General features: G+C 31.9%; 3 protein-coding genes across 4 annotated transcripts; all 3 read left to right on the forward strand.

Moving 5' to 3' along the window:
* Positions 1 to 227: 227 nt before the first annotated feature.
* Positions 228 to 82678, forward strand: LOC134711163 (hypoxia-inducible factor 1-alpha-like). 2 transcript variants are annotated; one of them, XM_063571609.1, is made up of 12 exons: positions 228 to 396; positions 5323 to 5427; positions 6039 to 6211; positions 34038 to 34130; positions 36412 to 36536; positions 42738 to 42861; positions 48764 to 48784; positions 50891 to 50982; positions 54664 to 54848; positions 59445 to 59551; positions 70619 to 70763; positions 74723 to 82678. In XM_063571609.1, the coding sequence occupies exons 1-12, from the start codon at positions 380 to 382 to the stop codon at positions 76725 to 76727; spliced, it is 3192 nt and encodes a 1063-aa protein (XP_063427679.1). In that variant the 5' UTR covers positions 228 to 379; the 3' UTR covers positions 76728 to 82678. The 2 variants fall into 2 exon arrangements, with proteins under 2 accessions (XP_063427679.1, XP_063427680.1); XM_063571610.1 differs by lacking the exon at positions 48764 to 48784.
* Positions 82679 to 96411: 13733 nt separating this feature from the next.
* On the forward strand, positions 96412 to 98091 carry LOC134710610 (E3 ubiquitin/ISG15 ligase TRIM25-like). The gene has a single exon (XM_063570993.1). It carries the CDS (start codon positions 96412 to 96414, stop codon positions 98089 to 98091), a length of 1680 nt encoding a protein of 559 aa, XP_063427063.1.
* A 25036-nt stretch (positions 98092 to 123127) lies between these two features.
* Positions 123128 to 124807, forward strand: LOC134710612 (E3 ubiquitin/ISG15 ligase TRIM25-like). The gene has a single exon (XM_063570995.1). It carries the CDS (start codon positions 123128 to 123130, stop codon positions 124805 to 124807), a length of 1680 nt encoding a protein of 559 aa, XP_063427065.1.
* The last annotated feature ends 19372 nt before the right edge of the window (positions 124808 to 144179 follow it).

The raw sequence follows: 144179 nt of genomic DNA on the forward strand, positions 1-144179 counted from the left end.
CACATACTTTTATTTATTTTATGTCTGATTTCAGTAATATCTTTCTTAAACAATGATGTTTTGCATAAAATTAAGCGTTTTACTTTGGCCGCACTGCAATAAGCCGTGATCAGAGATACACGACCAATACACGACAACCGCGCACCTGTCGTTGGTGAAACGTTTCAGTGAGAGTGTACCGTAAATGTGTATTACCTGTCCTACGACAAAGTTCCGTTTCCGCAAACACTCAAGTGATTGAGATATTTTTCTCAACGAAATTAGGACAGAATGAACGGATCGAAAATGGGTCGTCTAAAATATGATATTTCAACCGTTTATATTGACTCTAATGAAAGATAAATAGCGTTAATAATAGGGCACAGGTTATTTTAACAAAATGCCTACCTGTAAAAGGTAAGCAATACACAAATAATAAGTTGTGTACATGAAAAGATAGTAAACAAACCCCCCTTTTTATTTTGTCACAAGTTTACGAAAAATGTAATGATTTCTGACCATCATCTCATTGTTTACTATGTTAATTGATAAATTGTAAGAGTATTGTGTCGTACTGTACATAAGGGGGGATGTCCAAGAAAGTTTGTCGACCTCGGATGTCATAGTACACAGTCGAGTACATTGTACTTTTACTTATAAGTATTATTATTACATAAACAACAAAACTTTCTCTGATATTTTATTAACAGTAACACACCTAAGATTTCTGCACATTCAGATGGCAGATGCCAAATGGGAAAGGTAATTTGTGATATTCCAAAAATGTATTGTAAATCCTTGATAATGTAGACAAGTTAGCATGATGTTATTATTTATTGGTATGGGAAAAAAACTCAGATAGGATGATTATTATCTTCAACCAGACATGGAATGAATAATGAAAAATCAGATATTCTAGTATAAATGCCATGTAAAAATTGTTGTGTTTCCGCTAACCCTACATGTACATACCCTTATTTTTAGTGTCATACCCTATAGATTTATTGGGATTCAACAATCACTATTTAATTCTGAACTGTCGTTCAAACTAGATTTTTTTTTGTGTCAGATCTAACTTAAACCAGTAAGGATTCACTTCATCTCTAATCCTGATGATCTCTATCTTTTTAAGCTCAATGTACCACTGCGTTCACCCTACAATTAAAGATGCAATCAATATGATCTAATTACCCGTGAAATTGTAAACACTGTGTATAAATATAAGTATTTAATCAACATAATGTGTTAGTACACACACTTGTACAAAAATAAATTGATGAATTTCTTGCTTCACTTGAAAATCAGAAATACATGTTCAAATGCTATCATACAGCTGTTTTATGTAGTTTTCGTTAATTTTGCTGCCATTCATGGACACAAATTATTTTCGATTCAATTGCAGGAGATCAATCTCTCGATTCAATGCGTTCACATTGGGCTTAAATTGATCTAAAGTGAACAGACCTCGATTAAATCGATCTAAATGTCCAAGCATGAACAGGGTCTTACATGTAGATCTCACCAATTGTTGAAATGTCTTTGGGGTGTAATAATGGAAATTTTATATTTTTTTCTTCAACTACATGTTGTCCCTAGCTTTGAATGAAATGAATGAGTAAAAACAAAGCATGTACAAAATTGTAAGGGAAATTGTGTTTTCAGTGACAACTTTGTTCTGCACCATTTTGTCCACACAGCTCTCAAAATGGTTATACCTTCATTATTTGTATTCCAAATTTCATACTGGTCCACATGGTGCAGACTCCAGCCAGAGGTTGACCAGATTGGATTGATCACTTTCATCATGTTCATTGATTAAGAATTTTTCAAGATTTAGCATGTTTAGGTCGGTTCACTAGACTTATTACTGAACAAAGCCCAAACAATGAACACAATTTAGCTTGCTAATGTAAACAAAATAGTTAAAGTACCTCTATTAGTTTTGATTCATGGATTGTAGTTTTTATTAGTACATCTCTATGAAAGGTCTTCCTCTTTTCTGTTTAAAACCATAATCAAAACCAATTGTTACACATACATTTTTTGCATTAATAGGTCGTTTAACTCTGTTAAACCTATAAAGCCATGTTTTTGGCTGCGTTATTGTGCATTACATTTTACTTATTATGCTTATGAGAAACAAATACAAGATGAATTCTACTTGCGGAATGATTATATAGCTCAGTAAAATTTTAGATTTACCTTTAATATCGTGAATGTCTTGTTAATTTAGTACAGGCATGACATGTGTATCAAAGTTGAAGCCCAAATGTCCTTAGAGCTTTGAGCACAAATGGCCTATCTTGTTTCAGATAAAAAAGCGCAAATGTCCTATGCCCTTCAAAACATGTGTTGACCTTTTTGAAGTTGGTTCTCATGATTATCTGGTTTGCATCAAAGCAATTTGAGCAGCTTATGATCATGTTTGTCAAAACCAAATTTCAATTGATTAAATAAGAAAAGTTTTTGAGGAGTAAAATTGAAAGAATAACTTTTATTAACTTTAGTTCAGTATGTACATGTATGTGCACATAGTTGTAAAACATATTAATGCATCATAGAGCTGTTGACAAAATGAGAAGAAAAAACTTTACACCTGGAAAGAAGTACATTATTTGTGTACATGTATTTTTAATACCTTTATCACATTTGCCATCTTTACTCTGAGCTAACCGATATCTAGTAGTCCTTCAAATTAAATTACTACAAACTTTACACTGTTTTTGGATTGGTGAATGCTGAGTGCCTTTTGAATTTGAAAATTATCTGGTTTGTCTTACAGAGTTGTGGGACTTTGAACAGTTGTATATATGACAATTACTCTAATTATAATGTTTATGCTTAAGGACACCATTATGTAATCTTCTTTTAAGAGCCATTCTACTAGCTTCTGAACAATGCCTTCTAAAATTCAACTTATTTCTCGCATCAGCATGATCAGTTTTAAGATGCATAAAATTTATTACCTGTTAATAATTGTTCATAGTGGAGCTCTTTATTGATTATATAGAAGTAAACACTTGCACCAAATTTAAGGATATAGTCAGAAAAGAGATCAGGAATGGCTTAAATATTTGGCAAAGAGCTATTGTCCTAATTAAAGTCTTCTTTGAAAACAAAAATGGGTAATATGGGGCAAACATATTTTACCCTGTATAGTCATGTTAATAGGAAACAAGAATGTGTCCACAGTACATGTACATGGATGCCTTACTCACACTATCATTTTCTATGTCCATTGGTCTGTGAAATTGGGGTAAAAATCTAATTTGGCATTAAAATTTAGAAAGAATATGTCATAGGGAACATGTGTAATAATTTTATAAGTTTCAAGTTGATGGACTTCAACTTCATCAAAAAACTACCTTGATCAAAAACTTTAACCTGAAACTTGCACTATCATTTTCTGTGTTCAGTGGACCGTGAAATTGGGGTAAAAAATCTAATTTGGCATGAACAAATGATGAAAATTAGAAGGAAACATGTGTACTATAGAAGCTTGAAGTTGATTGGATGCACAGACAAACAAACAGACAGATGCACAGACCAGAAAACATAATGCCCCTCTACTATTGTAATGCCCTGTGTACTCACAAAAGTTAATTCTACAGTGAACACTCTTAGCTATAGTTAATACAAATGTAATGTAAAAAAGGGGGAGATACATGAGGATCTAGTCTCTAGATGGGGTTTACAGATTGGTGAATTATGGGCAATAAGTTCCGGATAAAGCCTATAATTATAGGTTAAAAAAATATGAAGAACAGAGAAAAAATAAAAGAGAATGATTGGGTGCTAAAATATATAGAGAATAGAGAATAATGAGCAAAAATATAAAGAATATAGGAAAATGACATAAGAAAGTAAAGAGTACAGAAATGACAGACCCCCTAACTAGACCCTCATTATACATTTTACCTAATAATAATAATAAAGGGGACCTTCAAGACTACATTGAAGTGAAATTGGCAATGTAATGAAAAAAAACCATAAGAAGCTGAATTATAGACAAACAAGTTAAAAATACATAACAGGACAATCTAAAGGCTGAACAGCAGGTACTCAGCCACAAATTTTGGCTGATCTCAGTTACTCCAAAGGAGTTAATCAAATGGCACCCCTCATTTAAGACCTCCTTCTATTTTTACCAAAATAATGAGCATAGGGGGCATTAAGTTTTACCTTTGTCTGTCTGTATGTACAACGTCCCATAGTTAGTTTCTGTTATCTAACTTTAGTTTACATCAGCAAAATGTTCCTCAATATTCATGCGATAACCCTTTTATTGAATAGCAACATAATATTTGAAAGTAAAAATTGGTTTAAACTAAGATTTTGTTGTTGATGACGTCATGAAGTTTGAAGATTTATTGCGCTAGTGCAATATTAGAATTTATTGCACGCTAACTTTTGGTTACTTTCTGTTGGAAATATTATATTGCTATGCAATTATATTTATTATTCCTAGTACAATGTATACTTGAGTAAATATAAGATGTGACTTCTCTCCAGGCACTTTGGCTTGGCTTCACCAATTAAAAACTGACTGCTACAAAATAGCACAATAGTGTTGATAGTGGCATTAAACACCAATCTATCAATCAATCCAGTTGCAGATACATTTATTATTGAAAAAACTGACAATAGTCTTAACCTGTACATAATTTCACAACAACGACAATTTTTATTTGTCAATCAAGACGCCCAAAATAATTGTGGTGATATTTTTTAACTATTTGAAATTACAATACATGACAATAAAACTAAAACTATAACAGAAAATATGATAATAAACATAGTATGTATGGTAATTGCTTCTTACTAAGGAACAAAAAACAGTCAGATAATTTAAAAAGGAAGCTTTAGAAAGGAAATGTCTAAACATACATTATCATCTTAACCATTAGATGTACGAATGATATTGATTTCAGTATCTTTGTAGGGTTTCATGTCAAATTCTACTGACATTTCCTAATGATCTACTGGAAATAACAAATAAAGATAATATGGAAGGATGTTTGTTTATATTTCTGTAAAAATTGTAATTAAAAAGGATAGAAATCTGATTTTTTTAACGAAGAAAGGTAGCAGGAAGCTCTATATTTGTAATTGCTGTTTGATTGTTTGGTCAAGAGGTGACTGTTTGATAAGAATGTAGTATAAAATATATTTGAAATATATGTTTTTTAACGAGAGTGCATTGACTTTTCAAAAAAACGAGATAAATTATTGTTATATGAACAGTCACAACAGTAATGAGCTGAATTTATGCACTTTTTCAGTTGTGAAAGAAGGAAGTTAATTTATAGAACTATTAATCAAGTTGACCTTTTTCTGTTTCAGGTTAAAGCCTTTACTGGATGAGGATAGCAGTCCAGATATTGTTGATGATGATGACGATGAAATGATGGAAACTCAAGGAGGAACAAAGCACAGAAAACTTACAAGGTAAAATTTATTTTTAACAATGTTTAAAATTATTACACTTGCCATCATATAAAATGGAGTAATACATGTAGCACTCAACTGCCTATACAAGAGCAATTGCTTTTACGCATGTATAAACATTGTATAATTTGTAGAAAGAGAATTATTGAGTAGAGTTTATTGGATTAACTTTCTTTTGTGAAGGTCTACACCTACCTGGTTTTTAGATAGGAGTTTAAATTGATTTAAATTTTGTGTTTTTAATGCCACTTTTAAGCACCCATTTGGGCTTTTTCATGGTAGCCAGTTTTTGTTGTTGGAGGAAGTCAGAGTGCCTGGAGAAAACCATCACCCTCCTATAGGAAAACTGACAATCCTGGTCATTTAAGATTGGAGTTGTGTGCATCTGCCTGAGTGGGGTTTCAAACTCACAACCAGACAAATGTAAGTGTTGACTGGCTAGTGATTACAGTAGTAACTACTTTGACCACTTGGCCACTGATGCCCAAGGTAGGAGTTTAGAATAAGATCTTACTTAACATTTTTGTGTAAAAATGTCATTGAATATAACCAAGGCAATCAGGCAGTGATTGGAAACATAACTTAACTGTAAAATGCATTGTATTTTGTAGGGCTGAAAAGTCCAAGAATGCTGCTAAAAACAGGAGAGATAAAGAAGCTGTGGAATTTAACAATATAATAGAGGCATTACCATTTCCTAATGAAGATTTAGAGAAAATGGATAAAAGTTCTGTTGTCAAGTTAACCACATCATATTTGAAAATGTTGGAACTCATAGAAAAAGGTAGGTTCTTCTTCTCCCCAATTACAAGTGAGACTCTCTACTTGAGTGTAATTGACTCAGTTCAATGTCAAAATATGAGTAATGACTGGTTTAAGGTAAGTGTTGGCTGAAACTTTCTGCTGATTTAGTTTTTACATACTTAGTGTTAGCAAATTTGTTATGTCCCTTTAAAACAATTGAAGAAAAGCATAAAAATATTAGTTCCCTTTCCTTGCTGTAAGGCAACAGGTTCAAAATCGTTTATTTTGCATTAGATAATGTAAGGAAGTCATGTGAAAAGAAAAAAGAGTCTGCAGGGGAATTCTTGATAATGTTTTATCGCACCAAGGGTAAATTATCACTTTGTGATTGGTTTAAGTCGTCACGTGTATACTCCCTATGAGATTGCAGGGGGTTAGTGAATTAGGGGGTTCATGACGCGTTAATGGTGACGTCATCTATTAATGTTGTTCTGTTTCATTGTTTATTTTTCAACAAAATACAGCAGAAAAAGTCCAGCGTGCGATAAATTTGTTATACGGTTAACTACTAACCCCCTGCGGATCCATAGAGGGTGAATAAAATCCATAGGGGATTTGGCCTGAGGCTGAGTGTCTGGATATCTTTTAGATGATTGTACAAGGAAATTGGTAGAAAATGTGAATTTTGGATTCATGAACTGTAGAATATGTACACACACTAAAATTTATTCATCTAACATGTCTTGTGCCTTTTCTTTGGGCATGGTGTCAATGGAAGGTGATTTTAGCTTGCTACCCTAGTAATTCTTGTGGGATACATCAGAAGCAGAAATTATAAATCTTTTATTGACTGTGACTAGTTCAATAAAGATGAGTTGTATTCCTTTCAGAGAATGCTGTGCTGCTTGAAATAGCAGTTTATGAAATCAAGATCACAATACATTGTACATGCTTGAAATAATCATGATTACAAAATGTATAGTCATATATTTTAAAAATGAAGGTAAAATTGTCAATAATTGTTATTTGAGAACTAATGCTGATTATCTCCCTTTGAACAAGACAAAGTTATTACTTGAATCAAGGTATTTGTAATATGAATATGATATCTGGCTTACAGTTAATCATATGTAAATAAATGAATATGTTTGATCAGTGGTTTGTAAATTCATATTTTTCAGTCAAGACTGATTCTTATAGGCCCATGGCCTACTATAAAAATTAATTGAAAATAAACTTGTTATTAGATTTTGAAATTAAAACTGTTAATTTATACTTGTACCAAAAAAAAGATAATTATTAAAATCACATGAAAAAATATTCTTGTGTTGAATATGATACAGCAATCAATCTACATCAGTAAACCTAAATCAAACGAGAGGCAGATAATATATGCATGGGTTCTGCTGTTCTTAACACAACAATATAACAATTGTTTAATTACATAGAGGTTAAAGATAAGTTTTGATTGAATTTAACAAAGGAAAGCAATTATCTTCCATAAAAACTTGATTCTCCTCTTGAACTTATTTGCAATATTAGCCACTGGACATTGAGCAAACAACAACAATCAATCATGTCTTGAATATTGTCCTGAACATGCATGAAATATTTGCCACTTGGCATAAAGCAAACAACAATCATTCAATCAAGACTTACGCTTCTCATCCATAGCATGTATGAAATATTTGTCACTTGGCATTTGGAAAACAACAATCATTCAATCAGACTACCTTCTCATTTGCATGAAATAATTGTCACTGGACATAAAACAAACAACAATTAATCATGGCTAGATTTTTTTCCTGAACATGCATGAAACAGTTGCCACTGGACATATAAGAAACAACAGTCAATCAAGACAAGATAAATGTCTTGAAAATGCATGAAATATTTACAAAAGGACATAAACAAACAGCATGGTACCTAACACAACAGGGAGATAACTCTGTAAAGTTAGCTAAACGTTTTAATTTTTTTGTGTTGTAAAAGGAATATAAAGCTTCTCAATGATCAAAATTGGTGTTTGTCAAACTGCTATATAACCAGTGTAATTTTTCTGACAAAATGGTTGGTTCAAAATTTTTGAAATTTTTATAGTTTTGTTAAAGGGTCAAAGTAAATACTTTGACAAAATTTTATGAAAATTAAACGAGCCAAATTAATTTTAGTGAAAGTGTTGGGTACCACCTTAATCAACTATGGCTGCAGATTCCTGTCCTGAACATGCATGGACTATTTGCCTCTAGACATAAAGTTCACAACAATCAATCAAATCTAGATTCTTGTCCTGAATATGCATGACATATTTGCCACTGAACATAGAGCAAACAACAACAATCAATCAGAACTAGATTCTTATCCTTAATATGCATGACATATTTGCCACTGAACATAGAGCAAACAACAACAATCAATCAGAACTAGATTCTTATCCTGAATATGCATGACATATTTGCCACTGAACATAGAGCAAACAACAACAATCAATCAGAACTAAATTCTTATCCTGAATATGCATGACATATTTGCCACTGAACATAGAGCAAACAACAACAATCAATCAGAACTAGATTCCTTTATGGATTTAAATGCTCAGATATAAAATAACACTATCTACTGGTAATTCGCTATAGAATCTCCCTCTAAATATTTTTATGGCAGGTTTGTAAATCGCCAGGTATCATCTTATTATATAGCAATTCACTCAACAACAGGATGTGTTTTTTTTTTTTATTAAATCACCTTGCATGTACTTACTCCTGTTGGTTGAAATCAGAGCTGAACATAGATGAATGTACAATAAAATACATACTATGTGTCTTTTACCACAGTATCAAATAGCACATTGAAATGAATTTTATTATTATAGTTTATTGATAAATTATTAATGTCAGTTTAGTAAGCTCTCTTGATAGCAATAATATTGTTTTAAGCATTTTATTTTTCCCTACAAGAATTAATACAAATGTGACCTACAGCAATAACTGAACTCACCTTGCCATATTCTCTTGAGTGTGTCACATGACAGATGAGATGGACACATTTTTGTGTGGGTATTAGTCTTAGTTGGTATGGAAAAAAATATTTGAATGTTGTATTTGAATTGTTTGTATTTTTATAGCAAAATCAAATATGCTTAGTGTGAAAAATGCTAAAACACATTTTTTTTTTTTATCATTTAGTGTTTTTTTCCTACCCAATTATTATTCAAGAGTAATATTGATCGGGTCAGTTTTGAAATAATGTGTCAGGGTGACATGTCATTTTGTCAACTGTTTCCTTGTCAACTAACACATTAAGAATCCTGCTCAGTCTGTCAGTCTTGTGTACTTTAAAGCTGGTTCATTTCCGACATTTTGCTCATCCAGGATATTAATATTTGCCACTGAACATTTAATAGTAATTTATTCTTCCATCTAATACTATAAGAAACCTTGTAATTAACACTCAAGTTTTTTACAGTTTATATAAACAGATGATAAACATTCAGCAAATTTATGTGTTTCAAAAAGGTGGCGAAATGAGCCATTTTATGTGTCGAGTAAAGGATCTGCAATTTCTTCTGTTTCCAGAACAGATGGCAAATTTCAACAATTTTAATTTATTTTTAACAGAGGTGGAAAAATGAAGTAGGGTTATACATGTTGCAAACTATTGAAATTTTTTACTCAGAATCTAAGTTGTTGATACTTTGAAAAGTACATTTACATGTACTGAAGTACTTTTTAAAGGTATCGTCATATAAAAGTGAAAATACTACAGTTTAAATAACCTTATGAAAACTTGCAAAAAATATCAAGGAAGATCTAAATAATTAAATCATAATCCGTCATGTCGCTATAACATACAAATCAATATATTCTACGAAGGATAAATAACGCAACTTATTACAAAAAACATCTACAAAAGATGCACTTGATGTCTTCCTTCAGGTATTACACGTCATTTAAAGTTATATAATAAATTTGAACATAATCCAACTATTGCTCAATGTAATTAGAAATTAGTGATATTACTTGCTTTCATTTATAATGTCAGAGGTAACGGGGAAACTGTGTGAAAATTGGTCAAGTATGACCGTTGAATTTTAAATTACTGTTATTTTAGGGTTTTTCGATTCTGAACCAATAACTGTATATTAAGATTTTTTATGCAGTTTTTGTATAATTGATGTGAAAATGTGACAAGATGTGAATTACAGGATTGATTGGTGGTTGTGAATGCCCAGTGGCAAATACTTCATGCACATCCAGTGGCAAATATTTCATGCATATTCATGCAATATTATATAGAACTTTGTTTAAAAATTTTGAAAATGTGAAGGGTATGGGTTGCAGTATAAGATTGATTGCTGTTTTTGAATGTCAAGTAGCAATTATGTCATGCATACATCTTTTCATGCAATGATAAGGACTTCCTTTTGATAATCTTGAGAACACTAATAATATACAGTTAAAACCTGGCCACAACCATACTTTGTGTGTGAAAGATAGCTGTAAATAATGCTAAAATGTTTTGCAAATTTCTGCTAATCATAGCAATTTTTTTTACAGCCAGGGAGCTCCAATTTTGTTAACTATGTCAAACTGAGATTATCTAAACTGTCCTTAAAAAAGGGATTTGTTGTCTCATTTTACACTTGATTTAAAAACATTGTAATCAGTAAAAGAGTAAATAAATTCTTTAAAGCCAAAACATCATAAAAATCATTATATTTTGATTATATTTAAATTATTGTATTATACAATTCTCAGTTTTGGTTAACTGTATATTAATGATTTAGTGTACTTGATTTAGTGATAACATCCATCTGTCACATAGACAAATAATAAGACAATGTTTGCAGGAATCTGATCAGCAGTAACTGTCTGAAGAATTAATGAAGAGAACAATATAACGGAAAATTAATTCTTATGATTTTGTTGTATTGACTTTTTCCGGACTCAATCTTTCAAGTATAAAAAATGAACAAATGTACAAAATTGTATTTTTATGGCCCCGCAACGAAGTTGTCGGTGCCATATAGTTTTACCCTTGTCCGAAATTCCAATATTCCGAAATTCCATAATTCCATCATTCCGTCTTTCCGTCATTCCGCAACAAACCATTATACAGAGTTTTTTTCTAAACGCCTTCAGATATTGGGCTGATTTTTGGTATGTAAGTTTACCATGATGAGTTACAGATCAAGTTTAAGTTTTGTTCCGCTCCACTAATTTTCGACGATATTACGGGCTTTGGACTTTAATAAATTGTTGAAAATCACAGTTTACAGATTTTATTTCTGAACGCCTACAGATATTGGGCTGATTTTTGGTATGTGAGTTAACCATGAAGAGTTACAGATCAAGTTAAAGTTTTGTTCTGCTTGGCTAAATTATGCAGAAATTGGGGGCTATGGACTTTAATAAATTGTTGAAAATCACACTTATACAAACTTTTTTTCATATTGCTTTTTAATATAGGACTGATTTATGGTATGTGAGTTACCCATGATGAGTTACAGATCAAGTTTAAGTTTCCTTCCGCTCTGCAATTTTTTGCTGTAATTTCGGGCTTTGGACTATGATACATTTTTGAAAATCACAGTTATACAGACCTTTTTTCTAAATGCTTTCAGATATTGGGCTGATTATACGACCGCAAAAATTTTTTTTTGTCGTATATTGGTATCACGTTGGCGGCGTCATCGTCGTCTGCATCGTCGTCGTCATCGTCCGAATACTTTTAGTTTTCGCACTATAACTTTAGTAAAAGTGAATAGAAATCTATGAAATTTTAACACAAGGTTTATAACCACAAAAGGAAGGTTGGGTTTGGTTTTGGGAGTTTTGGTCCCACTATTTTAGGAATTAGGGCCCAAAAAGGGCCCAAATAAGCATTTTCTTGGTTTTCGCACTATAACTTTAGTTTAAGTAAATAGAAATCTATGAAATTTTAACACAAGGTTTATGACCACAAAAGGAAGGTTTGGATTGAATTTGGGAGTTTTGGTTCTTACAGTTTAGAAATTAAGGGCCAAAAAAGGGCCCAAATAAGCATTATTCTTGGTTTTCGCACAATAACTTTAGTATAAGTAAATAGAAATCAATGAAATTTAAACACAAGGTTTATAACCACAAAAGGAAGGTTAGGATTGATTTTGGGAGTTGATGTCCGAACAGTTTAGGAATTAGGGGCCAAAAAGGGGCCCAAAAAAGCATTTTCTTGGTTTCATCATAACTTTAGTATAAGTAAATAGAAATCTATGAAATTTTAACATAAGGTTTATGACTATATAAGAAAGGTTGGGATTACTTTTTGGAGTTTTGGTCCAAACAGTTTAGGAATAAGGGGCCAAAAGGGTCCAAAATTAAACTTTGTTTGATTTCATCAAAATTGAATAATTGGGGTTCTTTGATATGCCGAATCTAACTGTGTATGTAGATTCTTAATTTTTGGTCCTGTTTTCAAATTGGTCTACATACATTAAGGTCCAAAGGGTCCAAAATTAAACTTAGTTTGATTTTTACAAAAATTGAATCCTTGGGGTTCTTTGATATGCTGAATCTAAAAATATACTTAGATTTTTTATTATTGGCCCAGTTTTCAAGTTGGTCCAAATCGGGGTCCAAAATTAAACTTTGTTTGATTTCATCAAAAATTTAATAATTGGGGTTCTTTGATATGCCGAATCTAACTGTGTATGTAGATTCTTAATTTTTGGTCCCGTTTTCAAATTGGTCTACATTAAGGTCCAAAGGGTCCAAAATTAATCTTACTTTGTTAACACTTTCCTTACTGAATTGTTTTTTTCCGCGACGTTGTGTGACCTGATCAAATTTCCGCGCGCAGTTTGCCTGGCCTGAATTAATTTGACGTGTGAATGGGAAAAAAATGACGTTTTAATAAAAACGTGTGTATCTTTGTTGTTTCTCATCAAATCGGTTTCAAACTCGATATTGTTACACTTAAGTATGGAAGGAGTGTTGCAATATAAATAAATTTACATGACAATACCTACTTTTGATTTTTTTTAACCTTTTGTGGAAAGAAAATGACGTTTGATTTGAGAAATCTTTTTTTTTTTGTGACCGGTTTATATTTTTGCCTCCGATCTTCTAAATTAACAATACAAATGGTAATTAACAATTTCGAGTGTTCCTTTATCATAGTTATATAGAAAAAATAACTCCAAAGTCAAAATTCTAGCTTATTAGTCAGAATAAATACGAATAAAAATGGTTTGACAAATTCCGCGGCGGCCATTTTTTTACCTGTACAATGCAATCACCAGATAGGAAGTTGTGTCCCTGGATAAGTTGGAGTTGTCTTTCTTAGTACGATGTTTTCTTTGAATTTTTGCATGAATATTGATCTAAATTGACTATTGGGATCTTTTGTGGAATTTTTCATATTTTAATGGAGATATCTAATGATATTTTTTTGTGGTAAAATCAAAACTTTTGAGATTAATATGTGCTTTTTTTTTAATGTGCAAATATTTTTTTCTGGTTTTTTTTTTGTATCAAACCACTGAGTGCATGGAAATATTAATTAAATGTACGATGACCTGACACACTTATCCATGTACATTTAACACTTTAATAATGTGTTGATAAATTAAGTGAGACATAATTAAATGTTGAAAGACAATCATGAACTTTTAAAAATAAAATTACTTTGAAAAAGTCAATGATTTATTTTTAAAATTATTTATTATAAGTGTCCCGACTCCATGGGATGCTAGAATTTCCACTGTCTTTGGTTTTGTATTGTTCAATGATGAAAATAATTTAATGTTCCTTATTAAAAAAAAAAATTAAATGAAAATGTCAACTGTAACAACAAATATAAATTATGAATATCCTTTCAACAACTTATCTGTGAAAACCTTTTCAACAAATTATGTATATATAATATCCTTTCAACTTAAAAATTGTAACAAAGTAACTGTTTATTTAAGAAGTTTAATTTTTAACTGAGTGGGAGACAGTGAAGCAATGGGGTAGGCAAAGTGGTTTTCTACATTCAACACAACCATATTTTCAAACCTTTTTCCCTGTGTACCTTTAATAGATACCCTAGCCCAGCATATGTGACACCTTATCTTGCTTCCCAAAGTCTACTGGCAAACAGAGTTAACCTACATGTGTTTGATCTGTCTCGACATGGTAGATTTCACAATATGACATACACCGTGTCTGACGCTACCAAAACCCAAAGTTTGATGGCCCATTTCTTAGTTTTAGAAGGCATGAATTGCTTGAATGCATCCCTCCCTTTGTAAGATATCATGAATCATCACCTTTGTTTGGGGACATGTTGGTCTCTCATTTTTTGTCTGTTAAGGGGGTCTTTAATTTCTGAGTTTGTAAGATACATCATTATTAGTCTCCCATCTTTGCTCACCTCGCTGGTGCGTATCAGTGAAGAGAAGATACCTAATTATCTGCATAATTTCATCCATTTCTTTGAAAAATTAGAGACCATGACTTATATTTTTAATAACTATAAACATGAAAAAGCCTTCAAGTCTTGAGATTAATAAATTTCAGGATAAAAACAATATATGTACATTGTCAGAAAATATAACATTTTTGTCCTAAATTCTAAAGCTCATACAATTATATTTTATTTTCCGTCAATGTACATCCATATTGAATATGAGAATAATTGTTATGGCTTTTTTACTCTAATATATGTGTGTGGCTCTGATCTGGCTGCGGTTTAACATCTTAAAATTGAGATGATTATATTCATATTTATATATGATTTATAAAAACATTACCGGTTTTATGTTAATTATCAAATCATTGCAATTTTACTTTGCTCTTCATGGACCCTTTAATTACAATAAAAATATCTTATCTCTGGAATCAAAATATCCTATCTTTGGAATAAAATGTCTTATCTTATCTAATTATAACTATCAATTATTTGGTTGTCAGATAGAAACATCTGGAAAAAATATCCTTCTTTGGGTCTCATATGTTTTGTGGACCAGTTACTTCTGGGATAAATGGGGAAGATCTCTTTCAAATTTCAATATATAAAATTCTTGGTGCCATCAGTCATTGTTGGGGGACATAAGTGGCATTATTTACATCTGTCAGCTGTCATTATTTTCGTCTGAAAGTTCGCTGACCCCTTCTCTTTCAACATCACTTCAGGAGTGATCATGAAATCATCACCGATGTCATTTTGAGGTCAATGCATTTCATACCGTTGACCAAGAAGATCTACTTCTCCGACCAAAAATCCCTCAAACTCGTTCTCAAAACCATCGGACATTTTATGTCTCAGAATGTTACAGACACAATACAGACCATGAAACGACATTTTACTAATGTTTACTATAATTTTGCGTCCTTGACATCGGCAAGTGAGAGAGGAATGTGATTGGATTGTTTAATTTAGAACTTCCATAAAAGGAGTGCGACCTTTTGCACTCGTGGCAAAAAATCCAATTACAGCGCCGACGGAAGTCGGATTATTAATTGATTTTATTCTCCGTGCAATTGTTAAAATCGTTTTTCGTAATTTGTATCATAATTTTAATCAAACTATTCATGAAATTAAATTTAACTTTCCTTCCAAATAACCTTTTCTCGACGAAAAAAGTCACATGTTCGCATCACATGTTTTTGTACAAAATGGCGGCGGCTTATTTTGATTGTTGACGCTACCGATCTTTCATTGTATTGAAGTATATATAAGGTATAAAATTCAGTCAGAATTGGTATTCTTTAACTGTGATATACAAGCTTCCTGAAAACCTATATATGAATAGGTTAAACATAGCTTTACGGGGTGAAATGAGTTAAAAAACAAAAAAAATATGATTATCACGTGATTGTCTATGCCTGAAAGCATTGTTCGGCCTGGCTACGGGGATGCCTCAACGCATTGTTCGCCTTGAAAGGGTTAATTAACAAAAATTGAATCCTTGGGTTTTTTTGATATGCTGAATCTTAACATGTACTTAGATTTTTGATTATGGGCCCAGTTATCAAGTTGTTCCAAGTCAGGATCCAAAATTATTATATTAAGTATTGTGCAATAGCAAGAAATTTTCAATTGCACGTACAGTATTCAGCAATAGCAAGAAATTTTCAATTGCACAGTATTGTGCAATAGCAAGAAATTTTCAATTGCACATTATTGCGCAATAGCAAGAAATCTTCAATTGCAAAGTATTGTGCAATGGCAAGTATTTTCAATTGCACAGTATTGCGCAATAGCAAGAAATATCTAATTGCACAATATTGCGCAATAGCAAGAAATTTCAATTAGAATTATCTTTCTTTGTCCAGAATAGTAGTTGAATCAACTTAAATCATTGTTTTATACAATATACAATGTATATTCATTTTTACTACCAACTGATAAATTAAAACAATCTTTACCATTCAGTGATAACAAGCACTTTTTTTTCATTTTAATATTTTATGATGTATTTAAATGAGTAGTTATTGTTGCAAACTCCATTAGAAATTTTAATTGAGATCAGTTTTAGAATAAGGGAAAGGGGGATGTGAAAAAAAAATTGGGGGGGGGGGGGGGTCAATTTTTCTCATTTCAGATTTCATAAATAAAAAGAGACCACATTCATTCTGTGTCAGAAACCTATGCTGTGTCAACTATTTAATCACAATCCAAATTTAGAGCTGAATCCAGCTTGAATGTTGTGTCCATACTTGCCCCAACCGTTCAGGGTTCAACCTCTGCGGTCGTATAAAGCTGTGCCCTGCGGATCATCTGGTTTTTAGTATGTGAGCAAACCATGACTAGTTACAGATCAAGTTAAAGTTTCGTTTTGCTCTGCTAATTTTGGCCAAAATTTTGGGTTTACAACTTTGAAAATTGTTGAAAATCACAGTTATACAGACTTTTTTTCTAGACGCCTCCAGATTTTGAGCTGATTCTTGATATGTGAGACTGCCATCATGTTTGTGTCCACATGTGTTATTCAAATTGCACATTTTTCAACCTTTTGAGACGGGGCAATTCATGTCGCTTTGACACATCTAGTTTTTTTATAAAGGAGCTAGCTGAGACCCATCTCCAGGTGTAGGATTTTCTAATTATAGTTTATTGATATTAAAGATCCATTGGTGGCCTTCTGCTGTTATCTGCACTTTGGTCAGGCTGTTGCAATTGTCTCCTTGACATATTCCCCATTTCCGTTCTCAATTTATGGTGAATGTGTGGAGAGAACATTTTGTTATCATAATTAACAGTACAAACATTTTTTAGTCACAAATCATGGTGAACTTTTACAGAGATGAAATTTTGTTATGTTTGTGTTTTTGGGTTGTTGTCTTATTGATGTTTATACACCTCCTTTTATTCATATACATGCACCACTACATTAATTGTGCATACAAACTGTCTGTCAGCAAATTATTCCGATACTTCATAACATTTGAAAATTGAGGAGAATTCAATATTCTTTAATCTAAAGAATTGAAGCAAAGCATTCCAAACCACCTTTAGCCTTTATTTATTGATTTTAGAAAGACCATAAACTAGCCATTCTCTTTCATCGAAGTTCAGGTTCTCACTATCGCAGAGAGAAAATCTGTCGATGGAAATACTTGTGGGTTCATTATAGATATAGTATGCCGACAGGTATCTATTGACTTTCGTAATGATTTGTCTTGTGTGGGGAATTATTTTCAATCAGGAAATGCAGAGACAATTTACCCTTGTGGTTACCTGCAGTCATAAGAATTATTTATTTTATAATGTCAAAGTACTATCAATTCTGTCAAGTAATGGTTTAGAACAAAAAGATCTGTGTATTGCATGTACATGTAATATAATACATGTATATGTTTGTTTCACAATCTCTCTTGGTTCAATATGCTTTTTAAGATGCTTAGAGAATCGAGAAAAATGCGGAATAAATTATTGTGATTTCAGGAAAAATCAAAATCTGAATTAATATTCACCCAGTTTCATTATTCGCATAAGTAAATCCCTTACAATAATTTATGAATTAACAGTAACAGCAGCTACATGTATTTTCCCCAAAAAATCTTATGATTGAAATTAGAGTTGCATGTTCATGACTTACAAGTGTTAGTATTTTGTATGAAAAGAATCACTGCTAAATGTATGAAATATGCATTGTCATCACATTTTTGTATGGAACTACAAATAGTATTTTAGCTGCCCTCTAGTAGCTCATGCAATATGAAACTTAGAACTGTACTCTGGACTAATTAGTGCAATTTCATTACAATATTGAGTATGTTTCACTAGGTGTACATTTCTTAAAACTTGTGCTAGGTATATTCTGTCAGCATTCTTTTCTATGTATACATGTATATAAAACTAGTTATGATAATGTTTTTATGTAGCTATGAGAAGTCATTTATAGTACAGTATAAGCATATTCTGCAGTGATTTCTCAGTATGATGTAGGTCTGATTAGACACTTTATTATACTTCTATTACTATCAGACTTACTTAATAGACAGGAATGATTAACAAACATGATAGTAATCCTATATTACTTTCCTATCAGGAATAGATTTATCGATATGCAATATATTCAATCGCATTTAAACGCATCAATGATTTAACCATAGCATGGTCGTATCTGTTCTATAAATGCCTAACAAAATACCCTATGTTTTATATAGGTGACGGTGGTTATTGGGTTATATATATTTGTGCTGATCATTGTTTAATTAATGCATATTTCTAAGGAAATGGGGTTTTATGATATTCTCTGATGCCGTGATGGATAGGTCGCTTCCTTAGTAATTCACAGCATAGCTTTGAGTGGCAATAAAAAGTGAGAATTTGTATAGAGTGAAAACAATTGGGTCTTGATTGCCGTGGATTATTTATAGATCATCTTGTCAATAAGTTAAGGTCTATTGATGGAATTCGGCTTTTAATTGGAATATTATCTGTTCATACCAAAGATGCGAATTTCAAAGAAAAGGAAATGTACATTTTTAAGAACATCATTGACAAAGAAAGCAAAAGGTAAAATTTATTTTAGTATTTAATTTCAAATTTAAATTTAATATTAAATTCATTGTATAGGATCAGCTGTTAAAGTGATAACTTTTCACTAGAAATATTCTGTCAAATTGTGTCTGGATGATTGTCAGCTTATAAAAACAAAGCTTACATATTTCATTTTGATTCATATTAATAATTCTGTATCTTATTCCTGAACATACTGTGGGTTGATAGAATTTAAAGAATGAGAGAAAATTTTATTTGTTATTAGATACAGTATATCATTGTTGTATCAGTTCTTTTGTAGAAAATATTGGTATAGAATTTGTAGAAATAATCTTTTCATAAATTTGTAGGAGTTATCTCCCTTTTCTTGAATTATTTTGAGTATGCTCTTTTGGAAAACAAGTGTAAAGAATTTTATATAGGTACTGTATTATATTGAGTTGTATTGTTTCCGTAGGCCTTAAATTTTAGGAAAAAAAATCTTTTTTTCAAAACCAATGGTGCCACTGTAACTCAAAAGGGAAAACACAAATCAGACTTTAAATTTTAGTGTTGAAAATGTTTTAGAAAATGGAAATTGAATATTAGAAATAACCTTACTTGAATTATTAAAAGAAGTAATCTTGAACTCTCAAATCGGGAATTTCATTTCTAATTTCCACATGAATAGCTTTTGGATATTTTTCATTATTAAAAATATTGGATGCTCTGAATAAGTACAGACCACACCTGCAAGCCTCAAAATCTTGTAGATATTGAAAAATGCATATACATGTATATGCAGGAATTTGTAAAAAGAAAATCAGCATTATAATCTGATACAATATCTTGCTTTTCCTCCTGTTTGAAGATCCCTCCTAAGCATGTTATATAATTCTAATCGTATACATGTATCACAAATGAAAGGGGAAATACATGTGCTTTAATCTGTGTAAGATATACTATGGCATGACACTACTCCCTGAGAGAAGTCAGTCTCAGTGTCAGACACATTATATTATATATAGTACTGGAATGTAAAACATATGCATTAGCAGAATGTTCTTAATGGATTTGATTTATAAGCAGTAATCGATGGAATAATTGTATGCCTACATGTAGAGAGTTGTCTCATTGGCACTCATACCACATCTTCTTATTTCTATTTACTACAGTTAGATGTTATGTATTGTACATATGAGTTAGTGGTGTTACGTCATACAGTCTACGCAAACTATTTGCCCTATACATGCGTTATTTCCTGCCACGTTATCTAACATATACATGTATCTTGATGTGCCCCATGATTGTCTAAATGTTTGTAGTACTGTTTTTGTATGCTTCAGTATGACTGTCGGGCTAAATTATGACAGTAAATGTTTGATCTCTTTGCTAGATTTCTTCTATTTATATTACTCCATGGTTTTTGTTGCAGAAAGCTCGACATAGGGATAGTGATCCAGCGGTGGCGGTGGCGTTAGCTAACTTCTTAAAAGCTTTATATTTTAGAAGGTAGAAGTCCTGGATGCTTCATACTTTGTATATAGATGCCTCATGTTACGAACTTTCCGTCAGTCACATGTCCAATGTCCTTGACCTCATTTTCATGGTTCAGTGACTACTTGAAAAAAAAGTTAAGATTTTTTGTAATGTTAAATTCTCTCTTATTATAAGTAATTGGATAACTATATTTGGTATGTGCGTACCTTGCAAGGTCCTCATGCCCGTCAGACAGTTTTCACTTGACCTCGACCTCATTTCATGGATCAGTGAACAAGGTTAAGTTTTGGTGGTCAAGTCCATATCTCAGATACTATAAGCAATAGGTCTAGTATATTTGGTGTATGGAAGGACTGTAAGGTGTACATGTCCAACTGGCAGGTGTCACCTGACCTTGACCTCATTTTCATGGTTCAGTGGTTATAGTTAAGTTTTTGTGTTTTGGTCTGTTTTTCTTATACTATATGCAATAGGTCAACTATATTTGGTGTATGGAATGATTGTAAGGTGCACATGTCTAGCTGACAGGTGTCATCTGACCTTGACCTCATTTTTATGGTTCAGTGGTCAAAGTTAAGTTTTTGAGTTTTGGTCTATTTTTCTTATACTTTATGCATTAGGTCAACTCTATTTGGTGTATGGAAATATTTTATGATCTATATGTCTGTTACACAGGTTTTATTTGACCTTGACCTCATTTTCACGATCCATTACTAAGTGTTAATATTTGTGTTTTGGTCTGTTTTTCCTAATTTATGAGTAATAAGTCAACTATATTTGTTGTTTTGAAGAATTGTTAGCGCTACATGTCTGCCTGGCATGGTTCATCTGACCTTGACCTCATTTTCATGGTTTATTGATCAATGTTTTGTTTTCTTGGTTAATGTTGAGTTTATGTGACAGTTGTAATAAAGCTTTATATTTAGGTCTATCAACATAATATCAATGATTAGTAAAGAAGGCGAGACATTTCAGCGTGTGCACTCTTGTGTTCTTCAATTCCTAGTTGTGGCATGATCGTTGGTTTGGAAAGAATTCCACTAAAAGCGGTGCTAAGGGCCGTTTTAAACTTGCAGTGAGGTGGGAGGTTTTTGCTCCATCTTTAAGGCCTCACTGTGACTTGGAGATAAAGAACAGCAGTAAAAATATTTTTTGTTTGTTTTTTGCTCTGCATGTACTGATTTTCGGTCAAAGACTGATTCCTCGTTGTTTTTTTCTATCATGCAGTTATAATTCAACTTTACATAGCCCCACAAAGAAGTGTTGTCATAAATGACCTTGAAAGATTTGTACAATTGATTGAGCCCAATTTTTTATGTGAGTTTTCATCTCAATTATCTAATAAAAAGTGTTGCCAATAGCCAATACAAATCTTGAAGACATAAACTGAGAAGTCCATCATTAACCATTATTAGACCATGATTAACAGAACTATTGACAAAAGAAAAGACAGCTGAAGGAACAAATATAAAAAAAGAAGATGTGGTATGATTGCCAATGAGACAATTGTCCACTAGAGACCAAAATGAATCAGAAATAAAGAACTACAGGTCACCGTACGCCCTTCAAAGCATCTTTCACCGTACACACTAGAGACACTGAGACCACCTGGAGGACACTAAGGGCACTTTTAATGCCACTTAGTGCTCAATTTGAAAACCAGTACAAAGATTTGCTAAAGGCTTAGTATCTCATAAATAAGAGCAGTGTGTTGCCAGTTGCATGAAGTGTTTGTTCCATTCTATGGACATGTAAATCATTTGAAAGTTGCTGAGAAATAATTTGATTTAGTCTAGGGTTCTGAAGAGAAAATCTAAAATATAATTGATGGTTCAGTTTACTAGAATTCAATAAAGATGGAGACATTGGCTTTGGAATTTAATGTTAATATCATGGCATTTAAAATTTGATGTAAATTGAAGATGGGATAACATTACACATGCCAGACATTCATTTATATAATCAAATTAATGTTGTCCTATGGTGAGGTAGAAATTTTGTCTCAAACAATTTGATTAAAAGGCAAATTTATTTAAATTTCTACTGCACATGTTTATTTCATGTGTTCTTAATGTACTGAATAATTGAGACACTGATATTGAATAAGAAATTTTCAATATGTTCATATTAGGAAAGCCTTATAAGAAAATTTTGCTTTTCTATAAAGTAAAAGGCAATTGATATATATTTTTACATCATAAACTGTTCATGCTTTACACATGTGTTATTGCCATTTGTCTGAGCTGTTGTCTTGTCTGAGAGAAAGTCACAGATGTGAAACCTAGACATACTGTTTTAGATGTTAGCATCAGCTGTGTCAACAGTTGTTTAAGTGTGTGTGATTTAGAAAGTACATTTAAGAGAAACCATCAATAAATAGATAAATAACTTGCAAGTATGTGTCTGACAATCATTTTTTTCTCAATTGATTTTAATCCTCATAGTGATCAGGTATTCACCAACCATCTTTGTCTCAATTACTTTAAATCCTCATAGTGATCAGGAAGTCACCATCCATCTGTGTCTCAATTACTTTTAATCCTCAAAGTGATCAGGTAGTCACCATTGAACCATCTTTGTCTCAATTACTTTTAATCCTCAAAATGATCAGGTAGTCACCAACCATCTTTGTCTCAATTACTTTCAACCACCATAGTGATCAGGTAGTCACCAACCATCTTTGTCTCAATTACTTTCAACCATCATAGTGATCAGGTAGTCACCAACCATCTTTGTCGCAATTACTTTTTATCCTCATTCAGGCTCATTGTAATCAGGTAGTCACCAACTATCTTTGTCTCAATTACTTTTATAACCATCATAGTGATCAGGTAGTCACCAACCATCTTTGTCTCAATTACTTTCAACTATCATAGTGATCAGGTAGTAACCAACCATCTTTGTCTCAATTTCTTTCAACCATCATAGTGATCAGGTAGTCACCAACTATCTTTGTCTCAATTACTTTCAACCATCATAGTAATCAGGTAGTCACCAACCATCTTTGTCTCAATTACTTTTAATCCTCAAAATGATCAGGTAGTCACCAACCATCTTTGTCTCAATTACTTTCAACTATCATAGTGATCAGGTAGTCACCAACCATCTTTGTCTCAATTACTTTTAATCCTCATTCAGGCTCATTGTGATCAGGTAGTCACTTACAATCTTTGTCTCAATAACTTTCAGCCATCATAGTGATCAGGTAGTCACCAACCATCCTTGTCTCAATTACCTTCAATCCTCATTCAGGCTCATGGTGATCAGGTAGTCACTTACTATCTTTGTCTCAATTACTTTCAACCATCATAGTGATCAGGTAGTCAACAACTATCTTTGTCTCAATTACTTTCAACCCTCACAGTGATCTGGTAGTCACCAACTATCTTTGTCTCAATTACTTTCAACCCTCACAGTGATCAGGTAGTCACCGACTATCTTTGTCTCAATTAATTTTAACCATCATAGTAATCTGGTAGTCACCAACTATCTTTGTCTCAATTAATTTTGACCATCATAGTGATCTGGTAGTCACCAACCATCTTCAATGCAATCCCCATAGTGATCAGGTTATGTAACAACCGAACATCACCTTTAATTATTGCTGGTATGCTGGGCACCATTGTAAGGCATACATAATATTGAAAAACATTATGAGGTGTTGTGGTCTTAACTTTTTAAGATGAGGTTCTACATTTTAAGTGAACTTAAAGGGAATTGAATAGACAACATTTGAGAGAACCATTTTTATCATGTGTCATTTTCGATTAGAATAATAAAAGAAAACGTTTGCAGGAAGTCTTATGGTTTTTGTTTTAATCAACTATCTACCATCAAATTTACAAAACTGGTACACTTTGACCCACAACTTGTCTTACATAATCACTGATATTGGAGTGCAAATGACATCAATTGTCCCTGGGGTTATTGAGAACTAAAGAGGAAACAATTTGCAATTAAGGAATTCTCTCCAAAATTGAATTGAATTTGACAGGTCTATTATACTGATTGTGAAAAGGCATTGTTAGATAAGGACATTTTAGGGATAAGTTGTGTATTAGTAATATACCAAAACAAATATGATGAATCCTGGTGCACTTCACTTGATTGATTGATTTTTTGGTGCTTAACACCACGTTCAGCACTATTGTTTTTTTCATGGTAGCCAATTTTATTAATGAAGGAAGATAGGTGCTGGAAGAGAACAACTAAACTTAAACAGGAGAACTAGCAGTCCAACTCAGGTAATATTTGAATCAATATGTCAGTGTTCAAACTCAGCGTTAACAGGCTAGTGATTTAGAATATAAAGAACAGCAACAAAAGCACTGTTTCTTTTGCTTATTGTTTATGTTGTGCATGTACTGATTTTATGTCATATGAATAGATACCATATATGGCTTTATATGCCTTGTTTTTCCTAAACCTAGTCCTATTGGCCACTGGCAGAGATCTCCTCACTACTTAGACCACTAAGCCACTGAGGCCTTGTTAAAAGGCTAATTTTAGTATTATTTGTGTAATAGACATTACAAGAACTTTAACTGTGACACATGTTAACCGTTAAATAGTAATATTTTCTTAGCATCTGAATGAACTCTACAGAACTGTGGCAATTAATAAATGCTATTTATCTATGGTCGTAAAGTCGCCACTGAAGAACACTTAAAGTTTCTGGTTATTTTAACATGTTTAACATTCAAAGATAAAGACAGAGTTAATGTACTTTCTGGTCAGTTTTAAGGTTGTTGCTCGATGTGAAAAGTTGGTTACATGTTTGCAATATATAAATATTGTATAAGAACTCGATGTTGTCTTTTTAATTCATATTGAGGTGTAACCTAAATGGTGGCAGCGGAAATGGGATTAATTAATTTAAGTTATTAATTATTCTGTAGTGGATTATAAGCGTAATTTTCCTAAAGGATATATGTGCTATCGTCGGATTATTGCTTATGTAGCTGATGTGAATTATCAGTGTTTTATTTTTTTGCCGTTAATACAGCGTATATCCAGCTGTGTAATTCAGCGATTGATTGGATATAGTATATCCAGCTGTGTGATTCAGCGATTGATTGGATATGAAACTTTTATTTAGTTTTTTGGATATTGATTTCGTATTTTGGAATATATCCGGCTGTTGATTCAGCGTTGACTTTGAATTATCGAGCATTGCCTTAAACTCACTTTTTCGTTATATTTCCATTAATCACAGGATTAATTGTAGTTAAATATACTATCCGTAATGGCAGAAGAAGGTGTACAAGAAGGAAGCAGCATAGCAAAAAATCGACCAAGAAGAAATATAAATTTAATGCAATTTACAGATGCCGAATGCGCAGATGAAAGCGACGTGCCAGTTGAGGAAGAAGTTTTTCAAAGACCGAAAACTCCGCCGCCGAAAAAAGCACCAAGAAAGACAAATAGACATGAGTTAGATATTGAAAGGGAAAAGCTTGTCATCGAACGGGAAAAACTAGAAATCGAAAAAGAGAAATTAGAAATCGAAAGAGAAAGAATTCGTTTACAGGAATTAAACTGTTTAAATACTGATAAATATCAGTCACTACCATTTAAAGTAAAATTACAACCATTTGATCCGAAACTCGATGACATCTTAACATTTTTATTGGAATTCGATGCAGTAAGTGGTCAGGCAAATTGGTCTAATGACATAAGAATTTTACAATTAAGAACATTGTTGACAGGTGAAGCAAGACAGGTTTCTTCACAAGCGTCCACTTCGTACGACGATCTGAAAAGTGCGCTAATCGATCGATATGGAAAGAGACCCCATGAATATTTTGTTGACTTAGTTAATGTTAGAAAAGCTGACAATGAGACTTACAGAGCTTTAATGGCGCGGATTATACAAAATCTCAATCGATGTACCAAGGACAAAGATCCGATCAAAAGTTTACAAGAGGAATTTTTCCTGATGGCTCTTTCACCCGTTCAAGCGCAATGGGTCAGAAGAAACAAAGGCAGCGCGTCCGTAGTAGAAGCAGCAGAAGACTATATAGTACCGACAAAGAATGACAATGTACAAAATGATGAAAATAGAACTGACAATAACCGTTGTTTCAAATGTAAAGCTGTTGGACATTATGCACGTGATTGTGATAAAAAGGACAAGACAACAGGAAATCTTGCATCTTATTTGGTTAAACCGCTTGTTGGGCATAGACTTATTTGTGTTTCAGGAGAAGTAAACGGGAAGCAAGTAAGCTTTGTGAAAGACACCGGTACCGACATGACATTAATTCGTGAAGACCTTGTGGATAAAAAGAACATTTTACAAGGACAAAATGTAACTCTACAATCTGCTATTGGACAACCGTTTTGTGCTAAGCTTGCTGTTGTTAACATAGACACACCGTATTATACAGGTATCGCTAAAGTTGGACTCGTACCGAAACTGGCCGCCGAAGCACTTTTGGGAATGGATATACTAGAGCGAACTAGTAACGCATTTGTTCTAACCAGAGAAAAAACCAAGCGCGTCGAAGATGAAATTGAATCTGACGATGATACACCTGAAAGCAAAGTTGAACATGCCACGGAAGTGATGAAAATATACGAAGATGACGAGATTGTTATTGGTAACATTTCGTCTGGAAATGAATTGGTTCCTTATGCGTTAAGCGAGTATCGTGAAGTTCCGTATGAAGAAACAGGCTTTTCAGCGCCGTTTGTGTTGTTGTATGGCTGGCCTATGAGAGGTCCGATGACTATACATATACTTCGTGAGAAACACTGTTCAGTTATTGAACATGGAATTACTATGCGTAATTGTTTGGCAGCTATGCCAGAAATTGTTAAAGAAAAGATCAAGGCTTGGTACGACAAGCATACAAGGTTCAGAGAATTTGAACCTGGGGGCGAAGTGCTATTATTGTTACTGTCCGAGGCATTAAAGAACAATACCGATGCTTTATCAGGAATATAACAAAGATTGACTCTAAGCGTTATGCTTTAATGTTTTTATTACATCTCTGTAAATTCGAGCAACGCCTTTTATTTTATTTTAAAGTGAATTTTCGAAAACAGTGTTTTCTCTTGAAAAGGGAGATGTTAAAAGGCTAATTTTAGTATTATTTGTGTAATAGACATTACAAGAACTTTAACTGTGACACATGTTAACCTTTAAATAGTAATATTTTCTTAGCATCTGAATGAACTCTACAGAACTGTCGCAATTAATAAATGCTATTTATCTATGGTCGTAAAGTCGCCACTGAAGAACACTTAAAGTTTCTGGTTATTTTAACATGTTTAACATTCAAAGATAAAGACAGAGTTAATGTACTTTCTGGTCAGTTTTAAGGTTGTTGCTCGATGTGAAAAGTTGGTTACATGTTTGCAATATATAAATATTGTATAAGAACTCGATGTTGTCTTTTTAATTCATATTGAGGTGTAACAGGCCTCCACACCTCTCTAAAAAAGCTTGGGGTAAATTTTCTATATGCAGAATTCGCAGCAATTATATCAAATATATCATTGTCTTCATGCATTCTTTCTTACTTTATCTAATAGAATAGATTAATTACTGTGGTATGGTAGTACTCAGTATAGATTATCATTAATAACATGCAGGTATCCAGGTCATGACCCCAATCAATGTCCATCAAATAATTTTAGCAGTTATCTTGATAGCATTGAATGGATTTATATATATAGAGTTCTTAGTTATCATTTCTTACCCATATCTATAATTGGGTGATGATTGATTTATTGTCTATGTTTTATGCCCCATCAGCACAATAAGATTATATTGAAGGAATAATTTCAATTATTATATGAAATCGATATAAAACGAGCAAAAAATAAAAAGAGGGATATTGAAAACAAAAGGGGCCATTATATGTTATGAAAAGTTGAGAGGGAACTTTTAATGGCTTATATCTTGAAAAACCATCACATTGAGCCATCCTGTTTTTTTTTACTTTTACAATTCCTTTACTTATATGCTATCAATTTATAATATCCTTATAAGAAGCTTGTTATTTTGTAACACAGTAGCCAACTTCCTTAAGGCAGGAAGAATGTTGCATCAATATGACGAATTGTAACTTATCGGAATCAATTAGGATTGATTGCTGAACTCAGAGTTCCACTTTTATTTTCTTCCAGTTTATCTTAATATGATAAATTTAATTGTTGTACCTATTATGAGATAATAGCAATTTGAACAATATCATTTTCTGGCAAAAAGAGATGTAGTTTAGATTTTGATTAAATGATTGGGAATAAATCTGTATGAATTTGTTCTTTAAATTTCAAATTATTTTGCCAGAGGTGTATTTTATAAAAGTTTTTATACATGCAAAATGTATTTTAACATTTTTATAACGCACCAAACTAGAAAAATCTAGAGGAGTTCAGAAATGTTAAGAGAAGGTTAAGAAAACATGAAAAGCAAAATCTTTAACAATTCTTTGCTGGAGGTTGCATTGTTTGTTCTTAAGAAATATAGGTATTGATTATCTGTTATTTGAGTATTATAAGTTCTTTCTAGGAATATAGAAGCTGTCATACAGTGGTCAAATGAAGAATGTTAGTCAGTAGTATTAAGAAAAATCATAATTATAATCTTATATATTGTCAAATAATGGTGTGTGGCAATATAAAAAAAACAACAAAAAAAACTATCTTTTTGCAGTGTCTGTTTTTCAAATTTTCCAAATAAGTGATTAGATAAGATAAGTTTCCTTATAGTTAAGTCTAGACTAAGCTATAGAAAATCTATGTATATTGTATCAATAGCCCTTTCTGAGGTGTACTTTTTCAAGTCAATGAGTGTGTTTTATTGAGCGTTTCTCAGCCAAAAAATTATTAATTGCAATAACATAGGAAACAATATGACATATACATTTGTTAATTTGTAAAAAATCAATTTACATACATCTGTGCTTTTATTGTGAAATTTGACAATCCAACAATTTTATATAATTTGTTTTACTATAGAGAGAATATAGATAATTTTGTCAATTTCAGATGATGAAATTTACCAGAATTGTGTTGCAGGAAATAGACGATGTTATTTATTTATAATTATGATGTAAAGTGCTTTTCAATTTTGAGCCAAACATAACATAGTTGTATATTTTATGTAAAATCTAATGGATCAAGTAAACAATCCATGAGGAATTTAAGAAGAAATCTTTTGAAAAGATGCTAAATTTACAAGAAATAATAGAACACTTTGATTATTTGCGATTGCCAGTGTTTATTTAATTATTATACATCTTGAAAAAGATTGTGCACCCAAGCTGACATTTTTAATTCTGTAAATTTCATTATGGCTTTGGAGTGCCGTTGACTTTTGTGGCTAAAACAATAATTACCTAATTTATAAAGTGACACTGATCTATGAGTTCCTTTGTAGACGTCAGCTCAGTTGTGAAAGTACTTCTTTGCGTTACGTAATATTATCCAAATCTCATTTCGCAAGCTGTTACTTTATTACTCGGAAATGGCAAAATACTGCCAAAGCAATGGAGTGGTACCAAATCTAAATGAAGATTGCTTTTTGCAGATGTTTTTACTTAAAAATGGCCTAAGACTCTGGTAAAAGAATCTAAACAGAACCAAAATAAAAAGCAATTAGATTCTTATATATAGATATGCTGACCATATGGAAAAAGTGTATCTTGACGGAAATTTTTTACCACTAACTTATAGAGCCAAATATCAATGATTTCCTTTTATAGATGGCATTTTTAACATTCCATAAATGGTTGTGATGGTAGAAATTCTTTTCAGTAAATTTCCAAATTTAATAACTTAATTTGTATTGAATTAATTCTGTACATTTTTTCTGGGACTATTGAATTGTTTTTCTGTAGGTTCAGAAAAATTTTGAAATTTTTGTTGAATAATTTTCAAAATGCATAACGGAAAAAAACTCCAACACCATTCTGCTAATTTAACATCTGTTTGTTTTGCACCTGTACGTTATTAGATAATAAATAAACCATCATGCACTTATTGACTTGATTGATTTTACTTTGTTTTCTATAATAAGGGAGAAAATAGCTCATTTGTTTCTATATTGATGAGGACATTTTATCTCTGTAAGATATCTAAAATTTCACAGCAGAAAATAAGGCATGTTTTTCAAGTAATTTATAATCATTCAATGTGAAAAGTCAAAAGTACAAGTAATACTTCAAATCTTAAAGGTTGCATAGTGCCTTATTTTTTGGGAAAAAATGGGTGATAGTAAAGATTAGTAATTCCCTTGCAATCATATATTACAGTATTTAATGGTGCTTTTATTGGATGTGGTGGCCTCAGTAGCGAGTTGTCTAATTAAGTTGAACAACTGTATCACTAGCCTGTCAAACCTGTGGTTGTGAGTTCCATTCTCACACTGGGAAGGTGCTCTAGACGCCAAACATTTAAGTGACTTAGGTGTCATTTTTCAGTAACGGTCATGGTTCTCTTCATGCCCTCCATCTTCCTCCACCAGAAAAAAAACTGACGGCCACATTATAGCACAATGGTGCTAAATAGCTTTAAACACCAATTAATCAAACAATTAATTTTATTTCACATCTTTTGTCTGTGCTTCATTGTGATGCTCAGCTGCTTTATGAATTTTGGTACAAATTCTTCTCAGAAGTATTGCAATGAATATAAGAGTGCATGTAGGATGGTATGATTTCATAATATCAGGTTTTAACTGGCTTTCAGACATTGTCTACATAATATATCAAACTCTCAATCACCCCTAGTCTAGAAAAGTTGTGAGAGGATTTAGGAGAGAATTAACGAAGATAATCCATCAACATAAAATTCCTTAAAGGAAAACCAACATTTTTAAAAGATATTGCTTAAGACAACAATTAGCATGATTCGTGGCTTTCTTTTAAAAGTTGTAGTAATTTATACCTTTGAAACATATTTATAAATGGTCGTTATTGTATTATTAACATCTATATTGGAGGCCATCTTTGATTTCAGATCTGAAATTAGATTAAATCAAAATATGAAAAAAAGTAAAATCTGGATTTTCTTACAGTAGTCTTAAATATACTGTATTAGCTGCTTCCGAAAATTTCTTTAGTCATGTTAGTAGATTAACAGTATAAAAAAATTTACTGGTTCAAAAGCCTTCATAACCAAAAGATTGTTAAACAAATAAGCTTGATATAATTACAAGTCTTACAAGGGTCATAAAAAGCAAGACTCATTAAAAACATTAAAACCATTAATCTGTTCTGATGTGAGGTCTATGTTGAAAGGAATACGATTAGTTGTGAGTGATATGCAAAGAACTTTTTCAACAACTCTTTTTAGAGGGCTGTAGGTGGCTTGTTAGACGGCCAAATTTTGCCAGTTGAACTTAAAATTTTAAAACCTTCATCCTGATTGATCAGAATCTTAACATATTGGATTTATCTTTGATTTGTTTTCATCCTGAATTGTGCATGAAAAACAACAATCAATTAGGCAAACTCTTAATAAATCTTATTCTGCTTTTGAAATAACTTCTGGTCTTATAAGAGATCCTTTGTTTACAAAACACTTTGTATTGAGAATGTTTTATTACTTGTAATCACTAAAATAAAAGAAAACAAACGATTAACTAGTGATGGTTAGAACTGTTGTGTGGGCCAATGACGCGGGACAATTGCTTTGTACAAATACTTCAGAAGAAATCTGTGGCTGAAGGTGTTTTAATGCACTTGAGATAAATGCGCCTATTTCATTTCTGTGCATAATGCATGCACATCATAGCAAGCAATTAGCGTTTATTAATAAAGTTATATATAACTTTCAACCATCTTTAATTAATTGCGCAATTTTCTACTCGGCTTCTTTAAATGTCAAATGTTGATCATGATGTTTAAGATAACACTTAATGTTTAGAGTGTGATATTTCTAGCTTACAGCTGGTAAGCATCCAGTAGATATGTAATGGCACATGTAACAGAAACCATTTACATGTATGAGGCTCCAGTAGGGTACCCCTTTAGGTCACAAAATTCGTTTGAAATTGATTTAAATCACCTGGTCACTTTTACAGTTCCTAAGTGATTTGACTCATATATATTTAAAGCTCACAGATTCTTTGGAGTAAGATGTCAGATTGGATCGATCATTGCAAAGTCACAAACCAAACACATTTTTAGATAAATCATAGGACAGTTAATGCATTGGCTGCAATACAAAACAACATGATAAATGTATACTTTTTATTACTTTTTAGCTCAGAGTATCTAGTATAAATTTATTATTTTATTTCCTTGTATGTCAAGAATCATAGTTCCTATGGCTAAAATAGAACGTAGGAGAAAATGATTTTTTTTTTTGCTTTTGAAGAAAATAGGACAATTCAAAGAACATTTAAATTAATTGAAAAGCCAAAATAATCATTGATGAGAGATTTTACAAAAAAAATTTAAGGTGAGCAATTCAGGCTCTTGAGAGCCTCTTCTTTAGTATTCTTAGTATAAATGTCAACATATAAAAGTATAACAATAGAAATCAAAATTAAACATCTGTTAGTACATGTAATTGCATTTTTTTGCGTCAAACCTTAATTTTTATAAGACTGAAAAAATTGTTCTAGAGAAGCATGAGATAGAAAACTACCACCAGGAAGATCAAAGGACTTTTTTTGTAAATAATCATAATGGTCAAACAAATATTAATTGATATTCTAAAAATAAAATCATTGTCCATATAAATTTGCTACAATTGGGGAACAATCTCATCATATTGAAACAATAGGTGGATGTCTCTTGATTGTCCTGTCTTTGTACAGGAAGTCTTAAGTAACACCAGTGGGATGTACCTGTTGTTTACAGCATGCCAAGTTTTAATTATAGCAAAATTGACTCAGTTAAATTTTCACATAGATGAAAAAAATCACAATAATTTACTATAATTATAATGGATTCGGCTTAATTGCATTGCACATAATGTCAGAGAATATTATATATTATTAATGTGAATTCTAGCATGTGATTAATAGCATAATATGATATACTATAAATATTTTTTTTTATCAGATATGTTTTCTTTTTTAAAATTTGTACTTTTGTATTTGTAATCACACACAAGACAAGCCCCAATTGAAACTGCAGAGGGATCCAAATTTGTAGAATCAATAAATGAGAAGTTTGTTACAATGATGGGCAACTTACAGTAAAACCTTGATCCAATTCCCACAGAGGAATCATGCACTATTTATACACCTTATCACTATTTGTCCGCCATTACTGGATATCACACAGGTCCTGTAAAATTTTGATGTCATAAAGCAAAATATCTGACGCCACAATGGAAAAGTGATTGTTGTTTGCGTCAAAAGTTCAAATAGCCTGGTCAGCTGGGATTAGTGATAAGGTGTATTATACCAGGTTTTCTTCAAGTAACCATATATCTTAATTTTTTTTCAGAAATGAAATCATTGAAAATCGACAATAAAGTTAAAGAAAAGGAAACTACTGTTTGTAAACCTGTCTCAAGTAATGAAATTGTTTTATCTAATGGTAAGTATCATTACACATGGTAAAAATGTCTTTATTACAGTCGTTGATCTGTTGAGTTCTTTTGATACTGATATAGAGTACTGTTTGTTTCTAACCTGAAATTTTGTCATTATTTAAAATAAACATTAAGCTACTTGATACAAATCATTTAATGACCATTATATACCCCAAATAAGGTGACGGAAATAGATTGCATACATTTTCTCTAAACAAACAGATAAAAATGAGGGAAATGAATGGCCAGGACTTTGCTAAAACAACATGTGCTAATAAAAAGGACAACCTATGATGCAAAAACAAATTAATGCATTGTTTATATGTGTCAGCCATAAATGATCAACGAATACATGACAATATTGCTTGTACCTCATTTATGTGAACCATGTCAACATTGACCAAGAACTACAAGAAACAAACAACCATACATGTGTGTAATCCTTTACATCGTTTAATTTTGAAACAATTGGGAGCATGATCATAGCATGTACAGAAAACACAGAAAAAAATTTGAAAACAATATCAGAAAATGATTATGGACAAAAAGATAATTTCGTTTTTTCATTGACTTTATTTAGTACTACATGGGGTAGTCTGTACTTCAGTCTGTCTGTCACATTATCACCAGTTGACAAATTAGCTGCATGACCAAAAGTTTAAGAAACATATAGATTAGTTAATTGCGCAAGTGATTGCTCAAATGCGCTCATAGCATGTACAGAAAACACAGCAAAATGAAAAACAATTTCAGGAAATGGTTATGAACGAAAAAAAAAATTGTGTTTTTGATGTGTATTTTAATAAGTGTTTGAAGGGGTAGCCTGTACTGTAGACTATTGTCTGTCGATAATCACCTGTTGACAAATTAGCTGCATGATTGACTGACTTCAAATTGTCACAGATGTCTCTTGGGGAAATATCTATAAGTACAAAGTAATCATTGTGCAACAATCATGACAATCATGTGATAATTGTATGATGTTTTTAGAAAAGTCATTAAAGTACAAATTGGTATATCTAAAACTGTCTCAGTAGTTTACAAAAAGTCACAAGATTATCAAGTCATTAAGATAAACTAATTCATAAGGGTCCAGCAGAAGTCTGTTTTGGGGTGCAGGATTTTCTCATGGTGTTGACACAGACCCATTGGTGGCCTTTGGCTGTTTTTTTATGGGCTTGCAAAGAAGTTGTCGATGTCATAAAGTTTTTACCTTTGTCCGAAATTCCGTAATTCCGTCATTCTGTCATTCCGCAACAAACCATTTTACAGTATTTTTTTTTAGATATTGGCCTGTTTGTTGGTATGTGAGTCAACCAAGATGAGTTACAGATCAAGTTTGAGTTTTGATCTGGTCGGCTTTTTTTTTCTGAAATTACGGGCTATTGACTATTGAAATTGCAGATTTTTCAATTTTTTGAGACAGGGCCATTTGTGTCTCTTTGACACATCTAGTTTACTCTATTATGGGGTTGTTGTCTCATTGACACAATCCCCATTTCCATTCTCTATATATATTACATAAACTGTATAAGAAAAGTTTCTGGTATATCTGGACAAAACATTTATATTTGAAAAAAGAAAAAAAACCTAAAAAAACTGAAGTATATTTATATTTGTAGACAGAATTAAGCTATCAGTACGTAAGACTATTAAGTCTAGAAAGTTATAGATATTTATGGCCTGTAAATAGCTTTAACCATTGATTTTACAACATAACAGTTGACATTTTGGTAAAAATATATTAGACGTACATCACATTTCTACTAATGCTGTAATAATTATGGTATTTCTGTGGGATACCAGCTGACCATCAGTCAATACAGATGCATATGACGTGTTTAAAACTTTCGAGTATTTGCAGTTTACTAGCAGTAATCACGCCATTCATAGACCAATAAAATATCAATTTACACTTCTTTTGACAAATGATGACATGTTCTGTTAGACCTATTTTCCATAAAACTCTTGGGAATATAATTAATATTACAAAATTGGAAAACTGTCATATAATAGAAAAATAAACATTTTGAAAAGATGTCGGGATGTGTTTTAAGACTTAGTGTGGTTATTAAGTGTTGTAATTTTCTTGATTATTTGGTCATGCCAGGCTTCAGAATGTTGTGTATTTTCCTGTGTTCAACGTTTTAAGCAACAATTTTTTTTGTATTCTGAATATTACTCTTTTTGTGTACAATAGATTTTATAGTGGGGCCGAATATGGCAATCAGAACTCATTCGTTATAAAAAAATTGTGAATTGAAATGTATATCTTTTTACTTTCAGATACCCCTTTGGGAGAAAGTCAATTAATGTTAGAAGCATTGAATTGCTTTCTTATTCTATTGGATAGGAAACGGAAGATTTTATTTGTATCCAAGAATGTTGAAGATCACTTAGGAATATCCCAGGTAAAAGAGGATACTGTGGATTCATTTATTTTTTTGTGGGTACCAATTTTCATGGTTTGAGGAAAACTTTCATTTTTGTTAATACAACTGTACTTATAGTTTCATAGTTTTTGCCAATGTCTATTTGCATACAAGCCTACATCGTATATAGGGCATTGATATTTACGTGAATATTATGTTAATTCATGGTTCACATAATACTAGTACCTACGAAATCCATGAAAATTGGTTTCCACTGAATAATAATGAATCTACAGTATGTACAGTACCAATGAAAGTACATCAGTACTTTTATATTTATGTAATGATCAATGTTTATCAAAGTTGATAAACGGAAGGAAAAAGTCATAATTCTTTGATACAAAGGTACGTTAGATACATAATCCTTAAACATGGGAAAGTGCATCTTAAAATGTTAGTCCGGCGGCTTTGTGAAAAATTGTGCACATCCTGTTACAAACATGAAATTTGGCATAGACCTTCCTCAACTATTACTCTTTTATTTCAGATAGGGAGGCATTTGAAAAAAATGTCTCACTTCCGGTAAAATCCAAAATGGCGGACGTCATACTTAAATCAGCCCAATATCGAAGGCTAGCGTGTAAAAATGTCCTATTATCAGGCTACTACCATAATATTTGGTACAGACCTTTGTGTTTTACTACTTTTGGATAAATTAAATAGATAAGATGTTTTCAGAAACCCCACTTCCGGTTAAAATCCAATATGGCTGACATTGTACTTAAATAGGCTTATTTTTTAGGGACGGTAATTGAAATGTGTTTTAACGTATTGCTACTATAATAACATTGTGTATAAACCTTTCTTTGGTGCTTCTGATGGAGACAATGTATAAGACATATGTCTTAAAAACCCTTACTTCCGGGAGTATCCAAAATGGCAGACAGAGAAATATAAATTTTTTATTCAAATTTTCAACTTTTTTCAAAATGGAAAGAAAATGATTTTATTTTGTGCTGGTCATTAAACTTTTTGCTTTAAGTTATCCCCAAAACCACTTATTCTAGCATGATGTAAATGCTAAGATATAAAGTTGACACTTCCGGTAAAAATATGACGTAAATTTCAAAGATGAGTCCTCAATCTATTTCTTCGATGAAGAGTTTTGGATAGATTGATTTAAACAAAATAAAATCACTATAGTACTAAAAAATATTTAAAATTACTACTATTTGGCCAAGAATACATGCTTATTCACAGTCACCACCACATGCACACAAGGCAGTGCACGGGAGACCCAATTTTACACATTAAAAATAACTGCGGCATCCTTTCTTACATCAATAATGTACAAGCTTTGAAAAAATTATGAGTTTTTTTTTTAAAGGGACCCTCTTTGTCCCTTCGCAATCCATTAGTGACAAGACTAGGTAGCATAAGAGTCAATCCAAAGCTCGTCTCACTAAACACCTGCATTAGAATATTACACGTTTTACATGCTTGAAAAGACTAGGACAAGTCGTGGGAATAGCCTCGCTTAAAATGAGTTTTCTCTTTTGTGCAACAATTGACTTTCTTGTTTCGTTAATCATGTTAGATCTGAAAAGTGTGTGCGATCTTACAGTACAACCCCGGTTATTTAGGCTGATCAATCATCATTCTTTATGTTAAAGTCACATCTTCAAATACCATCAATGTTTCCCACGCAGTCTTTTTTTTCCTTTTCAAGCAAAGGAAACAGTATCACAACCCGTCATAAGGTATGGCCCGGGTCAGAAATAAAAGTGTGTGATCACTCATTGCCTAGTGCATTTGAAAGGCCATTGATCGATATTAATCCAAAGATTTTTGCCTCCCCAGATACAATCCATAGTTCGTCTGCCCCTATGTCACGGAATAGTGAAATAGTATTGACAGCATCATCAGTGACTGTTAATCATGACTCGTTTAAGTGCATGTTTCACTGCAGCAGACACATGCACCATGATTTAAGTGTCAGTCTCTTTATGTGAACATGGTACTTCACTTAAAATACATCACGTGGTGAATAAGATAGAATATCCTGAGCATTTGTTGCTACAACTTCCATACTCATCAAAGACTTCATCCACTCTTGTTACAGTCTCAAGGTATTTTATTAAGGTAAGGACATAATACCCAGTCATCATACTCGTTAGGAAACACCTTGAAACTGTGACATGTGAACATAGACAATACTGGTATATTTGTTTGTAGTTTGAAAGCTGCTAAAAGAAGCAAGGGCAACATTTAGGGGAAAGGGAATACACAGACGAACCCAGGATTAAAAACATCCTCAAAATTGGGAAAGTTTTCTGAGAGATGACGACAGTAAGAAAGAACTTTTAAGTTTTTATTCACAGGAGCTTGCTCAATACAATTTTGAGTACAAGGTAGTTGAAGCAACAAATGCTCAGGATGTTCAGTGTTATCCACAACTTGACGATGTTTCAAGTTTAGCACCATGTTTACACGAAGAGACTGACACTAGAATCAAGATAGATGTGTCTGATGCAGTGAAACATAGACTTAACTGAGTCATGACTCAAACAGTCGGTACTGATGTCATTGCTGTTTCGCTATTCCGTGACATAGCGGCAGACAAACTTTGGTTTGCATTTGGAAGGGGAAAAGTATAAGATATATATCAATCAATGACCTTTCAAATGCACTAGGCATTAAAAGATAACACGCGTTTGCTGGAAAAGGAACTGCGTTGGTGACATTAATGGAGTATGAAGATGCGACTATAGCATTTAGAATGATGATTGACCAGCCAACATCACCATATGGATTTGATGTTTAATGTCATTGAAAACGATACGTTGTTTTGTTTGAAGATCTAAAAAAAAAAGAAACAGATTAGGTTAACAAGGCAAGAAAATATGTGTTTTTGCAGAATTTATGGATGTGAGAAACAATATTACAGTCTTTGTAAATGTTGGAAATCAGCTCTCCGATTGTGGATTGCGGCCTACTGAGTATGCTGATTGGATATTATGTCCTTACCTAAATAAAATACCTTGAAACTGAAATACGAGTGGGTGAAGTTTTGGATGTGTATGGTAGTTATAGCAACATATGCTCAGGATATTCTATCTTATCTACCACGTAATGTATTTCAAGTTCAGCACCAAATTCACATTTAGAGGCAGACACTAAAATCATGGTGCATGTGTCTGATGCAGTGAAACACGCACTTAAACGAGTCATGATTCGAACAGTCGTTAATGATGATGCTATCACTACTGTTTCGCTATTCCGTGGCATAGGGGTAGACGAATTATGGATTGTGTTTGGCAGGGCAAAAAACTTTGGATTAATATCTATCAATGGCCTTTCAAATGCACTAGGCAATGAGTGATCTGAGTGATCTGAAACACTTATTGTTATCCATGTTTTTACCTGTTGTGATACGGTTCTCTCTTTGCTTGAAAGGGGGGAAAGACTATGTGGGAGACATTGATTGCATTTGAAGATGTGACTTTAACAAAAAGAATGATGATTAATCAGACTAAATCACCGGGGTTTTACTGTAAGATCGCACAAACTTACCAGATGGGTTAACGAAGCAAGAAAATAACTATTTTCGCAACAGGGACGGCTTTTTGAGGCTATTCCCTCAACTTGGTCTAGTCTTTTCTAGGAAGTAAATCATGCAATATACTTCGGTAGGTGTTTAGGGAGACAAGCTTGGGATTGGCTCTTATGCTACCCACTCCAGGTGGGGACAAAGATGATAACTTTTGAAAAACTCTTTTTGAGGACTCATCATTTTGTCAAAAGCTTATACATTGTGGATGTAAGAAAGGATACCGCGGTCATTTTTAATGTGGAAAATCGGGTATCCCGTGCACTGCGATGTGTGCATGTCATTGTGACTGTGAATAAACATGTATTCTTGGCCAAATAGTAATAATTTTAAATAATTTTTAGTACTATAGTGATTTTAATTTGTTTTAGTCAATCTATCCAAAACTCTACATCGAAGAAATAGATTGAGGACTCATCTTTGAAATTTACGTCATATTTTCAACCGGAAGTGTCAATTTTATATCTAAATATTAACAACATGCTAGAATAAGTGGTTTTGAGGATTACTTTAAGCCAAAAGTTTAATGACCAGCACAAAATAAAATCATTTTCTTTCCATTTTGAAAAAAGTTGAAAATTTGAATAAAAAATTGATATTTCTCTGTCCGCCATTTTGGATATTACCGGAAGAAATGATTTTTAAGACATATGTCTTATGCATTGTATCCATCAGAAACACCAAAGAAAGTTTCATACACAATGTAATGATAGTAGCAATTCGTTAAAACACATCTCAGTTACCCTCCCTAAAACAAAAGCTTACTTAAGTACAATGTCAGCCATATTGGATTTAAACCGGAAGTGGGGTTTCTGAAGACATCTTATCTATTTAATTTATCCAAAAGTAGTAAAACACAAAGGTATGTACCAAATATTATGTTAGTAGCATGATAATAACACATTTTTACACGCTAGCCTTCGATATTGGGCTGATTTAAGTATGACGTCCGCCATTTTGGATTTTACCGGAAGTGAGACATTTTTTTCAAATGCCTCCCTATCTGAAATAAAAGAGTAATAGTTGAGGAAGGTCTATGCCAAATTTCATGCTTGTAACAGGATGTGCACAATTCGTCTGAAATCATGCTTGTAGCCGCCGGACTATGTGTTTCCTAGTGTATTTAAGTGGTTTTACATCCTCTTGACACTCGCGTCCGATTTATGAAAGGACATTAAAATTTGTTCTTTTTCCATGTTACATAATTACTTTTTAAATAGTTATAAAATCACATGTTTTTGTAAGGATGTTTCAAAAACTCTGGTTCAAAATAAAATGCTTTTTAAAAGCCTGTAATAGATTAATAGTATATAAGTACAAGAAAAACATATGAAAGGTTCGTTGTCCTTGATTTTGAGATATATAAGTCATGGACAAGTTGTAGGAAAGTGTTTTTTTTAACATTTTTCCTGCATTTTTTTTTCTTTCAAAATACATAGAGAAAAATCAAGGATTTTATAAGATTTTAAAGAAAAGAATAGCTTTTAAAACTATATATGTGCTAAAATATTAAAAATAAGTAGGGATTAGCAGGCAATTTTTTTTTAAAGGCAATATACATATAGGTAAAACAAGATTGTAATATATACTCTATGTTTCTAGTGGGAGTCTTTTCTGTCATTCTTCAAGTAGGACCAACTAAGTAAGCAGTGTCTACCAGGCTACCATATTTGATTTTTTTTGTTAATTGATTCACATTCTCAATATACATGAAATATTTGCCACTGGACATTAAACAATGAAAATAAGATAAATGAGTCTCTACTTATCTTTTTATATCTTATTCTATTGCATTTCCTGCCAATTCTCTTATAAGAATTTGCAGAAATTCTATTTATAAACTGACTTTCATTTTATACAAGGGAGATAACTCTTGATATTCATGATCAGAACAAGAAAAGAATTTCTGACATTGGTATACATTACTTATTGATTCTGTCCTTTTATCTTAATACACTTCTACATTAACTTCAGATGGACATAGATATGAGTAAACTTCCATGCAATAATATAAAGTAAGGATAAAGGAATGATAAACAAAATGGAGAATAAATATTTATAAATCAGTCTCGTCTGATGTATGTTTGATAACGTTAAGTAAGTGATGTGCTTTCAAGTAAGCCAAGAGGGTATCATTTGTATACAATGTTTTATTTAAATTCATTGATGCAGATATTTTTGTTTTTCCTGTATATTACATTAAGGGCTTTGCTACAAATATTTACTTTCAATGGTATAAATATAAAATCTGTTGTAGCCAGGATCTATTGAATTTAGAAAAATATAACAAGGAGTTAAAATACATAAAAAAAATCAGTTGGTCATTAATGTTTGTTGTACCCAATTCTTCTGCTGTTATTTTGAGGGCCAGGGTGGTCTTTTGGTAGCATGCTCTCCTGAGTGCAGGAGGTTGTCAGTTTCATTCCTAGTTGGTTTAAATCAAAGATTTGAAAACATGATGCTGATTTTCGCGAGAAAAATGTCAAGCCAAACATTTTACTGTCGCAGTTTCAATAATTATGTACCTCACAGCTCTTTTATAGATATTTGTTATTCTAAATGATTAGAAATGTAAAAGTACTTTCTTTAATTAAACAACAGTCCATGTAATGAGTTTGTTTGCATTTAAGGTGCAGCTAATTGGAAAAACAGTTGAAGACTTTATTGAAGAGAAAGACATACCAGAATTACGGAAACAATTCAATTTAAAGTTTATGTCCCAGAGCGACAGATGTGAATCTATGGAAGCTGATGGTATGTTTACAGTCGTTCAATAGAAAGATCTTCTGTAAAATTAATTGTCCTATTTCTATGTATTTGATGACTTGTAGATTTTCTATCCTGGGGGTTTTAGGTTGATTATTCTGGAATTTAACAAACATACAAATAACCCTAAACAACAATAATAAACCCTCCCCCCCCCCCCAAAAAAAAAAAGAAAGATTTTTTTTTTATATTATATATTTTAACAGTTGATTGCTGAAACTTCCAAGCCTATTCAAACATCTACAATTGATATATTATTTTAGCAGTTTTTATACGACCGCAAATTTTGAAAAAATTTTCGTCGTATATTGCTATCACGTTGGCGTCGTCGTCGTCGTCGGCGTCGTCGTCGTCGTCCGAATACTTTTAGTTTTCGCACTCTAACTTTAGTAAAAGTGAATAGAAATCTTTGAAATTTTACCACAAGGTTTATGACCATAAAAGGAAGGCTGGTATTGATTTTGGGAGTTTTGGTCCCAACATTTTAGGAATTAGGGGCCAAAAAGGGCCCAAATAAGCATTTTCTTGGTTTTCGCACTATAACTTTAGTTTAAGTTAATAGAAATCTATGAAATTTTGACACGAGGTTTATGACCACAAAAGAAAGGTTGGGATTGATTTTGGGAGTTTTGGTTTGAACAGTTTAGGAATTAGGGGCCAAAAAAGGGCCCAAATAAGCATTATTCTTGGTTTTCGCACAATAACTTTAGTTAAAGTAAATAGAAATCAATGAAATTTAAACACAATGTTTATGACCACAAAAGGAAGGTTGGTATTGATTTTGGGAGTTTCGGTCCCAACAGTTTAGGAATTAGGGGCCAAAAAGGGACCCAAATAAGCATTTTTCTTGGTTTTTGCACCATAGCGTTAGTATAAGTAAATAGAAATCTATGAAATTTAAACACAAGGTTTATGACTAAGAAAGGAAGGTTGGTATTGATTTTGGGAGTTTTGGTCCCAACAGTTAAGGAAAAAGGGGCCCAAAGGGTCCAAGATTAAACTTTGTTTGATTTCATCAAAATTGAATAATTGGGGTTCTTTAATATGCCGAATCTAACTGTGTATGTAGATTCTTAATTTTTGGTCCCGTTTTCAAATTGGTCTACATTAAGGTCCAAAGGGTCCAAAATTAAACTTAGTTTGATTTTAACAAAAATTGAAACCTTGGAGTTCTTTGATATGCTGAATCTAAAAATGTATTTAGATTTTTGATTATTGGCCCAGTTTTCAAGTTGGCCCAAATCGAGGTCCAAAATTAAACATTGTTTGATTTCATCAAAAATTGAATAATTGGGGTTCTTTGATATGCCAAATCTAACTGTGTATGTAAATTTCTTAATTTTTGGTCCAGTTTTAAAATTGGTCTAAATTAAAGTGCAAAGGGTCCAAAATTAAACTAAGTTTGATTTTAACAAAAATTAAATTCTTGGGCCTCTTTGATATGCTGAATCTAAACATGTACTTAGATTTTTGATTATGGGCCCAGTTTTCAAGTTGGTCCAAATCAGGATCTAATTATTATATTAAGTATTGTGCAATAGCAAGTCTTTTCAATTGCACAGTATTGTGCAATGGTAAGAAATATCTAATTTCACAATATTGTGAAATAGCAAATTTTTTTTTTTAATTAGAGTTATCTTTCTTTGTCCAAAATAGTAAGCAAGAAATATCTTATTGCAAGATTTTTTTTTAATTGGAGTTATCTTTCTTTGTCCAGAATCAACTTAAATCTTTGTTATATACAATATACAATGTATATTCACTTTTTACTACCAACTGATAAATTTAAATAATCTTTACCATTCAGTGATAACAAGCAGTTTTTTTTACATCTTAATATTTTATGATGTATTTAAATGAGTAGTTATTGTTGCAAACTCCATTAGAATATTTTAATTGAGATTAGTTTTGGAATAAGGGAAAGGGGGATGTGATTAAAAAATTGGGTTCAATTTTTCTCATTTGAAATTTCATAAATAAAAAGAAAATTTCTTTAAACATTTTTTTGAGAGGATTAATATTCAACAGCATAGTGAATTGCTCTTAAGAGAAAAAAAAATTTTTAAGTTCATTAGAACACATTTATTCTGTGTCAGAAACCTATGCTGTGTCAACTATTAAATCACAATCCAAATTTAGAGCTGAATCCAGCTTGAATGTTGTGTCCATACTTGCCCCAACCGTTCAGGGTTCAACCTCTGCGGTCGTATAAAGCTACGCCCTGCGGAGCATCTGGTTATAGCATTATGGGACATTTTTCATAATTGTCAAGTTCCTTTTAAAGTACCAATTGTTAATTTTGACTTGGACTGGTTTATATTTTTAAGTTCACCCTACAATTCTATTCTGTTAGGTTGTTTGCTTATAAAATTTTGAAAAAAAAATGTTTTGATGTTTGAACAAGGAGTGTGTAGGTGTTGGTAAAAGAAGTGTATAAAATGGCATCAATGGATAAGCTTTTTTTGTTGGGCATCCTAGTTATGGGGCCTTGCCAGATCAGTCTCATGTGTATTACTACACTCCTGGTACACTCACAATGGCTTCCTTCTGAGTCCAACAATAAAAACAGGCCACTCAAAAATAGTGTTGAAAGTGGCATTTAAACTCCAACAGTCAATCAATTTATTTTCCTAGCTGGATCGTGTTTTAATTTTGATAATACAAATTGATGCAAACAAGTAAAACAACAGGCATGGCCTAGATGATATTATTAAAAAGTATGACCAACATGCAAACAAATAAAATAACAGGCATGGCCTAGATGCAAATAAGTAAATCATCATGTATGGCCTGTATTCAAACAAGTAAAACAATAGACCTGGCCTAAATAATCAAAACATTTTATTTTTGGTATTTATTAGTTATCAACATTTAATTCATTGGCATCTCTCTGTAGGAGATCAGAAATACCAAAGGTACATGTAAACACTTCAGACAAAAATTGAAATAAATGTAATATTATAATTGTCTCAATTAGTGATTATTTCTTTAATGTTAAATAAGGAATGTGCACTTAGTAAATGTCTTAAAGATAACAAATAATCTTACTTAACTTTTTATACCTTTTAAAAAATTTCCACATTAATAGTTTGGTGATGATTTCATCATTGGTTTTTATCTGTTTATATAAAAAAAAAAGGTAACTTAAGGATGTTTGCTGCTCAGTTCCAAAATAAATAACTTTCCATAAAACTAGTATATATTGATAGGGTATTAATTTAGGAATAAAAAAAGGCAAAAATAATATAGGGGTCAATGTGCTTGTTTTCAAGATTTTAGCCATTGAAATTTTGGCGGGAAAATGTTCTCTCTTGATTTTTCATAGCTTTATCATTGACCAGTTAAAGTTCTCAAAAACTATTAAAAAATAAATAAGATTTTATAAAACTTTTAGAATATGACTTATAATTATACATTTAAAAGATTTATAAAAAGGAAAATGGGGGTTCATGGGCAAAATTTTGTAAGGCATTTACATGGATAAAACCAGAGAATTTCGAAAATCTGACACAAAATCCAAAACATGACAAGCAAACATCCTTAAGTATTCTTCTTTGAGACAGTTACCCAGTGACAAAAAAAATCTGACTCTCAGTTGTCTTTTCTTGTAAAAGCAGCGTCTTCTAAATTGGCTGGATCAACATTGATCAAGCTTTACCAAGTTGTCTGTTTGCTCTACTAGGTGTGGTGATTTTATATCTCCTTCAATTCACATTACAAAAAAAGATTAAACAATTTTTCAATCTTTTTTGTATGCCACTGCCGTAACAGAGGGGGCATTACTTTTTACTCTTTTCCGTTTGTTCGTCTGTACATCACGCAGATTTTCTAAAACAGGCCATATGACTATGATTGTAGACTATAAAACGATATCTTTCTCTGAAATGTGTTTAGGATAAGTAATAAGGAAGAAAAGAGAGAAAAAAAGCATACATTCAGGTTTTGTTACAAAAATACAAATGTATTTATTATTTACAATACAAATATCTTTCTATTCATTTTATTCTACTGAGGCAGAAAATGTTTGTAATCATCTGCAAATATAACACAATTCTCTGGAGAAAGTATTGTGATGGAAAATAATAATCGAATAGTATTTCATCAGCGTTTTGTGTGAAGTATAATAACCCAAGGGACATAACAAATACTCCGTTATTTTTTAAGCTGAAATAAAAAAGCTACAATGGAGGGATTAGATTGAAACATAAACAGCAACATTTTAAAAATCTGTTGTTTTTCATTTCTAAAATTTAACTTTGAGATAAATAATGGCCCTTTAATGATTAAACATTAATAAAAAGAATTGTTATTCTAAAATTCTTCATGTAATTTTAATTTTGACGAAAAACACCCCCACATCAATAGTATGAAATTGTTTTGCAGATTTTTCTTTCTTGTTATATAATGAAAAAGAAAAAGGACTTGAATATATCATCATTTGAATTATAAGACATTGTTGATTTTTTTTTCTAATAATTATAATAATTTCATGTTTTTCAATCACATATCAATTTAAAACACATTCTTAAAGAAATAATAACAGTTCTTGAATCAAATATCATTTAAAACACATTATTTTACAAATCCATTTTAACAAAAAATAATTACAGATAGGGGAATCAAATATCATATAAAACAACTTTATTTTACAAATCTGTTGAAATAAGAAATAATAATGTGTCTGGAATTAAGCAACATCTATGTTTTAGAAAATGTGTTACAACAAGACATAATTACAAGTCTGGAATCAAGCCTCATTTAAAAGTTTTACAAATCTGTTGCAACAAGAAATTATATCGAGTCTGGAATTTAGAGTAATTTAAAAGACGTTGTTTTACAAACCTACTGTAATTTTGATATTAGTAATGACTGCTGTCAACTAAATCACTAGAAAAGCAAGAAATCGATACTGCAGCTATGTCAAAGAAAGCTTTAGATATTTCTGCCTGCAGTGGATCTCATGTGCAGTTATTCACAATTACATCTCAGGAAAAAATATTTGAAAAAAAAATAACAGTATTGAAAAATAATGATATGGATAACAATGATATTTCTTAAAAGCCTTTAACAATATCAATAAACTATAATTGAAATAATTTAGAAAAAAAAACAAGATACCTGGGGTAACTTGAGGGGGGCCAGGACCTTTTTTGGGATGTCGGGAATGGGTGTGTTTTTAAGCTGGGGATTTCGGTATTGATCCTTTTGGGATCCAGGAATTCTTTTTTCGAATTTCGGGATGTCTGGATTTAAATTTCTTTAAATTCGGAACCTCAAGAAATCATGTTTTTAAGCCCAGGATTTCGGGATCATGACCCCTCTGGCCCCCTCTAACTTGCCTGTAAATTGGACACCTTATATTTTGCTTGTTCTCTGGCTTAATATTTTGACAACAGAAATGTGCCTGCAGATAAAGAATACCTACACAATAAGCCTTAAAAGCTGAGTAATCTACCTTACACCATATGAAGTACTCTGAACTACATGTAAAGTGTATTTTAATTTGTTTAGATTAAGGGACAAACTGTTATGCCCTTTTCCAAATTTTGGCCTACCATATCACAAAGGGATTTCGTGGAAGAGTAGTTCAACTTAGAGTAATAACTTCTTGTCAACCTCCAAGACTGTGAGTTTTGAATCCCAGGCGATGGAATTTTTTAACGACCATGACTGGCTTTACAGCCCTAGCACGGTTGGTAATCTCTAAATCTCCAAAAAGTCTCAAGATATTTTAACAGAAAATATGCTCGAGGTTTTAGGTATAGTTTAAATTGTTCCTTTCATATTTGACACAAATTGAGAAAAAAAAGAAGAAATGAAACAGTGATAATACCTTGATTTTTATATATCTCTAATCACATTCTAAGTATAATTTATTTTTCTTTGGAAGATAGCCATCCAGAAGTTAAGGGTAAGAGTTATCTTTCTTTGATTGTGATATATTTTGATTGGATTATGCAGTTTTTATTACGGCAACCAGTGTTGAATGGAAACCAGTACAAGTGCATGTAATTCCTATGTAAATGCATGCTTTCTTAATTTTTCTCTGATTCATCATGCATGCCATTCAAGCCAGTTCAGATCAGTAGGATAATTATGTGAAAAAAGAAATGAATTTGATGATATTTTGTCATCCCATAATTATTTGAAGCCAACTCTATTCTGAAGATTTTTATATTTAATTATTTAAAAGACTGATACTGTTGATACTACCACTCTGTCCTAATTTTAATTGTGTCATCTAACAGCAGGACTGTACTACTGTAGACGAATATCATTATCAATTGAGTAATGTGGTTGAATCTATTTTTATCATGCAATATATAAGTCTGTCCCATTCATTGATATGCAGATATTGAAATTACCAGTTCTATAAAAAGAAATATATTATATAATTTGTTTGGGGTATATAGCTTTAGCTATGTCATGCATGCCCTTTTTCTTCTAATTTCTTTTGATTTATAGGCTAGTTACCACAAAACACAGATCAAATTTGAATTTTGGTGGCGTCACTTTAACTGTTCTAGAGTTGCCCCTTTACAAATAGAAAAACTGTTGATTTTAGTTCTCCATTCGATAACTTTAGTTTTCCTCAACAAAATGTTATGAAACTATACTTAATACTTATTATCACATTATTCAGATTAAGTATACTAATAAGGGTAGCATCACTTTAATCACCCTTCTTCAGTTATGTCCCTTTATAACATTATATGATATGCAAGCAGGGGTATCATCTTTGTCCCATGGACACATTCCTCATTCATTTTTCAATATGCTGAGAAATTGTACATATACATATACATGAATCTCCCACTTTAAGAATAACAGTTTGGCATTGTGGTATGAGACTTAATTTTGTGTTCACATGCAGTTAAACACTTTAGAGTTTGTAATACTATTGTTTATGCATTTTAAAGTATAAGTTGCTATGTATTGAACCTGTGCTTGCATGTGAGGCTAGCTGCATGTTACTTTCAGATTTATTATAAATAACAGACCATATAAGAATGAATAAAAGTGCATTCCTAATATGTTTACTGTAGATTTTTTTTTATGTGTAAAAATAAGTCTTGAAAAATATTTATAGGTACACAATGTTATGTTTTCTAAAGTTCATTTAATCAGAGTATATTATTCATTAAAATGTATATTTTTTTCTGGCAGAGTTTTTTGAAATGTTAAACTTTTAATTTCCTCTTGTTTCACAATATATATGACCCCATCAGAAAAAAAGAAAGAGAGAAGATAAACAGGATTGGAGGAATTAATCGAAAAAAGCTAATTTTTAACTAGGACTACAGACTGATATGTTTTTCAAACTATTTTTGTCTTTATTAGTAATAGAGTTCTATATTAACTTACATTTTTGACCTGAAATGGTGTTGAAATCTTCCGTGTTGAAGAAAGATTATTAAGGACGACATACGATACAGAAAAGATCTATAATGTATTGTTTATTTTTCCTTACAAGTTTGACACATTGAAACATGCAATAAAGTATTAAAAAATTCCATGATGACTTACTTGTCGAGATATTTCAGTTTGAAATTTGCATGTTTCACTTAAAAACACAAATTAATTTTTCGATCCTTTAAACATTTTTTTTTTTTAGGGCAAAGTGATATTTTCATCCCATTTTTTGGCAAAGTTTTCCTTTATTTAATGACCTCAAATGCAAATATCACTTTGAGATGATATTTTTTTCAAATTTATTTAACTTTTTTTACCATGTGAGTGATTTTTGTATGTGTATAATAAGCGTGTTATGAAATCAGCACTTAAAATTTGAATCATTTTCATCTGCCCTTGCTTTTGTATGGTATGCCCTTAAATGGTCTACATTCGATGTACTTATTTGTACTAAAAAGAAATAAAAAAAAAGAAATTGTAAAAGGCGTTTTGATTCACTTTATCTGATTTCATTTTACAAAAGATTTAATGATGCTGCAAATGGCCTTGCAATTAAATATATGATAGTCTTGTCACAATTTAATTCTATACATCTTTTTTTCAGATATCTATCATCAACTCGATGAACATAGGATGTTTTACGTTCGCATGCTGTGCCAATATAAAAACAACAAAACAAAGTATAAAGGCCATACAGTAAGACATTAATTTGATTTAAATACGCGGTAGAAATTTCATGCTGAATCTTCGTTTCCCATACAGCAGAAATATTATATTTCTCTTATTAACAGTAGTTAAAAGAAGATCACTCTATTTTGTTTAAGCCATAAAAAGATATACAATCTTGCTAGATTAATTTACATTTAATTGTAGGTCTTTGTTTTCGTAGGATTTCATTTCTGTTGAAAGCGTGGTTATAAAAAATTTAACTGTTAAAACATGATACATAATATATATAACTTGACATTCTAATTTTGAAATTGTTTAATACTTTGTTTTCGTCGATATCAGTTTTTCTACAGCTTCGAAATAAATTTGAAAGGATTTCTTACGAAGTCAACGAGTGAATTGATTTAACAAGCAGAATTAATGGAGTTTCTTTTTACCCTGAGGGAAATTAGATGAATGCTTGTGAGATAACCGTTAATGTTATTTTCAACAAATAAGAAACCTTTTATGTAAATAAGATTTGGCCGTTTTCAAGTCGGACAAAAACAGAAAAACTAATGTTTACTAAGATAAATATGCTGAATTGTCGTCATTCGTGGTAAACATGCTAATTAAATTACCAATTGTCGTCAATGCAATGTGCCCTGAAGAAGTAAGACTCTATACTTGTCAAAATATTATATGATAAAATTACTGATTTCTTTTATAGTGGCTGTTTGATTGGAAGTTGAACTTTCTGACCTAACTTCCGTAATAATAATACATGGGTGGCAGGAGTGCCGTAGTCCTTAATATCATCCTTAAAGCCGTTGTCCATGAGACGGTTTTTGATCATAAGCTTCTAACAATTTGACCTTTAATTGACATATTGTTCCAGATATAGGACAGGCAAAAATGAAATTTGATGATTTTCGCTTTTTTTTTTTTATGATTCAGATCAAAGCAAATGAAATTGCATTTTGAAGATCCAGTATCATTTAAGTGGGCCACTTTTACCGTTATTAAAATTGAGATCAAATGTCAGAAATTGCATGTTAAGAAGACCTATTATCTTTTAAGTAGGCCACTATGACAAGACAAAATGAAGAACACTCAAGTAGCCAATGTGACTTCTGGTTCTGATTATAGAAAATTTTGTTTGGCAAAGCAATTTTTAGGAGCAATGGGCTATACTTCTGAACACTTTCTATTTTCCATCTGATTCATAAATGTTTGCTAGTCTTATATATGTAAGATAATTTAGCCACAAAGCAAACAAAAATCAGTCATAATGGTTTGATCAGTGTACAATGATGAGATAGGAGTATGTTTAGCAATTTCCAATCTCTTTTTTAAGAGGTTGCTGGTGGTCTGAAGTGTGATAAGATTCCTGGTCTGACAAATCAGGTGTTGGTTTCACAAAAAAACTAACTACTAAGATTGGTTGTAAGACATGAACAATTCAGTGTACTTAAGATCAATCATAGTCTTAAGTTTTTTTATGAAACTGACTCTTAGACATAATCAATTTACTGTTTTCTATACTATATGTCTTCTTTGACCTCTAATACAACCAAAATTCAATTCTCAGACACTATGTACAAGTGGATATCCTGTAGTGCATTTTGGCATCCATAAAAATGTAGGTTATGACCTATATTTTCCACTTCAATGATTTTGGTGAAAGATGAATTAATTCTATTTAGTCATGAATGATGTTTGGTCACATAATGTTTTTTATCTGCTTTTCTGACATGGAACCACTTAAATTTTGATGCTCTACTAGGCAAAGTTTTTATCTCATTGTTGAAGGCCATATGGTTGCCTATAATTGCCTATGTCCGCTACATTTGAACTTTGGAAGATAGTTATCTCATTGGCATTCATACCACATCTCCTTATTTTTAATAAACACTGTCATCACATTTTTTTTTTTGTTTTTCACCTGTAAATATTAAAAAAACTAATTTTTTGGGGTACTGGACGGTATTTAGAAAAGGACTTCATTTATGCACTCTGATCAATATTTTCACCTTCCAATCTGATTTGAACCTAGAAAAGAAATTTGCATATGTCACATAATTATTTTAATTTGATAAAGACAAACAACAATTTAAGAGACGTTCAGGTGTGGTGCCATGTTCACAATTTATTATACATATTACATCTAAATAAAATGTCTACAATTACATCACTGTCAATAATATTATATAATCTACAAAAAAAAACCAGAACAGAAGTAAATCATAAATTTTACATTTAAAACACAACCTATTTCACTGAGAATTAATTTTCTTAGAATATGCAAAAATATGTGCACGCTAGATTTATCATATAAAACACAAACCCTGTATTAATTATTTATCTTCTATGTAAACACCAATGCATGTGCTCGCTAGATGATTGCCCCCCTTGTGAACTATTGTTTGATCATGCACCTACTTTATAAAACTCTTATATGGACTTAAGCCAAGGCTCGCTGTTGAAGATTGTACTTTGATCTATAATTGTTTACTTTTACAAATTGTGACTTGGATAGAGAGTTGTCTCATTGGCACTCATACCACATCTTCTAATATCTATTACTATTATTACAAATTACAATCGACCTGTGTTTTTTTAATGCGTAAATTCATGTGACTTACCTGTTGATAAATATATAATTAGAAGCTGTAAGAACGATTCACAGCTAAATACGGAATCAAGTGTTACTTCTATTAAGATTTGTATTTAGTGGTTGAATTGTTTTTTTTACATTTCCTTGAAAATAAACCACTAAGGTCAAGTTGCAGTAAATAGGCTATATCATAGACTTTGGTTAAATTTTGAATTCAACAACACTGACTTGTTGAACTATAACTTAAAGTTGAAAAAATAGTTCATTTATCTCTTACATTGTCTTAAATATGACTGATTGAGTTATTTCAAAATAGGGGAACATTTGTATAGAAAACACATAAAATTGGTGAAAAACCTGTCTTTTTTTCTTGTCTTAAAATCATTAAATCTCTAATTTCTTATACATAAATTTTAAACTATTTGTTGTTAATACATTTATTTTTTGTTTTAAAGATGTTAACTAATGATGTGGTGACCGACTTGGTTTTTACGGAAAACATCATTCAATATGTTTTTTTTTAAGAAAAAATACTACAAATAACAAATAATTGTATTGTCATTGTATCGTCATTGAGTTGCAGGCTGTAAAAGTTAGTTCAACGGTAAATTTTTACAAGTTTTACGTTTTTCCCCACAAACTGGGTAACAGATTGATTATTAGGCCAAAAACGATGAAATTTATGTATCAATTACAACATGACTTAAAAGCATTGTTTTTTTTTGTAACATGAAAAAAATGTAAACAACACTTTATAAATAGCATGCGTAGGATGAATGAATCCATATGGCCTACTAAATTTGTTTTCAAATCTTTGCATTCCCATAAATATATCAGTTGAGGGAGGTTTTTGTATGTTAATAAATCTGTATGCATGCCTTCTGGCAGAATTTCGAGAGAGAGATGAGTGCAGACACTTAATATTCACTTCATGTTACTATTATTCAAATAAATGCACTTATTTTTACAAATCTAAATAGAAACCTTTGCTTCAGGTGAAGTACATCTATATTCATATATTTCTCAGTCAAATTTTTTTTTTTAATGTTTTCAACGTGTCTAAGTTTATGAAAAGCAAAATGTTTTAAACAATGGTTTCTTTGTTTTTGCAGCTAGTACAGTGGACTGGAAGATTGAAAATGAGAAAAACAAACAAGGCCAATAACTTTGCTACTACAGGACTTTTATGTACATGTAAAGTGATGCAGACAAACTCAATTTTAGAAATAAAAATGGATGGCAACATGTTTATGAGCAGACATGACCTTGGAATGACCTTTACCTTCTGTGATCCTAGGTAATTGACATAAAAAAGTCTATGGTCCTAGATAGTATTATGTAATTCATTTTGAAATGTGTAGGCAAACCTGCTTCTCCTTAACATTTACATGAAGCTTACTGACAAGATGGTCCATCTAGAGCTTGGACTGTATGGATTTAAGATTCAAACATATTAGATCAGACAAGTGTTTACATGGTGACAGCATGTTAATAAAGTTCAGTTATTAATTTTTTCATAGCAATATTGTCCCTGACACTAGACAAAAGGGACATTCAGTGTTACCCAAATTTGGTTTCCCTTCTCTATCTTTAGTGTGCCTAAACCAGATGTTATGAAACTTTTACACTTATTTCCATAAAAAAACAGATCAATTTCGATTTTGGGTTATGTCCCTTTATAACATTATATGCAAGAAGGGGCTTCTTCTGTGTCCCATGATTTTCTTTGTCACATTGGAAATCATACTACATTACATCTATGGAGATTAATGGAGAAACTCTGGTTTGAGTTTCTTCCCTTGAATTTCAAATGTTCATTTTACTATGCAAGAGTGTATGCATTAAGAACTCTGGGCACATGTATACATGTATTAAGTATATAAATGGAACAAGGATGTACCATGTATGATTATGTATCTGCTGGTTTAGTAAATTAAACAGAGTTACTTCCCTTGAATTTCAAATATTCATTTACTATGCAAGAGTGTATGAACTAAGAACTCTGGTCACATGTATATATATCTAGTATATGAATGGAACAAGAATGTACCATGCATTGTTATGTATCTTCTTTCTGGTTTTATATTTTAAAACAGAATTACTTCCCTTGAATTTTAAATATTTAAAGAGTGTATGAATTAAGGAACCTTGTCACATTAAATTTGGAATATGAATAGATTACCAAGATATACCATACATGATTATGTGTCTGCTGATTTTATATTTTAAAACAGAATTACTTCCCTTGAATTTCAAATGTTCAAAGAGTGTATGAATTATTAAAGAACTCTGGTCACATGTCTATTTTAGTGTATGAATGGAACCAAGATGTACCATACATGATTATGTATCTGATGGTTTTATATTTTAAAATAGAATTACTGCCCTTGCATTTCAAATGTTTAAAGATTGTATGAATTAAGAACCCTGGTAACATTATATCTAGTGTATGAATGGAACCAAGACGTACCATACATGATTATGTATCTGATGGTTTTATATTTTAAAACAGAATTACTTCCCTTGAATTTCAAATGTTTAAAGAGTGTATGAATTATTAAAGAACTCTGGTCACATGTCTATTAAGTTATATGAATGGAGCCAGGATGTACCATGGCATGATTGTGTATCTGCTGGAGTTACTTCCCTTTAATTTTAAATGTTAAGAGTGAATGAATTAGGAACCCTGGTCACTTTATATTTGGAATATGAATAGATTACCAAGATGTTCCATGCATGATTATGTGTCTGCTGATTTTATATTAAAAATACAGAGTTACTTCCCTTTAATTTCAAATGTTTATTTACTATGCAAGAGTGTGAATTAAGAACCCTTGTCACATATACTGGTATATTTGGAATATGAATGGAAGCATGATTATATATGTGTCTGCTGTCTTTATATGTTAAAACAGAGTTACTTTCCTTGAATTTCAAATGTTCATTTTACTATGCTAGAGTGTATGAATTAAGAACTCTGGTCACATATATTACCTGTATGAATGGAGCCAGGATGTACCATGCATGATTATGTATCTACCGTCTTTATTATGTAATAACTTTGCATATAAATGAAGTCAGGAAACTTGTCAATTGAGAATTATTGCTCATTAATTGACCTCTTTATTGCATGTTGTCGAGAGTTAATATATCTTTATTCATGTCTCATTTTGGTCTTTCCAGAATAAATACATCATGATCTGTAATTTAGTTGTAAGCTAGGTAAACAAGGTGTAAAAAGATGAAAGACTTTGTAAAATAGGGGCGAAAAACGTAAATTTAGATATATTCTATGTCTATATTTAACTTGACTAAATGTAAACAAAGATAACACTTTATACAATACTGCACTTGAATTCACCTCCTGTTTGTGGGGTAGTTCATGATATCGTATATCATGTATCTGTTTAGTGTTTTGTGGACCTTTGTAAGTCATTTCATTCCCCCTGAATTTTGTAGTGGGTGGTATATTGTCGTTTTGGGTTTTACTCAAATTCATGTCTGTCTGTCTGTTAGTCCTTCCACTCATCTTTTTGTTTCTGTTTCTCCTTCCATTCCACTTTACAAGTCCTCCAAACCCAGAATTTAGGGAAACTTCCACATAATCTAACTTACAATATGTACTTTAAGCCCTACTTTGTATTTTTTCTATCCGACGCAGTTTATATGTTGAGCTTTGCTATAAACAACTATTATGTTTAGGCACATTTTATTTCGGTCATTCCAAATTAGTAACTTTCCCCCTTTTTGCAGACATTAGTTCCTGGTAAATCCCCTTGACATAAATTCATTAATTAAAAGTAATTATACATTTGTCATACAACTTTTGTATACAAGTCATAAATATCTTTGGACTAATTTTACCTAATTAAAAGTGCTGTTAGTTCTGTAAAGTATATGATTCCTTGCACATTTCTATAGAATAAATTACATAATAATATTTCAATTAAAAAAATTTGCTCAAATGACATATAAATTTATCCGAAACTTGTCCTGTTCCATGCTATAAATCGTATCTCTGTGTAAGATGTCTAGTAAAAGTTTCCATTTTGTCTGTAATTTACATATTGAAAGCTTGTTTGCATGCATTGATTGTCTTTGACAAGTTCAAGGTTCAAGGTGCAAGCTAATTCAGTAATGCAGTTAAATGCATGTTTTATTCATAACAAATTTTGCCTAGGGGTATATGATTGAATTAAATTTAGGTTATTATTTGTTCATTTTAGATACCTGATTTTTAGGGAAAGCAATTCATGTCTCATAAATTTGATCGTAATTTGATAACAACAATCACAGTTTCCATATTTTCAAATTCTGTCATATATAATATTATAGGCTTGATTTTATGCCTTAAATTCAAATTGTAAGGGGTGTTGATAAAAGACTCAGGACTGCATGCCAGAGGAAAGGGGAAAAAATTGATATAATAAAGTTTTTGTTTGGGTTCTGCTGTTTGTTCTCCATGATCTTCCCTTTTAGATTCTTGATTCATACAAATCATTTGCCTAATCTTTTTTATTCTCAAAGCATGTATTGCATTAGGATATTTGAATTGGAAATCAAAACCAGTCATTTGTTCTGTTTTAGTGTTTCAAACTTCTACTTGTGTTTTATTTAGTTATAGTGTCTTCAAACATTCATTAATGAAAAAGCATGTGAGGATTTTTTATAAAAAGGGATCATACGCTTAATATTAAAAAAGGAAGTTATGGTATGCCAATGAGACAATTCTCCACCAGAGACCAAATGGCCTTCAACAATGAGCAAAACTTGTACTGTTTTGTAAACAAGTTTAACAAACTCGTTTGGAAAATACAAACAGGAAGATTTCTGTGGTATTTTTTTTATCCTTTCTTCCATTACAAAAGTCTATTCTCATCCTGGCTTAACTTTTCCAGGAAAAGCAATAACACTTCTATCGATTTTAACTTTCAGATTTCCTTCTGACAGCACTTACAGCAAATGTTCAACAGACAACTCCTGTTTAAATTATTATCATATTGATGTCACACTCTGTTTTATTGTTTAATCATGTGGTGACACAGTTCAGAAATTTATTTCAGCAATAAAAGTTGTTGTGGTTTCCTGCACTCTTCAAATATTTGTAAATAGGGCCGGGGTAACTTCTTACCATGCTGAACTCACCATAAACATGAAACCAGTGCTTGGATATCAATTGATTTTGTTGAGTTCTTTTCTTTGATATTTGTTATATTTTATTTGGAAATTAATGAAACTTGCATATATATATATTTTTTCTCGTTTACCTTTATATCTATATGGATATCAATGAAACTTTCATAAATGTTTTTTTCTTTCTTTTGTATCTTTTATATGTATATAGGATATCTAAGAACTTTCTGAATTCTTTGCTTCAATATATTTCATATTCATAAACATGCTAGGATGTTCAAGCAGTCATATAAATTATAGAAATAATTTATCTAATTTTGTAATGTTGTATAAAATGACAATTTATTATAATGTTGACCAAGAACCTCAAAAGTATGATGAACTCTGCTTGACATTATCCATTAATGATACCGTCAAAATTGAACAGGAATCATACAGACACCTTATTATACACTTCTAATATTTTGAAGTATTTTATTGCCAAAATTAGTTTCTAAATTGTGTCATCACAAGATAAAACAATAAACTAACATGTGACAAGAAAAACTCACCTGTAATTTTTTCCCTTTTTACCTGTCCATGAATTACCTGAGCCTTGTCATCTAGTCTAGATATGTAAAGTTTAACATATACAACTGTCAGTTGTTTAAATCAGAGGAATAGAGAATCCGTATTCACTAACTTTTATTTTTACCGAGAGAAGATATATAATGATGCTAATTAGGGTAACATTTGATGTTAATTAGTTTGTGTATTGCAGGATTATTACCTTGATTGGATATGAGCCCAGTGAAGTTATAGGACGGACAGCTTATCAATTCCACAATCCATTGGATGCTGAAAGAGTCAGAGTCTGTCATTCAAACTGTAAATATAAATTAAAACATATGTTATACCCACATTGTGGTAATTTTTAATTGAAGTTCAAAGTTTTTTTTAACAGTGTCAAGAGATTCTAAAGAGTTATTATCAGCTGTCAGTTTTAGTTTCTTCACGTTTGTTAACTTTCAGAGCTTTAAATAATTTGAATAAAACATTTAGGACTTTTGGTAACTCTAAGCTCACTAAAATGCTGCTCTAAAAGCTTTTAGATAGGATTTGAGCTTATTGTTGTTTCACTTTGCTAATGAACATGATTCTATTAGCTTTTTGTTTGCATTATGTTTATAAACATTAAGCTCAGAGCCTGAGATACGAAGTTCAAAAACATTTAGCTTAGATTTTTGCTAAATTAAGCTAATTGACATTCATCACTTACATTCAACAGTAGCATTTTAATATTCAATCTTCAAAGAATATGTAATATCTTCTCGAAGAGAAGAAATAACAAATAGTTGAAAGATAGACTAGACAGCATGGAACTAATGAATAATTGATATTACAGCTAATTTCCTAATGCATGTAAAGCAAAACTTTGGTTGGCTTGCTTGCTTTGTTTGTATAATTGTTTATACAAGCTTTGAAAATAAGATTGACATCTTTAAACAATATATATAGGCATAGTTTAACCTGTATATATAATATTTGAATTTAATTGGTTGTTATCCTAATGATTGTACAATATAAAAACAAAGCAAGCTATCTAAAGTCTATGCCCTACATGCTTTATGAAAATAGCTGTAAATGTAAATTCCAGACCATATTCATGGGTTGTTAGAAGGATTAGTGTGTAGAAGGGGTTGGATGCTGAGGTCAAGTTGAGGAGAGTAGGCAAATACCTCTAAAATATTGTTTTCTTTTAAACTCAAGATCCATTACCAATAAACTCTTAAAAAATTCAAGACATGCCTGTGATTCTGAATTTATAATTGAGTGTCATTAACAACCTTTTTAACACTACATGTGTTAAAATTAATGTTTATATTTGGGCTGTCAAAATGGGGCTGTCAAAATCATTCTAATATTTTAAGATACTAGTTTAAAATAAAAATAAATATAAATTTTGTGTGTCTAAAGTACTTTTCTTCATGTACCTTAATCAGGAACACTGTAAACCTGAACATTTGAAAGCTTAGAGGATGTACAAAAACGTAGATATGTTTGGAGCTAAATGACTAAAAGTAACCTAAAAATAAAACAACACAAATTGATCTAAGGTCAACTGTGCCAGGGGAATTAAATTATTTGGAACCTTAATTTCCTATCAATTTGTCAATTTATCAACATGTAAATCTCCATTTGAACAATTCCGTAATTTAAATTCACTGAAATAGATTTTATGTTGATTACTTCCCTGTAATTTGTACTTTAATTTGGCATGAAAAGTACGATGATTCAGTGTATACATATATTTTCTACATATATCAGCTTTGATAGACAGGCTATGACCAACATTTGAATACTTTGGCTTATTTCTCCAAATGCAGGTCAGGACTATTGGTACTTGTTTTATACATTTATTACTTTCTGTTTATCTTACCAATGGAAGAACCATAAATTACGTTTAAAAGCCTATTCTTCTTTTAATTTTATGGTGGGAACGCGACATCTACAAAAAAAAATGAAATGAAATTTTTAATAGTTTGTTTACATTTTGAAATGACAGTTATAAACTTTTAATGTATCATTGACTTATTTTCTTTCACTTGTCTGTTCCTGAATTTATTTTATTTTTAGATAAAATATATAAAAAAAGTATAAACTGTAAATTCAGAAATTATTGCATTGTTTGTATTTATGAGCAAAAATTTGCATGACAGTTGGACCATTATTATGTGAGTTTAGTTAGGTATTCTAAGATCTTTGATGAACACCATTCATTTTGCTATGATAGGTGGTTTATTGAAATTTACAGGATGTTTCATTAATCTGAACAAACTGAAAGCTCTTATCCCATACTTTATAACCAAAGTCATTCTTGTGTCAGGAAATTCCCTTTCAACTTGTCACTTCGATTTGAATTTTATCTAGAGATATAAAGTAATTTTTGTGCTTTTACAGTAATAAAAAAAAGAAGGTTCATCCTGGTATCTTGTCAGAATCTTTGGTTGATAAGAAGTGTATTGGAAATTAAATTGGCTGTCCCTATTTCTGTTGCCTTGGATTTGCACTAAAAAGTATACTCATGAAATCAAATAATTAAAGTTATTTTTCAATCTAGTTTGTGCTGTAGATATGTTTGCAAAGTATGTCTATGAAGAGGTGTTATAAGTTTCAAAAATATAGCATTTTTATTACTTTTTTTCAAAAATATTTTACAGATGAAGTTTTGATTTTTTTGTTTAAATCAAAATTGTTTATTACTTTGTGAACTAATGTTAGGAAAATTGGTCATAGGTTAACCTCCCTCTTCAGTGTTTTAAGGCCTACTTTGTGAGAGAGTCCAACTCTCTCACTGATATTCTCCAGCAACTTTCTCAAAAGGGACTTACCCTTATAAGGCCTCTTGTAAAGAAAGGCGTCCATTTTATAAACATGTTAAATTGAATTATACATTATTTGAGTGTGTGTTTAGTAATTTGACCTCTTGCACATACCACCTGTTTTATAAAACAATGTTCCCTCAACTTTTGTCAGTTGTAAAGGGGACTGCTTGAAATTGAAACTATAAATACAAATACACACCAAATAAAATTTAGGAGGAACGCTTCTACTGTAGGATTTTTCTGGGTGAAAGTTATAGGTTTAATAAAACTATAAATTATTTTTGTTGAGTGTTTTCTTTTGGCAATATAACAGCTTTGTAAACATTTGTTATTTTATTATGTAATGTTATAAATGAAAAGTAGCTAAGAGAAAAGTAATACTTGTTTTGAATGCGATGTAATATTTTTAAATGGACTTAATTAGGAATCAGGTTTGTCTAAAAGTTTTATTTTTGTATATAATTCAGTGTACTTCACATGTTTTAAATTTTTGTTTTTCTTATCATGTTTAAATGTAAACATCCTATTTTAGAATAAGCATCTCATTTAGTTTGTATGGTTAACCTCAAGTTTTGTCTTTAGTCTTATATTTGTGGTTATAAATAAGTTTGTTTCCTTATTTACCAGGATGTGCAATGATATTTTATTTAGAATTAATTTATAGTTTATGGTTTGAATACTTAATTTTCTATGTGAAATGCACTTTTTGTTGTTTTTTAGTCTGTTGGTTTCAGTCAGCAGGATATATGCTCTTGTAGGCTAGAGTTCCAATATTGATGTTGCAATTCATGTTACTTGGCAGTATGTTAGCTATGATTCTAAAGGAAGAGACTGATTTCATTGAGATGCAACTCCTCTGAAACCATACAAAGTCAGAAATACTGGAGATATGACTTATAAATGTAGTGTTTTGTACTTCAGACATTTGTGTTTGAAACAATCCTTTTTCTTTTTTCAATTTTTGAGGAAACATCCCAATTTCGAGACCACTAACTTGTTTTATACACTTTTGGCATGCTTAATCGAAATAAAACAGTTTAAAGTAAAGGAGATAATAGACAGGTAGCAATGGGTTGACCTCTTTGTAGTCTTACAAATTAGGTCCATTATTTCAAGATGAAAAGTTTTTCTAACAAAGCTTTGCCAGTTACACCCCACTTTATTTGCAAAATTCTTGATTTCAACCACAATTCTGCCAGGAAAATAAAAGAGCGTAGAGTTCTAAAAATGTCTAAATAATAGAGTCAGATTGGTCTTTTTTTTTCTTCATAAAAATCACACTGTAAAAGCATGCACTACCTGTTTCCTTTCTCCAAAACTACTGTTTCATTGCAGTTGATGGAAAATTTTAAATATATGCTAATTTTGACATCATTAAAAGAATGCTGATATAAAATTTTGAAACAAAACTACCAATTTTCTAAGTCGTCATTGTTAAAGCTGTGATACATTGTAATATTATGGCCAATAAATTCTAATTTGAACATAAAGCTAGAAAACCTCAGCAGGAGTGTCACCTGATACCTTCATTTGAACGATTCGGGTGACGTATATTTTATCTTCATCTTTTGTCATCATGTAAAATCAAATTGGCTTTCAGTTTTTTTGGGTGCATTATATGTCTTAATTCTCAAGTGTCGTTTAAAGCATTTAAAATAATATTTAAAAGCATTTGGAGCAAATTGAATGCAATGAAGGTATTGTCAATTTTCGCATTAGTACCAATTATTTAAGTTTATTTTATTTTTTTCGCATCTAATTTTCTACAGATCTGACGTTTAAATGCCACTATTTTACAGCAAAAAAAAAGTTCAAAATTATTTTTAATTTAGTTTAAAATAAAACTCTTTTCTTCTTTTTGTTCTGGATTCTGACGGCATTTTTAGGGGCATGATATAGCCGTGAATAAAAAGTCTCCAAATTGAGGGTCTAGAGTCTAACATCAGAAGATCTCAGAGGTCTTTTTTGCAGAGTACCAAAATTCAAAAACCAAGAATCAGCTCTATGTTTTTTGTACGAATTTACATTTTTTTTAAAGAAATGTACCTAACCCCAGGTTTAAAAACACAGAAAGAACAAAAACATTGAAAAAGCCCCTGACTGATTTTGTGTCTTTATCTTGTTGACATTTATATGTTAAAGTACCATTTACTTTACGATATTAAGTATGATGTTGTATTTAATATGATATACCTTTATACATTGTAAATACTGTGACAAAATGGTGGCACTTCACCCACTAAATAGTTTGAAGTAAATTAGAAACAGACAAACATATACAAGCCCTTCAGGCAATTCATTTTCACACCTTTTGTTTTTACGAGAGACAAGTGTTGCGGCAAAAAACGTTATATCAAATTATTATTAATTTGATTCATGTTTTTTACGTTTTATATGTACGTTTCATAGTTATGTCTATAACATTTCCTCTTGGCTAAAAATAAAAGTTTCGTTGTTTTTATAAGTGTTGAAATTTAAACACAAAAGTGTCTCATCAAGCTTCAGGATTCAAATGTGCATACTGATTTTAGAGATGGACTATAAAAATATGGATCAAGACCTTAGGGTTGAGGTCATTAGTATTGCTGTACTTATTTATACTATGAACAAAAAATGTAATTTTAGGTTTAAGGTTACATGAATATTATATGTGTAGAGGTTATAGGAATATATAATTAACTTGTTCAAATTTGAAAGTTGTATCATGAAAGAAGTGTAAAAATAAAATTAATTGGGAAAGGTTTGTCTCTGATTTCAAATGAAGCAACCAAAAAACAAGGATGTAAACTATAGGTCACAATGCTGCCTTCAACAATGAGCAAACCTATGTATGGTAAGATATAAAAAGACCTGGGATAAAATGTGAAACAAACAAATTTTAGCAAAAAATAATGAACGAAAAACAGTAATGGCTGACATCAAATGACAACAACTATAGAATAAAGGCTCCTAGCTCATTACAGGCCTATTTTGTTTAATGATAATTGCAAGGTATAACATTTTAGATTTATAACAGTCTTTGTGAAAAATGGGAACTATATTATGAATCTGTTCAGATATGAAGGTCTGTGGCAGAAACGTCTAAAACAATTACTCAATGAATACTTTCATGCAGTAATGTTATGTGAGTTTTTATTGGAATTTTGAAACAATTTTTTTATTATCAATTTATTTGGAAAAAAGGGAGGGGGCTTGCAGAAATCATTGTGTCTGTTCAGTCATTAAAGAGTGTTTGGATGTTAAAAGTCTCATTGGCAATAATTCCACAACTCTGCAGTTTTATATTAGTACTAATTTTTCTATTCCATGGTTTAGTGCATTTAAATTAAACTTTACATGTTGCAAGTCTACCAGATGATGATATGCCTGAAGACAATGATTCATTTAATAATTATAATGTTTTAATTGTTGAAAGGACAGGTTAATGCTCCTTTTGTTATCCAAGATTCTCACTACTATAATCTGATCTATATCCCCTTGTCTTGAGAAGAAAAATGGTTTGAATACATGATGAGACAACTAATATAGTAATATACTATTTTAGTAAATTATAACTCTGTAGCCTACAGCTATAGGTTAATATAGGTCATGGCTAGAACGTTATCATTTAATTATATAGCTAGAATTATCAGTCAACAGCCATATTTGAAATTAAAAATTATGTTAAATGAGTCATTTAAATTCCAAATATAGAAATTTAAAGTTGAACTTTCTATTTTTGTCCTCAATGTTACTATTTTTATCAGATAATAACAGGAATTCCCCTAGAGGTATTGGAATGATTTATCAGGTGTATATTGTAATAAAATTGAAGGGTTTGATGGACATTTAGTACTTGTAGATAATATCAATCTAAACAAAAAATCAAATTGTACTAAATTGTCCTTTCATTGGCCTGTCCTTAAAATCCGAACTTGTCCTGATTTAAGGTTAAGATTCAGCTGGACAAGTCAGAAGTCATCCAGTTTTATCCAGTTTTCATTGCTAAATTAGCAGACGACATCAATTTAAAACATAACTCCAGGGTAAAGCTTCATGGTCAGTCATCACTTTTTCATGATTAAACATTCTCTCTTGATCTATCTCTCTCTCTTAATTCCTTTTATTTATATAAACAAAACAGATCAACTTTTTATTATTTTACTTTTCAAGATGGTACCCAACACTTTCACTAAAATTAATTTGGTTCGTTTAATTTTCATAAAATTTTGACAATGTATTAACTTTGACCCTTTAACAAAAATATAAAAATTTCAAAAATTTTAAACCAACCGTTTTGTCAGAAAAATTACACTGGTTATATAGCAGTTGAAAAACACCAATTTTAATCATTGAGAAGCTTGATATTCCCTTTACAACACAACGTAATTAAAACGATTAGCTGACTTTACAGAGTTATCTCCCTGTAGTGTTAGGTACCAGGTACCAGTCTTGTATTACAACTCCAATTTCCTGTGGATGTCAAAACATGGAGGGAAACAAAATAGTGCATTTTTTTCTGATTTTTTTTCTGAACTCAATTTTTTCTGTTTGATTATAGGTTTATGCTGAATTGAAACATATATATAGACTTTAAAAAAAATCTTGTATCTTTTGGGGATATCAATCAAGGAAAGTGGAAGGATATCATGTTTACTGGAAGTGGTACGGCCTAGTAAAAATAGCAAACAGAAAGTAGAAAAAAAATGTTTTGACTTCAGGATTGCGTAACATTTTATTCTTGTGGCAAGACCCCCTTTTTTTTCTTCGATTAAATCAAAATTTCACATTAGTACATATATGATATGAACATGAAATTTTTTTTCTATGTAGCATTTTTTATTTTTTTATTTTCAAAGATCAGCTGTTTAGCATGTAAGCCTATGGAGCAGTCAATTACAAGACTGCAACCTGCATACCTTAACTGAAGATAGAACAAAATTCAGAAATATTTTCATAGTTATTATATATTATTCTATTCAGCTATTTCAGAAACTAATGAAGCACTTGAAAAAACTTTTTCTGTCTTTCAAATTTTAATTTATAAATTAAGTTAGTCTTTTATAAATGTATTTTTTTTTGTTGGGTTGTCATAATTGACTGCAATTAAAGCTACAAATTTTAACAATATATCTTGAATGGGTAATTTGACTTTGAAGAGAAGAAAATATGATAAGACTTAAATAAAAGTTTATTAAAGTTTTCTTATTTTTTGTTGAATCATATATGTGTTCATCAATAAGACAGAAAACTGTATAGTTCTTGAATATGACAGTATTTGATAGGAGTCTTAGGTATGGAGTCATCAGGACAATGAAGTATTTAAAAAAGTGTGTTTTGAAACAGTATTGTTTTAAAAAAGAAAGGATTTGGAATAGATGATCAAGTCTGAAAATAATTTGGAATGAGTTATTAAAGGTACCAGGATTATAATTTATTATGCCATACACACGTCTATGGCTTTATTTAGTGGTTTTTCTTCATAAATATCAGTCAAAAGTTAAAAGGTCAATCTTCAGAAATGAACTATATAGAGGAAGATCAAGAAATTCCCTCCTTAACCTCATTCATTACAAACTCGTTGATATTTTTTGATAAGTGCTACAAATATATATAAATTTGTTTTAAAGGTCACCAACTTCCTGTGTAAAATGCAGAAATTTGTTGTAACAATTTTTTAGTGTTTCTATCATCATTAAGATACTTGTTTTCAATTTACATCAGAAGTCACAGACTATTGATGTCACATGTAAGAAAAAATTAAATACAAATCTTTTATTCGACTATTGCTACCAATATACCATTTCCTAAATGTCAAACTTCAAAATAGTTGCCAATCTATATTGTTCAATGTACCAAAATAAAAACGATAGATAAAACTACAAACATAAATTAATGGTGTGATGTTTAGGTATTTCGTAATCGTGTAATCGTCATGCATTTGTTTACAATTTATTCAGTGAAAGTGTATTACGTATGGTCGATTTGAATTTTAAGTTTTACGACTGATAAATATTTATAAGGTATGATATAACTGACACAAGCTTGAGGTTAAGTTGCATAAAATGACATAAGTTTTACTTATATACTAATTACTTAGCAATACACAGGTTATAAATTTGTTTTTTATTTCTTAATCTGCAATTGCCTCATTTGTCAACATTCATCTTGGTTTAAATGGATCTATTGTTATTTTAGGTAATGTATTCAAAACAAAACACTTCAAATTTCTATACGTAAAATTCCAATTCTTCGGTGAATCTCAATAAATTTAAATGAGTTTTTTATGGTATGTCATGAATAACATGTTTAATAGTGACATGCTGGTGTCTATGCAAAAAGTTTGAATCTTTTTATGCCCACCTACTATAATAAGTGGAATTATATGTTTTCTGGTCTGTATGTCCGTTAGTCTGTTTGTCCAGTTGTCCGTCTGTTGTACCATTTGTCCATCCATTCGTCCATCTTTCCCACTTGAGGTTAAAGTTTTTGGTCAAGGTAGTTTTTGATGAAGTTCAATCAGATGTCCAATTAACTTAAACTTAGTACACATGTTCCCTATAATATGATCTTTCTAATTTTAATTCCAAATTAGAGTTCTGACCCCAATTTCATGGTCCACTGAAAGAGAAAATGATAGTGCAAATGGGGCATCTGTGTACTTGGGACACATTTTTGTTTTGAATCTGCTTGAAAGCAGCAATGCTTATTTGTATTTAGCATCTATCACAAATTTAATATGAACCCCTTATTTTTTCAAGAAAGGTTTCCAACTAAACTAAATGTGTTTATTTTTCTTGTTTGGACAAATTCTATATGCAATTAGGAAATTATATCTTTAGATATTATGTTCTTGGAAGTTTTTAGCAAAAACATTTCTGTTAATTTTCTTGAAGTTTTACCTGAAAAAAAGAGCTAAAATGGTCGTGTAGGTCACTTCAAACATATCTCATGCATAAATGAACTTCAAAGTGTTATAATTGCAGTAATGAAACATCCTTCAATCAAATTTAGAAATTTTTCTTTCAAATCAATGAAATAGTTTTTGAAGTTGTATTTACACTATATGTACAAACTGCTGCTAAATTTCTGGTTATTGTACAATTGCTGTATGATCAAATAACAGGTTGGTTCTTTTTACGGTAGACTTGCTGCAATTCTCTTTCTTTTCTTTCTTTTTAACTAATTTGTATGTTTACTAAAAACTGCCATTATACTGATTGCCCTAGTTGTAATCTCATAGTTATACATGTAGAAGTAAAACTGTTAAGGTGGTACCCAACACTTTCACTAAAATTAATTTGGCTCGTTTTATTTTCATAAAATTTTGTCAAAGTATTTACAAGTATTTACTTTGACCCTTTGAAAAAAATATAAAAATTCCAAAAATTTTGAACCAACTGTTTTGTCAGAAAAATTACACTGGTTATATAGCAGTTTGACATACACCAATTTTGATCATTGAGAAGCTTGATATTCCTTTTACAACACAATGTAATTACAATGTTTAGCTTACTTTACAGAGTTATCTCCCTGTAGTGTCAGGTACTACCTTAAAGGGGCAAAATTGAAAGAAACAAAAAGACATGTAACAATTAAGTCTATTTTTAGTTACACTGACATGCATCGTCTTACAACACTTAGTATTGTTAATGGTATTATAACTACATGCAAGTGAAGACTTAATTTGAAATGAAATTGGAGAAATTGATGATGCTTTTTATAATTTATTCAATGTTTAATTGTTGCTCAAATTTATATAATTAACATTTTAAAATGTTGATGGCATTTATGAGATTGAAGTTCATAATTGCATGTTGCAATGCTTTGTGACACAACTTTCATATGGAAGTTTTTTTTGTGAAATTCTATGGTCTCTAGCTTTCTCAAAGATATTTATCTCATTATTCCCCATAATTAGATATTAAAATTGCTTTTCATTCATTGAGTAAAACGTACTTTCAAGAAATGTCTTCAAGTACACAGGGAAGTGCAGAAACTAAATTAGAAATCTCTTGTAAATAAGAACCTGCCATAAGCAGACAGAGTATAAATTATAGCCATCAATATTTAGCCTCTAAGCAAGAATATTAGTTAATTAGCACTTCATACTTAGCCTCTAAACCATTTAATGATTGTCTTTTTTGTCAGTTACATAGTTTCTTGTTAAAATATGCCATCAGATCAAAAACTGTTAACATAGAGAAATAAACAGCTGAGAAAAAAATTGTCAATCATTTTATCCCATTTTTCAAATCATACAATGACCGTATATTGACCTGTAATGGTTTACTTTTACTTGAATGGAGAGTTGTCCCATTTGCATTCATACCACATATTCTTACATCTAATCATCTCGGCTAAAAACTGAAAAAAACCCTCAAAGACAGTTTCAAATCTTGAAGACATGGCTTACTATTTTATTTAGTATCAAATTTTTTGTTGATATTAATTTATAAAAACAAACAACTACAAGTACTAACGAAGCATATATGTACTCATCTCTCCATTGCCCGGAGGATCAAGTTTTATTATAATTGGTATAACAAAAAACAATTGTTTGATGTGTGTTGTTTTTCTTATTTTTCAGTAATAGTTCAAGGTTCGTCAGTCAGCAAATATTACAGATTCGTTGGCAAGAATTGTGATTGGGTGTGGATGCAGACACGTGCTACGATAATTTATAACACAAACAACGTTCCACAGTACATAGTCTGTATGAATTACATTATAAGGTATGAGTTATATTTATGTGGGACAGATCTAATAAGTGTCACATAGTTGTTCTGGTACAACAGTGTCCCCCCCGTAAGGGAAATGGCTTTTTCTTGATTTATTTACAATTTATAAAGGACATTGATGGACTAGTTATACTGTCTTAGCCAGGTGTTAATTAGGATATTAAAAATGTGTACATTTTTTTTAATTCGTAACAGTAGAGTTGATTGAAACTGCTCCTTGGCAAATCCATAGATTTTTTCCGTAACAAATCATTTCATAATACAAAACATAATTTAAATTTTTTCCTGTTATTAAAAAAGTATGCTTATACAATATGCATCAAAGTACGCCCAATGTTTATTGAGACGTACAAACATTTGCAACTGAAAATCAGCCTAGGGGTTATGTGTTTTTCCTGTTTTCACACCTTGTTGTACATTTTTAAATTCTAAACTTTTGGCATTGATTATGCATTAAAGTTATTGACATAAAAACATCTACAAAAGTATGAAAAGTTTTGTTCTTTTCCTATTTTACACACATAAGTCAAGGGATAAGTTAGAAATTTATGCAGTATGGTGATCAATAAAGTTGTTTGCATGAACATTGGCCTCACAGTGATGTCACCTTGTTATAAATTCTCAATTTGGTGAGGAATGTATTAAGTCAAAAAGGAAAGTGTGGTGTAAAAGTTAAGAAATAAAGGCAACAGATCCAAAAGGACTAATAAAAGTTGAAAACAAACTGACCATGCCATGGCAAAAAAACAAAAAAACAACCAAAAGAAAAGAAAACAGTACAAGAAACGCATCATAAAAGTGGAAAACTGTTGCAGACTCCTTATGTTTTCTTAAGTCTCCTGTGTAAAAATATAGACAGATGCATTGGATAATTTCTGGTGTTATGACTCTTTTAACCTCAAAATTCAGAATTCTCTTTTTAAGATTGATTGATTGTTGCTAAAGTTGCAGTTATGTCTAGTGGCAAATATCTCATATATGTTTAGGAAGATCTATTAATAATTATGAGAAAGACTTGAAATGCTGTTATAAAAAAATACTGTTTGGTTTGAATTACCATGAAAATACAATACTAACATAGAAACACAAAGTTCAAATCACTTTGAAAAGCAAGACCTATTGTTGGCTTTCAACTGTTTTCTGCTCTTTGGTCTTCATTGTCTCCTTGACACATGCCCCATTTCCATTCTCAATTTTAATCATAGAATATTTTTTTTATTCTTTATACAATGTGAAAGTCAATTACCCTCCATGCAAGAACCTCATGGGTAGTCAAGGTCATTAAACACCCCTTAGTAGTAAATGTCAGATACATCACATGACTGTTTCACCAACCAATCAGAATCCTTCCATTATAAAGTGAAATTAACACCTACTATAAATTTAATTTCTTGAGTTATAATTACTAAATATATTGTTTACATAATCGTAAAATACATTGCACTCCATTTCATGTCAGTGAACTGCATGACAAGTTCACTACAGGTGTTTGACATTATGTCATAAAGTAGCAAATTAAATAGATTTGGCCTTGACATTAGTGACTTCTGCCATTTTTTTTAGCTCATTTTTAACCCCCATCATTATTATTCATAAGACTTACTTTTGAGATGAAAGTTCTTATCTAAAAGTCATTGAAATGATTTGTTAAGGTTGTGAGCTTAGGTCTTGTCAGGTATCATCTTTTAAAGTCAGAATTTGAACTTCTTGACTTATGGGTAAAAATTTGTTTTAAATTAGAAAGGGATTACACTGCAGAAATTATAAACTTAAAAAACGTAGAACTTTGACCCAGATTATATGACTGATCTTATATCATCTATTTTATGTTTATGTCTTTGATATTCTTAGCTTTTATGTTCTGCTGAGGCGTAAAATTGCAACAATCAATCAATTAATTAACCGTTGCAAATTTTCAACTTAGAATTGTGGTTTTAATGACAAATAGCTATAATACACAACTTGACAAAACAGAACTAGAGTAGAAATTTATAATTAGTTTGAGTGCAGAAAGTGTAACCAGTAAACTTTTTTTTTTTTTTTTAATGTTAGGTGACTTTCTCACGATAAATTGATACCTTTTTGTACTATTTCATAAAAAAGCATTTATAACAGTATTTATAATAAAATAAATGGGGCTATTATACCGTTATATAACAATGATACCAAAAAGAATAGACACAGAATAAAACCTTAAAAATCAGCAAGAAATCAGCACAAAAAACATGAAACATATAAAGTACACATAGGGACCTCGGTGGCTGAGTGGTCTAAGTAGTTACTACTGTAATTACTAGTAGCCAGTCAACACTGAGGTTGTGAGCTCTAACCCAGCTGCTGTGAGTGCACTTGACTCTAATCTTAATTGACTCTAAATAGCTAGGATTGTCAGTTTTCCTATCGAAGGTCAGTGGTTTTCTTCAGGCACTCATACTTCCTTCACCAATAAAAACTGGACGCCACGAAATAGACTAAATGCAGTGCTTAAAAGTAGGGTTAAAACACCATTAAAAAAATCAAATATAAAAGACACCAAGGCAACATCACAAAAACATAAAAACATCTATAGTCAGCATATTCTTTTGAAATTTCCTGCAAAATTAAAATAATATGGATTATTTGGTGTCAATAGAACCTTTCATGACTCAACTATGCTGTTAAGGGAGGAAGTTATAGGAGCTTACAGTCTTTTCCAAACACGGATAATGGTCAATTATGGTTGTATGTTGTAGAGGTTTTATTACTCATTGTTGAAGGCATCATTGACTTTGAAATGAAGAACAGCAATCTAAGCACTGTGACTTTGCTTTGTTTGTGTTTTTGGTGTGTTTTTACTGATTTTGTGTCATGGATGGTTATCCAATATCCTGTGTTATTCTTTTATTTTGTATTTTCGTAGATACTAGATTTCATGTTTTGGAAAGGTGTGCATACAAGCTAATTGTTAAAGGGGTCAATAAAACCCAAGAAAGTCACAGAAATGAATATACCCCATGAATAATAATGAATCCATAGCAAGTCATAAAGGCATATTTTAAAACTGCATCAAGAGAATTTACAATATATCTGCCTGAAGTAAAATTTTTATATAAAATGTTATATTACAGAAAGATAAAGATTTTATGATATTATCTAGGTTAATCATATGCAAATATATTCCTAATAGAAGGTCTGTTAAATCTATTTCAAGTGTCAAAGAGCATTGTCTTAGACATTAATAAACAAAACAGATTTTGCAAGTACAATGTGGTGAGAGAGCTTAAAATGTCATTAAGTTGAAAAAAAGTTTTGGGTTGGAATATTTGCTAATATAAAGAAGTGCATTTTCATCAATCATTGCAATTTGCACATCTGACTTTAATGGGTATGAAGTATAGTAATTAGCCCACTTAAATAAAAAAAAGTTAATTCTTTATTTGGCATGTGTTTTAAGTGCAAGAAACCTATTTACTCCAACATGCTCTAACAGAACTGATCAGTTTCTTAAGGAAGGGGTATGATAGAATATCAATTCTTATATTTAAATAATTATTACCAGATTTCAAAATAAGTCTACTTTTTCAGTTTTTATTAGTTTGAAGGCACCACTACTTTTAGTTCTGACAGAACTATAGTACTGAAGCCTTACCGACTAAAAACATCAAAAGTATGTAATTTGGAAGAAAAAAGTAAAATCACTAAAATACTGAACTCCAAAGAAAATTCAAAACCATTAAGTGGAAAGTCTCTTTTCAAATGGCAAAATCAAAGGATAAAACACATCAAATGAATGGACAACAACTTTCATATTCCTGACTTGGTACAGGCATTTTCAAATGTAAAAAATGGTTGATTGAAACTGGTTTTATAGATTATATTGAATTTTTTAATGTTTTGAATTCAGGGCCTCAAACAAATTTCTGTACTTTCTTTAACTTCATGTTTTTGCTCAAATGATTCATTCTATTTTTCAGTGAAGAAGAGGGTGTTCGAGTATTAATGGAGGAGGACAAAGAATGTCTAAGCTGTACAGGAGTAATGGAAATATCCAGTAAACCTGTCAAGGTCAAAGATTCTTCAAAGGGAGATAATCCCGATCACCATAGTGACAATGGATACCATAGTAGTTATAGCCCTTATTCTAGTATCAATCCGAGTCCATTGTCAGAAAGTTCAATGAGTCATAAACAATTTGAATCTGATGATTGTGGCGGAGGCGATACTAACGATGACTTTCCCATGAGTGTTGTTCAAGAATGTGCTAGTTCGTTAGACCCAGATGGCGCTGACGATGAAGAAATGATAAAATTCATTGAAAGTTTGGATAGTGAAAGTGACATGGCCAAAAATATTCAACAGTTAGCTGATAATGTTCAGTGGAATAGGGGACATTCTTCACAGATGGCTTCCTCAAAAAAGAGATCTCTTCAAAGAATTAAATCCTGTCCACAAGTTTTGTCTCTACTTCCGATAAACGATAGTGACGTAGACGATCAACCGATTCAATTCACCTGTAGACCATCAGGCACTGCGTTCTTTCAAGACCCGGCAAATCAATTCGAGAGCGGCAATAATCTTGGCAATAACTTTGAAATTCCAAAACCAGGACTTTTAAACATTCAAATTGGCTCATTTAATGATGGCAATCTTGGAGGCTCGTCAACTTTAACTGAAGCATTACCAAAAGAGATCTCAGACTTTTGCATGCAATATGCCGAATCAATGGCCGACATTCAGTCACAGGATGTCATGATGCAGTACGGACATGACAGTTTATTTCCAGACTTGGAGGGTCTACACGATCATTCTGGTCGGATCGGTGGTCAATCAATGAATGGTAGTGGCATTGTGTCACCTGGTAGTCAGCATTCCTATGGAAGTCCACAACCACTTCAAAATAATACACAAACAGTAATACCTAATTCACAAACTGTCATACCGAATTCACAAACAGTGATTCAGAATTCACAAACAGTTATTCCTAATTCACAAATAGTGATGATGAATGGACAAACAGTGATGCCCAGTACTCAAATCGTAATATCTAATACACAGACAGTAATGCCGAATACCCAATCAGTTCTGATCTCTCAATCTATGCTTCAGAATCCAAATTCAGTACTAAATACACAGTCAGTTTTACTGAACTCGCAACCAGTGTTGTCAAATACATCACAACCAATATTCCCAACTAGTCCACAATATTTTGCTCGTAATTCAGACACTCCAAACTCATATCTTTCAGGCTCTAGTGTTATGAGCCCGCCTCAGAGCTATTCAAATCTAAACAGCCCGATGTCAGTTGAATCAAACATTTCTAGCCCTCAGGGTGATTTTTCAAACATACAAAGTCCAAATCCCCAAGCACATGCTTGTACAATTGGCCTTAATAACTTGACAATGAATTCAGTCCGATCCCCATCGCATAATTACATGCCCCATGTGAATCCATCTCAAAATCAACAGAATTTCGTGGGTCATAGAATGAATGGCAATATGGATAGAAATATGATGGCGAAAATAAACAGTGGAAATAATATGTCTCAAGTAAATATTGGGAATCACATAGTGAACAATCATGTGAAAACAAATGGCCATTCTTTGCTTCATAATGGTGCCAGTCAACAGGTGTTGTCTAGAATGGCGCCACCTGCAAATCAACAGAATTATCAGCAAAATAAAGCACAAAATAATACTATTCAGATGGCTAGTGGCAGAAGTAGTAGTACTTGTGTTGCTCCAAATTTTACTGCTAATAATCCGTCAAAGGGTTTACGTAACGTTAAGTCAATGTCTGAACTTGAAAAAATGCTTCGAGGTTATTCTCCACCATTTTTACAGGACAAACAATCTGGTTCCCCAGATTCCAGTTGTACACTCCTACAGCAGATGTTAACTGGAAAGTTATCCGGGGAAAAATACATTGCAATGGAAAAACAAAGACAATTAAACGGTGTGATTAGAACTTCCCATAAATGAAGTGAAATAATGAAAACCTTTGTAAATACACATATCATATAGATATATTTATATACACATTATATTCATATACATGAAATGTTTATCATACGTACGTATACCCATATAAAACCATTCCATTTTGTGAAATTATTTTTATTAATTTGTTCATATTTTTTCTATATTGTTTGATAAGCTTCAGGGAATTATAATATGGTTATCTGGTCAAATTCTGATGTATGTATAAGAAATTTTACCGACCTTTATAAGACCCTTATGGGTAGTCAAGATCGTCAAAAAAACATTGTCATAGGACTTTTCATAGATAAGAATTTTTATTTAAGAAAATATCTGCAATAGTAAAAATATAATTTTCTCTAACTTTATTTCCAAGGGCAGATAATAAAATACTCCCTTTGGTCTGAAGATCCAAAGGGTGTCATACCTGACAACTGTCACTATTTGCGGGGATTTCCCCCATGGAAGCTCTCAAATGGAAAAGAGCATATTTGTGAACAATTTTAAACAAAACAGTAGTTTGATAATTGCTATAGGCTTTTTAAAGTATGTAGAAGCCAAAAAACTACATTAAAATACATTTGGAGGTCCCCTTGAAGGTTTTATAGGACTACAAGAGCACTCTTGCACGCAAAAAAAACCCATGGGCATTTTGAAGTTGGAAGGTATGGGGAGTAAATTTAAATTATCTCCCCTGATATCATTTTTAAAAATGAAGTTAGCAGACTTGTTTGTCTACAGCACCTTTGTATTATGTTTAGCAGCGTGGCACATTTCACAAGGGAGAAAACCATATCATCTCATTTAAAAATAAAACCATGAGAAAACAAATTTTATTCTATTTGATTAAAAATGTTTCTGTGGATGCATATGAATACAAAATAACTATTTCTCAGACACACATTATTTGTAAAATGTTAACAGGTATGTAAATGTATCTGTTCTCAGTTTGACTCTTTTTGAATTTTCCAAAGACTTTAAGAATAAAAAATTGTAAGATCTTTTTTCAAATTACACAAAGAGTTTTTATGTATTTAGAAAACATTCAAAATACAGAAATATTGTAAAATGCATGCTTTCATTACTGATATAGTTAGTTATATTTGTTTGTTATTCCTTTTGTTAATTGAATTCTATATGTTGGTTAGATAAAAAAAACAAAAACTTATCAATCAGTGAAATTTAAAGTGAGTTGTCTTTTTATGTTACAAAATCATGGTAAATCTGGTCACAACTGAACCTTGCTATGTAGACTTAGACCAACTGCTCTTTTTACCATAAATCTTACATATAAAATTTCTCATAAGTCATGAAAATATCAGTATAAATTACGAATTTATGATCAATTTAAATCATAAGATTTTTTGTTAAAAAGGTATCAGAGCATACAAATTGTTCAGGAAATTAACCTTTCTAAACTAAATACCTGTGTAATCTGAAAAAAATCTTAAGTGCTGATGGGGTTCAATTTAAATGTGTTTTAGATCCATATTAAATTATCTTTTACCCTATAGAAACATGTGTGTCACACTAACCTCTTGCAAGTAATTTTAGGTGAACACTGTAATGAATTTATTATGCTGTTACAACTAAAAATAGAAATGATATACATTTATATTAGTTGTTATGCCTTTTCATCTAAATTTGAAAGTGAATCATGTTGTTAGAAAATACACAAACCTTGAAAATTTTGATATAAATTTATGTTGTTGATATCATCTGCCAGACAGGCCGTATTTGTTTCCAAAAAATGATTAAATACATGTATACATGTAGCTCTATGTGAATGAAAATTGTGTCTGAACATTTTTCAAACATGTTTGTGCTATCAAAGTGGATAGATATTTATTTGATAAATTTTTTTTGGCACATTTGGGAGCATACTCAGTTGAACATCTATGTTATGCTCATTTTCGCCCTAACTTTCCATGTTTTCTGCAGTTTATGTTCAGGTCTTTATGTTTTCGAAGTATACTGATATTTTTATAAGAGGATAACATCAAAAACAAAATATTTTTAGCTTGAAAATGTGTTTCTTTGAAGAAAAAAAAACATCTGAAAAGGCTATTTGAAATTTCCTGATGTTTTGTCAATGAGGGACACATATTCACTGTTTTTACACATCTATTTAAAACCAAATAACTGCACCTTTAACCAATATTTATCAAATCTATTTCATTATAGATGAATAGCAGACATTTCAAAGGTGTAAAGAACTGAAATTTAGGTAATCAGTCAAAGAACTTCTAAGAAATACTTCTTTGAAATAATTTTTTCATTCAGGAAATTGGCTAAAAATCGTTGTCTGTTTTTTCCGTCTTTTTGTGGTTAAGTGCTGAAATCTTGTCTACGTTTAAAAAATAATCATATTTGTGATACCAATATAATTTACCGGCATATTTCTTACATTTCACCAATCCTTTGAAGTTTTTACATCTCAAAATCATAAAACGGCGAAATTGTGTCCCTGGCGAATATGGGCGCCCCACTCTATATAAATGCAGTTTTGTTTCAAAAAAAAATCACTGCAATTTTTGTTTAAAATATGATACTTTCTTCATAGGAGTTCTGTTTTTTAATGATTTTAAATTTTTTTATGAAAAGGCCTGTTGTAAACTTTGCAGTAATGTCTCATTTCAAATCTGCTGATCCAAATTTATACACAGTACATTGAAAATACAATGCAACTTTAACTATACTATTTCATATTGAATATCATAAAGTTTATGTCTGTATTAAATATAAAGGAAGTAGATTTTATCATGAACTGTCATAATATTAAAAGCATTTTTATGCCAATCAAAAATCTAAGACGACTGCTATTTTAACATAAATTTCAAAAGAACTTTTTGAGTAGTTTGTTTGTTTGTAACATTTTACTGGTCAATGGTATGTCATATAAACACATACTGGTTTGAAACAGACTCCATTCCTCAATGTACAGTACATGCATTATTTTCTGTGAACCTAATATATTTCAATTTATTTTTGTGTAAGAATTATAGCAGAAATTATTTTTTGATTGTACAAAAGAGGGCATAAAATTCACTATTTGGATGCTAAATCTGCATAAGTAGTAAAATTCTTCACAGCCTTGAATATTACTTTAGGTTCATTACATCTGAAGCTCTTTTGTTTCAGCTAAAAGAATGGCATTTTTTCATACTGATATTGATTCAAGTTATGTAATGATCTTGCCTGGAACATGATATATATTTTGATTTGTTTTAACTTTGACTGTGATATTGTTTATGGAAAGTTGTATATATATTTTTAACGTTTTATGCATAGGCTATTTCCAGGACATGTTAGTACTATTTACATTCTATATTTGATATGTTTATCAAGAATCGGTTAATGCTTTTCCTAGAACAAAAGAGAGAATTATTTTTTCAAAGAGCAAACATTTTTCGTAAATTGTTGAAACTATCTTTTCACTGAATTTTCTTTATTTTTATGCCCCATTTATGGACATTATTTTTTCTGGTCTGTGCGTCCCTTTGTTTGTCCGTTCGTCTGACCATTCGTCCGCCCGTTCGTTAGTCCGTCTGTCCCGCTTCAGGTTAAAGTTTTTGTCGAGTAGTTTTTGATGAAGTTAACCCAATCAACTTGAAACTTAGTAAACATCTTCCCTATGATATGATCTTTCCAATTTTAATGCCAAATTAGAGATTTTCATCCATTTTCATGGAACACTGAACATAGAAAATGATAGTGTGAGTGGGGCATCTGTGTACTATGGACACATTCTTGTTGACCTCTATTTTTTAGAGGACACATTAGGGAATGAACATTTTGGTGAAAAATCATCAAAGGATGTTCTTCCCCTGTTGTACTATTCTTGTAAAAATTTGTTAATTCAGGTCAATTTATTATGGGGTTTACTGATGTGTTTACAGAGGGTAAAGAATCACTGTTATTACTTTACTTTATCAACTTTTAAGGGGACATAATTCTATCCGTCAGAATAATCATATAAATGGTATATAGAGGTTTTCCTCCATTTGGATATTTCAGTTTTATGATACAACTTTTTTAGTTATTAAGTTGAACATCTGCTGTCTTGCCCTGTCACGTTTTTTTTCTGATTTTCAATTATTATGCAGTTTTTTTTCTCGCTTTATTTATTCAAAGTTGATCATTATTTTTTATCAGTTAGATTGTATCTCACGATAAAGCAGCTCTCTAAATTTGGTTTATATCAATTGTCTTAATTTCAAGGTGTGATCACATTTTGGAATTGACATTCTTTAAGTATAGTTAAACATTGAAATATACTATATAAGTATACAAATCTGCCCACTTTTTGTCATTTTAGTTCACATATATATATATACATTCATGTGAGCAATAGTCACTTTATGATGACTTCTTTGTCCTAAAATAATCTACTTTTATAATAGGAAATCTCAGTTGTGAAATTGAAAGAATTCATTAATATAATAAAGAAGAGAAATCTTGTCTATTTGTAAAACATAATCATACATGTACATATGAAACTTAATGCTTACATGTAATGTTGGCAACATTGAGTTATTCATCGCATAATTTTAAATCATATTTCTGATTTAACTTTTCTCTTTCACAGCAGTAGAGAAAGTAATCACAGTTGAGTTTCCTCTTTGCATGTTTTCTATATGACACCCTGTCTTGTGTAATCATTGGAATTTTCACATGGGAGCTATTTTTCTTATCATGAAATCATGTAAAATATTTTCTCTTTACAAAAAAAGTTTTGTTAGTATTTGAAGGGTAAACTTTTTTCCCTTATACATTTATTGAACCTAGCCAAAAAAAAAATATGCATTAAAATCGTGAAAATTCCAATATGTGAAAATCATTCATGATAAAGGTATTTATTTGCAATATATTTTTTGCAATAGATGTTCTTTTACCTATACATATGAATGCAAAGCTAAAACGTATGCAATAATTTTAAGGCTCGGTATTGGTAATCAGTTATTTGTCAGTGGATAATAGTAATTTATAACAAACCCTCTGTCTATGACATTGATTTCAATTATTTCGATTTTAGGGGGTAACCATTGCTTTCATGTAATTAAAACACATTTATGGCTTGCTTGATAGTTATCAATTTACAAACAAGTGTTGGAATTTGCAAGCATGATAGATAATACTCCCTTTAAACTATATGACCAGTAGCTATTATAGGTTAAAGGTTTTGAACTTTTTGTGTGCATTTATTTTAGATTTTTAAGAAGGGACAAAAATGGGAGATGAATTATTGCGGTTTTCTCCAAAATCTTCATACAGTTATATGTATCCGAATTGGACTTCATAACATTGCAAAACTCACTCAGTCACATTATTTCGATTACAAAAAAGCTCTTTGGTTGGGTTGTTGTCTCTTTCATGCCTTCCCCATTTCCATCAATTTTTATCTTAAAGTCATATAAGGATTTATGAATTAACAGTATAAGTGTTCTTAGAATTCAAAAACATATATTATTTTTACCCTAAGAGTGCATGTGCATGGCAATGATTTACCTTATTAAAATTTCTATTGCTTCTGATCATGCTGACAAGCTGCTTCTACCAAAACATTTTCATAATTTTGTTTACACATCAAAACCTTCATTTGCATATTATTATCATTAAGTCTCTCATTTTTGACATGTATTGCTGTGCATTTCTGTATGCTGAACATGGTATTTTTTGTTATTTTTGTCATGTTAAGTTATATTCACAATATATGAAAAAAATACCACCAAGATCTGCAAACACTAAACCATTGTAAAAAGATATATCTTCAAGATTTATATGTCATATTTAACTGCATATTTGTTAATAAAGTATAATAATTTTTATGTCAGATCACTAAAGTATTATGTTGACAATATGATACTTCCATGGTGAGAATATTGTATATTTAAAACCACCTTGTTCTGTGTGATAATGAATCATTTAATGATATTAAAAAGATCAAAAGTTAGTTTTGTTTTTTTTAAATAGAGAGGTAAATGCAAAGATCACATCAACCGTACACAAAACACAATATAGAAAAGCAAAAGACTGAGCGACATGAACCACTCTAAAAACTGTAGGTGAAAAGTAAAAGACTTAGCGACATGAACCCCTCCAAAAACTGTTGGTGATCTCAGATTGAGTTAAGATTGCAGACCTTTATTTTGGCTAAAAGATTGATTATTGCTTCCTAAAATCTAGTGGGAAATATTCCATGCATTTTGAAGCCACGAGGAATTAAACAGTTAAAGAATAAATAGAATATGCAAAGTGGGTCAACTGGAATAAAGGGCAGGAAAATTGGACTTCCACTACCATAAAAGGATGTCTAGGAAAAAGCTCGAAATTTGGTCTAGCAGACAGTCCTCATATGTGACTAATAGTGATTTTGGCCGTGCTAAAGGTTAACTGATCATTTTTTAATACACCCTTAATATAAAATGTAGTGTGGAATTTCCACAAGACTTCAGCAAATGATGCAGGGACCCTTACATTTTCAATTGTGTAAACATAAGAAAAAAAATGAATTCGAGAACAATTTTATGGTTACCCAGGCCTTCCTCCTTAAAGACTTATTGCTGGGGTACCCTTACCTACAACAAGAATTGAATATACAGCAAGCCACATATATGAAGTACATATTCTTACCAGACATGAAGATAAACTTAAAGTTGCCGATAACCAATGAAGTATTATGAAACTTATTGTTGGGGTACCCTAACCTACAAAAAGAATTGAATATACAACAAACCACATATAAGAAGTACATATTCTAATCAGACATGACGATATACTTAAAGATGCAGATAACCAATGTAGTACTATGAAACGGTAATAGTTATCAAAGGTACCAGGATTATAATTTAATACGCCAGACGCGCGTTTCGTCTACATAAGACTCATCAGTGACGCTCAGATCAAAATAGTTGTAAAGCCAAACAAGTAAAAAGTTGAAGAGCATTGTTGACCAAAAATTCCTAAAAGTTATGCCAAATACGGCCAAGGTAATCTATTCCTGTGATAAGAAAATCCTTAGTTTTTCGAAAAATTCAAAGTTTGTAACAGGAAGTTTATAAAAAATGACCATATCATTGATATTTATGTCAACACCAAAGTGCTGACTACTGGGCTGGTGATACCCTCGGGGACGAAATGTCCACAAGCATTGGCATCAACCCAGTGGTGTTTATAGTTATCAAAAGTACCAGGGTTATAATTTAATACGCCATACGCGAGTTTCGTCAACATAAGACTCGTCAGTGACGCTCAGATCAAAATAGTTGTAAAGCCAAACAAGTACAAAGCTGAAGAACATTGAGGACCAAAAATTCATAAACGCTGTGCGAAATACGGCCAAGGTACTCTACTCCTGGGAAAAGAAAATCCTTAGTTTTTCGAAAAATTCAAAGTTTTGTAACAGGAAATTTATAAAAATGACCATATCATTGATATTTATGTCAACACCGAAGTGCTGTATACTCGGCTGGTGATACCCTCGGGGACGAAAGGTCCACCAGCAGTGACATCGACCCAGTGTTGTTAATATCTATCAAAGGTACCAGGATTATAATTTAATTTGTAACAGGAAATTTATAAAAATTACCATATCATTGATACTCATGTCAACACCGAAGTGCTGACTACCGGGCTGGTAACTACTCCATTCAGCCATTGAAATTTAAAAGATAAAAACAAGACATTATAAATTTCATGCGTCAAAAGCGTTTTTTCTGGATTTGCCTTTTTCAGGAAGGTAAACGGACAGAAAGTCACAGGACAAAAAGTCACAAATAATATGTTGACAATTGTTTGTATATGTAAGAGAAATATCTTGAAATATTTACTTTTTAATACATATATTCATATTAAAGTTTAGGAAATGTGTCATTTCACTTGAAAAATAAAAAAATTATTTAGTTTTAATCATGCAAAAGAAAGATTTCTTGGCACCATGAAGCCATTTAAGTGCCAAGCCATTTTGACATTTTGTTTTTTTAACAATTATTTAATCATCTTTGATATTTTTTTGATTAATTTTGTTTACAATGTTGGTTTATATACAATAGTTCAAATAAAATACAAAATATTTATGTAGAAATAAGCGTTTTTTATTCAAAGAAAATAATCAGAAAAAATGAATTGTGACTTTTTGTCCTGTGACTTTTTGTCCGTGACTTTTTGTCTGTGACTTTTTGTCCTGTGACTTTCTGTCCTACATTCTTTCAGGAATACTCTGTATTTGAAAGCCAATGATGTTTCACAACCATAACACATAAAGCGTTATGAAAAAAAAAAAAACTCGAAAGCAATAGTAGCCAAATTTACATTACCATTATTTTAGTTATACTTTTCAATCTTTAGACTTCTCAATTGGTAACATTGACGTTTTACGCCGATTATTGAGAATACATTTTTTATTTCGTTGGCAACTTTATTTTTGCACATCAATATGAATACTTCTAAATGTTTGGTTGCACTGAATATTCATGAAATATTTTCCACCGGAAGTTGTAAAGACACAATTTATGTATTTGGGTAAGATAAAAGATAAAAAAAAAAAAAAAGCAGATATGGTATTAATGCAAATAAGACTCTCTACCAGAAACCAAATGACATAGAAAGTACTTTTAAAATTTTTACCCATTTCAATCCGAAAAAGAAGAAGATATCCGTCTTAATAAAATAAAAAGGGAATTACAAGTTAAACAAACCGGTCTTATGCCGGCGTCACACATTGGAGTATAAACCGACGATGGAGGTATGTGGGGCATGTTTGTAACATACGCCTGGCGTAGTTATAGCGCTCCGTGAACTTATAAAATGCAACCCTGACGTACCAAATACGTGTTTCGGCATTTAACGAAACGTGCTCTGGCATTTATATTGGCATATATGTCCGTAATTCTAAAATTAAAATTGAACTAACAAAATATTTAATCATCTTCTATGCCTCGCTTTCTAATATATTAACCCAACTGTATGTGTCATACATGTGCACATGTATGTAATCAATATCTTCAATAGATTTTCAATGGGATGGGGAAAATAATTCCTTGTTAATGTATCCATGGCAACATTCTACTTTTATCTACCATGACATATTGCAAAAAAGGGACATCAAAATATTCCCACAAATTTGGTTTAAACTAGAAATTCAATGCCTTGAGTGATACCTTTTCTGAAATTGTAAACATTTATCTACCAAATGATAAAATAAAAAGTAGATGTCTTACGCTTCATTTTTTCGTACAATTTCATACCAAAGTTCTTGCGAAAAAAAGTTGGGAAGAAACTTTACAATAATTGCTGGACCGATGCCTTGTGTGGATTTTGGAATACGGAGTGTCATACAGACAGTCTTGATATTCCTTTTAACGCACTTTAAAGGCTATTTTTATCCTCAATTTCAAAAAGCGTACATTGTTTTTGACCACGTCCGGCGTACGTCGGTGCTATTCGCTGATGTGTGACGCCGGGATTACTTATAAAGTACACTTTACTTTTTTTTTTATAACGGAACAATTAAACTAAAAAAGACAATGATTGTCACACAAACAAAGTAATATTCATTTCATATATGTTTACAAGCTTTGTATGATATATGATATATCTTCAGGTACAACAATTTCATTTTCACTTTCAAACCATACATACGAATCTTATTGTAGAGAAATAACAAATCGCTGTTTTACGCTTGAAGAATTTGAAAATGAATTAATGAATTTTTTTGGCTTTCGTAATACAGCCTTTTCGCGACTTTATAACTTCATCTTAACGAACAACCCCAGCCATCGGATTTTTTTCTTATTTTTGGTCTTTTTGCATGATACTATGGAAGAATGTTCGATATGATACAACCACGTGTGCTAAGAACACAAAAAAAAAACCCAAACAAACAAACAACCAATTTGATTTTGAAAGACATGAAACGCGTCCAGAATCGTAAACGTTGAAAACATAGAAAATCGTCAAGTGGACATGCTTGCTAGACATTGGATTTGTATGAAAACGAAGTCTTTTTGGCTACGCAAATTATCAAAAAGTATGCAACTGTTTTGTAGAGATAAAGTACAGTTACGGAATAATGTCATTGAGAAACTCCTATCCGATTACTGTACTTATCTATAAAAATTTGCATGAACGTTTGATAATTTACCAAGTTTTAGAATTTGGATTTTCCCATTTCATTGTTAGTTTTCCTTTTCTAAGGATCAAAGGTAAAATTTTAAAGCTGACGATATGTTTAGTTTTATTTACAAAAAGAACTTACTGTTCTAAGTGCCTATTTAAAAATATGCGTGCATTGTATAAGTAGATAATGCCACAGCAGTATACCGCTGTTGGGTCATAAATCGATTGAGACAAAAACAAATCCAGATTACAAACTAACACCGAGGGAGCACATCAACTATAAGAGGAAAACAACGAAACAACAGAAGCACTGAAGTGAGAAAAAAAAAAAAACCCAAAAAAAACAAACGACAATGCAAAAAGTAAAATCACAAAAATATTGAACTCAGAGGAAAATCTAATCGGAAAGTCCATAATCACATGGCAAAATCAAATGACAAAACACATAAAAAACGAATGGACAAGGACTGTCATATTCCTGACTTGGTACACTTGGCAACACACACAGAAACGAACTATAAGATACATTGACTCAAAATATGTTTCTTTCTTTCTGGTAAACATGATATATTTTCAGCCAAATATATCCTACTGTCAAATGTTTCTTTTCCATCATAATTCCGTGTCATTTATTTCAAATGCTAAATTTTTTGATTAAAATAGATCGTACAAAGATACAACATATATATCTGAACAATTTTTGCCCTCTCCTGGAGTGCAAAACTGAAAAGTTTATAATCCCAATTATAAAAAAAAGATTAGAATAAAAACAGACCGTACTATGTTTATGATTTGCTCTTCTTTATAAACAAATAAACAGAACTAAATAAAAGTGTATGATATTGGTTAGTGGTTTTCATTTCACGTATTTTTAAGCTGAATTTGCTTTGTATTTTAAGTTCATTTCTTCGTGCATGTTTTTAAGTAATGTATTTTTCCTTTACGTAATACGTTTTACTGTTTTGAATTTTAGAATAACATAAACGAGTCCAATTTGAATGCATCTGATGCGTATTTCGAACATCCATGCCTCTTTAATGATTCTCGAGGCCAAACTATTTGTATATCCAAAATGTTATACAAATGCCAAAAGAGCGAATCAAACCAAAAAATGTGTGTTTTAATATACTTTTACGAGATTATTATTATTAACATTCATCGAATAATCTTCCCATTTGAGTCAATGTTATATATACTAGTATCTTTTCTTTCTTTAAAAGTAAAAAAAGTAAAAGTGTGTCCGGAGGACCCAATGGCTGTACTACTATTGGTGTCTGTTATTCGACTGACGTCAAATTAGTTAGTATCCGATTTCAATACCTTTTAACCGTGTCCGATTTGATTTACACACATGAGTCACGTGATGTTAGAAATATATATCAAAACAGAACAAATTTAATCAAATTGTTTGAATAGAATTCTATTTAAATTGTGCCATTTTGGTAAATTTTGCCTCTATGAGGAGGATGCATAAAAATGTCATGTGATATAACCTATTTCCGATCTCCCCGCTGAAACAATTGTAACCAGAGACATATATACGTATCTATGTCTCTGTTATTATTTTCACAGAATCTCCTTTTGTTGGCATTTAAAAGGTTTTTTTTTTTTTTTTTTTAAATTATCCTGTATCTGATATTCCTATTTAATACACTTCTTATTAAAATTTTATAATTATAAACTTTTTAATTTAAGTTCCCTATTTTGTGTGGAGTAATTATATGTTTACTTAAACAGTATTTTTTTTAATATAGTTGACATAGTTACACGCTGTAAACACTGTAACTTATACAAATTGACAGTGTTGGTCTTTGATTAATCACATGACGCGGTAGAATGACACTTCGGAATGGTTGTATTCACATGTTATCCTTTGTTGGTAAGTGTATTTCTCATAGCTATTCTATTTCATTTATATATATAGGAAATGTGATCAAACAACGCTATTTTATTAAATGTTTTTGTTTGTTATTTAAATATTACAATATTATAAACCCCCGAAGATTTGTATTCTATTTCCTTATTTTTGATGTCTGATATCTGGTATAGAAGGTACAAATAAAGTCAAACATTCTCTTGTCCTGTGTTTTTCTTTGGGACGAATGTCGCTCTAAATTTAATCTCGCAGTTTTTACACCTGATAGATTAAACCAGTAACAAAACGAAAGGAATTAGTAAAGATCACAGTAGCAGGGGCGGATCCAGTCATTAAAAAAAAGGGGGGGTTCCAACTACACGTCTCCATTCAAATGCATTTATCGTTAAAAAAAAAGGAGGGTTCCCACCCCCGGACCCCCCCCCCCCCCCCTGGATCCGCCAATGGGTAGGTATAGTGTCCGGCTAGGATCGTTGTTTTTCGAGTGATTTGATCGGGCATTTTCAAGTGTGACCACATTTTTTTCGAGTGATTATGATAAAAAAATGTAAACTAACAGACTTCCTTTCTTTCAAGATGTGATATAAAAAGTAAAATCACAAAAATACTGAACTCAGAGGAAAATCAATTTGGAAAGTCCATAATCACATGGCAAAATCAAAAAACGCTTGAGTTTAACATCCCTTACATGTTTAACCCCGCCACATTATTTATGTATGTGCCTGTCCCAAGTCACGAGCCTGTAATTCAGTGGTTGTTGTTTGTTTATGTGTTACATATTTGTTTTTCGTTCATTTTTTTTTTACATAAATGAGGCCGTTAGTTTTCTCGTTTGAATTGTTTTACATTGTCTTATCGAGGCCTTTTATAGCTGACTGTGCGGTAAGGCTTTGCTCATTGTTGAAGGCCGTACGGTGACCTATAGTTGTTAATGTTTGTGTCATTTTGGTCTTTTGTGGATAGTTGTCTCATTGGCAATCATACCACATCTTCTTTTTTTATATACACGGATATACAAGGTGTTTCAGTATTTAAGATAAAAATATCTTTTCAATCCGATATTATTTTTTGTTAAAAAAGTTGAATTTAGCCGTCCAAAAAACAGAATAAAGGCAATTTTATACACATACCAATGCAAATTTCGATGAAAATGCATACATAGAATCCTTATATTCTTAGATATACAGACATTTTACAAAAATTCTTGTTATTGTATTGAAAACGACACTTTGACACTAAATTCATTTTTATGTGTTCGGGTTTTTTCGAGAGCAGTCCGGGCTTTTTTCGAGTGCGTCCGTGTTTAATCAAGTGATTATACAAATTTTTTATGGCTTAAAATGTTAAATGTCAGTGTATTTACATTTAAAAACAATAAAAAAGAGTTCCAGCTATGTACTTTTTAAGGCACAAAACCAAAGCATTCATTAGTTTGATTATGGTGTACAACGATTAAACTTTATAAACAAGTATCGTACATTTTTATATATTGTTGTTTGTCACTTCTTATAAAATACATGTTCATTATATATTCACGATGCCAACAATCTAATGAAAGCATAGACAATTTGGATTGAGACGTACAAATGTACGTACATATAGTGTGTTGAGCTGATGAACTATTCATTTTATTGTTAACTGTCTATATAACTAATTTTATTTTAAAAGGGAATTACATAACTGTCTATATAATTAATTTTATTTTAAAAGGGAATAACATAACTGTCTATATAATTAATTTTATTTTAAAAGGGAATAAAAAGTGGTCGGATTGAGTGTGTATTTTTTTGTTTTTGTTTCTTATGATTTTATTTTGTGGCGGCAGGGAGCAGACCTCTTTCATTAGAATACTTTTATTACATAGCATTTTTCTGATTCTTCTCTGCTGTCCAGATTTCTTACTGCGTTTTTGGTAAACAGCTGCGCCATGAGCGAATACTACGCCCATAGCGATTTCAAAGAATAAAGTTCATTCTCTTATGTTGTGGCTTATTGCGTGAACCCCTGAGGGTTCACGCAATATTTATAAGTTATAAATATGGTCTATGGAGGAATATTCGGAAACTTTCTTTTTCTTCATCGGAACATTTCTTCTTCTTATCTGTATTAGCTTCCTGCAATTAAGAGCACCTCCATACGGGGTATTTGATATATTTAAAACATGGCATTAAAGTACTTTACAGTGATCGCTTACTCACTTATTTGGTTAACATACTATATAGTAAAAAATCATTTCTGTAGATCACCGAAAGGGGAAGTGGTCTAGAACACAGTATTATTTTATTTAGGGGGATCACTATACACGCAAATTTTTATTAGTCTTCACTTCAAGGTTAATCGAGCAAATTTTATTAAATAAGGCTTTTTACAGTTTTTTACTTTACTTCGGGCTCATAAGGATCTTAAATCTGATTTTATTGCTGTGTCCACAATAGACACAGCAATATTATTTTACGTATTTCACCTGTATCGGTTTGGACAATTCCATGGACTATTCCATACACACACCATTATGCTTAAGGGGTTTTCATATGTCATGTCAAGATGATATAGGCTATTTACCGTTGTTTGCCACAAAAAAAATCTGGTAAAGTCACTTTTCTGAAAAACCAATATAAATATAGTTAACATATTTATATATTTAATCTAACTGTGTTCATTGATATATGATGATAAAATATATAGTTGAAAATCTATAGAGAAAAAAAAACGAAATAGCTATCCATACGTATAGTTTTTAAAGAATGATACTGATTCAAAACATGGACACATGTACCTCAGTCTTCCAAAAATTGATAAAATTGATTTAGAAATAATTAATCAGGCATTGCGAACTGGTCAACTAGTATGATACAATAAACATTAATTAATGTTCTTTACGACCGCTCATCAATAGGTGAAACTATCCCACGAGATGGATTGAGATTCAGAAATTAATTGACCTAATATAATATAAAACCATTATTGAAGAGGCATAACTTTTGAATTCTAGATACAACATATTTCATTAATAAAATAGAGTCACCTATGATGTAACGTACATGTACACAGATATGATCATGGTTAATTTAAAAGAAACGGTTATCAATGCAGCAGAATTAATTGATACACAAGAATATCCCTTAAAGATTCCCAACAAAAAGGTTTAACCGCATTTGTTAAATTATTTCTTAGAAACAATGAATTTGGGTTTAATGGACAGTTGTACAAACCAGTTATAAGAGCACCCATTGGTGGTATATTTTCACCGTTATGCACATATCTGTATCAAATTAATGGCAATTTTTTGTATCAAACAACGAAAAACAGACACGATAATAAACCAAAAAAAAAAAAAAAAACAGGCTCCTGATTTTGGACAGTTATGTTAAGTATACATGTATAAGCAGCAAATTGAATGTATTAGCTGGATCCAACCCCATTTCTAATGTGGAACGGTTTGTCGGCATTCACAAAACAAAGTATTAGCAAGTAGCTTTGGTCTTATTGGTAGAAAAAAACATTCCACATTCTATGAAACAATATAATCGTACTTTAACTATTAATCCCGATGCAAATTTTTGCACCTATACTTAGTCAGGAATCTGATGTACAGTAGTTGTCGTCTGTTTATGTAGTTCATACGTGTTTCTCGTTTCTCGTTTTTATATAGATTAGACCGTTAGTTTTCCCATTCGAATGGTTTTATACTAGTAATTTTTGGGGTCCTTTATAGCTTGCTGTTCGGTGTGAGCCAAGGCTCTGTGTTAAACGCCGTACCTTGATCTATAAGGGTTTACTTTTATAAATTGTTACTTGGATGGAGAGTTGTCTCATTGACACTCATACCACATCTTCCTATATTTTTTTAATATGGCATTTTATCTATATCTTGCATGAATAGACATTTCTCGTAACACACTGCACAGAGTGTGATACGAAAATCTGCGTTAATTTTATTTCCTTATCCAGGATCATATTAAGATGATATTACGGCATCTCATTGGCTATTCGTTAGGTCATTATGAGAATGGTATACCGTTTGATATCAACTCTCGTTATTTAATTTCAATAGAATAAACTCGCCGTATTATATTGAAATTAAATAACTAGAGTTGATATCAAGCGATATCCGTTCTCACTTGTTATGAAACCTATAAATAATTTCTCAATGTCATATCAAACATTTATGAAAAACTTAAGGGAGGTTACGTATACATTTATCTATGTAAATCCGTCACCAAAGTTTCGTGAAAACTTCTAAAAGTACTTTAAAAATATAGTCTGAAACTGTAAAATCACCCCTTTTTAGCTCATCTAACCAAAAAGGGTCAAGTGAGATTTTCCCATCACTTGCTATACGTCTCTGTCCGTCTTCATCGTCCGTTTACTTTTAAAAAAAAAATGATGTCCTCTGAATCTTCTAGACCAAGTTCATCATAGATAGAGAAAACTGTAAACAGCAATAATGTCACAGGCACTTGTCTCAGAAAAAAAATATTACAATTGACATACTTTGGTAGGATTGCTACGGATGATTCCGACAACAAATGTAGGCATGTTATACACCATTGTAAAGATAAATCAATTTAGATTTACGATATAACAAGTTTTAGCGGGGTTGACAGCCTATAAAGCGGCATATAACGGAACTTCGTCACCACCTGACATCTTTCTAAAATGCAAGTTAAGTACCCAGTGTTATAATAAGGTATATAGGAAAAAAATTTCTGGGACAAGTGCCTGTGAATAATGTTCAGTAAAGTAAGAATTACAAGCAAGTCACCATCACCAAAATAGAGAATTTGGTCATGAATTCTATTCTGGTCTTCAATGTTGTAGATTGTCCTTTGTTTTACATGCACTGCAGCACATAGACCAAGGTGAGCGACACAGGCTCTTTAGAGCCTCTAGATATAGGAAGATGTGGTGTGAGTGCCAATGAGACAACTCTCCATCCAAATAACAATTTAAAAATTAAACCATTATAGGTTAAAGTACGGCCTTCAACACGGAGCCTTGGCTCACACCGAACAACAAGCTATAAAGGGCCCCAAAATTACTAGTGTAAAACCATTCAAACGGGAAAACCAACGGTCTAATCTATATAAACAAAACGAGAAACGAGAAACACGAATATATTACATAAACAAACGACAACTACTGTACATCAGATTCCTGACTTAGGACAGGTGCAAACATTTGCAGCGGGATTAAACGTTTTAATGGGCCCAAACCTTCTCCCTTTTTCTGAAACAATAGCATAACATCACAACATATAAAAACATACGATAAAATATCAATTGGCAGACTTAACTCAATCAAAAAACGTATGATTACACAATGAACGAATAAATTTGATCTGCGATATCTGAATACAAATGCACAGTTAATTAAATATTAGAGACAAACATTCATGACCAAAAGGCTAACAAAAAATTTAAACACACTCTAGTTTGTGTAAAATCTATAATTTATAAAATCCGAAAGGGTGAATACCTGAATAGATATAAACATTTCTCTGAAGATTCATGTAAATTGGTTACAGCGTTTGTGAGTTATTTTCCGACTTGCTGACGATGGACAGACAACGGTATACCATAATACGTCCCGTATAAAAACTCCGGGGTTCACCACGAAAAATATTATTTACTATGACAAAAAAACAAACATGAAATGAAGTTGAAAAAGATAATGAGTCCCCTGCACTATGTTCTAAAGACCTTTTTATGAAGGATCCAATAATTTCTAATTTAACAATTGAAAATTGTGGGAGAATGTTTTCCGATCAGAATTTAATTGATACAGGTCAATTTTGATCGTAGTAATATGGTTTTGCGATTTGATTGCTGGTATAAACTATAAAAAAGTCATTTTTTCAAGTCAAGAAATACTTTTTTATCACAATTTTCTTGGAAATAACCCGTACCATTTCACAGTTGCTCTCGAAAAAGCCCGGACAATAATAAACACTCATTGTATTTGTTAGATACAAGGAAATTGTGCTTCTTTGTTGATCAAAACATGTAAAGTAATCAAAATAAGTTGATAGTCATGAAACTATTGTAATTACGAAATAGCAGTTAATTGATATTATTGCATGTTTTTCCACTCGAAAAAGCCCGAACTACACTCGAAAAAAACTCCGGAACGAATGACTCGAAAAACCACGATCCTAGCCGGACACTATACCTACCGTGAATATAAACCGGAATAAACACCTTTCAAATCTGCAATTACAGAACAGGGAAGGACAATTTGTTATGTTTCCCCCCACATAAGTATATCTATACTACTTAAGGAAAAGAACGACTCTGAAACCGTACAAAGTCGGAAAAATTTGTGATATGACGTATAAATAAAAAAATGAAAAAATGAAATCACAAAATACTGAACATTGAGGAAAATTTAAAACGGAAAGTCCCTATTCAATGGCAAAATTAAGAAATATATTTGTTTTCATTTAACCATGGTTTGGGCAATTATATTCGATTATTTTACCTGAGCGTTAGGTAAAAATGTCAAAAATAGGGGTACAGCAGTCAACATTGTGTTATAATCTTAATCACTATAAAACAAAAAATATATATAAAAGAAGCGCAAAAGGGATATATTAGTAGACAAAGCACATAAGCAAAAATGAAAGATACGAATAGAAACAGTTGTACAATAACACAATGACGGAATGTATAGGTACAGAGCCACGTCACATGTATTAAAGAAACACAAAAATGCAATAGACAAAGCACATTAGCAAAAAAAGACAAGAACACACATTACTGTAGAACAATTACAGAATGACAGGAAGTACAAGTACAGAATCACGTCAAATAGTTATCAAAGGTACCAGGATTATAATTGATTACGCCAGACGGGCGTTTCATCTACATAAGACTCATCAGTGACGCTCATATCAAAATATGTATAATGCCAAACAAGAACAAAGTTGAAGAGCATTTAGGATCCAAAATTCCAGAAAGTTGTGCCAAATACGGCTAAGGTAACCTGTGCCTAGGATAAGAAGATCCTTAGTTTTTCGAAAAATTCAACGTTTTGTTAACAGGATTTAAAAAAAATATCACAAAAAAAACCCCAACCCCTGACCACACAGTAAAAGTTATATTTATAAAGACAATTAAAAGAATACTATAACACGTTATTAAGATGAAACAATATCAGTACCCATAATCCTATTCAAGACCATCGTGTATTATTTTGAAGTTGATACGGAATAATTGTCAACAAGGTCTTGGTACCTTCCGACGAATTTAATTAGGAAAAAGACAAGACGTTCTTTGACATACCCTTGGTTCATCAACTTTCTACGTAGACATTCGTGGCGTTTTACAAAGTCTGAGTAGAAGTTACGAGCATTTGAATATCGAATAAGTTTGGGAATGCATATCCTATATGCAGGTGAAGTTGGTATATTGCTACTAAGGTGGGAGAAATTTATTATTTCAAATTTGAAATCGTCGCATTTGCCATAGATTATGATACATAGATGACCTTTGTAAATGCAGTGTTTTATACTACCTAAATTTGTCTTTGGAACAATCTTTTTCAGAATTTAGATCTGCATAGATAGTAATGCATGATAAAAAGCTAATTTTGACTGTAATATGGCTATATATGGACGAAATCGTATACATTTATTTAGTAATTTATTGTTTTCAATGTATTGTTTTTTCTTTATGACCAGATTTGTTGAGATATATGGCTTCATTTATACCATGTGGACCATGTGGTCACGAAGGGAACACACAGAATGCAGAGAAATGGTGCACGGATTGCAACGAAGGGTTTTGTAATGTATGTGAAAAGGCACACATGTCTCTGAGAATTACGAGAGACCACAATTTGATCTTAATCGAAGACTACCGTAAAATTGAAAATGTGAATGTTTGTGTTCAGTGCGAGGAGCACGGGTCTAACCTGGAGATGTATTGCAAAAGACATGAAAAGGCTATTTGTATTGCATGTCTTACTAAAAACCATAAAGATTGCTCCGACGCAATAATTCCTCTTGCAGAAGCAGCGAAAAATGTGAAGACATCAACTGCTCTGGCGGACTTGGAACACACAATTAGCGAAACATTAGTAAACATACAAAAATGCCGTAATGATCGCGAGGCTGCAACCGAACGGATCGAAATACAGGAAAAGATTATCAAAAAGCGTATTTTTGATACGAGGGAAACTATAAATAAGCATTTAGATGATCTGGAAAGAAAATTATTAAATGAGTTGACAACAGTACATACTTCTTGTAAATCAAAATATAGGACAATACAGAATCAGCTAAATGGAAAAGAGAAAGAAATTAAACGCCTCCAAGAACAAACCTCTCAACTAAAACGTTTTGCTCCCGACATACAGGTATTTTTGAGAACACATCAGATAAATAAAGAAATACACGACGAGGTTAAGTCTATAACAAGCGCCTTACTTTTCGTCAGCAATTACAACATAGAAATAGAAATACACCAGGGTATTACTTCACTGCTGAAAGATGTTGATTACTTTGCTAGAGTAAAAATCGACAAAAGTACCATCAAATGTCCATTTAAGGATGCAAAAAGTGATCAGGCCCAAATACAAGTACAAACTAGAAGATCTGTTCATAATACAAAGCTACTGCTGCGAAAAAAATTAAGAATTGAGCAAAAAGGAAAGACCATGGATATTACAGGATGTGCAATATTGGCAAATGGTAACTTATTGTTTGCTGTTAAAACATGGAAGAATGTACTTATGGAGTATAATAAAGACGGACTTTTTGTCCGTGATATACCCGTCTCTGGAGAGCCATGGGATCTGACAGTAATAGATACCGACCAAATAGCGGTTTCTTATAACGATCTGAACTACATCGAGGTTATAGATATAAAGAAAATGGCCGTTCGGAATACAATGACATTAAAATACAACTGTCGGGGGATATCATACAGTGATGGAAAAATTTATGTTGTAGTTGATGGTCGAAGAATCGTAGTGTTGGATATGGAAGGAACTAAACTTAATTCAATCAAGTGTGACATGAATGCGTTTCATATCGCGACGATCGATGATAGAATCTACTACACAGCGCCTATTTCAAATACTGTTAAATGTTGTACACCATGTGGAAACAGGATATGGAATTTTAAGGATAAATCACTTACTACACCAGGCGGTATTGCCACTGACAGTGCCAAAAATGTGTTTGTTGTGGGTATAAGATCTAATAACCTTATGATATTGCAAGATGATGGAACTGTCAGCAAACCATTACTTACCAAAGCAGACGGATTAGACAAACCCGCACGTCTATATTACAACACGGAAACGAACATATTACTGGTGTGCAACAAATGCGATGGAACTGTTTTTTTATACAGTGTTATGTTTGATTAAATGCATATTACTGATTTTGAATGCAGTAAGTGTATGTATCTGTAAACTAGAACAATGGTATAGATTCACCTGATATAGAAACAGAAAGATGTGGCATAATTGACAATGAGACTATTCTGCACCAGAGACACAAATGACGTTTGACCAGATGAGTATATTTACTGTAAAAATTAGGATGTGCCATCCGGTTTGTAATACGTTTTCTACATAAACAGTCGAACTTCCGAACCAAATACTTGTATCTATAGAAGAATTTAGTGAAGGTTTTCGGGAATTTGTGGTTAACAAACTATAGATGTCATAAATAGTTTACGTTCAGTTTATGACATTATGCACGTTTGATGGTACCAAAGGAACATCGCCGTCCAAAAAAGGAAAATTTTTCTATAGGGAACGAAAATATCGTCCCTTTTGTCGTAAATTTTTGTGTACAGTTTGCCGTGTAACTTAAATTATTTAAACTAATTAATGACATTTATTGTTGTTTATATTTGATTTAAATAATTTTATTTAGGCTGTATGCTTAGAGAACTTTTGATTATTTAGGGAAAACTGTCATTAAAGTAACGAAAAGTGTTGTTAAATTTATCAATTAAATAGGATTTGGACGGTTTTTCCTGAATTAGGTCACTCACTGGGATCCATTAAAGCACAGGAAAAATCTGATATCAAAGGGACACATTTAGTATATTTACCTGTCAATAAACTGTATTGTCGATGGAAAAAATACAGTCTTATCACTTCATTACAGCTCCAGTGAGTATATAACATATTTGCCTTTTTAAATATATATCCAGATTTTTGTTGAACCAAACATTTAGGCCGGTGACCAAAGTCGGAATTATGAAATTTTAATCGTCAAAAATGGTACACGGCTATATCATATATCATTGGATTCGGAAATATGTGTACTCTCAGATTCTTTTGGTCGTCAAAAGAAAATATGGTGCAGAAATCTTGATTAAAGGTCACATGTCGTTTTCAAGGAAAAACAAAATTGAATATATAACTCCAATTTAAATACCCTTTTTAATAGTAGAATGATTGAAAACTTAAATCTATTTTCTTCCTTATTCAATTTTTCATCAAAAGAGTGGAAATCCATCATTAGATGAGATTTCCGAACACACGTATACGACTTTACAAAAAGGGGGGTAGTTTTCAGTTTTAAATGATGTGTTTTTTTTAAGAACTAGAACAACGTCCGTCAAAACTTAACAAGATTTACAGGAAATTATGAGCAAATATGTATTTATTAATATAACCACCTAGTATACCTCAATGAAAGTGAAAACTTTAGTTTTGGCCATATACGTTGAACTCGGTACATGCAAAACAGACAACAAAAATTATTTCTAAACATACTTATAATTGAGTTTTTACAATGTCATGACGATTTCTTTGAAATAAATTTGTATTAATAGGAATATAAATAATTTTAAGATAAATCAACAACTTTAAAGAGATGTATTTTTTGATAGAACAGCCTTTTATTCGTTTAAAAACGGAGAAAGTTTGGTTATTCAATCCAAAACTAAGTGACGCAAGATAATGTTTTTTTTTCTATGCAGGATAGTTTAACATAGCACTATATATACGTAACTTTAATCAGTAATTCAGACCTCAAATGACTTGTAATGTGGGAACGTTATTACGACGTTCTGACCCTTGGCTAAAAAACATATGTTCGTAAGTGGAAGGTTTAGCAAATCTCAAATGTCAGTATTGGTCCATAGTGTTTAAAGAACACGACAAAATTCTTAAGCCACGATTTCTTTAATAATATTGCGAATATGAATGTTAAACTTCGGACATTTAACGTGTTGTGCATTGCAATAGAGTGCTAATCAAATGTTTGTGTACCACATATAACGAGCTTTTATCCAGCATCAGTGGACACCAATTTCAAACAATTCGTTATTGCAAAATACACTTTGGCCATATCAATCTATAAATGGTGGACAAAAAACAACTGAAACATCAGTGCACCTCTAGGACAAATGTCAAAAGAACCCTGTATTGAAAGAAACGTCTTGTCCTGCTGCTTGCAACTCCAAATATCAAACAAAAGTCAAGAAAAAAACCCATCCCTGATCCGCATCGAAGTATACACTAGCCATGATCACTTGACTGTAGTCTGCGGAATGTTTCCGATTGTAGTGGCCGTTATGCCATACAGTCTGGTCTGTATAATTTATTTGATATCTGAACTAGGGATAGCATTCATATCGCACTGCTGATGGTAAAAAACTTTATTCTGTGAATGTTCTTGTAAGGTGTCATTTGAGATATGTGCACATTATACGATGGCACAGGGGAGTGTAGTTCATTGAGACATGGGGAAATTGACAATTGGAAAGTTAAAATCGACCTACAAAATTTGTCATAGATTTTTATTTGTAGTCGTCAATCTGTCTCAATATTAAAGAAAAGGTCAAGATATGAAGCGAACAGTCTAGTTGCTGTTGTATCTTTTATCACAAGCTAACTGGAAATGTAAGTACTCACTGATTGATGTGTGGGTAAAAGAGAGACAGGAAATATTCAATATATCTGATTTTGAAATCAAAGACCTAAGCACAATGGTTTTCTTTAGGTCTTTGAAAAGGTTCTCCATTTCAAATTGCAGTGCGAACTGTAAACCACTATATTAATATGTAGACTTATGCATCATTCGTATCCAGTTTCATTATAAACAACTTTCAAGCGAATAAAATGAACCATAGATGTACATCTATAAATGAACTAAAGTCACAATCATCCGTAAATTTCATCATTACACCAATCAACTGTGTCAAAATACCTCAATTTAATGTAAGTGTTAAAAAAAATCAATTATTCCACTTCCGCATTTAAGAAAATAACACTATTTAAGGGATTAAAATGAATGTTTGCTTCTTTGAAATGTTAAAGCCAAGTTTCAACGGACTTTCTAGTTTTGTTATCTTTTTGGGATTTTGTCATATCCCTATTTCTTAAATAAACTACTGAAAAACTTATTTTGTCTCTTATATACATAAAATCATATTAACACAACCTTAAAAAAGAATTACGGACACCCAAATAATTCAACGAAACAATAGAACATCAACAAAAACAAGATATATGAAGTCCAAAATATTACAGGAAAACTATGTATTCAGCCCATTCATGGACGGGACTCAACTATCCGGAATTTTTTAAGTTAATGATTGAACAGTAGAGATTTTTGAAAGTTTACAAAATATCGTTTTAAAGATCTTTAAACAATCTTACCTCAAAAAAACATGTGTACATGAAAAGAAAAATTGCAGTTTTATTACCTTGTAGTAGATACGATATAATCCATTCATCAGCGCTTTATTGTATGGTAAAACACAAAATGTCCCCGTTAGCAGTAGCTTTTAGCTTCACAATTAAATATCAAAAGGCTATTAGGATTATCTTTTCCGCCTAATGCATAGAGTATTATGTCTGATGTTTGAATAAAACAAAAAAGAAAGATATTCGAGGGCAGCTTTTGAATAAAAAACCAAACTGCATGCCACTAATGATCTGCATTTGAAGTAAAATTTGTTGACTAAAAGCTGAAATAAAAAAAAAACCTGCACCATACGACTTTTTGACGACCAATCTTAAATTCAAGTAAAATCGTTTTTCTATGACTTTGCAAATTTTTAGCCGTATACCACGAAGTGAAATAAAACTCTGTTAACAATCGACCGCACTAATTTAAGTTACATTCTTAAAAATATCATTAGGTATTTATTATAAAAAAAATTCCTAAATTTAGATAAATATACACATGCATGATTACAACTATATTGTTCTCTTATTTGATTATAACCACTTTTGAATGAAATATTATGCTATGATTTTTCAAAATCCCATGTTTATAGTTCACATTGACGCCATTTTGTTTGAAATAACAGGCAAGAAATATATACAAGACTTACGATTGGGATTGTTTGTGTCTTTTTATATACCATGTACGATGATATTCATTTACTTTTTTGTCAAATACATTTTGCGGTTTATTTCTGATCACATATAGTCATTGCTTTCTATTAAAGATTCAGCTAATGAGGATGTTATAGTAGTCTCAGATCTATGTAACAATTGATAAAGCCCTTTTTATCTCAGTGGTATGCATAAAAGTCCTAAACTAACTAAAGTATTTCCGTAGTAAAATCTTAAGTGTTTTAAGTCACGCCCACAACACTTAATTGGTATGCATAAACCCCCTTTACTTAGAAAACGCCTAAGATTTCACTTAACTTTAAGGTACCCATAGAGCTACCTCAAATTTTCATAAATAGTTTAAAATCAGTTGAAAGAATGAGTTTTTAATATAGGTAATAAAATACTAACAATTCGTTTGTTTATTGATAAACATTAACGATCATCGTAATTTTCATCAAATCACGTATAATAGAAAAATATAAGAGACAAGAACACACCCGTGATATCGAGGTTCTGTGACTGAATTAAAGAATATAACTTTGCGTAAGCCTTATTTTAGTATTGTTATTGTCATCTGATAAAGTCATGCCGATTATAAGATGCACAGTTTTCTCTGCTTTCAACATCTTTCTGTTTGAACCCGTCAACCTGGAACTTATCAATTATTGGTATTATTAATTTTATTTGGAAAACAAAAGGGCCTGGAAAGGAGTATTTTTTAATCAACAGCAGTAAACAAAGTTGAATTCTTTGATTCGCTGTTTTACGTCATTCCGGCTAACAAATTGAAAACTGTACATGCTGTACCTATACGCCTTATTTTAAGTCCAGTAGTGTCAACCCTGTGATTACGACCCGTGTATATAGCAAAATCCTAAATACAGCGTTTGGTGGTGCGCCTGTCAGATGCGGAACGTACAGATAAGGTAATAGTTAACAGGTGAATATACTATTGGTATCAGTATCGAATTCGACCCGGAACTTCTTAATTATTGGCAATATTAATTATGTGGAAACAAAAGGGTCTGGAGTGGTGTAATTTTTAATCAACAGCATTGTACTATATTAGTTATATATAAAGTTGAATTCTTTGATTTATCGTTTTTACGTGATGACGGCTGACAAATTGGACCTCGTAATTTTAGTATTATAGATAGTATTATAGATAACATAGGCATGATAGGGTGGTTATATACAAATAACGTTATATTTCCCAATCTCGTTGATGTGTATACTGAAAAGTGCTCCGCGTCGCCAGGTAAACTAAATTTGCGACAGTAAAACAACCGATGGACGTCCTTAAAGCTTCAATAAAAATACAATACAGTTATCTCTTAATTACCCGGTAATTTAAAGGAATCTTTTTATCTTCGGATCCAGGTTTAACAATTGGATTGATTATGCTAGTAATCCATTTATCTGGTACCATTCCCAGTTCGAAACAATAGTTACAGATTATATACAAAAGTTCAATGGCTGCTGTGTTTTTAATGAACTACTGCAGGCATCTCATCAAATCCAGAAGCTTTTCGTAGTTTTACGCATTCGACTGCACTATAGTGATCTCATCGTGTGGTGGGTTCATTCAGCGTCGAAACGTCACGTTGGTTGTAATCGATGTCACTATTATTTAAGCTGGCATTTGGTTAAATTCAATGATTGGACTTCATTTCTAAGTAAATAATACATGAAAAAATCGTCAAAAGTAGTATTTTATCCTGAAACTTGCATTGAAGAACTAGGGAGAGGTGTTTGAGAAAACAGGCCACTGGAAACGTGTACTATTGCTTGCAGGAAACAGATTATGGTTCGGTTCCTTCCGTGCAATATATTATTTGGTACTTACAACTCTCTCAAAAAAAATTTTGGTACTTGAACTTGCCGGGATCGTTTTTCTCCGCTCGAAACCGCCACCCCATGTCAAGCATAGCCGACATCCAGCATGTGGCGTTCTACACGCTGTAATTGTACTAAGGTAGAAAAATAATGAAAAGTAATATGTATTTGAAATTCAATTTGTTTTAGATTCGTTTAGTCTATTTTACAAATTATACAAACGTAAATTCAAGGAGAATGTTTTGAAAGGTGACAAAAAGGGGAAGTAACTCAAATTGTTGTAAACAACTTTTGTACATACACTAGGCCGTTATATTATTTTTCTCGTTTGTATTGTTTTGAATTGTCATTTCGGGGCCTTTTATAGCTGACTATGCGGTATGGGCTTTACTCTTTGTTAAAGACCGTACGGTAACCTAATTTATGTGTCATTTGGTCTCTTGTAGAGAATTCTCTCATTGGCAATCCAACAAATGGAAGTGTTTAACGACCTTGACTGGCTATACAGCCCTCGCACGGTCGGTATTGACAATCCGCATACCACATATTCTTTTTATATTTGAAATACGTAAATTATTTACGATCTAAAGCTAAGGTAATTAGTGTGTTTGACACCAAAGCTGTCAAGTGAAGCCATACAATTAATGGGTCAGTTAATTTGACAGCACACAAAGCTAGTTAAAAGGCCCTCGGGAGTTCCTGTTCATGGAAGCTAGAATTACGAATTTGCCGCCGTATTTCAAAGGAAAATTACTTATATCTCAGTCTGATGGCTTAGGAATCACGGATCATTTTCGGAATTCCGACTGGGTTATTTAACGACCTAGCGGATATCACGGGTGACCCCTCAGAATTGTGAAACTCTCGGATCACACCCACAGGATACAGGTCAGTTGACAGATATGCAACAGACGCCTGACAATTTCTTTTATATAGCGGAAAGAAAGGGGAAAATAAATATTTTTAGTAGTTTTAAATAGTGTTATACTAAAATATTTTATATCATTTAGTGTTAATATACTACATATACTGCTATAAATATTTTATTTCCCCCATTTTTTCGCTATAATTACTAACATTAACGCCAGGCGAGTGTGAAACGTCTAATACGCGTAGATATCTGATAATTATCTAGGAATATAATATATATTCTTACTTTGAAACAGTTGCATTGCCATTTGATTTTATTATCAATAGTCATGAGGACCAATTTAAAAGTCGGCTCTACACCTTCAAGTGGTTTCCCTGTACCCTGATCTACGCCTGGATTTATAGATTGTACGTGCGCCTGCGCATTGCGTATTTCAAGTTCATTATAGTAAAAGTTGCAAGAATTTGGTCAACGCAAGTTTGTCCTTTTTCATACTTCATATAAAGGTATAATATTGTATTATATTGACGATTAGTTCACTCTATATCTTGAATATTGCACACCTTTATCCAGGAATGATTTAAATATTAAATATTATTATAGCCATTGGTGGATGTGTCCGGTGCCTAAACACAATGCAAAAGAAATTTGCAGTATAATTTATATTTAAGAAAATTGAATCTGATTGGATTTTCAATTGTGTCATTTGTCATTTGGTCATTTATATGATCAAGCATTTAAACTGAATTACTATATTCAATATTAGTAATGTATCGTTGTGTCCATGTGTCCGGACACAAAATGCATGTCAACTATATTTTGCACCGAAACCTTGCCACTAATGTGAATTTACAAGACCGTGTCTATCCAGATGTAGTACAAGGTACAACAATTTAGCACTCCACAGTTACAAAATAAAATTAAAATTGAACTACCAAAATGTTTAATCATCTTCTATGCCTAGCTTTCTAATATATTAACCCAACTGTATGTGTCATACATGTGCACATGTATGTTATCAATATTTTCAATAGATTTTCAATGGGAAGGGGAAAATAATTACTTGTTAATGTATCCATGGCAACATTCTGCTTTTATTTACCATATTGCAAAAAGGGACATGAAAATATTCCCACAAATTTGGTTTAAACTAGAAATTCAATGCCTCAATTGAGTGATACCTTTTCTGAAACTGTAAACATTTATCTACCAAATGATCAAATAAAAAGTAGATGTCTTTCGCTTCATTTTTTCGTACAATTTTATACCAAAGTTCGTGCGAAAAAAAATTGGAAAGAAACTTTACAATAATTGCTGGACCGATTTCTTGTGTGGATTTAAGAATACGGAGTGTCATACAGACAGTCTTGATATTACTTTAAACGCACTTTGAAGGCTATTTTAATCCTCAATTTCAAAAAGCGTACATTGTTTTTGACCACGTCCGGCGTACGTCTGTGCTATTCGCTGATGTGTGACGTCGGTATTGTTATGTTTACATGATACCTTATCACTTTAATAGTTTCATTGGCTTATAATTGATACTGACAGTTAGGAATTTATAATCATCAGATTAGCGGACATTTCTGTCAATAGATTATTATCTCATCTCACCTCTTCTCTTAGTTCACAGCTGCAGTATTCTGTGAGGTTTAATGGGCGTAACTTTCCCATGTCATTACACTACTCTTTGTTTTATATAAACTGATGTATTGCAAATGTAATCATAGTGTGTGTAGATTGTACTTTAATAAACATGTATACTCTAATGAAATAGTCATCACTGCAACCCACGATAAAAACATAACATTGGCGACGAGGATATGGAACATTTTTAGAGAACTTTATTTTACAATCTGCTGAAACACACATGAAATCGTTAAAATGCATACTTATGGTCGAATCTAAGTTTGAAAATAACTTTGAGGAATATACCGAAAAACTAGAAGAGTATTTCCTGGCAAACGAAATCAACGATCACTACAAGAAGAAGCCAAATTTTCTCAGTCTGTGGATTTTTTTTTTATTACGGAACTTATAGCTGACTATATACGGTATGGGCTTTGCTCATTGTTGAAGGCCGTACGGTGACCTATAATTGTTAATGTTTGTGTCATTTTGGTCTTTTGTGGATAGTTGTCTCATTGGCAATCATACCACATCTTCTTTTTTATATTATGTGCTCCAGCAAAACCAAACACAAAGACATTTGACAACCTTAAAGAAGTTTTAGCGGATCATTTAAGACCTAAACCATTGATTATTGCAGAACGATACAAATTACATCAACGCAAACAGGAAAGCCATGAAAAAGTGAGGGATTATTTAGCAAATCTTAGAAAAACTGGTGGATACATGTCAATTCAATGCATTTCTCGAGGAAGCGTTAAGAGATAGACTTGTTTGTGGACTGTATTAAAAAACCATCCAAAGGTAATTATTATCCGAAAGTGAACTGGATTATAAAAAAGCTTTCGAAATTGCAGTTGATATAGAAACTGCTGATAAGGAAACCAAGGAATTTAGAAATGAAGTTTCAAAAACCCACAAGGTGACAATGAGATCGTCAGAATGCAATCGCTGCGGAAAATCTGGACATAATGCGGACAGTTGATTCTATAAGAATTCAAGATGACACAAGTGCAAAGAAATTGGACATATTGGTAGAAAATGCAGAAAATCGTTTCCGAAAAACGAAAATCTTGACAAAGTTAATAAGCAATATTAAAAGAACACTAAGCTTACAGCGAAACCATCGAAAGTTCACCAGATTGAGGAAAATTCGGAATCGGAACCAGAGGAAAATTCCGGATGGGAAGTGTTCACTGTCAAAACATGTAGGACATCCGATAATAAGGAACTGAAGCTAGATGTCAAGATTGAAGATATCGATTACGTTATGGAATTGGATACAGGTGCAGCAGTGTCAATTATTGGAAAAGAAAACTACAAAAAGTACTTTTCGCATATCAAGTTACAACAGAGCAATGTCAAATTGAAACCTATACAGGAGATCCAATTACGGTAATTGGTGAAATAACTGTCAATGTGGTTTATGACAAGCAAACATAATTATTACCGTTAATCGTTGTTAAAGAGGGACCGTCTCTTTTTGGAAGGAACTGGCTGTCAAAATTAACTGTAAATTGGAAGCATATCAGGTCAGTGATTACACCTTCATCAGTTAAAGATAAGGTAAATAAACTAATGCAAATGGACATTTTCAAAGATGAATTCGGTACAGTGAAAGGAATGCAGGCGTCTTTGAAATTAAAGGAGGAAGCCGTGCCGAAAATTTTTAAGCAACGACCTATACCGTATGCTCTGTGTGATATGGTTGCAGATGAAATCAAACGTCTTGAAAAAGAAGGATTTCTTGAAAAAAGTTAATTTTCCGAATGGGGAGCGCCGACCGGTCCTGTAATGAAACCAGATGGAAGCGTACGTATTTGCGGGGATTACAAAGTAACTATCAATCAATGTTTAGAGATACCCCAGTACCCATTACTGAAAGCAGAGGATTTATTTTCGAGATTAAATGGTGGTAAAAAGTTTTCAAAATTGGATTTATCTCAGGCATATCAACAATTATTGCTATGTGAAAATTCCCGAAATCTTGTTACGATTAATACGCATTTGGGATTTTACCACTATACGAGACTACCGTTTGGTGCCGCCTTAAGTCAATATTCAAAGAATTTATGGATAAAGTTCTTGCAGATGGAGTAGACGTATTCTAGATGACTTGACAATCACTGGAAAAAGTGGTGAGGAGCATTTGAAAAATATTGAATTAGTATTAAGACGCCTAAGTGGCTAAGGCTGAAAAAATCTAAGTGTTCCCTAATGAAATCAGAAGTGGAGTATTTCTCATTTATTGTGAATAAAGATGGTATTCAGCCATCTCTGAAAAAAGTGGAAGCTATGGTAAAACTACCAGAGCCAGAAAATTTGAAAGAAGTGCAATCTTACCGTGGCATATTTCTGGTATTGCAACAGTTTTACAACCGTTAATGAGTTGTTAGCAAAGAAATCTTAGTAGAATTGGAATGAAAATTGTAAAAAATCATATCTGAAAATTAGTAAATTGTTGAGTTCTACAAAAGTGTTAGCCCATTATGTTCCAAATTTGAATGCTGAATTAGTCGTTGATGGATCTCCATATGGATTAGGTTGTGTAATTTCACATAAATATGAAAATACAGAAGAGCGACCAATTGCTTATGCGTCGCGCACTCTAACAAGTGCAGAAAGAAATTATTCACAAATTCAAAGAGAAGAGTTAGCTATAATTTTTGGAGGTTACTCGTTTTCATCAGTATTTGTATGGAAGAAATTTCACGTTGATAACTGACAATAAACCGTTATCGTTACTTCTTGGACTGTAAACTGGTATACCGATGTTAGCGGCTTCACGTATTCAAAGATGGCCTATTCAACTTAAGGACATACGATACAGTTACAGGGAAGGTAATGACGTTGCTAACGTAATTTGTTATTTTCGCGACGTCAAACTGTGACATATCGGGAAAAGATGCATTTTTCGACTGATTTTTATCATTCAAACTGATTTAATTTGAAAACGAGTTCATGGACCCCTATTTTTCAAAACGGCATTTGGTATCATTTTGCAGGGAGATTATGTGACCCAAATTTTATAAAACTGTAAATAGAGGATTTTTTTTAATTGTGATAAACATGCAGTAAAAAATTACGTTTTTTCCTCATTTCATGAACATTTGTTAAATATGAGTCGATTCTGAATAAAAAATGCATATTTTTTAAAGATATTTATAAAATACAGAAATTACCGATTATTTAACAAAAAAAAATTTGTTTTTATCAAAAAAGTTATGTCTTTCTTTCGAAAAAGAAATTACGGCCACAAATTTGAATTTCGAGCAAATATACAAAATTTCGACCTCCTTTTACGCAAAATGTAGCACATAAAGGTATATTTTATATTACATATTTGATTTAATCAGGTAAAAAATAGCCTAGATGCAAATTTTCATGAACTTGTAAATACAGGACTAAAACTGTATCGTATGCCCTTAATGGATATCAGTACGATGTAAAGTGCAAATCGTCCAGCGAAAATGCCAACGCTGAAGGATTATCCAGACTGCCGTTGAAGGAAACCCTATGAGAATCGCCGCCGTTTATCATTTTCTGGGAAGAAGTTGAAATAAGAAATGTACAAGCTTTGAATGAACTACCGGTTAGTGCAAATAACATTAAAAGAGAAATAGAAAAAGATTCACCTCTTGTTAAAGTAAAACATTCTACACTGTATGGTTGGACGAAATACACTGACATTTCGAATGAGCTGAAACCGTATTTTCGTGTGAAAGATGAACTATCAATGGAGGAAGGATGCTTATTACGCGGAATACGAGTAATAATCCTCTACGACACAGATCTGATGTACTTAATGAACTTCATGTAAATCACCTTGGAATTGTACGCATGAAAGGTTTAGCAAAAATACATGTATGATGGCCGAATTTAGACACTGACATTGACATAACTGTGCATAAATGCACAGCATGCCAGAACACGCAATCCACACTACCTGCCGCTACCGATAATCCATGGATATGGCCGTCAAAACTCTGGCAACGTGTGCATAGAGACTTTTCTGGACCATTCCTGAACGAAATGTTTTTAATTGTAGTGGACGTACACTTAAAATGGATCGATGTTATCCGAATGTCGAGTACAACATCCGAAAAGACAATAAACGTGTTGCGATGTTTATTTTCTTCACAAGGAATACCGAATGAAATTGTGTCGGACAATGGACCTCAATTTACATCGAGTGAATTTTGATACCTTCCTGAAAAAGAATGGAGTAAAACATATTCTATTTACGCCGCATAGTACTACAAATGTACACCAGTTGAACTGTTTGTGGGAAGAAGATTACGAACTCGTTTAGACGCGCTAAAACCAAATATCAATGCAAGAATTCAGAGACAAACCAGCAGGACAATACCCTGCTGAGATATCGTGAAAGGAGAACCAGTGTTAGTTAGAGACTATAGAGACAATAACAAGTGCAAAAAGTAAAATCACAAAAAATACTGAACTCAGAGGAAAATCTAATCGAAAAGTCCATAATCACATGGCAAAATCAAACACATAAAAAACGAATGGACAAGAACTGTCATATTCCTGACTTGGTACACTTGGCAACACACTCTGAAACGAACTATAAGATACATTGACTCAAAATATTTTTTTTTCTTTCTGATAAACAAAATTTTAGAGGATTGCAACACAATTTCATATTACAGTCCTAAGTATGAAATTGTCCAAATTATAATGGCATATTGTTATTCTAAACTGTTTCCAAAAATTGATCGCCCTGAAGATCATAAAAAACATTTTATTAAAATAAAGTATGTCAATAAAGGTTTCGATTTTGTAAATATTGCCGGTATTTTTAACGACCATTCTGTTAAAGACCAAATTCCTGGATATTTTGATAATACTGAACTCCCTCTCATTTTATATTTACAAGAAAACTACCCGAAAATATGTGTTTAATTATAGCCAATTGTGTAAAGATGTAAGTATCACTGAAAATACACCTATGTCGTGTAATTGCAGTAATTCAGAATACACCTATGGCCCAATTTCCCATGTTATAACAGGAGACCTTAACATCGTTCGCGACCGAGAGTTAAAATCATTCCTCAGTAAAGGACCTAAATATCGTCCCCCGTCAACTATTAACTGGAATGAGTGTAGTAATATCATCAACGACTCACTCCGTGCATACTGTTTGAAATGGGTAAAACGGGAAAAAGCTGACAAAAAATCTTTGGACTCTTTTTTTAATTCAGTAATAAAGATAGTTGATATTCGAATACAAAATTTTAAAGAACATTTTACTCTTAACAAAAACCCTATTTCGCGTATCAAAAATAAACTAACAGAACTAGCCAAGGAATTTGTTTTTGTCCCGGCTGATAAAGCTGCTAATAATATCATTATTGTTTGACGTAAATTTTATATAGAGGTTCTGCAAAAGGAAATCACGAATTCACCAACATTCCTACTGACTTCATTTTCAGAATACGACATCTGTAACAAACATAAACTTTTAGCTACTTCTTTACAAGCAGAACCAAACACTATGAAAGTCCCAACTATGTACTGGCTTCCGAATCTGCACAAAAAACCTTACAAACATAGATTTATTTCATCTTCTAGCCATTGTTCAACTTCTAAATTGTCTGTTTTACTTACTAGTACACTTGGTACAATAAAAAACCTGATAATAAATTGTTCAAATAAGGCCTTTGAAAATAGTGGAATTAATTACTTTTGGAGTGTCAAAAACTCGTTGGAAGTACTTGATAAATTGCATGCATATATTGGTGATTTTGAATCTATTCAAAGTTTTTATTTTTCTACCCTTTATACCATTTTGCCTCATATTCTTATTTAGAAAAAAAACACATCCCTAATTAACTGGGCATTTAAAAAGTCGGAATGCGAGTACATATGTTCAAACTCTTTTAGATCATTTTTTTTAGTAGCAATACACAAAAAAACTATGTCAATTGGACATGCTTTGATACTATTTATGCGCTTGAATTTTTACTTGATAACATTTTTGTTCGCTTTGGAGATTCCGTATATCGTCAAGTTATTGGAATTCCAATGGGGACTTACTGTGCTACACTTATTGCGGACCTGTTTTGGTATTGTTATGAGTTACAATTTATGACTAAAATTAGCAAAGACCCATCAAAACAACATTTGATACAAAAATTTAACAATACTTTTAGATATTTGGATGATATATTGGCTCTCAATAATGACGACTTCAGTATGTATACTAACGAAATTTATCCTGTAGAACTTACTTTAAATAAAGCTAATGATAACAATGACCACTGCCTTTTCCTCGATCTTGATATCTATATCATAAACGGGAAGCTTAATACAAAAATTTATGATAAAAGAGATGATTTTTCATTTCCTATTGTTAATTATCCAATTTTTGGAGGATGACGTTCCCTTGTCACCATCTTATGGTGTTTATATATCTCAACTTGTACGATTCGCTCGTGTATGTAACAACGTATTAGATTTTAGCGAGAGAAATTTATGTATTACTGAAAAATTATTACACCAGGGTTTTCGATATCACAAACTGGTCAAAACATTTACTAAATTTTATCACCGGTATAAGGAAATAATTCGTAAATATAACTCAACATGCAGACATCTTATACGTTCAGGTATTTCATATCCAAAATTTTATGGAAATATTCTTTATAAAGCACAAAAATGTCATTATTCTCCTCAGAAACTAACAAAACCTTTAAATAGACTTATTAAAAGGGGATATAGTTACCATACTGTTGTCAGGTCATTAAAGATTGCATATTTTGACGTTAATATGGATTCACTTATAGGGTCTTTGCATCGGAACTAAACACATGTATTCAAAAACAGTTGTTAGCATGACACGGGTCATGTTCTTCTAATATATGTTATGATGGTATGATACTAAACCCCTAACGGAAAGGATTGTGCCTGCTGTTCATGTGATGAAATCATAATCTTTCAATCAGTTTAATTGAGGTCTGGAGCTGGCATGTCAGTTAACCGCTAGAAGTCTGTTGTTATTTTTTTTATTATTGTCATTTTATTTATTTTCTTTTGTTACATCTTTTGACATCGGACTCGGACTTCTCTTGAACTGAATTGTAATGTGCGTATTGTTATTCTTTTACTTTTCTACATTGGCTAGAGGTATAGGGGGAGGATTGAGATCTCATAAACATGTTTAACCCCGCCGCAATTTTGCGCCTGTCCCAAGTCAGGAGCCTCTGGCCTTTGTTAGTCTTGTATGATTTTAAATTTTAGTTTCTTGTGTATAATTCGGAGTTTAGTATGACGTCCATTATCACTGTACTATTATGCATATTTGAGGGGCCAGCTGAAGGACACCTACGGGTGCGGGAATTCTCGCTACATTGAAGACCCATTGGTTGCCTTCGGCTGTTGTTTGCTCTATGGTCGGGTGGTTGTCGCTTTGACATATTCACCATTTCCTTTCTCAATTGTATGATATATTTGCAGCCAATTATATCAGTATATCCTACTGTCAAATGTTTCTTTTTCATATTAATTCCGTGTCAAATACGTGTCATTTATATCAAATGTTAAATTTCTTGATTAAATAGATCGTACAAAGATACAACATTTATCTGAACAATTGTTGCCCTCTTCTAGAGTGCACTATTTTTATTATTTGCTCTTCTTTAAAAACAAATAAACAGAACTAAATAAAAGTGTATGATATTGGTTTGTGATTTTCATTTCACGTATTTTTACGCTGAATTTGCTTTGTAATTCAGGTTCATTTCTTCGTGCATGTTTTAAGTAGTGTTTTTTTTCATTTACGTAATACATTTTACTGTTTTGAATTTTAGAATAACATAAACGAGTCGAATTTGAATGCATCTGATGCGTATTTCGAACATCCATGCCTTTTGAATGATTCTCCAGGCCAAACTATGTGTATATTCAAAACGTTATACTATAATGTTGCTATTTTGTTTGGAGTAATGATGTGTGTACTTAAAATTTTTAATATATAGTTACGCGCTGTAAACACTGGATCGTATACCACGTGACAGTGTTGGTTTTTGATTAATCACATGACGCATTAGAAAGACACGTTGGAAAGGTTGTATTCACATCATTTGTTGGTAAGTGTATTTCACATAGCTATTTTATTTCATTTATATATATTTAGGAAATGTGATCAAACAACACTTTTTTAATTAAACGTGGTTCTTATATAAATATTACAATATTATAAACCCCCGAAGATTTGTATTATATTTTCTAATTTTGGGTGTCGGATATCTGGTATAGAAGGTACAAATAAAGTAAAACATTCTCTTGTCCTGTGTTTTTCTTTAAGACGAATGTCGCTCTAAATTCAATCTCGCAGTTTTTATACCTGATAGATTAAAACAGTAACAAAACGAAAGGAATTAGTAAAGATCACGGTAGCAGGGGCGGATCCAGTCGTTTAAAATGGGGGCTCCTTACCCAGGACAAAAAAGGGGGTTCCAACTACACGTCTCCATTCAAATGCATTGATCTTAAAAAAGGAGGGGTTCCAACCCCAGGACACCCCCTAGATCCGACAATTGGTAGGTATAGTGTCCGGCTAGGATCGTGGTTTTTCGAGTGATGTGATCGGGCTTTTTCGAGTGTGACCACTTTTTTTTCGAGTGATTATGATAAAAATGTAAACAAACATACTGCCTTTCTTTCAAGATGTGATATAAACACTTGGGGTTAACATACACGGATATACAAGGTGTGTCAGTATTTAAGATAGACATATCTTTTCAATTCGATATTATTTTTTGTCAAAAAAAATAATTTAGCCGTCCAAAAAAACAGAATAAAGGCAATTATATACACATACTAATGCAAATTTCGATGAAAATGCATACATAGAATCCTTATATTCTTAGATATACAGACACTTGAGAAAAATTCTTGTTATTGCATCGAAAACGACACTTTGAGACTAAATCATTTCTATGTGTTCGGGTTTTTTCGAGAGCGGTCCGGGCTTTTTCGAGTGTGTCCGTGTTTTATCGAGTGATTATTCAAATTTTCTATAGCTTTAAATGTTAAATATCAGTGTATTTACATTTCAAACAATAAAAAAGAAATCAAGCTATATACTTTTTTAAGGTACAAAACCAAAGCAATCATTAGTTTGATAATGGTGTACATCGATTAAACTTTATAAAGTTTGTCACTTCTTATAAATTACATGACTGTTCATTAGATATTCATGATGCCAACAATTAAATGAAAGCATAGACAATTTGGATTGAGACGTACAAAAGTACGTACACATAGTGTGTTGAGCTGATGAACTATTCATATACTTGTTAACTGTCTTATGATCTTATTTTGTGGCGGCAGGGAGCCGACCTCTTTCTTTAGAATACTTTTATTACATATAGCATTTTTCTGATTCTTCTCTGCTGTCCAGGTTTTTTACTGCGTTTTTTTGTAAACTGCTGCGCCATGAGCGAAAACTACGCCCGTTGCGTTTTCAAAGAAAAAAGTTCATTCTCTTATGTTGTGGCTTATCGCGTGAACCCCTGAGGGATTACGCATATTTATTAGTTATAAATAGTGTTGTCAAATCGGACACTTTTGCGTAACCGGTTACTCGGATAATCGTTCGACCGATTAACCGGTTAACCGATAGTTTAAGCTGTCGTTTCAAAGCCTTATCAATAGTACCCTACATGTACAAATAGTTATAAGATGTGGTATGAGTGTCAATTTGACAACCTTTTCATCCAAGTCAAAATATAATGATTAAAGAATTGAAGTTTGTCCTTTGGCGTAATAAGGCTTGTCTGTGAGGATTCCTGGAGAAATTTGACTTTTAATAAACAAATACACCGTATCAACTATAGCATTTGTACCAACTTCAGATATAAAAAAAAAACATCTTGATCTCGTACAATTGAATTTGTCTGAAACCGATCATTGTTTAATTTTCTGTTTCTTTACTTTGTTTGCTTGTTTCTTAAAGCATGTTACTGTATCACGTATACATTGAGAACATTCACATTGGTTTGTATTTCACAACTTTTGAGTTAGCATTTCGTTTGAGTTATCATTTCGTTTAATTGCACTCCGGAAGTTACACATTTAGATGTTAGTTTACACAATATAAGATCAAAAACAAAATAATGAACTAATTAGTAAAATTTAATCGCATTTCTGATTTAAAGTAACTGTTATTGTTAAACAAACATGCTTACCAATCATGTTTCTTTAAGGTCCTACCCCGAGCTCTAATTAATTTTATGTATTTAGGATCAACAATAGCAATCAATGTACTGGACAATTGATCTGTCAAATTAAAAACCACAACGAAATTTTTAAATGAAATATAACTTTTTAATGATTTCCATGCAAAGTTATATGAAAACTATCAAAATTGAAAAAAGTCCGGTTAACCGGTTAGCGTTTTTGGTATTCGGTATTCCGTCGTTCCGTGTTCGGTATTCGGTATTCCGTCGGTATTCCGTGTTCGTCGTTGACAACACTAGTTATAAATATAGTCTATGGAGGAATATTTGGAAACTCTTTTTCTTCATACAGAACATTTGTTTTCTTATCTGTATTAGCTTCCTGCAATTAAGAGCACCTCCATACGGGGTGTCACGTGTGCTAAATCTGTATTCTATTTATACTCGGTTACAGCCTCTATTTCATATATGTATACGTCATTTAGTATCTATAATTAAACTCAATCTGGAACTGAACATGTCTGTTCCATAAGCCACACATAACATGATGTCAGATTAATCCATTGAAAATGGAGATGAGGACTATCCATCCAGAACACTTCGCAATATAAAAAGTTGTGCACATTGTTAAGATTCTGTAAAAACAAATTCAAGATAGAATCCACACTAGGATCAACGCCCAAAATGGACTGGGAAAGTGTTGACTAACCGACAGCATGGAAAACGTTTAAACAACACGACCAGTTTATGTTCGAATGACCACTGAAAGTATAGAACGAGGAAACGAAATGTAACTACCTCATGATATGGGTTGGAAATAAAAGCCGGGATATTTACTCCACGAGGAATTTTCAAGCTGCAGAGGCGAAGCTTTTAAAAACGTATTATGAGAAATTTGTAAAGCCTAAATCAAATAAATTATGTGCAAGGTACAAATTCACAACAAGAAAACAATCAGACGTAGACACTTTCGAACAGTTTGTTACCGATTTAAGGATATTGATTTATGATTGTGACTATCAACAAAAAGAAGAAATGTTGCGAGACTAAATCGTATTTACCGTTAAATCACAGAAAATAAGAGAAAAACTAATAAACGAAGGAAGTGATCTAACTCTAGAAAAAGCAATCGATATTGCAAGAACATACGAACCTCGGGGGGGGGGGGGGGGGCACTTCAATTTTTTTTGGGTAGGGGTGAGCAGCTGAGACATCAAGTACCCCACCCTTTTCATATATTTAGTTTATCAAAAATATATAACTTGTCATATATTAATGAATAAAAAACAGACCTATAGATATATTTGGATATTTTTCATCTTCTTGTACATTAGAGTTTACAAAAATTTTGAGGTCCCGCTCATTTTACGTTTTTGTTTAGATGCAACGCAGTCGCAATAATCACACCTTGCTTTTCTAATAAATTCTTCACTCCTCTATTTTCCCCTTTTATAACTTCAACGGCTTTAATTGTGAAGAAATTTCAATTTGAAAAGACAAATACGAACTATCATAACAACATCTAAGGCCAATGCATAGAGAGGATACATAAATTCATGCGTTAAAAAAGAAACCGTCCGCTCATACATCAACAAGAAGAGAAGAATATGTGCCTAGAAAGTACAGTTCACAAAGGAATTTAAAGTGTGGACGTGATAACGCCGAAATGAACAATGCCCTGCCGAAGGTAAGAAATTTAACAAATGTTTAAAGATGAACCACTTTGATGAAATGTGTAAATCAAAACAATCACGTGATTTTCGCAACAAGAAGAACATACACACGATTAGTGAATCTGACAGATGATGAATATGATGTAGGAACTATAGACGCTCATGTACACACTATAGATAACACGTGGTACGAGACCTTGAAAGTAAACAATCAACCAATCAGATTTCAACTAGACACTGGAGCTAAATGCAACGTCTTCTCTACAAAAACATTCTCGAAGCTCAATATCGATGTAATCTAAACAAAACCAGACATCTCATTTAAGTCGTACTCAGTATCACACCACGATATGCAGTTAACATTCCCTGCACTTACAAAGGCCAAACTTTTGATGTCAAATTCTATATTGTTGATTTTAATTCAACATCAGTACTTGGAGGAAAAGCATGTGCAGACTTTGAATTAATTAAAAAACTCTACACAATACAAAAAAGATGACAACCAAATCATTGAAAGCAATCAAACAGATCCAATACCGGAGGAAGGTATCCGATAGAATCACGCACACATTTTTTAAGGCATAGGGTCAGTACAACCTGTAGTACGCGCACCTAGAAAAACGCCAATAGCAATCAAGGACAAGGTTAAGGAGGAACTCCAGAGAATGGAAAACAAATGAAATAATTGTAACACAAAGTGAACCTACTCTTTGGGTTAATTCTATGGTTACGGTTATAAAGCCAAAAAAAAACAACAGCCGAAGATTTTGAACTCAAAGAATTAACAAAAACAGTTGTCGAAGGATGGCCGCTAGACAAGTCAGAATAAGTAAAGATTAAGACTCCTTACTGGACATTCCAAGATGAGATTTCATGTGTAGATGGACTACATTTCAAGACCCACAAATTGATTGTACCGAAAAGTATGCAACGTGAAAAGCTAAATAAAATCCATGAATCGCATATGGGTATCAACACCAACAAATTAAAGCCCGAGCACGAGCTGTGTTGTTTGGATTGGAATGGCCGCTCAGATAGAAGATTTCATTAGTAAATGTTCAACATGTCAAGAAAATCAAAAAGAACAAACAAAAGAACCGATGATTGAATCAGAGCTACCGGAGATACCATTGTCGAAATATCCCGCAGATATTTTCCATTTGGATGGAAATGATTACAATTTTATCGTTGATTACTACTCCAAATGGCCCGAGATTAAAAAATTAGACAATCTAACTAGTTAGAACACAATTGCTTACTCGAAAAGTTCATTTTCAAGATGTGGAATTACGGACATTTTCTACTGAAACAACGGAGTCCAATTCAGCAGTCTTGAATTCAAAGATGTCGCAAAGGATTACGAATTTCAACATCTTACATCTAGCCCTACATTCTCACAATTTAATGGGCAAGCCAGAAGGACAGTTCAGACAATTAAATCATTACTGAAGAAATACAAAGACCCATACAAATCACAATTGAAAAACAGGAACACCGCAATTACAGAATTGGAATTATCACCAGCACAAATATTCTATGAACGTTGACTAAACACTACCAACAGCACCGCTACTGAATGTAAACAATTCACAGGATATTCGCCGAAAATAAGAGGAAAAACAAAGCAAACAGAAGCACTATTATGACAGACATTCAAAACCGTTAGAACCACTTCAAAACGGACAGAAAGTTTTCGTACACGATGGAAATAAATTGTCGAAACACGCGACTGTAAAACGTAAACATCACACTCCATGTTCGTACGTAGTAGAAACAGCTGATGGGAGACTTTACCGGCGAAATAGAAAACATTTACGACCTACTAAATGTAACAAAGATCAACATACACAGAACATTGTGTCATAAAGAGGTTATAAACACACCCAGTGCAGACGAAACATCAGCATGTGTAACTCAATCCGTCGTTACAAAAACAAGGTCAGGAAGGAATGTGCAAATACCAACAAAATTTAATGATTATGTGCGATAAGCGATATCAATGTTCTATGTTATAGAATAGTTATCAAAAGTACCAGGATTATAAGAAAAGTGTTTATCATTTGAAAAAGTAAAATCACAAAAATACTGAACTCAGAGGAAAATCAATTTGGAAAGTCCATAATCACATGGCAAAATCAAAAAACAAAACGCATCAAAAACGAATGGACAAGAACTGTCATATTCCTGACTTGGTACAGGCATTTTCAAATGTAGAAAATGGTGGATTAAACCTGGTTCTATAGCGCTAACCCTCTCACTTTAATAACAGTCTCATCAAATTCCGTTACATTTACATGATGCGTTAAATAAACAGTCACAATCAATAAAATAGTCAAAATATGGGAACATCAGTCATCATCGTATAACAATTTAACAGGACACAACAACATCTACTATCTACGAACAACTACGAATAGTGTGAAACCGAAAATATTACAAGATCAAGATAATTAGTAGTGATGAAATATATCAAATCAGAATATTGAATATAAAAACATGACGGAGACGGGATTTTTATAGAGGATTGCATGATTACTTGAGTTTGGTTAGGCATAGTTATGATATTTAGATTAGAATAGGACATTATAGACAATTTTAGAAGAACAGTTAAATTAATAAGTGCTCTTTATTCAGATGGACAGTAATTGATTTTTCTTAATAGAATGTTTATGACAGTTCAATTTCGATATCAGCAAACCGAATAAAAACAAATTTTATTTTGAAACTCTTTCTATATATTTTAATGATTTATTATGTAGTTATAATTAAACTAGATCTGGAACTGAACATGTCTGTTTAGTAAGGCACCGATAACACGGGGTATTCAATATATCTAAAACATGGCATTAAAGTACTTAACACTGATCGCTAACTCACTTATTTGGTATATGATGATAACATATATAGTTGAGAATCTATATATAAAAAAACCCAACCGAAATAGCTATCCATACGTATAGTTTTTAAAGAATGATACTGATTCAAAACATGGACACTTGTACCTCAGTCTTCCAAAAATTTATAAAATTGATTTAGAAATAATTAACGAGGCATTGCGAACTGGTCAACTAGTATGATACAATAAACATTAATTAATGTTCATTACGACCGATCATCAATAGGTGTAATTCTCCCACGAGATGGATTGAGATTGAGAAAATAATTGACCTAATATACAATCATTATTGAAGAGGCATAACTTTTGAATTCTAGATTCAACAGAATTCATTAATAAAATAGAGTCACATATGATGTAACGTAAATGTACACATATATGATCATTGTTAATTTAAAAGAAACGATTATCAATGCATTAGAATAAATTGATACATAAGAATATCCTTTAAAAATTCCCAACAAAAAGGTTTAACTGCAATTGTTAAATTATTTCTTAGAAACAATGCATTTTTGTTGAATGGACAGTTATACAAACAAGATATAAGAGCGCCCATGGGTGGTATTTTCACCATCATCACATATCTGCATCGAATTAATGGCAATTTTTTTTGTACTAAACAACGAACAACAGACAAGATAATAAGCCAAAAAAAAAAAAAGAAGATGAAAAACAGGCTCCTGATTTTGGACAGTTATGTTAAGTATACATGTAAAAGCAGCAAAAATGCATTAGATGGATCCAACCCCATTTCTAATGTGGAACGATATTTCGGCATTCACAAAACAAATTAGCAAGTAACGTTCGCTTATTGGTAGAAAAAAACATTCCCCATTCTATGAAACAAAATAACCGTACTTTAACGATTAGTCCCGCTGCAAATTTGTGCACCTATCCTTAGTCAGGAATCTGATGTACAGTAGTTGTCGTCTGTTTATGTAGTTCATACGTGTTTCTCGTTTCTCGTTTTTATGTAGATTAGTCCGTTAGTTTTTCCCATTAGAATGGTTCTATATTAGTTACTTTAGGGCCCTTTTTTGCTTGCTTTCGTGGTACGTCAAGGCTCTGTGTTAAATGCCATGCCATATCTTCCTATATCTATTTTATATGGCACTTTTTTAAAGTTGGTAAAAATTAATATCGGAATAAAAACATTATTTATCTCCTCACTTTATATTCAACAGCATTCTCAACATACCCAAATTGTCCTGATTTACAATAAAATGAAAATATTATTTTCCACACACATGATAATGAAAACACGGAGATATAGCATAAAAAAAGTTCTAAGTTTCACGTATTGACTTTAAAAAACCCGAACAACTTGTTATCTATATCTCTGCGCAGAGTGTGATACGAAAATATTCGTTAATTTGGTTTTCTTATCCAGGATCATATTTAGATGATATTACGGCATCTCATTGGCTATTCGTTAGGGCGTTTATGAGAATGGTAAACCGTTTGATATCAACTCTCGTTATACCATAATACGTCCCGTATAAAAACTGCGGGGTTCACCACGAAAAATATTATTTACTATGACAAAAGCAACCAAGATCGTGTATTTTTTAGGTTAATACGGAATAAATGTCAACAAGATCTACATAAGACTCATCAGTGACGCTCATATCAAAATATTAAAGAGGCCAAACCAGTAAAAAGTTGAAGAGCATTGAGGATCCAAAATTCCAGAAAGTTGAGCCAAATACGGATAAGATCATCTATGCCTGGGATAAGAAAATCCTTAGTTTTTCGAAAAATTCAAAGTTTTATAAACAGTAGTAAATGCAGTGTTTTATACGACCTAAATTTGTCTTTTAAACAATTTTGTTTTCCAGAATCTAGATCTGCATAGATAACAATGCATGATAAAAAGCTAATTTGAACTGAAAAATGGCAATTTATAGTCAAAATCGTATACATTTATTTAGTAATTTATTGTTTTCAATGTATTGTTTTTTCTTAATAACCAGATGTGTTGAGAAATATGGCTTCATTTATACCATGTGGACCATGTTGTCACGACGGGAACACACAGAATGCAGATAAATGGTGCACGGATTGCAACGAAGGGTTTTGTAATGTATGTGAGAAGGCACATAAGTCAATGAGAATAACAAGAGACCACAATTTGATCCTAATTGAAGACTACCGTAAAATTGAAAATGTTTATGTTCGTATTCAGTGCAGGGAGCACGGGTCCAAACTGGAGATGTTTTGTAAAGCACATGAACAGGTTATTTGTATTGCATGCCTTCCTACAAACCATAAAAATTGCTCCGACGCAATAGTTCCTCTTTCAGAAGCAGCGAAAAATGTGAAGACATCAACTGCTCTTGCGGACTTGGAACACACAATTAACGAAACATTAGTAAACATACAAAAATGCCGTAATGATCGCGAGGCTGCAACCGAACGGATCGAAATACAGGAAAAGATTATCAAAAAGCGTATTTTTGAAACTAGGGAAACTATAAATAAGCATTTAGATGATCTGGAAAGAAAATTATTAAATGAGATGACAACAATAAATACTTCATGGAAATCAAAATATGGGACAATACAGAATCAGCTTAATGAAAAAGAGAAAGAAATTAAACGACTTCAAGAACAAACCTCTCAACTAACACGTTTTGCTTCCGACATACAGGTTTTTTTGAGAACACATCAGATGAAAAAGGAAATACACGACGAGGTTAAGTCCATTACAAAAGCCTTAGCTTCCGTTAGAAATTACGACATAGAAATAGAGATACATCAGGGTATTACGTCACTGCTTAAAGATGTCGATTACTATGCTAAAGTAAAACTCGACGAAAGTACCATCAAATGTCCATTTAAGGATGCAAAAATTGATCAGGCCCAAATACAAGTACCAACTAGAAGATCTGTTCATAAAACAAAGCTACTGCTGCGAAAAACAATAAGAATTGAACAAGAAGGAAAGACTATGGATATTACAGGATGTGCAATATTGGCAAATGGTAACTTTTTGTTTGCTGTTAAAACATGGAAGAATGTACTTATGGAGTATAGTACAGACGGACTTCATGTCCGCGATATACCCGTCTCTGGAGAGCCATGTGATCTGACAGTTATAGGAACCGACCAAATAGCGGTTTCTTATAACGATCTGAACTACATCGAAGTTATAGATATAAAGAAAATGGTCGTACTAAATACAATGACATTAAAAAACAACTGTCGGGGGATATCCTACAGTAATGGAAAGATTTATGTTGTAGTTGATGGTCGAAAAATTGTTGTGTTGGATATGGCAGGAACTATACTTAATACAATCAAATGTGACATAAATGCGTTTCATATCGCGACGATCGAGGATAGAATCTACTACACAGCACCTATTTCCAATACTGTTAAATATTGTACTTTAGCTGGAAACAGGATATGGAATTTTAAGGATAAATCACTTACTACACCAGGGGGTATTGCCACTGACAGTGCCAAAAATGTGTTTGTTGTGGGTATAAGATCTAATAACCTTATGATATTGCAAGATGATGGAACTGTCAGCAAAACATTACTTACCAAAGCAGACGGATTAGACCAACCCGCACGTCTATATTATAACACGGAAACGAACATATTACTGGTGTGCAACAAATGCGATGGAACTGCTTTTTTATACAGTGTTATGTTTGATTAAATGCGTATTACTGATTTTGAATGTAGTAAGTGTATCTGTAAACTAGAACAATGGTATATATTCACCTGATATAGAAACAGAAAGATATGGCATGATTGCCAATGAGACTATTCTGCACCAGAGACACACATGACGTTTGACCAGATGAGTATATTTACTGTAAAAATTATGATTTGCCATCCGGTGTGTAATAAGTTTTCTACATATACAGTCGAACTTCCGAACCAAATACTTGTATCTATAGAAGAATTTAGTAAAGGTTTTGAGGAATTTGTGGTTAACAAACTTTAGATGTAATGAAAAGTTTACGTTCAATTTGTGACATTATGAACTACGTTTGATGGTACCAAAGGAAAATCGCCGTCCAAAAAAGGAAAATTTCCTATAGGGAACGAAAATATCGTCCCTTTTGTCGTAAATTTTTGTGTACAGTTTCCCGTGTTACTAAAATTATTTAAACTAATTAATGACATTTATTGTTTATATTTGATTTAAATAATTTTATTTAAGCTGTATGCTTAGAGAACTTTTGATTATTTAGGGAAAACTGTCATTAAAGTAACGAAAAGTATTGTTAAATTTATCAATTAAATAGGATTTGGACGAGCTTTTACTGAATTAGGTCATTCACTGGGATCCATTACAGTACAGGAAAAATCTGATATCAAAGGGACCCGTTTAGTGTTCATATGAGTATATTTACCTGTCAATAAACTGTATTGCCGATGATAAAAATACAGTCTTATCACTTCATAACAGCTCCAGTAAGTATATAACATATTTGCCTTTTTAAATGTATATCCAGTTTTTTGTTGAACCAAACATTTAGGCCGGTGACCAAAGTCGAAATTATGAAATTTTAATCGTCAAAAATGGTAGACGGCTATATCATATATCATTGGATTCGGAAATATATATACTCAGATTCAAGTGGCGGATCCAGAACTTTTCCTAAGGGGGGGGGGGGGGGCGCTAACTGACCTAAGGGGCCCGCTCCAGTCATGCTTCAATGATTCCCTATATAATCAATCAAATTTTTCCCCCTGGATCCGCCTATAAATTCTTTTGGTCGTCAAAAGAAAATATGGTGCAGAAAATCTTGATTAAAGGTCACATGTCGTTTTCAAGGAAAAACAAAATTGAATATATAACTCCAATTTAAATACCCTTTTTAATAGTAGAATGATTGAAAACTTAAATCTATTTTCTTACTTATTCAATTTTTTATCATAAAAGATTTCCGAACACACGTATACGACTTTACAAAAAGGGGGGTAGTTTTCAGTTTTAAATGATGTATTTTTTTAAGTAATTAGAACAACGTCCGTCAAAACTTAACAAAGTTTACAGAAAATTATGAACAAATATGTATTTATTAATATAACCACCTAGTATACCTCAATGAAAGTGAAAACTTAAGCTTTGGCCATATAAGTTGAACTCGGTACATGCAAAACAGACAACAAAAATATTTATAAACATACTTATAATTGATTTTTGACAATGTCGTGACGATTTCTTTGAAATAAATTTGTATTAATAGGAATATAAATCATTTTAAGATAAACCAACAACTTAAAAGAGATATATTTTATGATAGAACAGCCTTTTATTCGTTTAAAAATGGAGACAGTTTTGGTTATTCAATTCCAGACTAAGTGACGCAAGATAATTTTTTTTTTTTTATGCAGGATAGTTTATCATAGCACTAAATATACGTAACTTTAATCAGTAATTCAGACCTCAACTGACTTGTAATGTGGAAACGTTATTACGACGTTCTGACCCTTGGCCAAAAAACATATGTTCGTAAGTGGATGGTTTAGCAAATCTCAAATGTCAGTATTGGTCCATAGTGTTTAAAGAACACAACAAATTTCTTAAGCCACGAATTCTATAATAATATTGCGAATATGAATGTTAAACTTCGGACATTTAACGTGTTGTGTATTGCAATAGGGGGTAAACAAATGTTTGTGTATCACATATAACGAGCTTTTATCCAGCATCAGTGGACATCAATTTCAAACATTTCGTTATTGCAAAATACACTTTGGCCATATCAATCTATAAATGGGGGACAAAAAACAACTGAAACATCAGTGCACCTCTAGGACAAATGTCAAAAGAACCCTGTATTGAAAAACACGTCTTGTCCTACTGCTTGCAACTCCAAATATCAAACAAAAGTCAAGAAAAAAAACGATCCCTGATCCGCATCGAAATATACACTAGCCATGATCACTTGACTGTAGTCTGCGGAATGTTTCCGATTGTAGTGGTCGTTATGCCCTACAGTCTGGTCTGTATAATTGATTTGATATCTGAACTAGGGATAGCATTTATATCGCACTGCTGATGGTAAACAACTTTATTCTGTGAATGTTCTTGCAATTCAGAATACAGTTTGACATCCAGTAAAGATTTATAGTGGCTGTATGACAAATTAGCATTAAACAGCCTTTACATAAATGTTCTGTTTTAGAGATTAAAATTCCTTGTCTTGGTTGTAGTTTTTCTTACAATAGATGCAAGCATATGAAAGAGAGACGAAAGATACCAGAGGGACATTACAAGTCATCAATAGAAAATAATCTGACAACATCATGGCCAAAAAAATGAAAAAACCAACAGAGAAACAAAAGTACACATAGCACAACCTTTGATAGCCCGTGGCTTCGATTTCTTGACTTGAGCCGGCTGCTTTTTTATCTCTATGTCTCGAAGAAACATTAGAGGCAACAGTAGTTTACCGATGTTTATGTTTTTAAACAAAGCTAGGGGAATTCCAAAAATTTCAAAAAGAGTTCAATTCGGTTGGGTCAAGAACATGTTATCCGTGTCATATGCGCAGAAAAAGTAGCAGTATATGTTACAAACAAAAATGAAACACAAATTAATTGCAAATTTTGAGGTCTGATCTGATACTCTGTATCCAAATATCTTAAACCGCAAAAAGATGTTGCTAGTGAGTTGGGTCACGAAAGAGCTTAAAAGTAACATTATTCGTGATACGGTGATATAAAAACTTATTTTGTGTCTATTTTAGTCGCCAGCTCTTTTTCACAATTAAGTAAATGTCGCCAAATTTAAATTTCCACGTTCGACATTCAGGTGTCACAATTGATACAGAATCCGCTTTACCTTCCGGGCGCACACGAGATAACCCCTGGTTTCCAGTACGTTTCGTGTTATCTTTGGTAGTCTATGTAGAATTTTGCAGAATTTTGTTTGCCATTTACCTCTTTCTTCGTCTTTTACCATACCGTTTTGATATTATAGTCGAATATTATGTTTAAATATCCCTTTAAAATATGCAGCCTGTTTTAAGTAGTCAGTGGTACGCCACTGTTCATGAAGTCTGTAATGACTCAACATGTACAAGCGTGAGGTGTCATTTGGGATATGTGCACGTTATACGATGGCACAGGGGAGTGTAGTTCATTGAGACATGGGGAAATTGACAATTGGAAAGTTAAAATCGACCTACAAAATTTGTCATAGATTTTTATTTGTTGTCGTCAATCTGTCTCAATTTTAAAGAAAAAGTCAAGATATGAAGCGAACAGTCTAGTTGCTGTTGTATCCTTTATCACAAGCTAACTGGAAATGTAAATACTCACTGACTGATGTGTGGGTAAAAGAGAGACAGGAAATCTTCAATATATCTGATTTTGAAATCAAAGACCTAAGCACAATGGTTTTCTTAAGGTCTTTGAAAAGGTTCTCCATTTCAAATTGCAGTGCGAACTGTAAACCACTATATTAATATGTAGACTTATGCATCATTCGTATCCACTTTCATTATAAACAACTTTCAAGCGAATAGAATGAACCATAGATGTACAATCATCCGTAAATTTCATCATTACACCAATCAACTGTGTCAAAATACCCCAATTTAATGTAAGTGTTAAAAAAAAAACAATTATTCCACTTCCGCATTTAAGAAAATAATACTATTTAAGGGATTAAAATGAATGTTTGCTTCCTTGAAATGTTAAAGCCAAGTTTCAACGGACTTTCTAGTTTTGTTATCTTTTTGGGATTATGTCATATCCATATTTCTTTAAATAAACTACTGAAAAACTTATTTTGCCTCTTATATACATAAAATCATATTAACACAACCTTAAAAAAGAATTACGGACACCCAAATTATTCAACGAAACAATAGAACATCAACAAAAACAAGAAATATCAAGTCCAAAATATTACAGGAAAACTTTGTATTCAGCCCAATCATGGACGGGACTCAACTATCCGGAATTTTTTAAGTTAATGATTGAACAGTAGAGATTTTTGAAAGTTTACAAAATATCGTTTTAAAGATCTTTAAACAATCTTACCTCATAAAAACATGTGTACATGAAAAGAAAAATTGCAGTGTTATTACCTTATAGTAGATACGATATAATCCATTCATCAGCGCTTTATTGCATGATGTTGGAATCAGGTAAAACACAAAATGTCCCCGTTAGCAGTAGCTTTTAGCTTCACAATTAAATATCAAAAGGCTTTTGGGATTATCTTTTCCGCCTAATGCATAGAGTATTATGTCTGATGTTTGAATAAAACAAAAAAGAAGATATTCGAGGGCAGCTTTTGAATAAAAAACCAAACTGCATGCCACTTATGATCTTCATTTGAAGTAAAATTTGTTGACTAAAAGCTGAAATAAAAAAAAACCCTGCACCATACGACTTTTTGACGACCAATCTTAAATTCAAGTAAAATCATTTTTCTATGACTTTGCAAATTTTTAGCCGTATTCCATGAAGTGAAATAAAACTCTTTCAACAATCGACCGCACTAATTTAAGTTACATTCTTAAAAATATCATTAGGTATTTATTATAAAAAAAATCCTAAATTTAGATAAATATACACATGCATGATTACAACTTTATTGTTCTCTTATTTGATTATAACAACTATTGAATGAAACATTATGCTATTCAAAGAAAAACTTAATGATTATCATTAACCCTTAAACTGCATGATTTGCGTCCTCATATACACAATAGAGGCGGAAGAAACCAAGCGGACATTGAACATAAATAAGTGGGAAGACACGAACAATGCAATGAAATAAAACAAAAGACGATGAAAAAATGAACAATTTAACAAAGCAATACATAGGAAACTAAAAACTGAGCAACAAAAACCCAACCAAAACAGAAAACAATAATTAAATTTTAATCATGCATAGGTTATATTTCTTGGCCCCATGAATCCATGTAGGTACCAAGTCACTTTAACATTTTGTTTTCATAACAATTAATGATCTTTATTGATATGTATTGAATCAATTTTAATAACAAGGTATATATAATAGTTAAAAAAAATGAAAAAAGAAAAAATAATTAGTGTTTTCTTGTTTAAAAATAATCTCAAAACTGAATTGTGATTTTTTTTTGTCCTGTGACTTTTTATCCTGTGAATTTTTCTCCTACATTCGTCATATGACTGGGTTGCTCAACACCATGGCTAGATATCCACCAACAATTAATTTCTTCATAGGCGACAATGATATCCATTTTCGAGATACATACTTTAGAAAATATTTTTTTTATCAAACCTATCTAGAATTCAAAAAGAATTAACAAAAATCGGACAGTATTATTTGGGTCCAAGCATATAGGTTTGTGTTGCTTTTCTGAACGTTATTTGTACTTATCTCCCTCGCCCTTCAATTATGCACTTAAAACAAGTGTCTCATCCTATCATTGAAAAGACATCTCAGTTCCGTTAGGACTCGAAAAAAACCTGTTAGTTTGCCTTAGTATAATGCAGAGTGCACGAAGCCTATAATAGTATAAATTAACTTTATTATGAATACCATTCATCTTCATAAAATGACTGTGCCGACAAAATCTGTTGGTTTATTGTCACTTGCATTTTTTAACGTTATTCGTACTTATTTCAGTCGCCCATGCACTTAAAACACTTGTTTGATCCTAGCATTAGACATGTTCACCATAAACAAATACTGAAACCGAAACCGAAACCGAAACTTAAAATAAAATAGTAGTAAGGTAAATGGTAAATGTTAATAATGTTTTATTTACTCAACCCTATTACTCATTTTATTGTTTGAAATTTAAAACACTAGATGGAGTATTTATTCAATTAAAAAATTAACATGAATCTATCAAAAAAGCAAAATTTAATTCAACGAATATTAAATACACTTAAGTAAGTAATCTACAATTAAGATTTGGATGTAAATTTATTATTGATGATGTACATTAATTATGAATCAAGTTTCGTCTAAGGGAAAGACCTGTACATAGTTCTAAAATATATGCAATATCGTTCCGAAAATACATATATAAAGAGGACCTTTAATCAACAAATGAACCAAAACAAATTATTCTAAAGGCAAACACTTTTTGTTTAATTATAATTGTATGACTACTGTTGAACTGTATCAGGAGCTCGAGAAGGGGGTCCAAACAGCTTGGTGGTGCTTTCGGACAAATTAATTTCAACAGTACATGTATGTTATACATTTTCGATCATGTTTTCTCTCTCCTTTTCCTTTACTTTTCTTTTTCTGAAACACGTTTGATTACCCCTCTTGATGTGCTAGATTCTTCAATATTCATCCTCAAGTTTTAAGCAAATTATTTCATTATTTAAATTGCTATCGAGAACTTTAACACATTTGTGATAGACATTCTATTTACAGTAGCCTTTTATATTTTTCAAAGTATGGCTTATAACTATTTGTTCTTTGTGTTAGCAAAACTTTATTTCATAAAGCTATCCATGAAATTTGGTCAATTCTTCATCAAGCTTTCAGATCATTAATAACATATCCGTCAGCTGAAAAACGGGAATCTACGAAGGATGATTGGCCAGTATTGGAAGAAACTGTTGGATCTATTGATGGCACCTACCATATAATCAATCATCAACCAAAAACCAGTCATGGTTTTAAAGTAGACATCGTCGTATACACTATATCCATGTACACTTAAGAAATTAGAGACACAGGAAAGAAAATAAGATATAAGAAATATGGTTTCTAGGTCATAACAATGACGCGATGACTTACAGATTTGATGGATGCGATCGGTCCACACTATATTTTACAGTTTTCTTGTGATTGTTACTTACTTGACGATATCATATATCCATAAGAACATCATATTGTAATACTATATACAGTACGACAGCTACGCAATAAGCATTCCTTTATCTACGATGAACGCAAATTTATCGATGACACGATTCGTGAAGAAGAGTTTATGTAGAACATTCCATAAGACGAATATACATTCATCAAATAATAGATTCTCTTTATAGACATAGTTGAAACGTTATTGCACCTGTTGTAGAACAATGTGAAGCTATAACCTTACGACAAAACCTGCTAAATGTACATCATAAATAAATTGTATCAATATCTTAAATTGTATATTACTTGCATTGGTGTGATTAAATAATGGTTGAATTTAACTTTGCTCTCACTTTTATAGATTTATGTGAATTGATGAATTGAGGTAATACTCTGTCTTTTGTATTCAAATTTCAAACAATACAATGGAGTAAAACGGTTGAACTAATTAACGTTATAAACCTTTACCATTCCCTACTATTTTTGGTTTCGGTATCGGTTTCGGTATCGGTTTCGGTTTCGGTTTCGGTATCGGCTTATGGTGAACATGTCTATTGAAAAGACATCTCCCTTCCGTTATGGCTAAGGAAAATATGTAATTTGCCTTAAGTATAATGCAGAGTACACAAAGTCTTTAATAGTGAAACATATCGCCCAATCAGGCTTAGCCATTCTCTTTTGTCTGAATATTACGCATCTTCGTGAAATGACTGCGCCCATAAAATCTGATGGTATATTGTAACTTGTTAGTGTTCTAGTAGCGTGCCCAATCAACAAATTTGATCGATTTGCCTTAACGTAATATTACACGGCTATATTTTATATCATTGAAAAGAGTAGAACAAACCTCATCGAAATATCGTTGTCGTCGTTGTCTGCCGTGGTCACGTTATATTTAGAACTTATTTTATATTTTTATCGCCAAAAATGACTTTTGATTGACTTTTCTGCATATAGGGTGAAAATTTTCAAACAGCTGTTAAATAACAGTGACCTTGACCTATTTCAATTATTAAATTTGATTTTTTTGTATTCAATTCATTACAAGTAAGTTCTAAAGATGTTTTTTAGATCTTGACTTTAATAATTTGTCGAAAACAAAATGTGTTTTCACGTCTTTTGGTAGTAAGGTGTTCTTCAATTTCGAGGTAAATATAAAATTTCTATTATTGGGTGTGAAAGAGTATATATAAATGATTTGTTCCGAAATTTGTGTAACATTAACGTCAAACTTAGTTGAATATAAGCTCTCTGTATAGCTTTGCTTTACAGAAGTAAAAATTAATGCAAACGGAGAAAAGAGGGGGTTATGAAAACAAAACGTCTATTAGAAACAGATAAGACACCACATCCTACATATTCATACGACTAAATGAGCAACAATTGGCTATGATGTTTACAAGTATTCCAAAAATATAACAAGGGAGAGGGTTATGTACAGCATAAATGTATTTTACAAACAATTGCAAACAAAAAAGGCGTGGGAAACCAAAGGGACATTAAACACTTATAAAATGAAGACAAACTGACAACAGCATGGCAAAAACACGAAAAAAAGAACAAATGCAAATAGAAAATTATGATCGAAGCAAGTATTACCTACTACGTTCTATGGTCTCCTGTAGTTTAAGCCCACCAACCACGTCAAGGGGCAGAGACAATATGGCAGGTTTTCTTTGGTTATTTTTTACATTTCTTTTGCCCCTAGATAGATTATTTCTATATTTCCCACAATTTCAAAATAGAGTAGATGTTATATTTATTGCTTAGAAAAGATTATTGACTGCTTAATTTTCATTCTTTTGCTAAGAATGATTCATAAGGTACAAACAGAAAAATGAGATCTAAGACTTGTACATCTACATCTTCGTCGTCATCAATGTTTTTAACTGCAACCAGACGAAAACTTACATTTTGACATATGTCATTTGCCTGACATTGGCATAAATCTGTACATGATAGATTTCGTTCGAAGCAAATACAAACTAAATCTTGCAGAATTTCATATGACATCTCACCATCGAGATAGACAGGAAAAATTCATTATTCTATTTCAATCCTAACTGAAAAGGAAAATGTAGGATAGTTTTGCTTAAAGGAAGACATCAAATTTATGTCTGGAGTGAAGATCTTATTACATATTGTTTAAAAGTAGGAAGTTTGACATCGGGCGTAAAAAATAATTCTTAAAACCTGAATACTAAATCTGAGCAGATTTAGGGTCCTTGGAAGTGCTAGCTAGATAAATGACTTTCTCATGTTTCAAAGTAACTGTTGATCTTCCATGATGCTGAACAATCAAATCGCCAAGAAATGACCCGCTGGTTCTCACTGACTAAAAGAAACTTTTTCCAGTCAGGAATTTGACGACCTTCTATATATGACCTGAAACACTTTTACAGACGAACAAGAACTTGGTTCAGCTTTAAAATAACTGCAGTTGTGTCTGCTAGTGAAAGATTTATAGCAAGAATGGTGGTACAATATTTTGTAATCATCAGTACGAAGAAGATCTAGGTCCGAAGCATCATGGAATATACTAAAATATACATGATCTTTCCGTCCTTCCAGAGCCTCGATCAAGCTTTTGTTTATGCTAATTACTCGCATATTAATAAGCGATTCATTAGAAGAACCCAGACATATAACACACTTATCCCATTGTATTTCGTTTCTACTTAGTTTAGGGTTTGATGGGCATAGCTTAACAGCATTGTGAATGTGTGCCATATTCCGGGTCTGAAACGTGACCGAAGGATTTGATTTGTATATAACAATTATAACAAAACTATCAATTCAAAAAAACAATTAAAGATATAAAAACCAACAAAAAAAATATTTCCTAAAACAAAACAACGATATTCAAACTAACTGGACTTTTCAAAACATACAAATTGACCAAACAACAAGCAAAAAAGAGAAATGAAGTAAGTGACAAATGTCCTAGTTAATGACCTGACAGTGTAAGCTACAAAACGATTAACGGCACGAGAAAAAGCGTGTTTGAATCAAGGCAGAAATATCACAAAATTTGTGTTTTAAATTGCTATTTTCTTCGCACCGATTACCATTACACGAAAGATATTTGGCACACATATGAACCATGTCTTATTGATGTAATCCGAGGAAAAATCCCGTAAAAGTAACACGCAATAAATTTTCTTTCGTTCAAAATGTGGTAAATTTTAGCTAAAAAAATAGTCTTACTAAAACATGAAATACTTATACTTAAATTATATAAATCTTTCCAGCTTTCGTTATATGATAAATGTATTTTATAAGCTAAACGATAAGTATCATTTGAACAAATAACACAGAAAGCAATAATTGTATTTTTTATGTTGAAGATGGCCTGTATAAGGAGGTATTATTGGATACCCTAAGAAACCACAAAATTTTGAAAAACGTGACCACGGTAGCTTACGACGACATTCATGATTGGAAAATATAATGATTTTCCAATAGTTTGCATATAAATATAGCCGTGTGTTATCCGTTAACTTAAATTCGTTAACTAGACGTCTTTTTCGATACTGGGAACCCTACTGTTTCGTACAATCTTTAAGATCACGTCATAAAATTTGCCTGCCCAAAACGTCTTTTAGGAAAAGTCATCTTAGCCACGTTTTAAGCTCAGATGTTTGGATGAGTTAGTTTTAGAAAAGTCGTGAAAACATATGTGTTCAAACTTGCAAATCATAACATGAGCTCTGGTGAGCTATAAAACAGATAACATAAAAATCCACAATTTCATACAAAAGGAAGTAATTACAAAATAGGATGCAGATGATAGGAAACCGTATCAATGCATATCAAACATATCTTCTGAACTTACAAAAAATAATCCCCATGTAGGAAGCGTCACTCTCAGTTCTGACAAGGAGATCCACGGTCACCACTTATTAAAAGATACAAAAAAAGTTACAAAATAAAAAGCCAAAGGTTTACGCTATAATATTTCTTTTAGCAATTGCTTTTAAAATATAGGTATGTCAAAATGCAGAGGACGAGGACCAACATATATACTGCATAAACATTTTATTGCCCCTGCTTCTGGAAGTTATATATTTTCTAAATTGATCGAAAAAAGTTATAGTTTTGGTCTTATTGAAAAAAGATATTTAATAATGGTGCTGTCTTAAACATGAACAATCGTTTACAAAAGTTGGAGGTCGAGGTATTGGTACATCGGCAGTGTTCATATAGAAATAAGAATATGTGATAAAAGAGCCAATGAGACAACTCCATACAAGTCACAGTTGGTAACAGTAAACCATTAAAGGTGAAAGTATGGTCTTAAAGACGGAGCCTTGGTTCACACCGAACAGCAAGCTATAATGTGCCCCAAAAATGACTAGTGTAAAACAATTTGGTTTTCTTCTTATCTGGATGCTATCTAATTCGACTGTTATTTATTTCCTGATTTGACATTTGAACTGAATTTGGAATCCCAAGAGAGTGATACATTTACAACTGGAGATAAATACAAATGCTGACGCATCCTGTCTTTCTCTTTGTATAGTTTTTTTTTGTTTCGTATCTCGATTTTGTCAAACCAAGGATTTGAATAGTAATATTCTTACTATTCTTAATGTCGCTCTAAATGCAATATCGCAGTTATTACATGTGATACATTAAAACAGTAACAAAACGAAAGGAATTATTAAAGATCAAGGTAGGTATAGGGTCCGGCTAGAAGCGTGGTTTTTCGAGTGATTTGAACGGGCTTTTTCGAGTGTGACCACTTTTTTTCGAGTAATTATGATAAAAATGTAAACAAACAGACTTCCTTTCTGTCAAGACGTGATATAGACGTTTGAGTTTAACATACATTGGTGTGTCAGTATTTAAGATAAAACCATCTTATCAATCCGATAATATTTTTGTTTAAAAAGTTGAATTTAGCTGTACAATGCTTGTTTCCAAAAAACAGAATAAAGGCAATTTTATACACATACTATTGCAAATTTCGATGAAAATGCATACATAGAATCCTTATATTCTTAGATATACAGACACTTTACAAAAATTCTTGTTTTTGCATTGGAAACAACATTTTGAGACTAAATTCATGGCTATGTGTTCGGTTTTTTTTCGAGAGCAGTCCGGGCTTTTTCGAGTGCGTCCGTGTTTTATCGAGTGATTATCCAAATTTCCTATAAATTAAAATGTTAAAAGTCAGTGTATTTAGCTATTCTATTTCATTTATATATAACAAATGTGATCAAGTAACGCTTTTTGAATTGATATTTTGTTTCTTGTTTTATAACATTATAACACCCCGAAGATTTGTATTCTACTTTCCTATTTTGGGTGTCTGATATCTGGTAATAGAAGGTACAAATTAAATCAAACATTTTCTTGTCCTATGTTTTTCTTTGGGACGAATTTCGCTCTAAATGCAATTTCGCAGTTTTTACACCTGATACATTAAAACAGTAACAAAACGAAAGGAATTAGTAAATATAAACCGGAATAAACATTTTTCAAATCTACAATTAAAGAACAGGGAAGAACAATTTGTTACCCTTTTCCCCACATAAGGACATCTATACTACTCAATGAAAAGAACGCGACTCTGGAACCGTACAAAGTCGGAAATATTTGTGATATGACGTATAAATACAAAATAAAAAAATGAAATAACAAAATACTGAACTTTTAGGAAAATTTAAAACGGAAAGTCCGTAACCAATATCAAAATTAAGAAATAATTCATGACAGCCGTAAATTTGTTTTCATTTAACCATTGGTTGGGCATTTATATTCGACTAGTTTACCCTTAGCTTTAAAATTCCAAAAATAAGGGTACAGCAGTCAACATTGTGTTATAATCTTAATCACTATAAAACAAACAAATATGTAACAAAGAAGCGCAAAAGGCATATATTAGTAGACAAAGCTCATAAACGAAAATGAAAGACACGAATAGAAATAGTTGTACAATAACACAATGACGGAATGTATAGGTACGGAGCCACGTCACATGCATTAAAGAAACACCAAAATGCAAAAGACAAAGCAAATTAGCAAAAAGAGACAAGAAATATAGAACAATAACAGAATGACAGGATGAACAAGTACAGAGTTACGTCAAATAGATATCACAACAAAAAAATAACCCCAGACTACACAGTAAATGTTATATTTATAAAGACAAATAAAAGAATACTATAACACGTTATTAAGATGATACAACATCAGTACCCATAATCTATACTTCAAGACCATCGTGTTTTATTTTTGAAATTGATACAGAATAATTGTCAACAAAGTCTTGGTACCTTCCGCCGAACTGAATTAGGAAAAGGACGAGACGTTCTTTGACATACCCCTGGTTCATCAACTTTTTACGTAGACATTCGTGGCGTTTGACAAAGTCTGAGTAGAAGTTGCCAGCTCTTGAATAAGGAATAAGTTTGGGAATGTATATCCAAATAAACTCATCATAGATACCAGGGATAAAATTTAATATTTACGCCATATACGGTTGAAGTTGGTATATTGCTACTAAGGTGGGAGAAATTGATCATTGCAAAATTAAAATCGTTTCATTTGCCATAGATTATGGTACATAGATGATCGTAGAATATGCAGTGTTTTATACTACCCAAATTTGTCTTTGAAACAATCTTTTATCTGCATAGATAATAATGCATGATAAAAAGCTAATTTTGACTGTAATATGGCAATATATAGACGAAATAGTATACATTTATTAAGTGACTTATTGTTTTCAATGTATTGGTTTTTTTTCTTAATAACCAGATGTGTTGAGATATATGGCTTCATTCATTCCGTGTGGAAAGTACTGTGGTCATAAAGGGAACACACAGAATGCAGAGAAATGGTGCCCGTATGTAATGAAGGGTTTTGTAATGTATGTAAAAAGGCACATAAGTCACTGAGAATTACGAGATACCACAATTTAATCTAAATCGAAGACTACCGTAAAATTGAAAATGTAGGATAGTTTTGCTTAAAGGAAGACATCAAATTTATGTCTGGAGTGAAGATCTTATTACATATTGTTTAAAAGTAGGAAGTTTGACATCGGGCGTACAAAATAATTCTTAAAACCTGAATACTAAATCTGAGCAGATTTAGGGTCCTTGGAAGTGCTAGCTAGATAAATGACTTTCTCATGTTTCAAAGTAACTGTTGATCTTCCATGATGCTGAACAATCAAATCGCCAAGAAATGACCCGCTGGTTCTCACTGACTAAAAGAAACTTTTTCCAGTCAGGAATTTGACGACCTTCTATATATGACCTGAAACACTTTTACAGACGAACAAGAACTTGGTTCAGCTTTAAAATAACTGCAGTTGTGTCTGCTAGTGAAAGATTTATAGCAAGAATGGTGGTACAATATTTTGTAATCATCAGTACGAAGAAGATCTAGGTCCGAAGCATCATGGAATATACTAAAATATACATGATCTTTCCGTCCTTCCAGAGCCTCGATCAAGCTTTTGTTTATGCTAATTACTCGCATATTAATAAGCGATTCATAAGAAGAACCCAGACATATAACACACTTATCCCATTGTATTTCGTTTCTACTTAGTTTAGGGTTTGATGGGCATAGCTTAACAGCATTGTGAATGTGTGCCATATTCCGGGTCTGAAACGTGACCGAAGGATTTGATTTGTATATAACAATTATAACAAAACTATCAATTCAAAAAAACAATTAAAGATATAAAAACCAACAAAAAAAATATTTCCTAAAACAAAACAACGATATTCAAACTAACTGGACTGTTCAAAACATACAAATTGACCAAACAACAAGCAAAAAAGAGAAATGAAGTAAGTGACAAATGTCCTAGTTAATGACCTGACAGTGTAAGCTACAAAACGATTAACGGCACGAGAAAAAGCGTGTTTGAATCAAGGCAGAAATATCACAAAATTTGTGTTTTAAATTGCTATTTTCTTCGCACCGATTACCATTACACGAAAGATATTTGGCACACATATGAACCATGTCTTATTGATGTAATCCGAGGAAAAATCCCGTAAAAGTAACACGCAATAAATTTTCTTTCGTTCAAAATGTGGTAAATTTTAGCTAAAAAAATAGTCTTACTAAAACATGAAATACTTATACTTAAATTATATAAATCTTTCCAGCTTTCGTTATATGATAAATGTATTTTATAAGCTAAACGATAAGTATCATTTGAACAAATAACACAGAAAGCAATAATTGTATTTTTTATGTTGAAGATGGCCTGTATAAGGAGGTATTATTGGATACCCTAAGAAACCACAAAATTTTGAAAAACGTGACCACGGTAGCTTACGACGACATTCATGATTGGAAAATATAATGATTTTCCAATAGTTTGCATATAAATATAGCCGTGTGTTATCCGTTAACTTAAATTCGTTAACTAGACGTCTTTTTCGATACTGGGAACCCTACTGTTTCGTACAATCTTTAAGATCACGTCATAAAATTTGCCTGCCCAAAACGTCTTTTAGGAAAAGTCATCTTAGCCACGTTTTAAGCTCAGATGTTTGGATGAGTTAGTTTTAGAAAAGTCGTGAAAACATATGTGTTCAAACTTGCAAATCATAACATGAGCTCTGGTGAGCTATAAAACAGATAACATAAAAATCCACAATTTCATACAAAAGGAAGTAATTACAAAATAGGATGCAGATGATAGGAAACCGTATCAATGCATATCAAACATATCTTCTGAACTTACAAAAATTAATCCCCATGTAGGAAGCGTCACTCTCAGTTCTGACAAGGAGATCCACGGTCACCACTTATTAAAAGATACAAAAAAAGTTACAAAATAAAAAGCCAAAGGTTTACGCTATAATATTTCTTTTAGCAATTGCTTTTAAAATATAGGTATGTCAAAATGCAGAGGACGAGGACCAACATATATACTGCATAAACATTTTATTGCCCCTGCTTCTGGAAGTTATATATTTTCTAAATTGATCGAAAAAAGTTATAGTTTTGGTCTTATTGAAAAAAGATATTTAATAATGGTGCTGTCTTAAACATGAACAATCGTTTACAAAAGTTGGAGGTCGAGGTATTGGTACATCGGCAGTGTTCATATAGAAATAAGAATATGTGATAAAAGAGCCAATGAGACAACTCCATACAAGTCACAGTTGGTAACAGTAAACCATTAAAGGTGAAAGTATGGTCTTAAAGACGGAGCCTTGGTTCACACCGAACAGCAAGCTATAATGTGCCCCAAAAATGACTAGTGTAAAACAATTTGGTTTTCTTCTTATCTGGATGCTATCTAATTCGACTGTTATTTATTTCCTGATTTGACATTTGAACTGAATTTGGAATCCCAAGAGAGTGATACATTTACAACTGGAGATAAATACAAATGCTGACGCATCCTGTCTTTCTCTTTGTATAGTTTTTTTTTGTTTCGTATCTCGATTTTGTCAAACCAAGGATTTGAATAGTAATATTCTTACTATTCTTAATGTCGCTCTAAATGCAATATCGCAGTTATTACATGTGATACATTAAAACAGTAACAAAACGAAAGGAATTATTAAAGATCAAGGTAGGTATAGGGTCCGGCTAGAAGCGTGGTTTTTCGAGTGATTTGAACGGGCTTTTTCGAGTGTGACCACTTTTTTTCGAGTAATTATGATAAAAATGTAAACAAACAGACTTCCTTTCTGTCAAGACGTGATATAGACGTTTGAGTTTAACATACATTGGTGTGTCAGTATTTAAGATAAAACCATCTTATCAATCCGATAATATTTTTGTTAAAAAAGTTGAATTTAGCTGTACAATGCTTGTTTCCAAAAAACAGAATAAAGGCAATTTTATACACATACTATTGCAAATTTCGATGAAAATGCATACATAGAATCCTTATATTCTTAGATATACAGACACTTTACAAAAATTCTTGTTTTTGCATTGGAAACAACATTTTGAGACTAAATTCATGTCTTTGTGTTCGGGTTTTTGTTCGAGAGCAGTCCGGGCTTTTTCGAGTGCGTCCGTGTTTTATCGAGTGATTATCCAAATTTCCTATAAATTAAAATGTTAAAAGTCAGTGTATTTAGCTATTCTATTTCATTTATATATAACAAATGTGATCAAGTAACGCTTTTTGAATTGATATTTTGTTTCTTGTTTTATAACATTATAACACCCCGAAGATTTGTATTCTACTTTCCTATTTGGGTGTCTGATATCTGGTAATAGAAGGTACAAATTAAATCAAACATTTTCTTGTCCTATGTTTTTCTTTGGGACGAATTTCGCTCTAAATGCAATTTCGCAGTTTTTACACCTGATACATTAAAACAGTAACAAAACGAAAGGAATTAGTAAATATAAACCGGAATAAACATTTTTCAAATCTACAATTAAAGAACAGGGAAGAACAATTTGTTACCCTTTTCCCCACATAAGGACATCTATACTACTCAATGAAAAGAACGCGACTCTGGAACCGTACAAAGTCGGAAATATTTGTGATATGACGTATAAATACAAAATAAAAAAATGAAATAACGAAATACTGAACTTTTAGGAAAATTTAAAACGGAAAGTCCGTAACCAATATCAAAATTAAGAAATAATTCATGACAGCCGTAAATTTGTTTTCATTTAACCATTGGTTGGGCATTTATATTCGACTAGTTTACCCTTAGCTTTAAAATTCCAAAAATAAGGGTACAGCAGTCAACATTGTGTTATAATCTTAATCACTATAAAACAAACAAATATGTAACAAAGAAGCGCAAAAGGCATATATTAGTAGACAAAGCTCATAAACGAAAATGAAAGACACGAATAGAAATAGTTGTACAATAACACAATGACGGAATGTATAGGTACGGAGCCACGTCACATGCATTAAAGAAACACCAAAATGCAAAAGACAAAGCAAATTAGCAAAAAGAGACAAGAAATATAGAACAATAACAGAATGACAGGATGAACAAGTACAGAGTTACGTCAAATAGATATCACAACAAAAAAATAACCCCAGACTACACAGTAAATGTTATATTTATAAAGACAAATAAAAGAATACTATAACACGTTATTAAGATGATACAACATCAGTACCCATAATCTATACTTCAAGACCATCGTGTTTTATTTTTGAAATTGATACAGAATAATTGTCAACAAAGTCTTGGTACCTTCCGCCGAACTGAATTAGGAAAAGGACGAGACGTTCTTTGACATACCCCTGGTTCATCAACTTTTTACGTAGACATTCGTGGCGTTTGACAAAGTATGAGTAGAAGTTGCAAGCTCTTGAATAAGGAATAAGTTTGGGAATGTATATCCAAATAAACTCATCATAGATACCAGGGATAAAATTTAATATTTACGCCATATACGGTTGAAGTTGGTATATTGCTACTAAGGTGGGAGAAATTGATCATTGCAAAATTAAAATCGTTTCATTTGCCATAGATTATGGTACATAGATGATCGTAGAATATGCAGTGTTTTATACTACCCAAATTTGTCTTTGAAACAATCTTTTATCTGCATAGATAATAATGCATGATAAAAAGCTAATTTTGACTGTAATATGGCAATATATAGACGAAATAGTATACATTTATTAAGTAACTTATTGTTTTCAATGTATTGTTTTTTTTTCTTAATAACCAGATGTGTTGAGATATATGGCTTCATTCATTCCGTGTGGAAAGTACTGTGGTCATAAAGGGAACACACAGAATGCAGAGAAATGGTGCCCGTATGTAATGAAGGGTTTTGTAATGTATGTAAAAAGGCACATAAGTCACTGAGAATTACGAGATACCACAATTTAATCTAAATCGAAGACTACCGTAAAATTGAAAATGTGAATGATTGTGTTCAGTGCGAGGAGCACGGATCTAACCTGGAGATGTATTGCAAAAGACATGCAAAGGCTATTTGTATTGCATGCCTTTCAACAAAGCATACATATTGCGCCGACTCAATAATTCCTCTTGCAGAAGCAGCGAAAAATGCGAAGACATCAACTGCTCTGGCGGACTTGGAACATACAATTAACGAAACGTTAGTAAACATACAAACATGACGTAATGATCGCGAGGCTGCAACCGAAAGAATTGAAAAACAAGAAAAGATCATCAAGAAGCGTATTTTTGATACGAGGGAATCTATAAACAAGCACATAGATGATCTTGAAAGAAAACTGTTAAACGAGTTGAAAACAACACATACTTCTTGTAAATCAAAATATGGGACTATA

This window comes from Mytilus trossulus, chromosome 3 (assembly GCF_036588685.1).
Source record: "Mytilus trossulus isolate FHL-02 chromosome 3, PNRI_Mtr1.1.1.hap1, whole genome shotgun sequence".
Taxonomy (NCBI): domain Eukaryota; kingdom Metazoa; phylum Mollusca; class Bivalvia; order Mytilida; family Mytilidae; genus Mytilus; species Mytilus trossulus.

Coding starts and splice junctions, on each gene's coding strand:
- LOC134711163 (XM_063571609.1), top strand. Junction 5,428..6,038: donor AAGCACAGAAAACTTACAAG/GTAAAATTTATT, acceptor TGTATTTTGTAG/GGCTGAAAAGTCCAAGAATG. Junction 34,131..36,411: donor TGAAATTGTTTTATCTAATG/GTAAGTATCATT, acceptor TTTTACTTTCAG/ATACCCCTTTGGGAGAAAGT.
- LOC134710612 (XM_063570995.1), top strand. CDS start 123,128: ATGGCTTCATTTATACCATGTGGACCATGTTGTCACGACGGGAACACA.
- LOC134710610 (XM_063570993.1), top strand. CDS start 96,412: ATGGCTTCATTTATACCATGTGGACCATGTGGTCACGAAGGGAACACA.